The sequence below is a fragment of the Stenella coeruleoalba genome (genome assembly GCF_951394435.1).
Source record: "Stenella coeruleoalba genome assembly, chromosome: 14".
Lineage (NCBI taxonomy): Eukaryota > Metazoa > Chordata > Mammalia > Artiodactyla > Delphinidae > Stenella > Stenella coeruleoalba.
Genome location: NC_137160.1, coordinates 67,626,607 through 67,731,081, shown reverse-complemented (window position 1 = coordinate 67,731,081; position 104,475 = coordinate 67,626,607). Strand labels below are relative to the sequence as shown.

General features: G+C 50.4%; 3 protein-coding genes across 17 annotated transcripts; 2 read left to right on the top strand and 1 right to left on the bottom strand.

Annotated features, from left to right (window-relative positions):
- Positions 1-22,959: 22,959 nt before the first annotated feature.
- Positions 22,960-64,305, top strand: EMID1 (EMI domain containing 1). Of its 7 annotated transcripts, XR_013831345.1 has the most exons (17): positions 22,960-23,428; positions 31,021-31,134; positions 31,601-31,704; positions 39,697-39,780; positions 40,805-40,866; positions 42,289-42,409; positions 42,649-42,699; positions 42,783-42,872; positions 43,488-43,625; positions 44,896-44,985; positions 45,119-45,171; positions 45,683-45,745; positions 45,848-45,892; positions 53,839-53,883; positions 59,148-59,232; positions 60,140-60,230; positions 63,471-63,525. XR_013831345.1 is itself a non-coding variant. In XM_079942898.1 (16 exons), exons 1-16 carry the CDS (start codon positions 23,328-23,330, stop codon positions 63,593-63,595), a joined length of 1,377 nt encoding a protein of 458 aa, XP_079799024.1. In that variant the 5' UTR covers positions 22,960-23,327; the 3' UTR covers positions 63,596-64,305. The 7 variants fall into 7 exon arrangements, 6 of the variants coding, with proteins under 6 accessions (XP_079799024.1, XP_079799025.1, XP_079799023.1 ...); XM_079942898.1 differs by lacking the exon at positions 59,148-59,232 and having other exon boundaries at positions 63,471-64,305; XM_079942899.1 differs by lacking the exon at positions 60,140-60,230 and having other exon boundaries at positions 63,471-64,305.
- A 1,102-nt stretch (positions 64,306-65,407) lies between these two features.
- Positions 65,408-70,731, bottom strand: RHBDD3 (rhomboid domain containing 3). Of its 8 annotated transcripts, none has more exons than XM_079942870.1 (7): positions 70,605-70,708; positions 70,212-70,379; positions 68,327-68,516; positions 67,251-67,634; positions 66,158-66,320; positions 65,784-66,071; positions 65,408-65,696 (listed from the first exon to the last, which is right to left on the bottom strand). In XM_079942870.1, the coding sequence occupies exons 3-7, from the start codon at positions 68,472-68,474 to the stop codon at positions 65,519-65,521; spliced, it is 1,161 nt and encodes a 386-aa protein (XP_079798996.1). In that variant the 5' UTR covers positions 68,475-68,516; positions 70,212-70,379; positions 70,605-70,708; the 3' UTR covers positions 65,408-65,518. The 8 variants fall into 8 exon arrangements, with proteins under 8 accessions (XP_079798996.1, XP_079798997.1, XP_079798995.1 ...); XM_079942871.1 differs by lacking the exon at positions 70,605-70,708 and adding an exon at positions 70,545-70,560; XM_079942869.1 differs by lacking the exons at positions 70,212-70,379; positions 70,605-70,708 and adding exons at positions 69,140-69,227; positions 69,759-70,053.
- Positions 70,732-70,976: 245 nt separating this feature from the next.
- On the top strand, positions 70,977-98,806 carry EWSR1 (EWS RNA binding protein 1). Of its 2 annotated transcripts, XM_079943568.1 has the most exons (17): positions 70,977-71,148; positions 75,452-75,488; positions 75,627-75,678; positions 76,924-77,047; positions 81,977-82,163; positions 84,411-84,578; positions 86,663-86,874; positions 87,789-87,969; positions 90,726-90,760; positions 91,292-91,324; positions 91,597-91,715; positions 95,342-95,471; positions 96,248-96,370; positions 96,734-96,896; positions 97,268-97,365; positions 97,989-98,241; positions 98,405-98,806. In XM_079943568.1, the coding sequence occupies exons 1-17, from the start codon at positions 71,136-71,138 to the stop codon at positions 98,442-98,444; spliced, it is 1,968 nt and encodes a 655-aa protein (XP_079799694.1). In that variant the 5' UTR covers positions 70,977-71,135; the 3' UTR covers positions 98,445-98,806. The 2 variants fall into 2 exon arrangements, with proteins under 2 accessions (XP_079799694.1, XP_079799695.1); XM_079943569.1 differs by lacking the exons at positions 70,977-71,148; positions 75,452-75,488; positions 75,627-75,678; ... (3 more) ...; positions 86,663-86,874; positions 90,726-90,760 and having other exon boundaries at positions 87,900-87,969.
- The last annotated feature ends 5,669 nt before the right edge of the window (positions 98,807-104,475 follow it).

Below are 104,475 nucleotides of genomic sequence, written 5' to 3'. Positions count from 1 at the left end.
TGTACTAGTTAGCATAAAATTCAAGTTAACTCATGTATAAGCCAGAATGACTTCCCCAGACCTCAATACATGAACATTTCTTTTATCAGAGGAATACAAGGAAATGTCTCAAACACAAGCAACTTTTCCATTTCCTCTTCCCGCAGAGCCCAGAACCACTGCAGCTGCTTCCAGAAGGATAGGATCTGGGAGGCCAGGGGGAGGAGGGGAGCAGGTCAAGGAGGCAGCACACTTGTCCCACAAACTTGAAGCTTGGGGTGGACACTCTGAGGGGGACTGTCCAGATCCCCCTTCCAGGCTGGGGCACCCAGAGCTCATCCCAGCAGCCCAGAGCTCATCCCAGCAGCCCGCCCCAGGAAGCGGGAACACATGGCTGGATGTCCTCATTGTCCTCCCTTGGGGGACCTGGTCTGCCTTCAGTGGCTCACTTTGCACAAGTCCAAAGGTCCATACCAGCAGCAGAGTCCCAGTGGCCAGCCAGCTCCCCCTGCCTAAGCCTGCCTTCCTGAGAACAAGCTCTTATAACCTGCTCTCAGGTCTGGGGTCTCTGAGCTGCCCTCGGGGAGCCTGCCAAGGGACCTGGGTCCTGCTGGGTGGTCCAGGTGAGCCCCTCACCCTTCCCAGTCTCAAGACCTCCCGCAAGGGACTGGAGGAGCCTCTAGTTAGGAAGGGAATGTGCAGCCAGTGGCACATATGTCACACCTCCTTAACAGACCCCTCCGCACCCCACCTGAGTCAGAGGCTGAGTCAAAGGAGAGGAGGGAAGTCTCCTTGAAACCTCCCAAGCATGCGGGGGAGAGGGGAGGGATGGAGACAGAGATGGGGATGGGGCCTCCTGCCCTTTCTGCAGACTTTGGGGACAATCGGCAGAGTGCTTGTTTCTTCTATCCAGCCTTTGCATCTTAAGGGGAACAGAACCCTAACCTTCCCTGGTGGTAGAATGCCACCCTCAGCTGCAGATTTTCGGGAGGGGGTCTCTGAGGTATGGTGGTTTTGCCCGAAGGGGCAGTTCTGCCCCTGGCACAGGGAGGTGGACAGGGGAGCCAGGGCAGCCCCATGGATCTCTACTGAACTAAAAAGGGGAGTTCAGAAGGGAGATGGGTCAGACTACCCTTGGTTTCCAAGGGTTGGCCATAAAAGGCGTTGCAGTGCCTGCCTTCCTCTCTCTTGGATCACTTGCTCTGGGGAAAGCCAGCCGCCATATTGTGAGGACACTGAAGCAGCCCCACGGGAGGCCTGAGTGATGAGGAACTGAGACCTCCAGCCAAGAGCCATGTGAGCAAGCCATCTTGGAAGTGGGTCTTTCAGCTCCAGTCAAGTCTTCAGGTGATGGTAGCCTTAGCCAATATCTTGACCTCAGTCTTATGAGTGACCTGAGCCAGAACAGCTCAGCTAAGCTGCTCCGGAACTCTTGACCCACAAGAGCAACAGATAACTAATAAAGAGTTCCTCAGAATTTGGAGATCTAGGTGTGGAGGAAACAGGTTCTGCTCCAACCTTTGTTGGTGGTTGGATTCTTCAGCCCTCAGATCCTCGGGCTGTGGCCTCTTGGCTCTGCCAGGAACCAAAAAGATCTGCATCCAGCTCTGCAGACTGGCTGAGGGTATGACTGGGCCACCTCCCTCGATGGGTAGAAAAGCTTGTTGTGTGTGTGATGAGGGGATGAGGGGTGATGATTAATTTGCTAGGGCTACCATAACAAAATACCACAAACTAGGTGGTTTAAATAACGAAATGTATTTTCTCACAGTCCTGAAGGCTGAAAGTCCAAGATCAGAGTGCTGGCAGGTTTGGTTTCTCCTGAGACCCTATTCTTGGCTTTCAGATGGCCACCCTCTTTCTGCCTCTCCACATAGTTGTCCCTGTGTGCATGTGCATCCCTGGTATCTCTTTGTGTATCCAAATTTCCTCTTCTCAAAAGGACTCCAGATTCGGGTCTACCCTAATGACCTTCTTTTAACTTAATTACCTCTTTAAAGACCTTAGGTCCAAATGTGGTTACTTTTTGAGATACTGGGAGTTAGGACATCAACATATGAGTTTGGGGGTGGGCATGGTTCACCTGATACAGGTGCTGAGAGCTTAGTTTTGTCTGAGCCAAGGGGCTGCTGGCAGTGGGGAGGAGCATAAAAGAACTGGGTGTGGGAACAGGACCCATGATCTGAGGAGGAAGAGTGAGGCTCAGGGTAGGCTGCCTGCCACAGATAACTTTCTGGGAAATAGAGGAGCCAGGACCCAAACATATAGTGCCTGTACCCCACCTGAGTGGACACAGAATCCAGTGGGGGGTCTCTCTGTGGCCAGAGTTTCATTGGTAGGCCCAGTGGCCACGTCAAGGCCTGGGGCCTTGATGAAGGTGGAAATTGGAACTTGGGTATCAGCCCAACCCAGCAGGGGGGACCTGTGAAGGAGATAGCCAGGGAGGCGGCCATGAGGGCCACAATGCAGACAGGCCCAGGGCCAAGATGACATTGAACCTGCACCTCCCTCCTGGACCTCTCCTTGCCAGAACCAGGTGTTTACCCACAGACCCTGGACAGACCACCTCTGTACAGCCTCAGCCTTCCCTATGACTGAGAAATATTCCTGCAGTTTCTGCAACAACCCTTGACCTCTTCACTGCCTGGACTCATTCAGGGTTTTTCCACACTCTTTTCAACTTAACTGACATTTATACAACTTCCTACCCCAAAATAGCAGAATGCACATGGAACGTTTACCAAGATAGACCATATTCTGGGCTATAAAACAGACCTCAATGAATTTTAAAGGATTGGAGTGAGCTTTCGCCTTAAGAAACTAAAAGGCAAGAAGAAAAAGGAGAAGAGCAGAAGGAGGAGATGAAGAAGGGGGGTGGGGGAGGAGGAGGAGGAGATTAGTGAGACCCCAAGTAAGTAGAAGAAGGGCATAAAAATCAACATGGAAATCAAACAAATGGAAAACAGAAAAATAATAGAGAAAATCACTGGAAAAAAAAAACTGGTTCTCTGAGAGCAATAAAATTGATTAACCTCCAGCCAGATTGGCCAATAAAAAAGAAAGAAGACACACTACAGAAGTGACATCACTATAGATTTTATAGATATTTAAAAAACAAAAAGGGAATATTTTGAACAACTTTGTGCCAAAAATTTTGGCAATTTAGATGAAATAGACAAATTCCTTGAAAAGACATGATTTACCAAAGATCATTCAAGAACCAAGAAATACCCTGAATACTTCTTTATCTATTAAAGACTTTGAATTTATAGTTAAAATCCTTCCTACAAACAAAACTTGAGGCCTAAATGGATTCACTGGGCCCGCAAATCCCCCCCAATATTTAAGGAAGAAATAATACCAATTCCATACAAACTTTCAGAAAATTGAACAGGAAGAAATATTTCCCAATTCATTCTATGAGGCCATTAATTCAACTGATACCAAAACCAGACAGTAGTATTTTAAGAACAGAAAAATTACAATATCACTCATGAACATAGAAACAAAAAATTCTTACCAAAATGTTGGAAAATTGAATCCAATAGTATACAGCAAATTCTCTTGTTTTATTGTCTATCTGGGGATGTCTTTATTTCACCTTCAGCTTTGAAAGATAGTTTTTGCTGGATATAAGATTCTTGGCTGACATATTTTTCCTTTCAGCACTTTGCCTCCATTGTTTCTTTCTCTTTTTTTTTTAAATAAATTTATTTATTTATCTATCTATTTATTTTTGGCCGTGTTGGGTCTTTGTTGCTGCGTGCAGGCTTTCTCCAGTTGTGGCAAATGGGGGCTACTCTTCGTTGTGGTGCTCACGCTTCTCATTGTGGTGGCTTCTCTTGTTGTGGAGCACAGGCTCTAGGCATGCAGTCTTCAGTAGTTGTGACACATGGGTTCAGTAGTTGTGGCTCACGGGCTCTAGAGTGCAGGCTCAGTAGTCGTGGCACACGGGCTTAGTTGCTCTGCAGCATGTGGGATCTTCCCGGACCAGGGCTCAAATCAGTGTCCCCTCCACTGGCAGGCAGATTCTTTTATTTTTTTAATAAATTTATTTACTTTATTTATTTATTTTTGGCTGTGTTGGGTCTTCTTTGCTGCGTGCAGACTATCTCTAGCTGTGGTGAGCGAGAGCTACTCTTTGGTGTGGTGCACGGGCTTCTCATTGCAGGGGCTTCTCTTGTTGCAGAGCACAGGTTCTAGGCACATGGGCTTCAGTAGTTGTGGTGCACAGGCTAGGTAGTTGTGGCACGTGGGCTTCAGTAGGTGTGGCTCTTGGGCTCTAGAGCGCAGGCTCAGTAGTTGTGGCACACGGGCCTAGTAGCTCCACAGCATGTGGGATCTTCCCAGACCAGGGCTTGAACCCATGTCCCCTGCATTGGCAGGTGGATTCTTAACCACTGTGCCACCAGGGAAGCCCTGCCTCCATTGTTTCTGATGAGAAGTCAGCTACTAGTCTTATTGAAGTCCTCTTGTATGTGATGATATACTTTTCTTTTGATGCTTTCAAGAATTTCTTTTTGTCCTTGAACTTTTTTTTTATTATGATGTGTTTGGATGTGGATCTGTTTTCATTTTTCCTACTTGGAGTTCATTAAGCTTCTTGTATATGTAAATTAACGTTTTCATCAAATTTGAGGAGTTTTCAACCATTATTTCTTCAAAAAGTTTTTCTTCCCCCTTTTCTCTCTCCTCTCCTCTGGTGCTCCCATTATACATGTGTTGGTGCACGTAATGCTGTATCACATTTCTCTAACTCTCTGTTCATTTTTCTGCATTCTTTTCTCTCTCCATTCTTCAGATTGTATAATCTCTGTCAGTCTATCCTCGTTTGCTGATTCTTTCTGATCTGAAATGGGTGGGGGAGGGAGGGAATGTGCCATGTCTCAAATGCTACAGACTCTTGCTGTTCTGAGATTTACTAAATTTTCTTGAATAAATGTTTCTTTGTTTGCTGTATGCCCTTAAGGCAATTTCCAGAGACTTTAAGTGTGTTTTTTGTTTGTTTGTTTTACAAATAATTGTTATCAATTATAGTTGTTTATCTGGGGTGAGGGAGCCACAGAGTTCCTCACACCACTATTCCATAAGCCATCTCTGAATATATGACATGTAAAAAGAGTAATACATCACAACCAAGTGAGATTTCTCTAAAGAATGCAAAGTTGCTTTAACATTGGAAAATCAATCAGTATGATTCACTGTATTAATAGACTGAAAAATAAAAACTGTAAGAGCATCTCAATAAATGCAGAAAAACATGCATTCCTGTTAAAAAAAAACTTCAAGCAAACCAAGAATAGAAGGGAAATTCCTTACCTAATAAAGGACATCTACACAAAAAACACCAAGCAACAACAACAAAAATCCTACAGCTAACATCATCTTTAATGACGGAAAACTGAATACTTGCCCCCAAGATCATGAACAAGACAGGCCTGTCTACTCTCACCACTTCTATCCAGCATTGTACGAGAGGTTCTAGCCAATATAATCTGGCAAGAAAAAGAAATAAAAGGCATCTGTATTTGAGAGAAAGGGGGGAAACTGCCTTTATTTGCAAATAACATGTATGTCTACTTTGAAAATCTGATGGAATTTACAAAAAAGCTATGAGAACAAGTAAGTGAGGATGAAAGATACAAGATCAACATACAAAAATCAATAGTATTACTAGCAACAAACAATTGAAAATTTAAAAAAATTTATTTACAATAGTACAAAAATATGAAATACTTAGGGATAAATACAACAGAAAGTATGAAGCATTGTACAGAACATTGTTCCGAGAAATTTAAAAAGTCTAAATAAGTGGAAAAGTATGCCATGTTTGTGGATCGAAAGACTTAATATTGTCAAACATGTCAGTTCTCCCTAAATCAATCTACAGATTCAACATAATCCTAATCGAAATCCCAACAGGGCTTTTGGTAGACATTGACAAGCTGATTCTAAAATTTATATGGAAATGCAAAGGATTTAGAATAGTCCTTTCAACAACTTTTTAAAAGAACAAAGTTGGAGGACTTAAATGCCTTCAAGATATTATAAAGCTACAGCAATGAAGACAATGTGACATTGGTATAAAAATAGACAAGTGATTTAATGGAACAGAATAAAGAATCCAGAAATAGACTCATGTATGTATATGGTCAATTGACTTTCAACAAAGGTGCAAAGGCAATTTCATAGAGAAAGGGTAGTATTGATATTTTCAACAAATGGTGCTAAAACAATGATAGTGTGCTGAACCTCCACCCCCAAGATACGTCCACATCCTAATTCCCAGAACCTCTGAATGTTACCTTATTTGGGAAAATGGTCTTTGCAGATGTAATTACATTAAGGATCATGAAATTAGAAGATCATCCTGGATTATCTGAGTGGGCCCTAAATCCAATGACAAGTATGTTTATAAGAGACACACAGAGGAGAGACATACAAGGAGAAGGTGGTATGAAGTCAGAGGCAGAGATGGGAGTGATGTGACCAAGGAATGCCAGGCAGCCACCAGAAGCTATAAGATATGAGGAAGAGATTTTCTCACAGAGGCCCCGAGGGAGCACGGCCCTGCCAATGTCTTGCTTTCAGACTTCTGAACTCCAGAACTGTTAGAGAGTTGTTTTAAGCCACCAAGTATGTGGCAATTTGTCATGGTATCCTCAAGAAACTAATGTAGACATCCATATGCAATTTTCTTTTAAAAAGAATTTTGATCCACACCTTGCACTGTATATAAAAATTAACTCAAAAATAGATCATAAACCTAAATGTAAAACCTAAAACTATAAAACTTCTAGAAGGAAAGATAGGAAAAGAAAATCTTTGCAACCTTAGGTTAGGCAAAGATTTTTTATTTATATGCTCCTGCATATCCAACACCGAACCTGAACTCGGGCTCCGAGTGGCCACTCAGCAAACGTGTGTGTGGGAGGAATGAGCCATTCCCTGTACAGGCCCGGGATGCTCAGGCCACAGAGCCAGCATTGAATCTCCTGGGGATTCAAGTCAGCCACGTTACACCCAGCAGGAAAAATTCAGAGCTGACATTAATTCAGACCCCACATACATGATTCTTACTGAGTGAGGCATTGAGACAATCTCGCCCTTTGTCAGAACTGTGGGAGTCTTACTTACACGTAGAGAGAAGCCAGTCTAAAATCAGTCGCTTTTTGAAACCATCAACTCAAGAAATTAAGGATTCTGTCAGCGTGCCCTGAATTTCTGAGCCCAGCAATTAATTCCTTCTAGATTAAAGGATTGTTGTGTTTCTAATACATTATTATGCGGAGTGGGCTTGCTGTGAATTTTAAAACTTTAGCTAGAATCCTCATTAACTGGGACCTTTTATCCGTGTGCAACTTCTAGAAGAGGCCAGTGGCTAGAAAGTGAGCTGACACATCCAAAAAGAAAAAAAAAAGCATCCAAGGGGGCGTCCCAATGCACATTCAGCCCGGGCAGCTGTCGTCTCTCCTAACGGTAACAGGGCCATTTCCTCATAAGGCACGAGGCCCAGGCTGGACATTGTACACCACCCCACGAATCCTCGCCCGCCCTGTCAGGTGAACACGGTTGTTATTATCTCCAGTTTACAAATGAGGAGACTGTGGCTGGTGAAGGGAGGTGAGGACCCTTGCTCAGGCCCGTGGTGGCCCAAGTCTGCCTAACCTCCAGGCTCCATGCTTGGTCCCATTTTCCACTGCATCCCCTACTACCTGGACTGTGAAGATCGCTGTGCAGAAGGATGACCCCAAGGCCTTTTGAGTCCACCATCCACCTAAGAACCATTCCATTGTGGAGTGGTACCCAGGGCCATTTACATGCTGGGAGGGAGCCATGGAAATGCAGCCGTGCATGAGGCGGAGGGTGACCCAGAGGCCAGGGTCTCCATCCCATGTCTGGGAACCTCGGGATTCTTTCAGGCAGGGTCCAGCCTGGCTGCACTTATGGCAGAACCTGAACTCAGATGCAGCCCTTGAGGGGAGATTTCTAGGACCTGGGTCAGACGCTGGCTGAGCCACCCCACATTAACCTGGGTCCCCTCAGTATTTTAGTCAATCCTCGTTTTTAGTTCACACGGGTTCATATACATAATGTGTGTGCACCCAGCCATCTCCTCACCCCACCCCAGCCCCCGGCAGGCTGGGAACCAGTGCCCACCTCCCCTCAGTCCAGTGCAGGTCCCTGGAACCCTGGGGTCTCCTCCTAGAAACTTTAGAAACTCACAAGGGAGCGGGTCAGGAGCTCCAGCCCCCCCTAATAAAATGCCCCCTTCCAGCTCCCCAGACGAGAGGTCGGGAGACAGGCAGCCCCGAGAGCAGACCCATCCGAGGGCCTCCTTCCTCTGGGCCCACGGCACCTACCTAAAGCAGAGGGGCTGCTCAGCACCTCCTGCCATGGTGGCTGGAGCTCACCACCGCACAAAGCCGCTCACAATATTCTTGCTGTGAAAAATAAAATCTAAAGGAAATTCCGATACATGCTGCAACATGGATGAACCTTGAGGACATTATGCTGAGTGAAATTAGCCAGTCACAAAAAGACAAATACTGTATGATTCCACTTATATGAGGTCCCTAGAGCAGCCAAATTCATAGAGACAGAAAGTAGAGTGGTGGTTACCAGGGGCAGAAGGGGAGGAGGGATGGGGAGTTAGTGTTTAATGAGGATGGGGTTTCAGTTTTGCAAGATGCAAAGAGCTCTGGAGATGGATGGTGCTGACAGTTGCACAACAAATATGAATGTACTTAATGCCACTGAACCATATACTTAAAAATGGTTAAAAAGGTAAATTTAAATGATGTATATTTTACCACAATTTTTTTAGTAAATTTATGTATTTTATTATTTTATTTTATTTATTTATTGTTTCTGGCTGCGTTGGGTCTTCGTTGCTGCACATGGGCTTTTCTCTGGTTGAGGCGAGTGAGGGCAACTCTTTGTTGCATTTCCCGGGCTTCTCATTGCGGTAGCTTCTCTTGTTGCGGAGCACAGGCTCTAGGCGCACAGGCTTCAGTAGTTGTGGCACATGGGATCAGTAGTTGTGGCACGTGGGCTCAGTAGTTGTGGCTCGTGGGCTCTAGAGCACAGGCTCAGTAGTTGTAGCGCACAGGCTTAGTTGCTCCACGGCATGTGGGATCTTCCCGGACCAGGGATTGAACCCATGTCCCCTGCACTGGCAGGCGGATTCTCAACCACTGCGCCACCAGGGAAGCCCTACAATATTTTTAAGTTAAAAAAAAAATCTAAAATTTCCCTTCATCAAGCATCCTGCTATTCCCATTCTCCCACTGAATGCTGGCAGCAACATTTGGAAGTAACTTCTACTATTATTCTCATTTAATAGGTAAGAAAACAAAGACAAGGGAGGTGACATGAGTGGCCTGAGTTCACCCAGCAAGTAAGTGTAGAGCTAGGGCTTGACCCAGGGCCAGACTGCAGGACCTGCTGTCTCCCACCAGGAGCCCTGGCCACAAAGGGAGCCACCCCTCCCTGATTACTTGCTACAGCTCTGCTCTGATTCCCCTGCCAGGGGCTGCAGACAGGATCCAGATGGTGGTTCCCCTGCTGACCAGGATGGGGCCGAATTGGAAAACCCCTCCTCCAGTGTTTCCAAATGCATCCCGGACTTCTGTCCTGGAAGCGCCTGGTGCCCTCTTGCTGGGACAGTGGGGGGCAGAGGGGCAGCCGAGCCTGGCCACTGGCCTGGACGGTGACTGTTGTGGACGACAGGGGTTGGCACCAACCCAAGTACCCCTACAGGCCCTGGAATGCCCAGTTTCCTTGGACCGTGAGACTCACCTTATCCTCACCTGAGTTCGTGCCCTGGGGCCGCAGTAACAAAGTATCACAACTGGAGGGTATAAACAACACACTTATTGTGTCACAGCTCGGGAGGCTGGGAGGCTGGGAGTCTGCAGTTGAGGGCTCAGCAGGTGCCTTTGTGGATTGGGAGGGAGAATCTGTTCCATTGCTCTCTCCACCTTCTGGTGGCCTCAGGCGTTCCTTGACTCGTAGGTGGCCTTCTCCCTGTGTCTTCACATCATCTTCCCTCCATCTGTCTCTGTGTCCTAATTTCCCCTTTCATAAGGACACGGCCGTAGTGGATGAGGACCCACCCCAATTACCTCATCTTAACTTGATCATCTACAAAGACTCTATTTCTAAATAACGTCACATTTCAAGGGGTGGGACTTCAACATCTTTTAGGGGGACACCATCCAACCCATAACTCTGTTCCACTACGCTCTTACTCCTCTCAGCCTCCCTGGAGGCCAGTGGGGAAGGTTCTGAGGGTTGGGGACGTTTGCAAAGTGAAAGGGTATTTCACATACTCTCTAAGGTTTTGTGAATTTATAACCATCATCGCGTGTACTGAATACTCACCGTGTGCCAGGCACTGGGCATACACATTCCCCCATCCTTAGCTGCAGGGCAGCTGTTACCATCCCATTTCACAAGTGGGTGACACAGCCCTCAGTTGAAGGAATGAAGCTTAGATCACTGCAGTTGGAGTAAAAGGCAATGCCTGGGAATTCGGGCAGGAGAGGCGGTGTGAGGGGAGGTTATTTCTACCTCCTAAAAATCTTCGGATCTGGTGACTTCTCTCCATCCCCACGTGCCTGCCTGTATCTGTGTCCTGGGGCTGCTGTAGCAAATGACCATAGACTTGGTGGCTTAAAACAACAGAAGTTTATTCTTTCACACTTCTGGAATCCGGAAATCAAGATGTCAGCAGGGCTCCCTCTGAAGCCTCTAGAGGGGATCCTTCCCTGCAATGTGCAGCTTCTGGTGGCTCCAGGCATTCCTTGGCTTGTGGCTGCATCCCTCTCCGATCTCTGCCTCTGTCTCCACATGGCCTCCTCTTCTCTGTCTCTCCTCCAGTGTCCTTTATAAGGACAATTTGTCCTTGGATTCAGGGCTCACCCAGGTAATCCAGGACGATGTCACCTCAAAATCGTTAATTACATCTGCAGAGAGTCTTTTCCAAATAAGGACACATTCACAGCTTACAGGACGTGGACATATGTTTTGGAGGTCACCATTCAACCCCTTCTTATAGTCCCAGCTGTCATCATCCAAGCTGGGCCACTGCAACTACCCCGTCTCCCAGCCTCCAGGGCGCACAGCCAGAGGAATCTTTCAGAAGCAGAGACCAGACCCCAGTCCCTTCCAACTTAAAGCCTCACAGGCTCCCAGAGCCTCAGGAAGCTCCCTTGGCCGGGCCCTGCTGACTTCTTAGGCCTCGGGTCTCCCTGCTCCCCTCCCCACACCCTGTTCCCACCACACTGACCTGCCCTTGGTTCCTGCAAGGGTCCACACGCGCTCTTGCCTTCAGGCGTCCCCCGTGCGGTTACCACCGCTCCCTCTGCCTGGGACTCTTCCTGTGAGCTTCACCTGGATGACTTTTGCTAGTCTACCAAGTCTGTTTAGAGAGATTCTCCTGCACTCCCCTTGACAAGTGAATCAGGGGACTGAGTTCCCACAGCCTGTCCCCGTCAAGTCGTCCCAGGGGGTTATAAGGTGGGTTCACCTGTCTTTGCTCTCCGGACCGCGAGCTCGGCTGGAGCAGGGCCCACCTCACCCACATCCATCCTGCTCACTGCAGAATGGCCGCCACCCGCCGCAGGGCACAGCTGGCATCCTGCAGTGTGTCTGGGGGAGCATGGGGATCAGACAGGGCTGGAACTTTCCTCCCACCTCCCACCCCTGCCCATCTTCCTTCCTCAGAGTCTTTTTTCCCACCTTTAAAATCAAGTTTTGTTTGAATGTATGTATGTGTGTTTTCTATATAATAGCTTTATTGAGATATAATTTACATACTGTACAATTCACCCAAACTGTACAAGTCAATAGTTTTCAGGGTATTCAGAATTGTGCAAGCATCACTACAATCAACTTTAGAACATTTTCATTATCCCAAAAAGAAATCCTATGCATATGAGCAGTCACGACCCATTTCCCTCTGACTGCACCCCTTCCCCAGCCCCAGCCTCAGGCAGCCACTAATCTCTCTGTCTCCATGGAGCTCCCTATTCTGGACATTTCATACCAATAGAATCTTACAGTACGTGGCCTTTTGTGTCTGGCTTCTTTCACTTAGCATAATGTTTTCTAGATTCAGCCACGTTGTAGCATGTGTCAGCACTGCATTCCTTTTTATTGCCTGAATAATATTCCATTATATGGATAGACCACTATTTATCCATTCGTCAGCTGATGGACATTTGGGTTGTTTCCACTTTGGGGCTATGATGAATAGTGATGCTGTGAACCTTTGTGTGCAAGTTTCTGTGTGGATATATGTTTTCATTTCTCTTGGGTCTATACCTAAGTGTGGTGAATGTGTTTTTCTTAATTAAAAATAATTTATATTTTAAATTACAAACACAAAACACGAGAGATCACGGAAGCCACAAATTAGAAACAAGAAAATACAGACACACCCATAATCCCTACAAACAAAGATATCTGGTGTCCTGCCCTGGAAACATCCCTTTGCTCTTGTTTACTTATATGGATCGTGAACGGGAGGCCGTGTATGTAGAAACTGTGACAACTCCTGGCCCTTGCATTCAGTTTCCTCTGATCTCTCGTGTGACTATCAATAAAGAACCATGCAGCGCAGATTAGAAATGAAACCAGCTTTAACTTCAAAGGACAAACAGCTAAGAGTTTAGCTAACAGCTAAGAAAGAAGGAGGATTTTCAGCTGTCTGGAGGTGGGAGAAAGATTTTCAATGGGGCTGGAACTTCTCATTCTTTGGCCAAAAAAAAAAGCACTAAAAAGAAGGGAAACCCAAACCCCAAACAAAAATCTAGGGAATCATTACATCAAGATAGATGGATTACAAGTCATTTATTTTCTTTTTGAAAAAATTTAATGATATTATATTATTATAATGTTTTACCACGAAAAAGATTCTAAGAAGGCTTTGAGGGATTACTGATGAAAAAGAGTGATTTTATAAAACCCAGCAATTCTTAAGGAGAGTGCGGCCAAAAAGGCCTTTTTTGTTCTTTTATAGTTTCTTCCAAGAACGGGCTCACTGAGACAGAGGCCGAGTGAGCAGACAGCCGCAGACTTGAGGGAAGCTGTGAACATCTCAACTCCAAGAATGAGAGTTGCCTGTGCGCACATAGGAAAAAGCAGGTAAGAAAAGGCATTAAAGGTGTCTCTCTTTAAAACGATTGTGGGGGAAAAATGGAAATTCTTAACCATTCATGACCGGTAAGAAAGGCTGAAACTTCATGTTTGCTTTCTTAAATATCTTGCTGCAAACCTTTTCCCAAACTATATGTTCATTATTACAAAAATAATTCTTATAAGCATCCCTTCTTAAACAGAGATTAGTAATTCTAATATTCATGATCACGTGTTTTAAAGATTTCCACTTATTCTGAAAAGTATCATTAAACAGAAACACATTCTTGTCTACTCAGAAGCACAGTCTAGAGGCGGCTGGATGCCTGGCACAGAAGCTGCTGTTTTCCACTCCTTCACCCAGGGTAGACATTGCTAAGTGATCACAGCACTCTTTTCCACCAAACTATAGACTGTCTCTGTATCCCTATCTATTCTTCTCAAAAGGTAACTTTTAGGAGTGAATCAGAGGGGGCAAAAAACCAAAAAACAAAAAACACTCATTAATGTGCAAGTACAAACCCAAGGCTCCACCTAGTGGCAGAGCTTCCTAATTGCAGGCAGAGTACAACAAACTATCCCCAGTTTTAGAAAGAACCGGATCCCTGGGCCAGCAAAGCCAGTCACGATGATAGTAAATAAACTATTCAGTCTAGTCTTGAGTAAATACAGTAGCCCTCCTAGAGAAAAGTTTTGTATTTCAACATGGGTTTTCCTTGCTTTAGCCCAAGAGATTGGCCAATAGAAGAATGTCAGGCAACAACTAGTAGCAACAAAGGGCCTTTAGAAAACACCAAATTCTTCCCCAATATTCTCTTTGCCAAAGACTGACTCTTCTGTCTGTCAGGTTCCCAAGCTGCCCAGATTTCTCATTCTGCAAACTACATACACCATGCCTCAGAGTCACGTGGGTACTTTTTCCTGAGCAGAATATGCCAGGCCCTGCATAAGGAGCTCATCTGAATTCTCCTCTTAGCAACCTACCCTGAGACAAATGCTGCTATCCCCATTTTCCAGGCAAATACACTGAGGCTCAGAGAGGGGAAGCAACTTGGCCAATGTCACACAGTGAGGAAGATACAGGCAGGATTGAAACGTCCTCCTGGCCAAGCTGGGGTTACAGACCCCACAATGTCAGCCCCTTCCTGACAGCAGGCTGCCCTTCTTGCTGGAGGAGTCTAAGCAGGTCAGCTGTGCTCCTGGGAACGTACCACTGGGGCAGGGCACAGGCAGCCCAGATGGGCCAACGGGCCCCGTCAGGAGGGGGCTGGGCACAGTGCAGGCTCCCAGGGCCAATTTCGGACCTGGACTGTCCCGACCACCTGCTCCAAGGTTCTGCAGCAAGACATTGAGTCGCCCTCTGTGGTCACTCGCTGTGCAGTTTATCAGCCTCCCTGGCCTCCCTTTCCTGGGCAGAACACCTCTGCATGGGCAGCTGTGATAATGCATGCCGTCTGCAGGCACATAGATACAGGCTCAGGGCTGACTCAGTAGAAGACAGGTCATTTCTGCCCACCCCACTCCCCCTGCTCCTGTCCACCATCCTGTCCTCCTGCTGTCTCTCTGCTCTCTCCACATTGCTGTCTGCCTGTGTGGCTACTCTGAGCCCCACCTCTTTCCATGTCAGGCCCGGCTCCTCCCTGCTGACCGCAGGGCTCAGTCTCTCTGTCTCTGTGTGTTTATCTCTGTCTCTAACATTCTCTTTCTCTCTCTCTCACCCTCCTTTTCTCTATCTCTGTCTTCCCTCCCCTTCTCTTCCTCTTCTTCCCTCCCTGGGATCAGGGGAGGACACAGTCAACTTCAGCTTCTCGTGGCTCCAGCAGGCAGACATGGGGGGCAGCCCCGGCTCTCTGTCAGGTCCTTCCCTCTGGCCAGGGCCCCCACCTCCCCATCACCTCCCTGAACAGCCTCCACTCAGGTGTGTCATGAGTAACCAGAATCCTTGGGCCAGGCCTGCTGAGGACAGGGGCACAGGGTCCTTCCCGGGAGGGGAGGGAGGGGCCGCCTCCCAGGGTACAGCTGGTTCAGAGGCGCAGCTCCTGATCCAGCCCTGGCCCTTGTGGATCCTCTGCCTGCCCAGAGGTGGAGATCCAAAACTTCACCCCAGCACCCAGGGGCCCTCCCAGGATGAAGGCAATAGCAGCTTCCAGAGCTGGAATTGTAAGAGTTGCCATTTCATACATGTGCATGAGCGGGCGCACACACACATGAATTTAATTCTTAGGGCAGAGGGTGAATATAATATGTATACTTTTTGGTATTAATTTTTTTCAAACCATGCAAAAGGATTCACAGTGAAAACTAACACCCTCAGTCCCTCAGTTCACCTTCCCAAAGGCAGCCAGTTAGCAGTTTCTTGTGAATTCTTCTAGAGAAAGTAAGTGCATGATCTGAGTACTTACGGGTAGATATTCCTGCAATTTCCCCCCAGTGGCAGCATCCTTTACACACAGCTGCACTTACTTTTTTCACTTAACAACTGATCTTAGAAGTTCCATAATCTAGGGACTTCCCTGGTGGCACAGTGGTTAAGAATCCACCTGCCAATGCAGGGGACATGCATTCGAGCCCTGGTCCAGGAAGATCCCACATGCCACGGAGCAACTAAGCCCGTGCGCCACAACTACTGAGCCTGAGCTCTAGAGCCCGTGAGCCACAACTACTGGGCCTGCGTGCCACAGCTACTGAAGCCCACGTGCCTATAGTCTGTGCTCTGCAACAAGAGAAACCACCACAAAGAAAAGTAGCCCCCGCTCGCTGCAACTAGAGAAAAGCCCGTGCACAGCAACGAAGACCCAACGCAGCCAAAAAAAAAAGTTCCATAATCTCCCTCATCTTTACATATGTAAATATATATATAAGCCTCATCTTTATATGTATATGTATATATAATTCACATGCCACAAAACTCATTCTTTAGTATGAACAATTCAGTGTTTTTTAGTATATTCAGAGTTGTGTAACCATCGCCACTAATTTTAGAACATTTTCATCACCCTAAAAAGAAACCCCATACCCACTAGCAGTCACTCCCCATCCCCTGCCCCCAGCCCCTGGCAACCACTAATCTATTTTTTGTCTCTAGGGATTTGCCTATTCTAGACATTTCATGTAAATACAATATGTAGCCTTTTGTGTCTGGCTTCTTTCACTCAGCATGATGTTTTCAAGGTTCATCCGTGCTGGAGCATGTATCAGTACTGTGTTCCTTTCAATGGCTGACTAATATTCCACTGTATATGTATGCCACATTTCACTTATCTCTGTTCTTTTTACTGGCAATACAGCATTCCACTGATGGGTGTACCTCAATATACTAGTCTCCTGCAAGGGGCATTTAGGTTGTTTCCAGTCTTTTGATACTACGTATAGTACTGCAGTTAATTTCCTTCTGTTCTTTGCAAATATACATGTAAGAGACTTCCTCACTGTGGAATTACTAGGTCAAAGGAAGACACATTTTACCTTCTATTACATATTACCAACTGTGCTCCAAAGAGGGCATATGTGAAGTGACAATTTCTCCACATCCTTGCCAACTCATTTTATCAAAGATTTTAAGTCCTTACCATCAGTTTTGGAAGGTGCTATCTCATTGTGGTTTTCATCTGTAATTTTTTCTTTTGAGTGAAATTGAATGCCCTTTCATTCTGAGTTGTCTGTTCATAACTTTTGTCTATTTCTCTATTGGGTCATTGATTGATGTTATTGATTTGTAAGAGCTCGTTATATGTGGAGGAAAATAGTCTTTTTTTCTGATTGATATGTTGAACATTTTTTCCACAGTTAATCATATTATTCTTTTTAATGCAGAAATTTTTATGTACCCAGTGTATCCTTTATGGCTTCTGGGGTATGTAGTTTTCTTAGTACTCTTAGAAAGATTACGGAAAGGCCCAGCATCTATTTATGATCCATTAGGGGAATCAGACAAATCAACAGATGGCTCCTGCATAGAACGCTGTGAGTGGAGAAGCCCAGTGGACATGTGATCCAGTCTTGGATCCAGTCTTGGTATGGGACACCTTCCCAGAGGCAGGGAGGGGGTGATGTCTGAGCTGTGACAGAAGGGGGAGTGGGCATTGGTAGGCAGAGGGGATGGGATGGGATGGGAAAGCCCTGCAGTCCAGCTGGAGAGCACAGGGTTGGCTGGGAGGATGGAGACTTGCTTTGGTGTCCCAGGGTCTGGGACACAGGGAGGATGGGCAGGCCAGGCCACATTCAGTTCCCACCCTGAGGGCAGCAGGGACACTGAAGGTTTCCCTCACAGGGAAATACCTCCAGTCACCTTTGGGAAGATCCCAAAAGACTGGAAGGGTCAGAGAGGAGGTAAGAAGCCACCAAGGAAACTGAGGCCACATCCCATAGAGGGTGGGGAGGCTGGAAGGGACAGAGCCGAGGAGTGGGCAGATGGAGAGGATCCAGGCTTGGCACCGCAGGGCTGGACAGGAGGGCAGGGCAGGGAGAGCCTGGAGTCCAGGTGCTCCAGGGGTGCACATCCCCCATATGCTGTCCATCCACTTATGACTCCCTGGGCCAAGCCACAGGCTAGAAATCCATCTCTTCTGGGTCCAGCAGCTCCATCTGCCTAACAGTGCTTCCCAGGCACAATTTATACCAATGCAGGCAGCCCAGAGCCCATTGGTCAGCCAGTGCCAGGCAAGGGCAGCAGATGGCAGAAGGACCAGCTCCTGACTCTTAGGGGTTTGGGAGTGTGGGTCTGAGGGAGGCAGAGCCTGTCGTGCAGAAGATGGTGCTGGGCTGGCACCCTGGTCCTGCCCCCTCTGCCTGGTCCCCACAGGAGCTGAGACCGACAACCTGGGGTCCTCTTCCCCAAGTGCTCTTCTCTCTGTGTCTGTCTGTTTCTTTTTCTGTCTCTCTGTCTTTCCATCTGCCTCTCTCTACATCTCTCTGGCTGACATCTCTCCCTCTGTCTCCAGCTTGCTGGCTCTCTTTCTCTCTTTCTGAGTATCTCTCTATATCTCTATATCTCTCTCTGACTCTTTCTCCCTCTCCTCTTCCTCCTCAGAATCACTTCCTCAGAGTGGAACCCATTCATCCTGGGGGTGTCAGGTGGGGCAGGCCCACATGCTCCTGGCCCAGCAGGCACCTCCTGGGACTGGCAGGGCTGGCAGGCAGCTCCAGGGTCTCCGCTCTAAGTGGCTCCTCTTGCCTGTCCTTCGTGCCTGCCAGGTCCATCTAAACCACATGGACTTGTGGCCACCACTCCAGATGCGTCCAGCAGGGGGTGGGTTTCACCTCACTGTGGCCAGGAAAAGGACATTTTCCCACACAGAAGGCCCTTTCACTTGGCAGACCTTGTTCCTAGATCCTTGGTCACCAAGCATCCCCCTTACTAGCCTAGAAGTGATTACTAGCCCACTACTAGTGATTTAGGGTTTAAATGAGGAAGAATCCCTGTTAACTGGGCCCCAACATTTAACAACACTCAATATATCAGTCATTAACACTCTAGTGTAAATGAGCCAAACTCTACCCCCCCCCAGCTAGGTGGATGTTGCCTAAGGAGACCTCATTAGTCTGTTTTTGCAGGAGGAGAGATGTGGAAAAAGAAGCAGAGCCAGGGATACCCAAAGAAGGGAAATAGGGCAAAGGTGGGGGGCAGAAAGGAGGGGATTTGTGGGCAAGGAACCAGAGGAAGGGAAGTGGGACAAGCATTGTTAAGGAGAAGGCCTCTTATCTGTCCATTTCTTCACAGTCAACAAAGCACAGTCACAGGAAAGTCCCCAAGTCTTGTATCCCTCCCTCCCCCGGTTTCCAGATGGGGGCACTGAGGCCCAGAGAGAAGGGACTCACTGTAGATCACGCAGACATCCAGGTGTCCTAACTCCAAATACAGGTGCCCTGGTTGCCACCCTGTCGTCCTCCCCTGACCCAAGGTGCCGGTCTCTCCCCCTGAGGATTCCTGAGGAGGGCAGGAAAGCCCTCTCTCGGAGCCCTAATTTATGATTTTCCGACAGCTTCCTTCCTCCCATCACTCCTTCTAGCTCCCGTCCCAGCTTCATGAAGAAGGAATGAACTGGGTGAGAAGGGCAGCTCCATGGAGCATAATTAACTTGGCTGGGCAGCTGCAGGCTCTCCGGGTCCCCCAGCATCCCCGCCCTGGCCCAGCGAGGGGCCGCAGGGCCAGGCCTCCAGATCAAAGGCACAGAAAGCGGGCATTGTTCCCTAACCTGGAAGGCCGGCCCACTGGCCCTGCCCTTTGTCTGGGCAGAGGCTTCGATGGCGCTGGCGCTGACTGGGCCCCTGGGGGCTGCCGCCACAGGCTCCGGTACCCCCAGGCCTCTTGGGCTGCTCCCTCCCCTGTAGAATGTGCACGACATGGGTACAGATCAACTGGGGCACCTGGACTCACACAAGCTGGTGTGCAAGCAGGGCTAATTTTATGGGTCCCCCCCCACCCCGAGCTGGGGAGACTGTCCTTGGGACATAGGCAGAGCGAAGAAGTCCTTAGCACAGGCTCCAGGGGCAGTTCACAGGGAAGGGAGGCTGCGACCCAGGTTTGTTTGCTATTAGAAGAACAGCATTTCCTGTTTGGATTAGGCCGGCTGGATGTGTCAGTGAATACACACCAGAAGGGCTGTGTTTCCCAGACCCCATGGCCTGCTCCCGGGTGTGTGTGTGTGTGTGTGTGTGTGTGTGTGTGTGTGTGTGTGTGTGTGTGTGTGTGTGTGTGTGTGTGTGTATATGCATGTGCTCCCTCTCACGGGAGTCTAAATCTGAGCTGAGTTCTCTTTTTGCCCAAAGAAACACCCTTGCAGGGTCAGAGGGCAGCAGTGTGGCCTAATGGGTAAGTGCAGAGGCCGGCACCCATCACTCACCAGCCGTGGGCCCCGCACCTGGGGATAATATGGAGGCCTCCCGGGTTTGGGAGAAGAGGGCAGGCGACAATGCAAGCAAAATGCTTAGCACAGCGCCTGGCACACGGTCAGCGCTCAGACCGGACCGGAAGCTGCTGTTGTTACTGGCGGTTGTGGTTCCGTCTTGGCAGCTGAGAAGATCAGCCCCCCAGGGAAGAGGCCCCACCCACAGGGGCCTTGAGCCAGCGGGCCCCTCTCCTCCCCATCTCAGCAAACACTGAAACCTCAAATGACCAAACCCAGGTCCCTGCAGCATTTCCTGCCCTTCCTGCTCAGTGGGGAAAGAGGACCAGAAAATAAGCTGATATCCACCAGGACAGTGCGCCCTCAAAAGGGGGCTTCATACTGTGCCCCAGGACCACCGCGCGGAGACCCAAAGCTTTAAAAACTGCCTTGTTTTTTGTTTGTTTAATTGAAATATAGTTGATTTACAATGTTGTGTTAGTTTCTGGTGTACAGGCAAGTGATTCAGTTATATATATATATTCAGATTATTTTCCATTATAGCTTATTACAAGATATTGAATATAGTTCTCTATGCTATACAGTAGGACCTTGTTGTTTATCTATCTTATATAAAGTAGTGTGTATCTGTTAATCCCAAACTCCTAATTTATCCCTCCCCCGCTTTCCCCTTTGGTAACCATAGGTTTGTTTTCTATGTCTGTGAGTCTGTTTCTGTTTTGTAAATAAGTTCATTTGTACCATTTTTTTAGAATCTACAGGTAAGTGATATCATATAGTATTTGCCTCTCTCTCTCTGACTTACTTCTCTTAGTATGATAATCTCTAGGTCCATCCATGTTTCTGTAAATGGCAATATTTCATTCTTTTTTATGGTTGAGTAATATTCCATGGTATATATGTGCCGCATCTTCTTTATCCATTCATCTGTCGATGGACACTTAGGTTGCTTCCATGTCTTAAAACTGCCTTGTTTTTTCAGGCAAGGAAATGAGGCTCCGAGAGGGGAGGTGACTTGTCCCGGGTCACACAGTGTCCAGTGGTTGCTCTGGAATTGACACCTAGGCCTATGGGGTGCTGAGCCTATGTGGTAACCACCAGGCTGCACTAGCATGGGGGTCTAGCTGTAGTTTTAAATAAATACCCTGGACCAAGGGACCCCAGCCTCAGTAAGGATAGGACCCTTTCTGATGTCCAAATGTTGATAACAGCTTTTCCTGGGAGCATCCATTGCTGGAGAAATTTGCAGTGGCCTGGAGCGCCCACGAGTTTGGTGATAAAGGAACATGTATGCCATTCATCACAGGAGCATCTCAGACACGTTGCAAAAGATGTGGTAGTGCCTCCTCATTCTGTGGCCCTCCTGAGCCTTCCCAGGACAGAAGCCACTGCCCAGCACTGCCCCTTCCTAAAGAGCTGCATACCCTCCAAAGTGCCCTTTGGGGTGTTGGGTTTTGATCATGGCCGCCTGACCAGGCCTCAGATGGGCCTGGGACCATCTCATGAGATGGCCCCTTGAGAGTGACAAGTTATCTAGAGGATTAAGTAACTGATCTAGTTGTGTCAAAAATAAGAGCTAACCAGAGAGGTGCAAAGCTGCTTTTCTTGGGGGTCAGACAGATGGCACATAGAGGTGCCCAAAAATCACAGGTGGAAGGGAGGGAGCTCCCCTAGGGGGGCAAAGTTGGCACCATGATGATGTGATGATGTTGTTGGAGGATGTGAGGAGCCCTTGGGGGAACCACGTGAAGCAGGGGACTGTGGGGGTCAAGGCATATCTCATTCCTGCACACACCCCATAAGGAACGTGCAACTGTTCTCCTTACAAAGAGAAACTGAGGCTCAGAGAGGGGCAGGCCTTGCCCAAGCTAACACGGGCAGAGGGGGCAGAGGGAGGGTTTGAACCCAGCTCTCACTGCCTGCCCCCTTGGGGGACAGGAGTCGGCTCTCTCCACTGGCACACCCTCCCCCCTCTGACTCAGCCCAGGGCCCTGTGCTGCTCTGGTGAGTCTAGGAGAGGTAGTCCCAGGAATCAGAGGTCAGGGCCAGCATGCCCTTCTTGCTGGAGTGTTTCTAGCAGAGATCCTAGATCTGGACAAGCCACAGCAGGATCCCGTAGGACAGGTCACCGGTGCACTGCCGGGGTGGTAGGGGCTTCACCAGCCTGGGACTGCCTGCTGCCCATCAGTTCTGGCAGAAGGGGGTGGGGGGGAGGTCAGAGACTGTCCTGGAGTTTGGGGAGGGTCTGGATGCCCTCTGATGAGAACATAAACATACTCTCCTGTCACAGACACATACACCACACACATGCATACAGGCATCACACATTTCACATGCCCCCATCACACCTGCACACATATGTATCACACACACATACCATACTTTCATACTCTTTGGTGGAATTCACATGTACCCCAGATGAAGTAACTCCATGTACCCCAGATGAAGTAACTCCACTGTAAGCCAGTCCTTTCCTTGTCACTGATGGGCCCAGAGCAACTGATGTCTGCACTCTTCCTTAATTGTGCTAAAGAGCTGACACCCCCTCTGAAGTCAGGAGACCTGGATTTGAATCCAAGCTCTTCCAACCACTGATGGGGTGCTTTAGGCAGATGACATCTCCTCTCTGCCTCAGTTTCTCCATCTGTAAAATGGTGATACAAGTGGACACTGACTTTATGGGGTCAGCCCAGGTCTTCTCCCAGGGGGATTACGAGTGCCTGGGCCTCCTTTTTTCTCTCTGCAAAATGGGGATAATTGTGCCCACCTCACCCAGAGTGGTTTGAAGATTAAACCGAGAGAGGATGTGAAGCGGAGGTGAGGTGCCCTGCACACAGTGGCGTTCACTGCTCAGGAAGCCTTTGTTGCATGGATGAACCGTCCCTCGTGGCTCGGGAACTGGAACCCTCAAAAATGTCGAGAGGGGATGAGGCCCCCGCATCATTAGCCCAGGCTTGTTGGGTTTGGGTCCTGGCTGCGTCTGAGACCATGGCCCGGCTTCAGCTCCCCACTTGGCAACACGTGGGAGGGCACCTCGAAACTGGCACTGCGCCCCCAAAAGGGCCACGCGGCGCAGGGCGCCAGGCTCAGGTGGGCACCTGGTGGCCTTCCTGGCGGGGGCGCCCGACCCCCGGGGCTTCTTCCGGGTTGGCAGCGGCGGCGCAAAGGGCGGGGGGCCGCGCGGAGGGGCCGGGCGAGGCCGGGAACGCGCGCCCCCGCCCCGCGCCCGCCTCCCGCCCGCCCTCCCGCCGCTGCGCTGGGAACCGGGATCCGCACGTCCTGGGCGGCTGGCTGCGCGGGCGGGGACGCCAGGCTGGAGGCGACGGCGAGGGTCCGCGCGCGGAGGGCGCCGGGCGCAACATGGGCGGCCCGCGAGCCTGGGCGCTGCTTTGCTTCGGGCTCCTGCTCCCGGGAGGCAGCGCCGCGTGGAGCGTTGGGGGAGCTCCGTTCTCTGCACGCAGGTAAGGGCTGCCCCTACCCCCCGCACCACCTCTGTGCCCTGCCAGCCCGGGGTTGGGGACAGGGACTCCAGGAACCGCCCCCCCACAAACTCCGTGCAAGCCCGGGATTGGGAAAGGGACCCGGTTCCCCACCTCATTGCCAGCCCGGGTTGGGGCAGGAACCCTGGGCCTCCTCGCTATCTGGCAGAAGCTCCAGGCCCTGGGGGGGTCACCTACTTCACGTATACAGAGCCGGCAGTCCCCCAACAGCGTTCTCCACCCCCCACCACTTCACCTCCAGAGCCCCAGGGGGTGGTTTCCCCCGAGGGAGGAAACCACCAAGACTTCCCCCACCCTTTCCCTAGGGCCCCCTTCCTGCACATAGGAGAAGCCCAGGACATCCTCTAGCTGCCACTTGGGGGACCTTCCCCGCTTTACTCTGCTCCTGGCTTTTTTTTAGTATCCCAGCTATTTATTTCTCTCAAAGGAAGAAGACTGGGGTGGAGTTTCACAGACCGAGGGTCAGTGTCGGCTCCCAGGGAGCTGGCATTTTGGACTGCGCTGGGAGCAAGTGCTCTGTCTTCCTGCTGCTCTCTCAGGAGCAGGGAGCATTCTATCTGGTGGTGTTTATGGAGCATCTCCCAATACCAGTGAGGGGGCCCTTTATGTGCAGTGTTCAAGGATTGAATGAGGTAGGGAACACTTGTCCCCATTTAGCAGATGAGCAAACTGAGGCCCCAGAGAATTAACATAATCTTCTAGGCTCATTGACCATTAATAGAAGAACTGGGATTCAAATCTGTGTCTTTCTGGCCTTGGTGACTCTGTTTGGACCTACCCAGGCCCCTGTCCTGGCTGTAGCCCCTGCCCCTGCCCCTGCCGGGGTCCTGTTTCGAGGGCCAGCCTCCGCTGTTGTCTGAGGCAGACAATACGGAGTAGCCAGGCCTCTCCAGGCCTTTTCATCCCATTCAAAGGCCTGCCCGGCCCCCACCCCCTACGGGCTCAATTCTTTAATTCTTTTCAGAAATTCCCTTTTCCCAGTGGTCAGGGGCCAGCGTGCCCCCGCTGGGCTAGCAAGAGCAGGTGACATGGGCAGGGCTGGAGGGCAGAGGTGGCCGTGGCATCAGAGGCCAGAGGAGCAGTTGTTTTGAGACAGGGGCTGACGGCTGGCAGATGTCACAGCCACCACCATGCATGCTGACCTGGGCTGGCATTTCACCTGTACCTATACCCTCCAGAATCTTCCTAACTGCCATGGGAGGCACACATTTTTATGGTCCTCATTTCATAGAGGAGGAAGGTGAGGCTCAGAGAGGGGACATGACCTGCCTAGGGCAAGGATGTGAACCCCCAGGGTCCCCAGTGTCAAGCTCAGGATGATGGTTGAGAAGGCATAAGGCTTGGACTGCCCTTTAGCCAGTCTACTGCCTCCCAGCCTGGGCTCCTTGGCCCCCCAGGACTTGCTATGTGGGAGCAGGATGGTGTCTGTGGGCAGGTATCTGGTGGTTACTGGGGACTGTCACCCCATCTGGTCATAGAAGGCTCACAGTGACCTGAGCATCACAAAAGCTCTGTAGGCAATGCTGTTGCTCCCATTTTACAGATAAGAAAACCAAGGCCAAAAAAAAAAAAAAAGAAAACCAAGGCTTAGAGAGGAAAAGACACCTCAATCTAAGTCAGTCAGTTTCCAGATCCAGTGTACTTTTCACTCCAGCAGCTCTCCTGGAGGAGGGCGAGCTTTTGTCAGCTTGGGGAGCTGAGAAAGGTTTGCAGGTCATGGTTAGGAATTAGGGGCTCTGGCCTCAGGTAGAGCAGCGTTTTATTCCTGGCTCTGTCACCCACTCAATGTGTGACCTCAGGCAGGTCTCTTCAGGGCCCCAGGTCTCAGTTCCCCTCTTTCCTCCCCTCATCCCCTGCACACAGGCCTGTTCTAAGGACAGTCCCCCACAGGAGGAACCAGTGCAGGGCCTGATGTACAGTGGTTCCTGCTATGACCAACATTAAGTGAGGGGAGGGACCCGTAGCCAGAGGAGTCTGGTTCTTGGCTGCGAGGACCTCCCCTTGTGGCCCCGTCCCAGCATCATTGGAGACGGCATGGGGATGTTGCTCCCCATCAGCCCTCCCCCCACCCCTATCCCGGTGCCCCAGGCACCCCTTGGCAGGCAAGAGACCAGAGGGAGAAAAGAGGCTTTGTGCCTGGGGAGGGGGAGGCCCGGGAAGGCATCCAAGGGGCCGCCCCCAGGCCCAAGAATGTGGCAAGACTTTGAGACCCCTGGAACCAGGGTGTCCAGGGCTGTGCAGAGCTGCCTTGTCTCGCCCTTGCCCCTGTCTGCCCCCCCAGTCCCTGCTGGGGGTGCTTCCTGCCCCTCTGAGGGCCCTTCCAGCCTTTAATGACCCATCTCAGTGTCTCAACGCTGTGGCTCTAGAGTTGAAGCCGTCACCGGTGTCCTGGTCCAGGCTTCTTTCCCTGCAGTACTGGCTTCCTTTGGGCAAATCTAAGAATCAAGGAGAGTGGAGAATTTTCTTCCCCACCCCCTCCGTTGGGAGCTCAGATCCCAGCGCTATACCCACAGGGGTGACCTGGGTAGGTGACTTCTCTTGGGGCCTCAGTTTCCACTTGGTAGAATGCAGAGCCTGACAATCCCTATCCCAAAGTCAAGGGGAGGACCTTGTGCGGAAGGTACAGTGCTGGTGTCCCTCAGGGAAGCCCCTGGACCACAGCCGCCTGGTGTGGGCCCTATGTCACGGTCCAGGAACAAGAACTACCAAAAGCCGTCAGCGCTGCGCTAAGGGCTTTACGTGAAACCTCCCTTGCAGGAGGAGTGTCTGCTGTCCCCATTTGCAGATGGACAAAGTGAGGCCCCGAGCGGGTCAGGGCCTTTTCCAAGGTCACCAACTTAGGAAGCAGCAGAGCCAGTGTGTGGGGTTCGCCTCTGGTGTGGGGTTCTGGCTCTGTTCACCCCACCCCCACCCTGTGGGTCTTCTTTCTTTCCTCTCCTTTTCATAGCGGCCCTTGGCCCCCAGCCCGCTTGGCTGCCTCCTGCAATTAGCCCCTATCACTGTTCCGGATCACAGCCCTGGGCCCCGTGGAGACAAAGTCCCCTGAGCTCCTCGTGGCAGGGGGTGGAGGGCAGATGGGGGGGGCCCCCTCGTGGGGGCGGCCAGTGCCAGGCCGAGCTGGTCTGGCCTGTTTTCTCTCCTCCCGGCAGCCTCTGGAGGCCCAGGAGGTGCTGAGTGGGCAGAAGTGGCAGGCCCAGGAGAGAAGTGCTGCCTCCTCCCAGCCCCTGCCATTGTCCCATCCCACAGGAGGTAACCCAGCGTCATCGGGTTCCTGGGCGGCTTATCACCAACCACGTCCCAGAAAAGAAGCTCCCAAGGGCAGCAGGATGGGGGCGGGGCCTCCAAGGACTGCGCCCATCTCTGGGAACCTGGGTCCCGGCTCCTCTGCCCAGGGCCACTGTCTGTTCTCAGTCATTCAGCAAACCTCCCCGAGCGCCCCCGGGCTGAGCCCCATACTGGCTTGGTCCCCGCCAGCGCCCTCCCCCAGCGCCATCGGGGGAAGAAAAAGCTCAGGGCTGCTGTGAGTGGCTGAGGGGGGCCCGTGCAGGTGCCCAACTGTGCCCAGAGCCTCAGGACTGAGACCCAGAGGATGAATAGGGGTTTGCTGGAGCAGGGAGAGGGCTTTCCAGGCAGAGGAAATCTCCTATGCAAAGATCTGAGGTGGGGAGAAGATGCGCATGGGAGGGAGGGCAGGAAGGAGGGAGAGCAGCAGCGCAAGTGTGCAGGACCCAGCGGTCAGGGCGACGGGCAGCGTGGTGGGCTGTGGACTTCAGGCCAGCAGCGCCCCTGGAAAGTGGGTGGGTGGTGGAGCCAGGCTATGATCCTGCGGAGGAGCTCGGGCTTATCCTGGCAGCAGTGGGGCTGGGTCTTCAAGGCCAGGGAGGGGCAGCGCGTAATTATTGGTGACCCCCCAGGTGGAGGGCACGAGGGGCTGACCTTGAACCCCACCTGGCCAGAGTGTCCCCTCCTGTCTAAAATGTCTGCTAGCCGGCCATCAGCTCCGTGTCTCCTAAGCAGGGGATTCAAGCAAACTCCAGCTGGTGGGAAATAAGCAGGGAACCAGGCAGCAACTCACATGGGGGAGATTTTAAGTAAGAAAGAAGAAAAAAACTGTTTTCTCTGGCTCCTCCGTGGTCAAAAGAATTGCTAGGGCAATTGTGGGCAGTCACAGGCCCGCCTCCCCCAGTCCAGTCCAGGGGCTGAGCATGGGGTGTGTGTGCACACTTGTGTGTGAGGGTGCACGGCTCTGTATCTGCAGGTTTTGGCCCGAGTGCAAGTTGGACAGTCATTTCTGTGGTTATGTGTCCTGCTAGATTGACCTTGGTCTGATTGCGTGCTGTAGTGTGTGTGTGCATGCACACACTTATGTAGATCTGTGTGTGCACATGGACACGTGTGTCTGGAAGTTGTATATGTGAGCGTGTCTGTGTACTTTCATGTCTGCATGTGTGTGTGCATATTGATGTGTATGCATGTGTGTGAGTCTGTACACTGGCATGGAGTCTTCAGTCTGTGCCAGGGCCCTCCTCCTGTGTCCCATGCACTGGCCATCCTCTGCCCAGGTTGCTCCCTCCCTCCCTCCTTCCTCCACTCACAGAGCCCCTGGGCTAGCCTGGGGGACATCACACAGGCTCAGGGAGCCCCTGAGTCCCCCTGAACTTGTACCCCACGTTTTATGCATTTTTGGGGGGAGGAGCGACAACTCACATCAGTCTCCAAAGGGGCTTATGTCCCCCCAAACAAGATCCCAGTGGGTTTTAAACCACAGCTCTGGGGACCCAGAGGCTCTCACGGGTGGGGGACCTTTTTTTTTTTAACATCTTTATTGGAGTATAATTGCTTTACAGTGGTGTGTTAGTTTCTGCTTTATAACAAAGTGAATCAGCTACATATATACATATATCCCCATATCTCCTCCATCTTGCGTGTCTCCCTCCCACCCTCCCTATCCCACCCCTCTAGGTGGTCACAAAGCACGGAGCTGATCTCCCTGTGCTATGCGGCTGCTTCCCACTAGCCATCTATTTTACATTTGGTAGTGTATATATGGCCATGCCACTCTCTCACTTCGTCCCAGCTTACCTTTCCCACTCCCCGTGTCCTCAAGTCCATTCTCTACGTCTGCGTCTTTATTCCTGTCCTGCCCCTAGGTTCTTCAGAACCATTTTTTTGTTTTTTAAATATGGAATGCTTCACGAATTTGCGTGTCATCCTTGCGCAGGGGCCATGTTAATCTTCTCTGTATCGTTCCAATTTTAGTATATGTGCTGCCGAAGCGAGCACTGGGGGGCCTTTTTGAAATGAATCTTTTTAAACTTATAAAATCCCCACTTGCTCATTAGGAGAAACATTTCCAGCCTGTGGTTAAGAGCACAAGCCCTGGGGTTAGAAGAAGCTGAGTTCCAACCGTGACTGTGTCACTCATCGTGGGTGCCCGGGGTACATCCCAGACCCCAGAGCCTCAGTCTTCCCATCTGTAAAGTGGCACTTATAATTAGGTGTGTGGAAGGCCCTGGGCACAGCTCCTGGCATGGTAAACGGAGGCTGCTGTGAGCACAGGGGACTGAGTGGATGGAACTCATCTAGGCATGTGATTTTTCCTCACTTAATACACACATAGGGAATTCCCTGGCGTCCAGCGGTTAGGACTCCGTGCTTTCACTGCCAAGGGCCGGAGTTCAATCCCTGGTTGGGGAACTAAGGTCCCAAAAGCCGTATAGCGTGGCCAAATAAAATTTTTAAAAAAATACACACATAGCTTTATATGTACATACATTTACAGTCTTTTGGCTTTCTCCGCTTTTCATGTATTAATAGAAATGTCATTCTCTTGGTCCACACATACTTTTTCCCCCTTAAGCAGGCACATGGAGACCTCGGACTCTGTCACAGCACCTGGTTCTCTGTGTCTAGGGGTCCCACTTAGGCTGTTCCAGTTTTGCGCCATTCCTGACAGTGCTGTAACAAGCGCCTGGCACCTCTGCTGTGGGTTCCCTGGCCGAGGGCTCTTTTGAGCTCCTGCCCCATCACTGGGCTGATCAGAGCCACCCTTCTCTGGCTTTCCTACCTCCGTGCAGTCGGCCAGGGTGTTTCCTCCTCCTGGACTGATTTCAGCGTGACACAGAATGGTGAAGGGACTTCTGCAGAGTCCCATAGTGAGTTTGTCAACTGGTCCCCGCCAAAGACTTTCTCCTTCAGGTGGGCTGGGTGGGGGTGGGGCCGCAGCTGCAGGGCTGGGTTTCCGAGGTGGCAGGCACCTCCGTGATGGCTGGAACATTCCAGGTGCTCACCGGCCCTCAGCTCTGCATGGGGTCACGGGCCTGCGTTCTTTTGCTGGTGCTGGGAAAGGAGTGACCGTTTCAGGTGACCCTTCTCAGCTTGAGCCCCCACCCCACCAGACTTTCCTTTGTGGCCTGGAGCCCAGGGTCAGCAGGTTCCCAGGCTGAGGCCTTCACAGAGCCACAGACCGTGGCTCAGGAGGTGGGGAGGAGACGGGAGCTGACGGGGCCTCTGGGATGGAGGTGGGGGCCAGGCTGAGCCGTCCACATTCCTGGGTTCAAATCCAGATCCGCCATGCACCAGCTCTTTAACATGAACAATTGTCTTCCCCTCCCTGAGCCTCAGTTTACCCCTCTGTTAAATGGGGGGGGGGCGTTTCCTGGTTCTCTGTGGGAAGATGATGTAAATACCTTTAGCGTACAGTAGGTGCTCAGTATGTGCAGTGCAAGGTGATTATTTGTTGGCATTTGAAGAAGTCAGTCCTCCATGCTTGGGATATTGATTGTGCATCCCAGCTGTCACACAGAGGGGACCTGAGGATAAGTGAGACAGAGCTTCTTTCTCACATGCCTCAGGGAGGGAGAGGGCAGATGTGAATCACCAGCTTAATTCAGCATGACAGGGATACAGAGAGCTTAGGATCCCAGGCAGGGAACCATCGCTTCTACTCAGATGGGGGTGGAGGTGGAAGAGGACAAGGGAAGAGGTGACAGCACAGCGGGGCTTTGAAGGTAGGAGGTGTCAGGAAGAGAAATGGGGGAAGGGTGCTGCAGGCATCAGGTCCAGCATGAGCAAAGGCCTGGAGGTGAGGGATCCACAGCAGGAGTGGGAGCAGGAGACTTGGAGGGCTGAGGGTAGGGCTAGGCAAGGGACACCACCGCCAGGTTTCCATTGTCTGACCCTCCCTCTGGGGAGAGAGTGAGGGGAAAGACACTCACTCACTGCCCTTGTCCAGGTGGGAGGTGGGAGGCAGTGGTGGCCTGGAGGGGTCAGGGTTGGAAAGGAGATGCTGAGGAAGAAGAGCCCCAGTCAAGATGCCCTGCTCCCGTCTGGGCCCCTGCAGCTCATTCCCCAAGACCTCTGAGAGCACCCAGCACAGCTGTCCCCTCCAGGGTTCTGGAATTCACTGCTCAGCCACTTCAGCTCAGAGACTCCCACCAGGGCCCAAAGAACTTGGAGAGCTTAGGGGTCTCCCTGCCTGGAGACTCGGGGCTCCCAGAGAGAACATGGGCTGCGCGTGGCACCTGAGCTTCCTCTCTGCTGGTCTGTTTCAGGAACTGGTGCTCATACGTGGTGACCCGCACCATCTCGTGCCACGTGCAGAATGGCACCTACCTGCAGCGCGTGCTGCAGAATTGCCCCTGGCCCATGAGCTGCCCTGGGAACAGGTGAGTGAGACCGTGTGGAGTAGGAGCTGCTGGCGTTCCCATGGTGGGCACGGCCTGGTGGAAGAGCTGGGGCTGGGGCTGGGACCCTGTGCAGGAGATGCCTGGGACCCCAAGGGTGGGCGGACAAAGGGACCATTGTCCATTCCCAGCGCCTCCCCTTGGCTCTTGGGCCTTCCTGGGGGAGGGATTCCAGCATTCACCTGCACGCCTTCGCTCAGTGAGCGTTCACCGCTGGGGACAGTCTAGCCCAGCTCGCAGGGGCTTCCTGTCCAGTTGGTTTCTAGATCCCCCCGGCTGGGGGCTGGGGAGGGAATGGAAGGGCTGAGGCCCAGAATGCATGAAGAAAGAGGCTCCAGAGGGACCTGGAGGTGGCAGAGGACCCTGGAGGCTCTGGGCTTGTCCCCATGGATGGTGGGAGGGGTGGCGGAAGGCCCATCTGAACCGGGCCACCTGGGCGCTCTTTCAGCTACAGAACCGTGGTGAGACCCGCATACAAGGTGATGTACAAGACAGTGACAGCCCGCGAGTGGAGGTGCTGCCCTGGGCGCTCGGGGTCGAGCTGCGAGGAAGGTAGGACTGCCCCAGGCGCAGCCCAGGTGCCTCCCCTCAGGTGTGTGGGAGGGAGCTGTAAACCGTAGCTGAGTCGGTAGGTGCTCAAGGGCGCAGCACCACACTTACCAGGGCTGCTGCACAGAGCTGCTGGCCAGACGCAGCTGGGCCACAGTGGGTGTCTGCTCTCCCACGGGTGTTGACCACCTGCCTCTTGGGACACTGTCAGGACCCCTGGAGGAATTTCATACATGCTGGGTAGCTCACGTCTTAGGTCACACATCCCAAGCCTTTCCTCCAAACTTGGGGACATTTCCATGGGAGGTGGTAATGGTGCAGGGAAGCAAAGCACCACTTAGTGCAGTGGGTCCGCAAGGTCGGGATGGCTACACCCAGTCTGCAGGTGAGGAGAACAAGGCTGTGTGATGGGCACACAAGGGCGTGTGATGGGCACACAGCTCCTAAGTGACAGGATTCAAACCCAGGTCTGCCTGGCTTCCCCCAGGCCCTCAGGGATGGGAGGACTCAGCTGGGCACCCTGTGTGCGGAGTGTGTCCCAGGCAGAGGCCCCCCTCTCTCCCCCCACCTCCTCTGCGTGCAGCTTGGTGGTTTGGGGCCAAGCACCCAGCAGGGGCACAGAGGAGGCAGCCCGCCCCTCCCCTGGCCACACAGCTACTGGCAGTGCCGTCTCCTCGAGGGCGCCTACCTCTGCTGAGGGGTCCAGGCTGCATCCACCCTCACTGCCTGGCTGAACCCAGTGTGCTCCGAAGAATGACCAGAAAGAGGATGGACTGGCCTAGAGCCAGCCTGAGAACCAGGCCCGTAGGCCCCTCAATAGAAAGAGGCATTCGGGGCCCCCAAGTAGCACATTAATGTGACTATCGGTCAAAAGATGCATTCTGATTCCAGAAACACCGATGTGTGAAACACAGCCTCCGAATCAAGGGAAGGTGAGGCTTATAGCGCCATTCATAGGTGTTTCTTGAGAGATTTACACACTTCACCTCCCTGGGACCCCACAGCAGCCCCAGTTCACAGATGGGGCAACGCAGGCCCAGAAAGGTGAAGTCACACGGGGTGGGGGCAGACTCCCCATGGAGTGGGGCAGGGAGGGAGCCTGGTGGTTTCCATATGGGGTGGGAGAGCCCCCAGCACAGCGGGGGAGGAGCAGGGCGGCCAGAGGGAGCGGGGAGCTGCTCGAGGTCCAGCAGGGGTCCGGTACAGAGAGGCAGCCCTTTTTACGGATGGAGAAACTGAGGCTCAGAGAGGTGAGGGGGTTGACCTGCGGTCACGCAGTATGTGAGAGCTGGGACTGGGACCACCCTGACCAAGCATCCATGTGTCAGTGCCTCCAGGCCTTGGGGCTGGATGGCAGGGAAGGAGACTGGCTGAGACTCTCACCAAGGCAGATGTGGGAGGCTGGGAGGGGCAGACAGGGAGGGAAGGGAGGGGGCCAGGAACAGCGCCCTCCCCTGCATGCTGGGAGGAAGAGGGGCAGGCAGAAGGGCCCCAGGGGCAGGAGGGGAGACAGCCAGGAGGGACTGTTGCCAAGGAGGCCACAGAGGAGCTGGTGGTAAGGAGGGGGCGAGTCCCCAGGGTACGGGGGCCCCCTGGGTGCAGAGCACCTGCCCATACATAGGCCACTCTGTCCCTGGCTCCCCTCCCAAGGGCAAACCTTCCCAGGTCTATGGGGCCGTCGTGGAGCAGGTGGCGGCAGCGCCCATGCCCTTGAGTGCAGCCGCTGTAGGCTGTGCATCCACGACCAAGCCAAGGGCTGTGGCTGTGCCGCGGGGGTGAGGTGGAGGTGCGAGACGAGGACTGGGGCCGGGCCAGCCCTGACGTCTCCCTCGGCAGGGCCTTGGGGTTCCAGCCTGGGGACAGCTCTGCCGCACACCAGCTGTGTGGCCTTGGGCCGGGTACTCCCCGTGCACCGTGCGAGTAGCTGTGCAGGGGTATCGGGCCGGGGGGCGGGGAGGCTGCAGTTCAGGCGGCACTTGTCTCGTGCCCTCTCAGAGGGAGGGGCACCTTCTCTAAAGGGCACCAGGCTGCCTTGTGCTCTTGCAACACCTGGGGCTCTCCTGCCCTGGGCCTCAGCGTGCTCACCTGTGAAATGGGCAGGATCATACAGTCGGCCTCCCAGGGATGTTGCAAGGGTGAAATGAAGCAGGTGGCGCCGCAGCCCATGGAGGGCAGCACGTGGCATGATGCCCAGTGGGACAGGAAAGGAAGGGCCTCTCCACACCCATGAGGTTGGAGCCGAGTAAAGGGATGCCAAGGCCTGGATATTCTAGAAAACTGCTTTGCTGGGGCCCTGGGAATGGGGACGGGGAAGCATGAGGACATTGCTGACCCACGCCGGGCCCTGCCCTTCCTATGACAGCCAGCTTCAGGCTGGGCTCCCCCAGCTGTTTTCCCTGCTGGTGCCTGCCCTCGCAGTCTGTCTGGTGTTGTGACATGACCTGAGGTCAAAGAGCTCCGTCACTAGGGGCAACAGGGCCCAGAGTGAGCTGAAGAGGGAAAGGAAACACCTATCATTCCAGAATCCAGCCTTGGATCAGCTGTGCTCTGCTGTGTGACCTGGGGCAAGTCACTTCACCTCTCTGAACCCCGTCTCTATCTGAAAGTCACCTCAGATGGAGAAGTGCCTGCCTCACACCTTATTATGAGGACCAGAGACCTGCCTCCAACATAGCTACTGAATAAATGTCTTCCTTTCCCCTTTGGCCCCCTGTGCTGGGGAGTCTGCCCTGCCTCCCAGCTCTGAGACCCCATTTCTCAGTCAGCTGCTCAGCAAACAGGCCTCTACTCTCTGGACTGGATGTTTGTGAGGCGAGCAGACTTCATGACTTTTAGTTCTGGTTTTCCCATCTGTACAGTGGGAGTGTTCACTCCGTGATAATGAGTGAGGATGGTTTCTCTGATGTTCTTGACAACCGTGAGGAAGGGACTAGAATGGGTCCCTTTTTACAAATGGAGAAACTGAGGCTCAGAGAGGTGAGGGGGTTGGCCTGGGGTCACTCAGTATGTGAGAGCCGGGACTGGGACCAGCCTGACCAAGCGTCCATCTGCCAGTGCCTCCAGGCCTTGGGGCTGGATGGCAGGGAGGAGACTGGCCCAGGCTCTCACCTGGCTGCCTGCTACCACCAGAAACAATGGGCAAGGAATGGCCAAGGCCAGAATGCATCATGTGGGCTGGTCCTGATCCCCTGAGTGGCCTGGGCTGTTGGGCTCTGCTGAGGGTAGGGCTGTAGTGATCACCCTGCCTCTAGGGGCTCCCCGCAGACCGATCTCTCACCCAACAACCCCATTGTCCAGATGATGAACGTGAGGCTCAGAGAGGGTATAGGTCTCACACAAGGTCACACAGCAAGTAAACATCATGGCTGGGATTCTCTCAAGGGCTCTGACCTGAGGTCTACGATGTCGCCCTGCCTCAGACCCTCCTGCAGTCATAATGATGTAGACTTTATGACTGCCACTGACATAAAGGGGGAGGAAAGCTGCCACTGTCCTCTGTGCTGGGCACCATGATTTGTACTCACCTGCATCGTGCCACCATGTCATGGTACAGAAGGTCCAACTGTGGAAACTGAGGCTGGGAGAGAGGAGTGCCTTGCTCTGGGTTACAGCTGGATTCAAAGCCCTTCAGTCTGACCAGAGCCGAGGTCTTTCCTCTGCAGCAGCGCTGGCCAAGGACTTCGTGGGGCACGTGTTCAGACAGCTGGGACTGACGGAAGCCAGCCTCAGCCCCAGCTCCTCCCAGATAGAAAGATAGAGGAGAGGGGACTCCCTCACCTTCCCCTCCCCATGGGCTCCCCCAGAGCCGGGCTGCCTCCACTTACCCCCTCACTGTCCCCATCTGTCCCTCACACCTGTCCCTTCCCCATCCGTGGACCCCCACAGCCCTTGTCTTCTGTGGTGGGGAACAGCAAGGGAAGAAGTTTGCCCAGGGTCACATAGTAAAAAAGCTTAAAAGCAGACGGAGATTCCAGCCCAGCACTTCCTGGGCCCCTCGGCCTCTCCACCGTCCAGGGCTTGGCCCTTCCCAAACATGGCTCTTGTGCTCTAACCAAATGCCAGGTGCAGTGCCAAGCCTGTGCCTTACTCTGCGGATTCAGAATCCTGCAGGTTAAATGCTGTTGGAATTTGCCCATATCTGCCACCCGTCTACTCCACTCCTGTCTGGGAGGCTTAGTGGCCCCCACCTCCGACTCCCACCAGTGTATTCTCCACCCCCAGCTGGGAGGCTCCCCCTCTGCCCTCCCAGCTGCCCCAGCGAGGTGCCCCAGCTTTGCCCTCCCTCCGTTTTGCCCGGGGCCCACTATGGCCTTCTCTCCCACCCCAGAGCCTGGGCAGTGGCTGTCCTCTCTGCCTGTAACCTTCTTGGCGCTCCCGCCTGGCTCCGAGGATCCCCACCCTTTCATCATTAATCCTGTCTCTCTGGTTCCTGGAACGGGTCTGGCGTTAAGTGGGTGCATGGGAAATGAGTGGGAACCTCATTTTACCCGCAGAGGGACCAGGACAGACACAGACCAGGGCTTCCCAGAGGGCTGCTGGAAAGTTCTTGGAGCTCCCAGCCCCAGCCCTGACCCCAAACCCTGACTCAGGCCAACAGTAGCAAATATTTACATTTGCAAAGTAAATTCCAGGGAAGGGAGCTGGGCAGGGGCAGGGGAGGCTGCGCTCATGTGGTCTGTGGTCACTGGACCCAGCAGACCTGGGGGGAGGGCTATGAAGGAATAAGCCCCTCAGAGAGAAAGTCAGGACTGGAGCCCAGGGACACCGCCAACGTCTCACACCCCTGTTCCCAGCTGAGGGTGGGATTTAAACACCATGCTCTGCTCCCCTCTTCTCCTGCCCTGGTCCTGCTGTGTGGACGGGCAGCCTCTTCTCTCTGGGCCTCAGTGTTCTCATGAGGATCTGTTGAGAAGGAACATGAGACACTGGGCAGAGGGAAGGGCGGCTGCTTAGGGGGCACAGGACTAGAAACTGCAGATGGCACTGGCCTTGTGGAGGCCAAGATGGAGTGATGAGAGCTTGTTGGTGGGGGGCTTTGGTGGGTTCCCTGGTCTGTGCAGGAAGGCTTTCTGGAGGAGGTGACATGGGGGCAGTGGCTGTGGGGATGAGGAGGCAGTGCGCTCGTGTGTGTGTGTGTGTGTGTGTGTGTGTGTGTGTGTGTGTGTGTGTGTGTGTGTGTGTGTGTGTGTGTGTGTGTCGGGCTGGCTGGGACCTCCCAGATGGTGGGAAGTGGCCCACAGTCAGGGTCCCAGGGTGGAGCCAGGGTTTGTGGTCCTGGGACTAGCGGGGAGCTCCTTGGAGGGTGAGGTTGGGGCTGGGGAGGGGCCCTTCAGGGTGGACCACCAGGCTGGGGTGAGGGGGGCTCTCAGCCCACTGGGGCCCGCTCCAGGGGCCCTGGCTCAACACCAGTGGGAGGGATGTGACATTTTTATCCTACAGGAGACCTCCCCCAGCCCTAGACTTTTTACGTACTGGAATTTTGTGTGGTATAGGGCCATTTACAACCTGGTTCATCCCTTAAAGTATTTCTGTCTGTTTCTTAGAATTTAGGGAGAGCTTGGGGGGCCATTTTTTGTGAATCTTGAATCCAGAACCAATATTTTCTGGTCTTTTTGACAGTTTTTGTTATTTAAACTTTCTTTTTTTTTTTTTTAATTTTAACTCACAATTTCTTTGAGTCAGTTATGTCTGCACTGCTGGTCAGACCGTGCTTTCATTAGTTTTTCTAGTTCTCTCTGGCTCCCAGTGAAATGTCCCAAAGCAAGTGGGTTGAAAAAGAATTTCCAACCATATGTTCACAGATTAAAAACTTGGGGACCCCCTGGCGTGACATTAGAACCCTTATGTTCATTTTCAAGACAGTCATGTCTGCCGTCCACATTATTTTGCCTTTTATTTTGTTTGCTTGCTTTAAATTCATTTTCAGCCAGTGATTCATGCATTCCTCAACAAGAGGTTTAGTGAAGCCCTGAGGCCCTACTGCGCGCCGGGCACTTTCCCCAGCCACTCGCAAGACGGACAAGGTCCCTGCCTGGTGGAGTTCACGTTCCAGCCAAGGAGGGCGGAAGATCAGACCGGGGAACTGGCAAGCAGATAACATGTTAGAGGGTGGAAAGTGCCATGGAAAAAATGGAAGACGATAGCAGGGTGGTGCGGAGGATGGGCAGGGTGGACGCTCTGCCCAACTTCATCCCAGAGAAAACCCAAACTTCCATGGGGTTGGAGGGACGGCCTCTTCTTTTGGTTGACTTCCTGGAAGCAGTCATCCAGTGGCCTTTTACATCTTCACCTGGGAGCAAAGGAGATGCGGAGGGCTTACCGAGGTCGTTCTTCTAAGGAACCAGCATTCTTGACGGGCGCCGGGCCTCCCTGCCTCTGCCAAGGGGAACCTGGGGGACTTGCAGTGCCAGGTGGCCCAGGAGAGAGGAGGACGGGCCCTGGAGTTAGACTAACTGGGTTCCAGTCCAGGCTCCAGCCTTCAGCTGGGTGACCAGTCTCTTTACCTCTCTGCCTTGTTTCCCCCCAAAGGGAAATACTCATATTCACTCATCCATTTATCTGAGCACGGGGTGGGGGGGCAGAGGAGTGATAATACCAAGCTACTCTGTGCCCGTTTCCCCATCTGTAAAGCAGAGGGGTTACTAGCACCCACTCACAGGGCTTCGTGAGGACAGTGAGTTAAGACTGTTTATGAGAAGTGCTTAGAATGTGCCGGGCCCAGCATAAGTGCCGCACAAGCATTGGCTGTTATTATTATTACCTACCTTGTAGGATCGAGCTGGGCTTAGCACCGGGCGTGGCTCATGGTGGCATTATCACCCCCCCACTGCTGTTGTTCTGCCCACAGAGCCCCTAACCCCTGCCCCAGTCTTGGGCTGCCAACCCCCTTCCTCTATCCCAGGTGAGATTTACCCCCTGTGAGAGGGCAAATCGCAGGCCCCCAGGGAGGGCATGCTGGGGATGCGGGCCCAGCCTGAGCGAAGGCCCCGTGGTGGGACCTGGAGAGGGTCTGGCAGCCACCCTGCTGGGGGTTGGCCAGAGGGACCCGTCTGGTTTGAATTCCCGGCGCCTCTCACTCCCTGCACCAACCCACAGCCTGGCTCTGAGCTGCCAGGCCCGTGCCTTATTTGGGTCTTGTCTCCCCCCAGGCAACACTTTGCGGCCTTAAAAGGCAGGCCCGGGCGGGGGGTGGGTGGGGCAGTTGCCACTGGTGGCTTCAGAGCCCCTCCAGCTGCACCCCCCGCCCCCCGCCCCTGGCTTGGCCAGCCCAACCCTCCAGCTATGGAGAGAACCTGGTCCCCAAAGCCAGACCAGCCAGGATGGCCTGCTCCTCATAGGGGTGGCTGCAGGGGTGGCCTCCTGGAACAGGCCCCCCGTGCCCTCCCAGGCAGCCAGCCTCCCTCTGGTTTTCATTTAAAACCAGAGCTGGATCCACTTCAGTGTCTTCTTACCAAGTGGGGCAGGGAGAGGGTGGATGGTGACGTTGCTGTGTTTATTGAGCACCTACTGCATACCAGGCCCTGTGTGTGCTCATTAAGCCCTTTGCATGCATGTCCATCCTCAGGCCTCACGCCAGCCCGGGAGGTGTAGAGACCTTATGATCCCATTTTACAGATGGGAAAATCAGCAGGTCCAGGGAGGACAAGTCACATAGGTCAGCAATTAGCAGGGCTGGGACCTGACCTTGCATCTGTTGACTCTAAGCTGTTAACCCATGCAGCTTGCTGGGGTTGTTGAAGAAGCCCCCAGCCTCACCCATGGCCCCCACCCATTGCCAGCCCCCCTCCCCAGCCCCATCAGGTTGATAGCCTTGTCCCAGCTCAGCCCAGTTCATGCTGTGTGACCCAGGCAAACTGCCCCACCTCTCTGGGCCTCTCTCCCTTTGCACTAAGGGGAGTAGGGATCCCTCTGTGACTGCAGTGGCAGGTGGGGGGCGGGAGGGGGACAGAACAAAATGTCACAGCCAGCAGGGCTCTCACCCTCACTGTCCCTCAGTTGTAGGCTCCTCTGGCTTCGTGGAGCCCAGGTGGTCGGGCAACACCATGTGGCGGATGGCACTTCGGCCCACAGCCCTGTCAGGTGGGTCCTGGGGCAGCTGCTTGGGGTCCCCCTGGGCTAGGGGAGGCTGGAGGGGCTGGTGGTGACTGTCCTAAAAACCAGCTGGGCCCAGCAGTGGAGGGTCAGGGATAGCACCCTGCGCTTGTCCACTGCAGGCTGGAAAGAAAACTGGAAGGTGGAGGAAAGGCCCCCAAGGGGAGTCTGACCTGGGCCCAGGCACCTGAGACCCAGGACCCCCAGAGTCTTGCAGACATGGGTCCAAGCCCCCACTTTCCTTTTTTTATTGAAACGACACTTTTCTGAGTGTCTGTAGGATGCGGAGCATTGTGCCAGGAGCTTTCCATAATCAACTTGTGTAAACCTCACCCCAGGAAGGCATCATTGTTGACACTTTAAAGAGGAGGCTGAGGGTCAGAGAGGGGACGTGCCCTGCCGGGGGCCCCGCAGCCAGGAAGGGGCAGCGCTGGGCCTCGACCCAGGGTTTTTGCCTGTTACACACTCACTCCACCCTTGCTCTGAGCTCAGCCTTCCCAGGTGTGAACGGGGTGACACTTGTCCTAACACGCAGGATCATGGTGAGGACCGGAGAGGCGAGCTTGTATCGTGCTCGGTGGCTGCCCGGCACTGTTATGAATAACGTTGGGGTATCAGTGAGGAGGCCAGGGAGCTGGACAGTGGTTCTGGAAGAAGGGTCAGAGCGTGGCACCTAAGGCCATCCCAGTCTGGACTGTAATGTGTCGGTCCCCAAAGCTTCAAGCCGAGGCCAGCCCCGCCCATGTGGGATGCAGTCGTTTTGGATGAGGAGTCAGATCCCTGGTCCTGCTCTGAGAGAAACAGTCCCCTTGGAGGCTCTGGAGCCAAAGGACACCCACAGGGCATGGCTCACCTTGGACAGGCTGTGACTCTTTAGCTCCTTCCCTGTGATGGGCTATCTCATGGGTTAGGGTCATCAGGTATCTGTCCCCTCCCTCCATCCTGCCCCCAGGGGCTGAGGGGCTCCAAGGGGAACCTGGGAGCCCTGGCCCAGCCTGCTTCCTCCCTGCAGGTTGTCTCAACTGCAGCAAAGTGTCGGAGCTGACGGAGAGGCTGAAGGTTCTAGAAGCCAAGGTGGGTGAACAGCTTCCGGGCCAGGCAAGCACCACCCTCCCATTCAGCTTTCTCAGCTTCCCTTCCAGCGCCCACCCCGGGAAGCCTGCGCACAGTCAGGCAGCCTGGCCTGCTCTCCTTCCAGGAGATCCATGAGGTTCTCCTATCCCCATCCCACCCAGAGACTCCTAGACACCCCCCCAGAGTTCGTGGCTGGGTCCCCTCATTGCCCCGTCACCTTCATCCTTTATCCCACCCACCCATAATACCATCTTCCCAGTTCCAGAAAGCAAAAACATCTATTGCGTGTCTCAAATTATCTCAAGATAAAAAGTTTTTAACCATTAAAAAGTAAGACATTCTAAATTTAGAAACATGAAAAACTCAGCACCATGAAAAACCTACCAGAAAACCATTGGCCTCTGTCGCCTGTGCCCCCAGAGAGAGCGATTGCCAACATTTAAGCATCTTTTCTTCCAGATTTTCTAAACACACATAGATGCATTTACATTAATCTCCATATCCATTCCCTCCTCTGGGAATTTATCTTAGGAAGATTAGTTGCAAAGATGTTCCTCCAAGTGTTAATTAAGAGGGAAATTTGAAAACCAAACAACAGAAGGGGTGGTTGTATAATGAGCAAGTGTGGCTCAGTGGAATACTGGACAGCCATTAACAACACCTGCATTTTCCAACACGAAAAGATGCCCCTGATCTATCAAGTGGAAAAACCAAGCTTCTAAACAGCATGGGTTAAAACCCCCGTTATGAGGTGTGAGCACCCCAGGAACCCCACCCTGCTCCCCAAGCTCCCTCCCAGGGGAAGCCGGCAGGAGGGGCAGCTCAGCTCAGATCTGGGGGCTGGGTCTCAGTTCCGGGTCAGCTTCTCTCTGGGCACGTCTACACGGCCCCCCACTTCCTGGTCTGCGGACGTTCTGGCCTCTCTTAATCCTCAGTAAGTGGCTCAGGGGACACCGCTGACCCTTCAGGCTCTCCCCTCCACTGGGTCCAAAAGTGGTTTTGTACACACCTCGGCACCTCTGTTTCATGCCAGACCCTCCCAAATTTCCCTTCAAATTTAGTAAAAATCCGTGCAGCCTGTGGTGCTTTAACAGACCAAGAGAAGTTTAATATTATGTATGCATCTAAATGTATATAAATATACTTATTAACATGCAGGTAAGCATAGGAGAAAACCGCACGGCCCAGCAAACACAAGGACAGTCTCAGAACTCAAAGTGGATGAATGTGATGAATTGTGCATTTTGAAAACCATGGTCACTTCTGATGAAGTTCGGGGCCCCTGTGAGTCCGGGTCTCCACTCCAGGCTGGGTTCTGCCAGCCACGTGGCCTGCTGCCCCCCAACACCAGGGCCCCGAGCTGGCCTGACCCTGGCGAGACCCTGGTACCCACCCCATCCCTATTGTCCTCTTCCTCCATAGGTGGCGGTGCTGACTGTCACTGAGCAGGCAGTGCCCCCGACCCCAGCTGCCCCTGAGGACCCTGCCCCGCTCTGGGGTTCCCCAGCTGCCCAGGGCAGCCCCGGGGATGGAGGCCTCCAAGGTGAGTGGGTCAGTGGGGAACACGCTCCCGTGTGGCAGTGAGTTGGATCCAGCCCCCTCCCTGCTGCTGACTCCCAACTTGACCCCCTTGTGGGCCTCAGTCTTCCTAGTTTTCCCTTGGGCCTGAGGGGATGGTCTCCAGGGGCCCCTGAGCACTGGAGTCCTGGGAGGCCCAGCAGCTGATGGAGCAGGGGTAGGAACTCTAGACACCACTGACCCCTGCCTACCTCTCCACCCCAGGGCTACCAGGAACCAGAGAAAACGTGAGGGCCCCTCTGCTCCCCCGAGATGGTAGGTGCTAGCGGGGCGGGCAGGGCCGGGGGCAGGCCAAGCGCAAGGCCGGAGCTGCGGAGCTGATGAACTTTCTCCCCCAGATCGAGTTGGTGCCCGGGGGCTTCCTGGGCCCTCTGGCCCCAAGGGAGACCCTGGCAGCCGGGGCCCAATGGGGATGAGAGGCCTGCCAGGTGAGTGCCCACAACACCGGCCCTTCCAGCTCCCCTGGCCAGCCCTGCTCAGGTGAGCCCAGGCTGGGGCCTTCCTTACCAGACCCTGCCCTCCTGGAGCTCCCAGACCATGAAGGCTAGTGGGGGTGGGCCTAGTAGGCAGGGGAGAAATAGCAGTGCCCACCCCATGTGACCAGGGTTCTTATGGGGGACGGTGCAGCTAAGGGAGCTCTAAGGAGGGAAGCCCAGACCCAGCCTGGATGGAGTGGGGGACGGGGAGGGCTTTCCAGTGGGAGCTACACCTTAGGTGAGGCCTCAGAATGACCAGAAGTGCACACCAGGCAGCGCCAAGGGAGGACTGATAGAGGGAGCAGCTCGTGCAAAAGCCTAGAAGAGAGAGGAGAGAACATTCTGGAAATCAGCGTCTGCTAGGCACCTGTTGTGTACCAAGTGTCCACTGTCCTGAAGCCTCAGGGGAGGGCTGTGTTCATCCCCCTCATAGACGGCCAGGGAGGGAGTCTGGCCTGTGGCCTCTGGAGCCATCTCGTACCTGCTGCCCCTGGCTGCCTCATCCCTGGGCCACCCTGGGCCTCCCTGCCTCTTGCACACCCACCAAACCCCCTGGTTCCATTGCAGGTCCGCAGGGCCCCCCAGGGATCCCTGGCCAGGCTGGAGCTGTGGGCACCCCTGGAGAGAGGGGACCTCCAGGCCCCCCAGGGCCTCCTGGCCCCCCAGCCCCACTTGGACCACCCTATGCCCGGATCTCCCAGCATGGTGAGTCCCTTGGAGTCACAGCAGGTCCAGGTGGTGGTGGGGTGAGGCTGGCATGACCATCTGCCAGGCACCTTCTGTATACCAGGCTTGGCCTTGGGCCATAAGTCACCTGATCCTCCAGTGGGCGCTGTTGTCACTGATGAGGAAAACTGAGGGCCAGAGAGGGGAGATCACACAGCCAGGGCACAGGGGGGCCGGCTTCAGATCCACGAACCCTCCAGAGCCTGTGCTGGGAACCACCAGCATCAGGCCCTCCCACTAAGCCTTGGAGCTGGCCAGGATCCAGCCCTCAGAGCACTGGGAAGCTCAAGGCCTAGCAGCAGGATGTGACCCCTGAACTCCCAAGGCCAGAGCCCTGCCTCTGTGCTCAGAGAGGACCTGCCCCCTCCGCCCAGCTGGGCCCTGACGCGCATCCTTCACCTTCTCCAAAGCCTGGCGTGCACGCGCGCTGCCAGGGGTCAGCGCTTGGAATGCCAGGTTCAACCCCATCTGCATCATACCTTTGGTGCGTGACCAGGCACCATTCATTCATTCTCCCTCTCCAAGGGACTTCCCTGGCGGTTCAGTGGTTAAGACTCTGCCCTTCCAATGCAGGGGGCACGGGTTCGATCCCTGCTCAGGGAACCAAGATCCCACGTGTTGCCAAAAAACAACAACAACAACAAAACATTCTCCATCTCAGAGTCTCAGTTTCCTTATCTGTATGACACCCATGCACAGAAGCTTGGCACAAAGTAAGTGTCAAAAATGGTAACTTTTATTATTATTCCCATTAGGCACGTGACAGTACAGGCTCAGCAGGGTAGACACTTGCTGGATGTCACTGGCTAGACTCTGGCAGTGTCTCCCTGCTTCCTGGTCCTGCATGGCCAACAGTCTCCTGACTCCCCACCCTTGGAGTGGGTGCCTGGTGGCCCCAGCCATGCTGCAGGCTGTCCCACAGGGCAGTCAAAGCTGGCTTGGCAGAAGTGACAGGTTAAAACTGACTGCCCGGGCTTCCCTGGTGGTGCAGTGGTTGAGAGTCCGCCTGCCGATGCAGGGGACACAGGTTTGTGCCCTGGCCCGGGAAGATCCCACATGCCGCGGAGTGGCTAGGCCCATGAGACATGGCCGCTGAGCCTGTGCGTCCGGAGCCTGTGCTCCACGGGAGAGGCCGCAGCAGTGAGAGACCCGTGTACTGGAAACAAACAAACAAACAAACAAAAAAAAACTGACTGCCCCACTCTGCCCCGCCCAGCCCAGCCCTGCTCACTCATCTTTCCTCCCCCAGGGGACCCATTTCTGTCCAACACCTTCACTGAGACCAGCAGCTACTGGCCCCAGGGACCGACTGGGCCCCCAGGCCCACCAGGACCCATGGGTAAGTTGAGTCCAGGTCTAGGGTAAGGGGCAGGGTTGAGGGATGGCAGAGAGACTAGGGGCTGGCTATCAGGAGGGAGCTGATGGTGGACTTCCTGGCATTGTACTGTTGAGGGCATCATGTCTTATTCCAGGTCCTCCTGGACCTCCTGGTCCCATGGGCATCCCTGGGAATCCTGGACATATAGTGAGTATTTCTCCAAGTACTCCCACTCTTCTGTCCGTCCATCCACCCACCCCCCCTGCACCCAACCCATCCATCCACTCACCTATCCACCCACCCACTCAACCACCCATCCATCCATCATCCATTCATCCATCCTTTCATTCATTCATTCAAGCATTTATGGAGCACTTAATGTGCAAGATACTTTCCGTAAATCTTCTTATTCAGTCCATGTAACAAGAAGCAAGTATTGTTATCACCTAAGGCCAAGAAAGGTGGAGATTCTTGCCCTAGGGCTGTGGCCAGCACATGGCAGCTTCCAGATCAATGCAGGGACTGTCTGACTCCAGGGCCATCGCTCTGAACACTGAGCTGTATGCACTTCCTGTTGTGTGCTAGGCATTGGGTGTGTGGTGAAGGGCCCAGAAGCCCAGGGCAAGCTGGGGTGCCCTTCCCTACCCCTCTGCCCCCTAAGTCCCTGCCCCCTCTACCCTGCCCCAGCACAAGGCTGAGGCCCTGTCTTGTTGCTCAGGGACCCCCAGGCCCCACTGGACCCAAAGGAATCTCCGGCCACCCAGGAGAGAAGGGCGAGAGAGTGAGTATTGAGGTGGCCCTGGGTGAAGGATTCTGGGGAGTCCTGGGCACCCTGGGTCAGACCCTCTGACAGCGCACTCCATTCTTCTCCTCCCTCCTACAGGGACTGCGTGGGGAGCCTGGCCCCCAGGGCTCCATGGGGCAGCAGGTAAGTGATGCTGCCCACCCTGCAGCACCCCCTCCAGGATCCCACAGGCCCAGACCCCTGCTATGGCTCCATCTCCTATGGCCAGAGCCCCTGTCCCTCCCTGTCTGGTCCAGAGCAAGCTCCGTCTCCTTTCTTACCCCCCGTCTCAGGGTTCCATTAGCCTCTTAGGATCAGGCTGCCTCCATCTCCCTCGCTCTCGCTCTGTATCTCTGTACCTGTTTGTCTTTCTCTATCTTCCCTCTGCGTCTCCATCTCTCTGACTCTTTGTATTTCTCTCTTTCTCCATCTCTCCAACTATGACTGTAGATTTGTCTATTTCTCGCTCTAGTTTGGTCAGTTTTTGCTCCATGTATTTTGAAGCTTTGTTATTAGGTGCATACACTTTCAAGATTTTAATGACTTCTTGGTCCTTTTATCTGTATGAAATGAATATCTTTCTCTCTGGTAATACTTCTTGTCTTGAATTCTATTTTGTTTGATATTAAAATAGCCACACCAGCTTTCTTATGCTTGGTGTTTGCGTGATATATCTTTTCCAATCCTTTTACTTTCAACTTGTTTGTCTTTCTATTAAAAGCGTGTCTTGGGCTTCCTTGGTGGTGCAGTGGTTAAGAATCCGCCTGCCAATGCAGGGGACATGGGTTCGAGCCCTGGTCAGGGAACTGGGATCCTGCATTCTGCGTGGTGCGGCCAAAAAAAGAAAAAAGACATACTTGAGTCTTGCTTTTTTTTTTTAAACAGCCTAACTATTGAGTTCATTTACTTTTTTTTTTTTTTTTTTTGGCCACACTGCCCAGCTTGCAGGATCTTAGCTCCCCAAAAAGGGATTGAACCCGCACCCTCGGCAGTGAAAGCATGGAGTCCTAACCACTGGACCACCAGGGACTTCTCCATTTACATTTATTTATTTATTTGGTTGCAATGGGTCTTAGTTGCAGCAGGCAGCCTCCTTAGTTGCAGCTTGCAGGCTCCTTAGTTGCAGTTCGTGGTCTCCTTAGTTGTAGCATGTGAACTCTTAGTTGCAGCATGCATGTGGGATCTAGTTCCCTGAGCAAGGATCGAACCCGGGCCCCCTGCATTGGGAGCATGGAGTCTTTTTTTTTGTTTTTTGTTTTTTGCGATACGCGGGCCTCTCACTGCTGTGGCCTCTCCCGTTGCGGAGCACAGGCTCCAGACGCACAGCCTCCGGACGCGCAGGCTCAGCGGCCATGGCTCACGGGCCCAGCCGCTCCGCGGCATGTGGGATCTTCCCGGACCGGGGCACGAACCCATGTCCCCTGCATCGGCAGGCGGACTCTCAACCACTGCGCCACCAGGGAAGCCCAAGGGAACATGGAGTCTTAACCACTGTGCCACCAGGGAAGTCCCTCCATTTACATTTAGTGATGTATATTATTATTGATATGGTTCTGCTTAAGTCAACTATCTGGCTATTTGTGTTCTACTTACCCCAATGTCTCCTTTATTTCTTTTTCTCCCCTTCTTTTCCTGCCTTCTTTTTTTTTTATTTTAGATTTTAAAAAAAATTTTATTGGAGTATAATTGATTTACAATGTTGTGTTTCAGGTGTACAGCAAAGTGAATCGGTTATACATATACAAATACCTGCTCTTTTTAAGATTCTTTTCCCATATAGGTCATTACAGAGTATTGAGTAGAGTTCCCTGTGCTATACAGTAGGTCCTTATTCGTTATCTATTTTATATACAGTAGTGTGTATATGTCAATCCCAATCTCCCAATTTATCCCTCCTCCCCCCTTTCCTCCCTGTTAACCATAAGTTTGTTTTCTACATCTGTGACTCTATTTCTGCTTTGTAAATAAGTTCATTTGTACCTTTTTTTTTAGATCCCCTACCTTCTTTTGGATTGAGAATTGTTCTGTGTTGTCTCTACTAATGACTTTTTCACTATACCTCTTTGTGTTACTTTTTTCACGGTTGCTCTAAGGATAACAATATGCATCCTTTTACTTGAATTAGTATTATACCTCTTCATGTATACATAAGAACGTTACAACAGTATAATCCACTCCCTTCTGTCCTTGTGCTATTGCCATCATATATTTTACTTCTGTATTTGTTATAAATCCTCAATACATTGTTGTTATTGCTTTAAACAGTTGACTTTTAAAGAAGTTTGAAAAACAAAGAAAAATAGTCTTTTACATCTCATGATGTATTTATCATTTCTATACTCTTTATACCTTCCTGTAGATCCAGATTTTCATATAGTATCATCTCTCTTGAGCCTAAAGAACATCCTTTAGCCTTTTTTGTGGTGTGGGTCTGCTGGCAACAAATCCTCACTGCTTTTGTTATCTCAAACTGTATTTAACCTTAATTTTTGAAAGATGTTTTCACTGGATATAAAATGATAGGTTGGCAGTTTTATCCCCCTTTATTACTTTAAAGATGTTGTTCCGTGGTCCTCTGGCTTATGTAGACAATTACAATTTCTCATGAGAAACTGACTGTCATTCTTATTGTTTTTCCCCTGTACATAATATGTCTCTTTTTCCTTTGGCATTTAAGACTTTCTCTTTACCCTTGGTTTTCATCAGATTGATCATGATGTGGATGGCTGTGATTTTCTTTGTGTTTATCCTGCTTTGGGTTGGCTGAGATTCCCGGATCTGTAAGCTTGCTGGGTTGTGTTTTTCGTTGGTTGTTTTGTTTAATGAATAAAATTCTTTTTTACAGCATTTTTTGAGTTCACAGCAAAATTGAGTAGAAAGTACAGAGAATTCTCATATACTCCGTGTCCCCACACGTGGATAGCCTACCCCACCATCGACATCTCACATCACAGTGGTGCATTTGATACGATTGATGAACCCACATTGTCATGTCATTATCCTCCAAAGTCCATAGTTTACATTAGGATTCATTCTTGGTGTTGTACATTCTATGCGTATTAATAGATGTATAATGACATGTATACACCATTGTAGTATCATATAGAATATTTCACTGCCCTAAAAATCCTCTGTGCTCTGCTTATTCATCCCTCTCTCCCTTCTAACCCCTGATCTTTTAACTGTCTTCACATTTTTGCTTTTTCCAGAATGTCATATAGCTGGAATAATACAGTATGTAGCCTTTTCAGATTGGCCTTTTTCACTTAATGATACACATTTAAGGTTCCAGCGTGTCTCTTCATGGCTTGATAGCCCTTTTTTTTTTGAATAATATTCCATTGTATGTACCACAGTTCACTTATCCATTCACCTACTGAAGGACATCTTGGTTGCTTCCACGTTTTGGCAATAGTGAATAAAGCTGCTATAAACATCCAAGTGTAGGTCTTTGTGTGGACATAACTTTTCAATTAATTTGGTTAAATGCCAATGAGTGCAATTGCTGGATCATATGGTAAGAGTATGGTTAGTTTTATAAACTTTTTTGTAAGTTTTTGTAAGAAACTATGGTCACCATACTATATCTTAGATCCTTAGATTAGAACTTAGTCATCTGGGAGTTCACTGGCAGTCTAGTGGTGAGGACTTGGCACTTTCACTGCCATGGGTTCAGTCCCTGGTCGGGGAACTAAGATCCCTCAAGCTGCACGATGCAGCCAAAAGAAAAAGAAAAAGAACTTAGTCATCTTATAACTGAAAGTTTGTACCCTTTTACCAACCTTTCTCCATTCCTTCCCTCCCCACAACCCAGTCCCTGGCAACCACCGTTCTACCGTTCTACTGTTTCTCTGAGTTCAACTTTTCTTTTCTTTTCTTTTCTTTTTTTCCGCATTCCACGTATAAGTGATACCACACGGTAGTTGTCTTTCTCTGTCTGGCTTATTTCACTTAGCATAATGCCCTCCAGATTCATCCATGTGGTCACAAATGGCAGGATTTCCTTCTTTTTTAAGGCTGAATAATATTCCTGTGTGTGTGTGTATAACCCACATAGTATTTATCTGTTCATCAATCAATGGACACAGGTTCTTTCCATATCTTGGCTATCATGAATAATGCTGCAATGAACATACCTCTTCAAGACAGTGATTTCCTTTCCTTTGGATAGATAACCAGAAGTGGGATTGCTGGATCATACAGTAGTTCTATGTTTAATTTCTTGAGGAATCTCCATACTGTTTTCCATAATGGCTGTACCAGTTTACACTTCCACCAGCAGTATACAAGTGTTCCCCTTTTTCCACATTCTCACCACCATTTGTTATCTCTCATCTTTTTGATAACAGACATCCTAACAGGTATGAAGTGATAGCTCAGGTTGTGGTTTTGATTTGCATATTCCTGATGACTAGTGATGTTGAGCATCTTTTCACATACCTATTGGCCATTTGTATATCTTCTTTGCAAAAATGTCTATTCAGGTCCTTAGCCCATTTTTTAATTGGCTTATTTGGGGGTTTTGCTATTGAGTTGTATAAGTTCCTTATATATTTTGGATATTAACTCCTTATTGGACATGTGGCTTGCAAATATCTTTTACGATTTCATAGGTCGCCTTTTCATTTTGTTGATGACATTTCCTTTCCTGTGCAAAAGCTTTTTAAATTGGGTTGTTTGTTTTCTTCTTGTTGAAGTTTAAGAGTTCTTTGTATATTTTGCATGTACAGAGATACACCTTTGTACACCTTTATCAGATGTATCTTTTGCAAATATTTTCTCCGAGTCTATAACTTGTCTTCTAATTCTCTTGACATTCACTTTTGCAGAGCAGAAGTTTGTAATTTTAATGAAGTCCAGCTTATCAATGATTTCTTTCATGGATTGTGCTTCTGGCATTGTATCTAAAAAGTCATCATTAAACCCAAGGTCATCAAGGTTTTCTTCTATGTTATCTTCTACGAATTTTATAGTTTTGCATTTTACATTTAGGTCTGTGATATATTTTGAGTTAATTTTTGTGAAGAGTATGAGGTTTGTGTCTAGATTCATGTTTTTGCATTTAGATGTCCAGTTGTTCCAGCATCATTTGTGGAAAAGACTACCTTTGCTCCATTGTATTGCCTTTGCTCCTTTGTCAAAGAAAAGTCAACTACATTTATGTGGGTCTGTTTCTGGGCTCTCTATTCTGTTCCATTAATCTATTTGACTATTCTTTAGCCAATACCACACTGTCTTGACTAGTGTAGATTTATACTAAGTTCCCTCTAAGCACTGCTTTCACCATCTCCCACAAATTTTGCTAAGTTGCATTTTTATTTTCTTTTTCTTTTTTTTTTATTTTTTTCTTTTTTATTTTTTTGCGGTACGCGGGCCTCTCACTGTTGTGGCCTCTCCCGTTGCGGAGCACAGGCTCCGGACGCGCAGGCTCAGCGGCCATGGCTCACGGGCCCAGCTGCTCCGCGGCATGTGGGATCCTCCCGGACCGGGGCACGAACCCGTGTCCCCTGCATCGGCAGGCGGACTCTCAACCACTGCGCCACCAGGGAAGCCCTGCATTTTTATTTTCATGTAGTTCAGAGTATTTTAAAATTTCTCTTGAGATTTGTTCTTTGGTCCACCTGTTATTTAGAAGTCTTTTGTTTAATCTCCAAGTATTGGGGGAGTTTCCAGTTATCCTTTTTTGTGAGGGGGGCTGTGCCTCGTGGCTTGTGGGATCTTAATTCCCTGACCCGGGATCGAACCCATGCCCCCGGCAATGGAAGCTTGGAGTCCTGACCACTGGACCGCCAGGGAATTCCCTCCAGTTATCTTTTTGTTAGGGATTTCTAGTTTAATTCCATTGTGGTCTAAGAGCATACATTGTATGATTTTTATTCTTTTTAATTTGTTGAGTTATATTTTATGGGCCAGAATGTGGTCTATCTTGGTGAATGTTCCATGTGAGCTTGAGAAGAATGTGTAATCTGCTGTTGTTGGATAAAGTGGTCTATAGATGTCAATTTTATCTGGTTGATTAATGGCATTGGCGGATTCATATATTTCTCTTTGCAGTTCTATCAGATTTGGCCTCACATATTTTGATGCTCCGTTGTAAAGTGCATACACATTAAGGATTGTTATGCCTTCATGGAATGCTGACCCCTCTATGTCCGTGATAACTTTCCTTGCTCTGAAGTGTGCTCTGTCTGAAATTAATATAGCTACGCCCACTTTTGTTAAAAAATTAATTTATTTTATTTATTTTATTTTATTTTTGGTTGCATTTGGGTCTTTGTTGCTCCGTGCAGGCTTTTCTCTAGATGCAGCGAGCGGGAGCTACTATTTGTTGCAGTGCGCAGGCTTCTCATTGCCGTGGCTTCTCTTGTTGCGGAGGATGGGCTCTAGGTGCGTGGGCTTCAGTAGTTGTGGCACACAGGCTCAGTAGTTGTGGCTCGTAGGCTCTAGAGTGCGGGCTCAGTAGTTGTGGTGCACGGGCTTAGTTGCTCCGCGGCATGTGGGATCTTCCTGGACCAGGGCTTGAACCCATGTCCCCTGCATTGGCAGGCGGATTCTTAACCACTGTGCCACCAGGGAAGTCTGAGGCTCTGTTAATTTTTTTTTTTTTGCGGTAAGCAGGCCTCTCTCACTGTTGTGGCCTCTCCCGTTGCGGAGCACAGGCTCCGGACGCGCAGGCTCAGCGGCCATGGCTCACGGGCCCAGCCGCTCCGCGGCATGTGGGATCTTCCCGGACCGGGGCACGAACCCATGTCCCCTGCATCGGCAGGCGGACTCTCAACCACTGCGCCACCAGGGAAGCCCTCTGTTAATTTTTTTAAAAATCTTTCTTCTCTCTGTGCTTCACTTAGAATTATTGCATTGACCTGTCAAGTTAGTTGATTCTTTCTTCTGTTATGGCACATCTTCAATTAATCCCAGCTAATTAATTTTTTATTTCTAGTATTATCATTTTTATTTCCAGGATTTCCATTTGATTCTCTTTTCATAATTTTCACATCCCTCCTGAAATTCCCCATCTCATCACCCATTGTATCAATTCCACTAGATTCAATTTTTTATTTTTGGCTGCGTTGGGTCTTAGTTGTGGCAGGCGGGCTCTTCACTGAGGCACGTGGGAGCTTTTGTTGTGGCACGTGGGCTTTTCACTGCAGTGCGCGCGATTCTAGTTGTGGTGTGCGGGTTTTCTCTTCTCTAGTTGTGGCATGCGGGTTTTCTCTTCTCTAGTTGTGGCATGCTGCCTCTGGGGTGCATGGGCTCTGTAGTTTGCAGCGTGCAGGCTCTCTAGTTGAGGCACGCGAGCTCAGTAGTTGTGGCATGCAGGCTTAGTTGCCCCACATCCCCTGCATTGGAAGGTGGCTTCTTTACAACTGGACCACCAGGGAAGTCCCTCCACTATATCCGTTAACATAGTTGTCACAGGTATTTTAATCTCCATGTCTGGTAATCCCAGTACCTGGGTTGGTTATGGGTCTGTTTCTACTAACTGATTTTTCTCTTGCATATGGGTCACATTTTTCCATTTCTTCACATGTCTAATAATTTTGTATTGCATCCTGGACAATATAGACAATATAGTGAAGACAGTCTTCCTCTGAAGAGTGTTGAGTTTTGCTCTATGGTGTGGCTCCAACTCAGCTCTGTGACTTTAGCATGGGCATTTCACGGACCATCCAAGGATTAGAGTGGAGTATTTATACAGATTTTGCTCCCCTACTGTGGCTCCCTGCTTTCCAGCATTTCCCCTCCGTTTCCTCCTTCTTTGTCAGTCTTGACCCCGACCTCTGATTCCTCAGGCCAATAAGACTAAAGCTTGCTGCTTGAGCTGTTTGCCAGGCAGAGGGGGTTGGGATGAGCCCTCAGAGGAAAAGCCATAAATATACTGATGTTACCCAGTGCAGTTCCCTTCTTTCTAAGGTCAGATATCCTTCAGTTACTGGCTGCTCTTTATCACTTTCCATTGCCTTCAAACAGTTGTTTTTTTGCATTTTTATCTCGCCCAAACGAGCTACTCTCTGTCTCACCCTTGCTCAGCCTCTCTTCCTCTCTCTATCCTCGCCTCTCTCACTGTTCCTACCTCTCTCTCCTTGCAGGGAGAACCTGGCCCCAAAGGAGACCCTGGTGAGAAGAGCCACTGGGTAAGCCACTAGCCCAGCACTGCCCTCCCGCTGCCTCCCCGCCCTGGACACTCAGGAGATTATTTGGGGATGGGGGCACCCCATCCAGATCCCCTTTGCAACCTGGTCTCCAAGTGGGGAGCCTTGCCAGTTCTCAGCCCCAGCGTCCTCCCCTATCCTGTCCCTCCCCAGTGGGCAGGGCCAGCCGTATCAGCAGACCCTACATTCTTTGCCTCTGTCTTTATCCCTATCTCTGCCTTCCTTCTGCGGCCTTTCCAGGCCAGGGTGACCCTGCCAGTTCCTCCTGGGCAGTTTGGGCTGACCCAGTCCAGACTGCATCCCCTGCCTCCATAGCCCCCTCCCAGCAAGGGCTTTGGCTTCTGCTCCCCTGTCTGCAAAAGAAAGGGAAGCATGAAAACAATATCCACACAGAAGAACGGGACAGGAGGCCTTAGGAGAGCCATGCAGCAGAGGAAGGGAGTTGTAGAAACGCTGAGGTACACAGGAGCGCTTCGGTAAAAGGGACAGGGCACTAGACACCACCATACACATAGGAATCCGTGAATCACAGGAAGGGAGACCTGGAAACCACCATGGACACGTTGTACATGGTAAATGAGGTCAGGGGACCTAGATCCATTGTACCCAAAAGACCTATAATTAACATGAGGTCCCAGACACCATCACATACACAGGAGACCCATGAGGAGTCGGAGGAGAGGCCTAGAAACTGCCATACGCACCAGAAAACCATGGAAAATGAGATGGGGGATCTGGAAACCACTGTACACAAAGGAAGCCCATGAAGGCTGGGAAGGGAGGTCTAGAAACTGTCACATACACAGCAGACATAGAATAAATGGGAAAGGGGACCTAGAAACCACATGTGGGATCCTAGAACCTTCACATCACGAGAGAGACTTGCAGTGAATGAATTTCAGGGCCTAGAAATCACCCACCCAGGAGACATGGGGGGAGGACTAAAAGCCCCACGGTGCAGGGACCTGGAAACCATCACTGATATAGGACACATTTGGAAAACTGGATGGGATGGGGGCAGACAGGAGAGGCAACTGGGGAGTTCTTTTGGAGGCTGGTATTGTGCCTCCCTCCCTCGTCCACCCCTCTCCCTGGTGCAGTCTGGCTGGGACGCCCTACTTCCTGGCAGGCATTAGTTAATGAAGACATGGGAAGCACCCAGCGCCTGCCCTGCCCTCTCTGCTCCTGATTGTGGGGTCAGTGATGGATACAGCCGTGGGAGCCCCCCACCCTGCACAAGCCCTCCCCCATGTCTTTCCGTGACTTCTGGGGTCCTGCTACCTCTCGGGCAAGCCTCTCCCAGCCCCTCACTGCCACCCCACTCCCTTACCCACCCTCTACCCACTAGTGGCTCCAGAGCCTCTTAAGCATACTGCCTGCTTAGGCATGAGCTGGGCTGGGGGTCAGCTAGACCCATGTGATCCCAGCCCTCTGCCGCCTCTAGGCCCCTTCACTGGCCTCTCCCAGAGACCTTTCATTTGGAAACACATTTTTCACCCCGCCTAGAGGAGGTGGGAGAGGTGGGATGAAGGCTGAATTAGGCTGGGGAGCCCCATCCCTATATGGGGGTCCCAACAGGAGAACAGATGCCTGAACTCTCCCAGAACAGACTTCAAACTCAGGACCACCTGTGGGAGGGGCCCCCACAAGAGGTAGCAGGGCCCCTGCCCATCCACCTGCTTTCCACTTACCCACCTGCACTTCTGCCCCAGCTTGCCGCCTGCCTGGGAGGGGACCCGCTGGGCTGGGGCTGCATGAGGCTTTGGGGGCTGGGAGAACAGCTCTGTTGGGGGCAGGTGGGGATGAGGTCTGTGTGGGGAAGAGGCCTGAGGGCTCCTATACACACTCCACCTACCAACCCCCACTTAGTGAAGCTTTTGGAGCCACTGACCTGGCTGTGGCTCAGCATTGACACCCAGTGGTCATGAGGATGCACTGCAGGCACTGCCTGGGAGTGACGGGGCTCAGCTGGCCCATCTAGACCAAAGCTCATACCCCTTATTCAGACAGGAAAAACTGAGGCCCAACTCCACAGAGTGAATTGTTGGCAGAGCTTGAACTGAAGCCCAGGCTTTTCAGCTCCCAGGACTGGGGGAGCCAGCTAACTTTCCCCAAGCGCCTCCTTGGTGGGTGCCAGGCCCCAGGCTGGGCACTGTGGACATAGATGTGATTTGGACACAGTCCCCATCCTCAGGGTGGTCACAGTGGGGTGGGGGGAAACAGGCCAGTAACCAGCAGTGACAGGACAGGGGGAGCTCAGCTATGATTGTGGAGGGGTAGATTTAGCATCTTCTTGGATAAGGAGACCCAGGCCGAAGCCTGGCAAAGGGTGTTCACGCAGAGGAGAGGAAAAATCACATGCAAAGGCCCTGGGGCAAGAGTGGGCCCAGGGTGTTTGAGGAGCTGCAAATACTTGGAGTGACAGAGTGTGACAGGTAAGGAGTGAGACAGAGGTCATAGAGGCTTTTAGGACTTGAGAGGCCATGCTGAGGAATTAGGACTTTGTTCTATGGGCAGTGGGGAGTCATTGAAATATTTATAAGTAGGGAAGTGACATGGTCAGATTTTTGTTTGCAAAAGATCCCTCTGATTGCCATGTGGAGAAAGGATGGGAGAAGGGAGCAGAAAGAGAGACTAGACAGGAGGCTGTCCTGGTCACCCTGGCAAGAGGCTGTGGGGGCCGGAACTAGAAGGGGGACAGTGAAGAGGGACAGATGTCAATGGAGCTGAGAGACACTTGGGTGCTTGTCTGGCTATGGAGGGGGGAGCGAGAAGTTAAGGGAGATGTTTACAATAGTAAAAGAGAGAAGAGAGCCAGGAGAAGCTGGCCTGCTGAGTTTTCTCCATGGAGAACGGGGAATGTCTACATGACAGCCGAGTGGGGGTGTCCAACAGGCCCTGGACACTAAGGCCAGGATTGGAGGGCACTGGGACGTCATTGGTGCAAGCAGCAGGCCACCCACCCAGAATATTTTTTTGGCATTTTCCCCCATATTTTTACTTTGAAAATTTTCAAATATATAGAAAATTTGCTACAATGACTATCCTTGTACCCTTCTTCTAGACTGACCAATTATTAGTATTTTGCTGCCTTTGTTCTTTCGCTCTTTATATATCTATAGATCTTTTTTTTCTAATCCATTTGAAAGTAAGTTGCAGACCTCATCCACATCTCCCCTAACACATCAGCATGTGTCTTGAAAGAATATGGACATTCTCCCAAAGAGCCACAGTAACACTGTCACACCTGAGAAAGCTGACATTAATTCAGTGAAATGATGCCACTTAATATACAGCTTATATATAAATTTTACCCATTGTCCCCAAAATGCCTTTTGTAGCTAGTTTTAAAAAAAAACAAGATCAATCAAGATTCATGTGTTGCATTTGGTTGTCACATCTCTAGGTTCTTTTTTTTTGCGGCACGCGGGCCTCTCACTGTTGTGACCTCTCCCGTTGCGGAGCACAGGCTCCGGACGCACAGGCTCAGCGGCCATGGCTCACGGGCCCAGCCTCTCTGCGGCATGTGGGATCTTCCCGGACTGGGGTACAAACCCATGTCCCCTGCATTGGCAGGCGGACTCTCAACCACTGCACCACCAGGGAAGCCCTCTAGGTTCTTTTCATGTAAAATAGGCCCCCTGCCCTTTTCTTCTTTCTCTTGACTTTGTCATTTTGTGACTATCCCACTGTCTAGATTTGTCTGACTGTTCCCTTGTGATGAGATGCAGGTTAAATACCCTTGGCAGGTGCACTAACTGGGGATGTGGTGCCCTCTTATTGCATCTCATCAGGAGGCTTATGACATTAGCTTGTCCCATTGTCGATGCTGGCAGTGGCTTAATGTAATTTTTGAAGGTCATCCATGTTTAGATGGGTGTAATACTTGAAGAGAGATTACTTTAGTGTGACCCGGTGACCCCCAGGCCCAATGGCCAGTCAGTGGCCCCATCCATGTGATGTGGACAGGACAGCCAGATCATAAGGGACAGTCTCAGCATGGCCACAGTGGGCTCACTCAGAACAGACATGTTGGGAGGACTCTTGATTGTTAGACGTTTTTGTGGGAACAGCTTCCTTGAAGGTAGTAATTGTACCAAGATGCATATTATACCTCATCCCTTCATTTAATCTGTACTAAGTGAAGCACTCTGAGAGGCTCCCAGATGTGTCAGGGCGGGAATAGTTCTATTGCTATCCTGGTGCTCTGTCAGAATTAAGATATCTACATTCCAGAAATAGCTTTAGTCTGGACTCGGAAAGAGGAAGGAGTGAGGGAGTGTGGAGTTTTGGCAAGACCGCGGACCCTATGCTGGGGGAGGAAAGGACAGACAGACAGACACTGGGAAGAAGTGAAGGTGAGGGCCAGCTGGCGGTCCCTGGCCAGCACCGGCACCACTTGAGACAGGAGACCCCAGAGCAGGGAGGCCTAGGGGAGGGGTCTGAGGGCCGCTGCCGCATCCCCGGGCCTGGGTGCTGGAGACTCAGCTGAGAAGAGAGGGTGGGGCTGAGGGCTGGGCTCTGGGATGTGCAGCACATGGACCTGGAGTAGTCAGAGCCCAGGGAGGGATGGGCTCAAAAGGGCTGGGGCAGGGGCACCTGGGCCTGAACTTCAGCTTTGCCGGCATTTTAAGCCTGGCTTCCCAACAGCGATGCCACACAAACATTTTCTGATTTTACTCTTACATGTTCATTTGGACATGAGTGGGAAGGATATCGGTAAGTAGCCTGATCCCACCAATGGAGTTAATTAGGGTGAGACAAATACAGTATTTAAGGCAAAATTGAGTCAGTTTAAAGACTGTTAAGTAAAGAAGAGTACAAGTGGCCCAGGGATGTGGCAGGAATCGTGCAGATGATGTGAGACCAACTGGTTTCAGGCAACAGAGATGGAGGAGGGGCCGGGGCTCTGCGGCAGCGTCTGGGCAGGTTCTGTGGCAGGCTCTGGGACAGCAGTGCTGCCCCTGCAGACTGGCCTCCGCCCGCCCTCAGTGCAGCAGGATTTGCAGGGGTGTGAGGAAAGAGCAGCCAGCTGGGTGGGATCCTACTGAGGAGGTTGCTTCTGCCTGCCTTGGCCCCCTCCCATCCTCTCCTGGTCTTGTCCCTGCTGTCCGTGGGCCCTGGGCTGTGGCAGGTGGTGTGGAGCTGCAGGTGCATGTCCAGGGTGGGGCATGGGCCTCCAACAAGCTTTGCAGGGCCCCCTCCCCTGCCCCCTTCACGGCTGCATCTGTCTCTTTCCTCCACAGGGGGAGGGGTTGCACCAACTACGCGAGGCTTTGAAGATTTTAGCTGAGAGGGTTTTAATCTTGGAAACAATGATTGGGCTCTATGGTGAGTAGAGACAGACAGACGGACAGACAGCCCAGCCCCCGCCTGCCAGGCTTCCCCAGGCCCTCCAGGGTGGAGCTGCCCGGGTCCAGTCAAGAGGCTGGATAAGGTACCTGCCCTTCTCCAGGTGGAGACCTGAAAGGTCAAGACCACCCATCTCTCAATGACTGGTCCCTTGTCCATGGGTGAAGGGGGGGGCCCTAGAAACCCAGGCCCCCACCCCTGTGGTAAGACCTGGGGCTCCAGACATTGTGGGTAATGTGGTTTTCAGGCCTGCAGGGGAACCAGAGGTGACAGATTTCAAGTCTGAAAGGAATTATGGGCAATGGAGCCAAACTCCAGAACTGCAGGGGACTGTGGGTAACAGAGCCAGACTGTAACAGTGCAGGGGGTTGTGGGTAATAACGTCAGAGCCCAGGCCCCCAGTAGGATTATGGGTAATGAATCCAGACCCCAGTCAGGCCTCAGCTCAAGAGAAATTGTGGGGAACAGAGCCAGTCTGCAGGCCCACAGGACAACAGGTCATGGGGCTAGACTCCAGAAGTGCAGGGGACTGTGGGTGACAGAGCCAGGCTCAGGTCCCAGGGGACTCTGGGTAATGTACCACCCACCAGTTCTGACCCCAGAGGCTCTCACTGGGCAGGCCATCCTGGCCCCAGGGTCCCCCTTTAGTGGCCTGAGAGACCCTCCCCCAGGCATTCACCCACCAGTTCTCCACCCATCTGGTCACTTGAGGAGACAAGTGAGCCCCATCCCCACTTAGAAGGAGCAGCCAAGGTCCCAACAGAGACTCACGCCCAGGCTCCTGCCCGGAAGCCAGAAGGAACTGGCCCCGCCCCCCACCCTCGGTGCCCAGCCCAGCCCCTGGAGGCCGGACACGCACCGTCTGCTCTTCTCGATCTCCCATCAGGCTCCTAGCTTACAGAGCTTCCTGCAGCAGCAGGCTCAGCTGGAGCTCCTGGCCAGACGGGTCACCCTGCTGGAAGCCATCATCTGGCCAGGTAACGGCAGGGTGGGCAGGCAGGGGCAGCCCCTGCCAGGAAGGGCCTGGGAAGGGCCTGGGGACACAGAAGGCACCTCCCAATACTGGATCCAGACTAGCAGACAGCCACTCTTCAGCCCTTCCATCCAGCCAGCAGACGGTGTCTGGCACAGAGGAGGTTCTGGTAACTAGTTCTTGAGTGAATGAGCACCTGCTCTGTGCCAGGTACCTTGCTGACACAGGCTCCAACAGATAAGACAGACAGGGTCCTGCTCTCATGGAGCTTAGGGTGCTGGGGGGAAGCCCTGGAACTGGGCGTTAAACCTAGGGTGAGGAATATCACAGTGGAGTGAATACAGGTGGCCACCAAAGCCTACAAGTGCTCCTGATGCAGGCTGGGGGGGTGGTAGAGGGCATCTCAGGAGGGCTTCCTGGAGGAGGAGGCATCTAAGTGGAGACCTGAAAGGCAAGGATCGGGGGCAAGTGAACAGGCAGAGGAACAGCATGGACAAAAGCCAGGAGACCAGAGAGAACCTAGAGGGACAGCTCTGTGAGGTTGCTGAGGGTGAGAACAGAGGCTAGAAGATCTGGTAGGGCCCCATTTGAGAAGGTCCTCGAAGGTAGGTCAGGGAGGCATGGAAGGAGGTTAGACACCACCTGGCTGTCACAGTGGGCCTAAGGAGGTCTCTCCACGTTAAACTGGAGCCTGTGGCTGGCCCTGGAGAGAGTCAGGGATCGGCCACCCCGTTCCTCACCTACCCGTGAAGAGGCCCCAGCCCTTCTCCCAGCTGCCCCATCTCTCAGCCCAGTCCTAGCGCATCAGTGCACACAGCCTCAGACATAATGTCCAACCTCCCATCTATTTTACAGATGGGGAAATTGAGGCCCCCAGCAGGAAGGAGAGCCAAGGTTAGAGCCAAGCCTCCTTCATTTGGCAAAACTGTAGGGCACACCTACTGCAGGCTGGGTCTGAGGCAGATCTCAGGGTACCCACCTTGGGGAGCTGCCCATTGGGTGGTGGGCAATCCTCAGCATCTATAGAGATGAGGGCCATGGGGTACAGGAGCACCAAAGGATGTGTGTGAGGAGAAGCCTTCCTGGAAGATGGGACCCTTGCGTTAGTCATAGAAGGTCCCTACGAGTGTGCCAGTAGGAAGTGGTGGGAGGGCAGCCCCCATGGGGACAAAGGCCTAGAAGTGGGAAGGTGTGTGGGTTCTGCTTCCAAAGCTGCTCTCGCCATGCCACAGGGCTTCCCCAACTTGTGAAAACTCAGACCATCTCCCAGACCTCCTCCCCTCTCCCAGAGGAAGGACCAAGGACCAAATCCCAGGTGCTCAGCTCCTTGTCAGGTGTCCCCCGACTCCCCTCTCAGGAGGATTGGGAGGGGAGCCAGAAGGGACACACTGTGGCCTTGGATCTGTGCTCCGCCCCCCTCAGCTGGCTCTGTCTCCAGCAGCCCAGGGAGGAAGTGCCAGGCACCTGGCAGTGTGGCCAGGAGGAGGGGAGTAGAGGAGATGGAGCCTTCCCCATTGGCCCATCATACACAGCAGGTGCTAACAAAAGACCCAGATGGGGCTCATGTTTAGATTATAATCAATAATGATGATAATAGTAACAGCTGTCACACATCCAGTCCACCTGGGCCGGGAAATTTACATCCATCATCTCCAGTCCTTGCAACAAGCTTTCTAGGTGGGCGACACTGTGCCCACTTCACAGATGAAGAAACACAGGTTCAGAGGGCTCGTGTGACTCCCCCGGGACATAGGGATAGTAGTGGTGAGGCCAGGGGTCCGCCCTAGGTCAGGTCTCTGAAGCGCCAGCTCTTTGGGCTCCATCGGCAAAGGTTCCCTGACCCCTCTGCTTTGCTAGGCACTGAGTGGGGCCCGGGGGAAACCAAAGCCCTGAATTTGATCATGTCAGAACAGCATCTCATGACTGATTCACAGTGACCAGACCTGCAGGAGCCCTGGGTCGAAAACACACCAACCTAGTGACCATAATAATCCAACATTTACTGTGAAAACCACTTTCCACTCTTGGTCACATTGAACACTCTGCAAGGGTGTGACAACAGGAGTGTCATCCCACATTCCAGATGAGGCTTAAAGGTTCTGGGACTTGCCCAAGGCCACATAACTGGGACATGATAGGGCCAGGACTTGGCCTGAGCTGATGTTGGAACCTGAGCTTTGAGCTACCCTCCTCCTATGCTCCCTGTTTTAGGGCATGAAATGTTCCTTGGCTGTGATTGCAGATACCTGTCTGCCCCAAGGGCGCCAAATCTCAGCCCAGAGGTGCATGAGACACAGGGTCAGAGTGCTAGACAGTTATGAGTATGAGGGTATAGCTCCTTCCCTGGCATTGCCTTCAGTGGGAAGCTGGTGCTCACCAGAGTCAAAGTGTCTCTCCTGTGAACAGTGTTTCGAAGGCTCAGCCAAGTCCTCCATCCTGGGGCCCTCCCCCTGGAAAAACAGCCCATCCTTCCGAGCTGCCTAACCCCTCATTTAACGTTGAGAGGGACTGAGGTGATAGTTACATAAGGCTTCCTGGAAGAGGTAGGTCCTGATCTGCATTTTAAAGGTTGAGTAGTTTTCCAGGTGGGAAGAATGCCAATTATCCGGTTTTATTCTTGGGGGCCAGCTTATTTGCAGGTTGGGGCATATCTCACCATAGCTAAATCGAAACTAACTTCAGTAATTACTGGAGTTGGCCAGGGCCTCTGTATCTGGAACTGTCCCCCTGGTTTTAGAGATGAGACAGCTGAGGCCCTGACAGAGGTCCAAAGCCACACGGTAGGTCAGTGGCAGAGCCTGGCCTTCCTAAACTCTTCCCCACTACAGGTGGCCTAACCTGAAAAGAGAGGAAGAGTGAGGCTGATGCCTGGCCTTAGTTTACCCAGCTCTGAAATGGGAATGATTCAGGGCACACCTCTGCTCCAAGGTATGTTAACGAAGAAAAGAGCTATACTGTTTATGGAGCATCTGCTACATGCTAAGCATTTCAGAACCATGGTGGGTTCATTGATCCCCACTTGACAGAGAAAATCAAATAGAGGCCCTGAGTGTTCTAGTTGGGTTAGGGGCTAATAACTCCTGCGGGGAGGGGCACTAACCAGCTTTGCAGACCCCCTTCTTTCCCACACCTCTGCCTCTTAGACTTGGGCAGAGCCCCACCCCCCACCCCCTCAGAGGGCCAAGGGAAGGTGGGCACCTCACACAGACGTCACTAACCCGGCCTCTTTCCTTCCCTCCCGCAGAACCAGAGGGGTCAGGGGCAGACCCTGCCGGCACGGGCACCCCCAGCCTCTTGCGGGGCAAGAGGGGAGGACACGCCACCAGCTACCGGATCGTGGCCCCCAGGAGCCGAAACGAGAGAGACTGAGTGTGGTGGTGGCCCCTTGGTGAGGGCCAGGCCAGGCTTCCCTTCCCAGCCTGGACTTGGCCAGCTGCCTCCAAGGTCCGCCATCCGTATTTATTAATATCCTCAGGGTCCCTTCTGCCACCTAGGCCTTTGGGGTGGGCATGTCTTGGTCCTGGCAGCCCGTGCGCATCTGCCTCCTATGAGGCTGAGCTGGGACTGGAGCCTGAGAGGGAGGTGTGGTCCAGGCAAGAGGTGAGGCTTTGCTCAGGGCCGTGGGCCTCAGTTTCCCTCTGTGAAATGGGGTGATGCAGGCCTGTGGGGAGGGGCGGCAGGTTTGGAGCTTCTGTCTTCTCATCAACCGCCTGGCCATCCAGGCCCCAAGCAACTGAGGGATTTGGAAGCTGGGGCTCTGCCCGGCCCTCAGCACACCCAGGGATGATGAGAGCGGGCAGTCTCACCTCCCCACTCCCCAGCCAAACCTGGGGGGCCCACCTGTACCCCTCGTCTCCTTGTTTTCTGGTGCTGGGTTCCTGACCCTGAGGTCAAGCTACCTGATCTGACTGGACATTCAGGGCTCCTTGTCTCAGTTCTGACCCCTGAACCCTCAGTCCTTCTCATGTCCCAGGCGGAGGGGGCATGGAGAGGGAGGGGCCACCTGCTCCCACAACGGCTTGTGACAGACACCAGGAGGTAGATGTGTATTGGCCAATAAAAGCCCCCAGCCTCACTGCCCACCAGCCTGGTCTCAGTGTGTGCTTAGATGAGGGGCAGGGCCAGCAGCCTTTCTTCTCAGTGGCCTTCACTATCCACCTGCAAAGCACAACTGTGAGGCCAGGGCTCCCCTGGCCATCACCTGGGCAGCTGGGGAATGGGGGTAGGTGAGCAGAACAGAGGCTCAGGCCATCCCCACCCCCTAGCCAGGTGTCCAGCAGGAGCTACCAGACCTCAGGGCAGCTTCCCTTCTCTGAGCCTGTTTCCTCACCTGTAAAATGAGGCTGATGGTGTAGTCCTCAGGTTTCCCAGTCTGTTTCTGGCCCCTGGCTGGTGACCAATGGCAGGGTCGGTCTCTGTGGCCCCTCCACTCTGGCCCTGGCCTGGGGTACAGCCTCACGGGTGACCAGAGCACAGGCCAATACGGGGCCTACAGCCCCCTGTACTGCCCCTCAAAGTCCAGCTTCCCGGCCCCTCTGCCTTGCAGAGTTCCCATCGGTGACTCACACCCATGCCCCACCCTCTGTCCTCTAGGCTTTGGCTACACCTCCCCTCCCTGGGAGGGGGCAAGGACTGAGAGGGGCCAGGAGGGAGGAGCTGCTTCTACAAAGCTGAGGAAGCTTCTCCCCCACAGCACGCCCACATTGCTTCCTGCCCCCGCCCCCCCCCCCCACCACCGCAGGGCCCAGCCACCAGCCTCAGAGCCTGCCCTGGGGCTCTGGCCCTTGTCGCACTGAACTGGCCCTTGTCCAGCAGGGACACAGGGGGCTGTGGGCGGTGAAGGGATGCTGTTCCTGGCGAATCAGGGAAGGCTTCCTGGAGGAAGGTCTCCGTGTAGGCCAAGACCTGAGGATGGGTAGAAATTAGCTGGGAAACAGATGATAAATGCTCCTTGGCAGAGGGTCCAGCCCAACAAAGACCCTGAGGCGGAAGCTCAGTAACACTGTGTCTCTGGACATCAGGGAGCTGCTCTCCTGCAGTCGGCTGTTCATTCACTGCTCGTTCATTCTTTCATTCATTCATTCATCCCCCTGATGCTAATGTAGAAGAGTCAGACACAACTGCTGCCTCCAAGGAGGTCCAGGTTGAAAAGTGAACTGGTTTTTATTCTAAACAGTACCAGGGCAGGATGCTGGGGGGCCTCCTCTGAACCCACCCTGACTCTCAGCAGACAGGGCTGGGCTCTGACTTCCCACCCACAGGCCAGGCTTCTCACCTGAGAGCCTGCCTGTGCTAGGGGGGCCCAGGACCCTCAGGGTGGGTGGGCCCACCCCTCCCCTGAGTCACCAGCGCCTCGGTGCCCACATCCCCGCCGACCAGCAGTGACACGGCACCCTCCACACGGCTTGTGGCTGCCAGGGCCACCACCGCCTGCTCCGTGGGGAAGCCCATGCGCTCCAGTTGCTGCAGCCTGTGGGAAGGGGGGACAGGGAGGGAGTGTCAGGGCCGCTTCCAGCCCCCACACCAGGGGACCCCACCCCTACTTACCCCACCTTACCGCAGGGAGGAGACGGAGGACTTAGACAGCCGGAGTGGGCTTTCGGGACCCTGGACTGGCCCCTCAAGGAGTGAGGCCTGGATCCCCTTCTGCAGCATCTGCTCGTCTAGGGCTGCCCACAGCGGGGTCCCTGGGGGGAAGCTGGGCCCAGACCAGGCCAGTCCCACCTCTGAGGAGCCCTCCCAGAGCGGCTGCATAGGCCCCAGGCCTGGCGGGAGCGGGGCTGAGCCTTCTCTGAGGGGCCAGAGGCTAGGGGAGGCCATGTAAGGCGGTCCAGGGGTGGGCGGCCTGGAGGGGCAGAAGCAGAAGGCCTGACTGCCAGCCACCGGCATGGCTTCCACCACCGGGGCCAGTGTCCTCGGCATCACCCTCACCTCACTCCGGCAGGATGGGTGACAGGCAGCTCAGCCAGGCCACCTGGGGTGGGAAGGAGCTGGAGCGGCCAGCACCCTGCCAGGGCCCTGCACAGGACACCCTCCTGCAGTGCCTGCAGCCGCTGCTCAGAGATCTCCAGCCACCGGAAGGCCCCAGCCGCGTCTGTCTGCCCAGGGCAGGGCGGCGGGTCAAGGAAAACCACATTCAGCCAGGGGTGAGCCTGCGCCACATGCCAGGCCCCGTGCCAAGTGTGTGATGGGAATTCCCTCCTGTCTCCTCACTGTGGCCCTGCCAGGGAGGTGTCATCACCCTCGTCAGCAGTGGAGGCTCAGAGAGGGAAAAGGGCCCCTGCCTGAAGCTACCCAGCCAATGAGAGGCAGAGCCAGATGTGCCTCATCCCAAAACCTGTCTCATCCCCATTCAGCTGCCCCCTGCCCGCTGTCCCCTGAGGCCTGTTGCTGGCCTGCTCAGGCCTGTGACCCCAGGCCCACCCCTGGGCCCTGCCCCAGCCAGGGCGACATGCTCCCCTCTCCAGGATTCAGCCGGGTGTCCCCAATCCTAAACGACTCCAGGGTCAGCCTGTACCCACTGTTCCCTCTGACTGCACTGTTGTCCCCGACAGGCATTAAGCATCTTTGGAGCAAAAGCCTGTTTAACACACCTGCACCACCGGCCACAGGTCGTTCCCCCTTTTGGTGCCAGGAGGGCCGCAGGCTCACGCTCACCCTGGTCCTTAACACCCTCTGTACTGTCTGCCAGGCCCGTGCTCTCCTTTTCCACTTCTCGTCACCTGAACCCCTCCTTCTGCATGGTCTCGGCGTAGACCCACCTCCACTGGGACGTCCAGATTAAGTGCCTCCTTGGGCCCCTCAGCTCCCAGGCTCTCCTTTAAATTGTAATTGGTACCTCTACATGGCCACAAGCCCCCAGTTCCCAGCCCAGAGCCAGGCGAGAGGAGGACTTGGAGACGCTCCTGGGATGTGTGTGAATGTGGGGGCCCGACCTCTTGTGCCAATTCCTTCCCAGGCACCCTGGGGGCCCAGCCACAGAACCCACACGTCCACATGAGCCCTGGGCCCAGGCAAAGGATACAGGCCAGGCCAGCCAGGAGGCCACAGAAGAGCTGCAGGAAGGGCGGCTCGGAGCTGAGCAGTGGTGTCAGGGCGAGCAGCAGCCACGGCAGGAGCCATGGTGGCAGTGCCCCACGGGGCCGTCTAGGGTTGTAACCCTGCCCCGCCAGCATGGCCAGGTGGACAGGCATGTATCCACAGCCCCCGGCTGCACTGGACACCCCGAGGCCTGCCAGCAGCACAGCCATCAGCCCGGAGGCCAGGGCAAGGAGGGTGGAGGCATGCAGGAACCGCAGTGTGCCCAGGTGGCACTCCTGCCGCCAGCCCAGCGTGGGCAGGAGCAGCAGGCTCAGCAGCAGCCCTGGGAGGGCCTTGTGGCCCAGGGCATGTGTCAGCAGCCGGTGCGCTGGGAGAGAGAATGGGCTTATGTGCCAGGTTAGTGGCCCTAACCCCCAAGGCTGGCCCCGGTGTGCCAGATGGGGAAACACCCTCCGCCAGGGCCGCCCACTAAGCCAGCACCCCCTCCCCGGGAGCCAAAGTCTGCCCACTGCCAGTAGTTTAATCACTGGTGGTGGGGACCAAGGGCTTCCAAACACTGTGACCGGCCCCCTGCTGCTTTAAGTAGAACAAGCCAGACCCAACACTCGGTCTTCTTAAGAACAACCAACCATGGATAAGTCACTTCACTTCTGTGAGCATCATTTGGGTTCCTCAAATGTAAATGGAAGCTGTCATTCTTGGGAAACAGGTGTTCAGCTGGGGTTACTCTTCAAACCCCTAGTGCCTCCTTCCTGTTCTTGGGCTTAGCTGAAAGTCTTAGTTTATTTTAAGGGAAAGCCACCCGAAAGGGGAGCCGTCTGAAAAGAATTCCTACTCACAGGCTCCCACCCCTGTGCTGGCCCCTCTGCCCAGGTCCTCGGCCCTCCCTTCTTGGCTGTAGTTGAGCTGGGCATGCTCCCGTCCAAGGCTGACCTTCCCCGGGGCCCTGGGTCCTGTCCTTGCCTGACAACTGCAGGATGCATGCTGCTCCTGCCAACTGGTCTCAGGCCCTACAGCAAGTCTCCTGCCTCCTCCAAGGGCCATGTGGCCGGCCCTCACCCTGCCAAGGGTCCAGCAGCAGCTCTGGGGCCAGGACAAGGCTGGGGCCAGCTCCCAGCAGCCACAGGCCGCTCATGAGCAGCATCAGGACAGAGGAGGCGAGAGGCAGCGCCGGGGTCAGTAGGCCAGGGGGACCTCTGGCATGCATAGCTTGTCTGAAGGTGATCAAAGGTGGTCTTGGGGCTGTGTGCTAGGGGTAAAGGAAAAACAATAACAAGTTATTATTGCAGCTTTTATCTGACTTCCTTTCGGCTACCATACCAACAGTACCATTTTACAGAAATAAAAACTGAGGCTGGAGAGGCGGGTGCAGCAACTTGGCCATAGAGGACCTCAGAGCCTAACCATGTGTTTAGCCATCTTGCCATCCCACTGATGTGTGAAGATGGGAAGAGGCCAGGCCAAAAGGTCCCTGAGCCCTGATGGGCCCTGGAAAGGGGCCTGGAGTGGGAAGCACAGGGAATGGGAAGTTGAACGGGAGCCCTGGACTCCCAAAATTTTTTGGATTTGTGCAGCCCCCCAGGGCAAATTCAGAGCCATCTCCAGCTTTCCTCTGCCTCCCTCTTCCCTCAGGCTACAGACCAGCTACCTTCCTCCCTCCCTCCTCCCCTCCACTGACTTAGAGCTCCAGGTGGCCTGAGCTGCCGTTGACAGAGGGGGTAAGGCCAGCCAAAGGGCAGACAGATTAGGGAGGGGGTGGAGCAGAAGGGTTGGAGGAGAGGCAACAGGAGTCTCACACCCTGAGTGCACACAGTGACACTGGACAGAGACGTCCTCTTCCTCAAGCCCCAACCACAGCCCCTCTGACCCTACCCTCCCTTTCACAGAAAGGTTTCAGCATCCACTCCACTTCTTCCTGCTGTTCTCTCCCTGGGCAAATCTGGAGCCTCTCCTTCCTCATCTGTAAATTGGGGATTAAGAAAATCCATTCCTCATAGAATGAGAAAAAGGAATGGACTCAGGCAGTCCCACAGCTCCTGCTGGATAAACTGTAGCCATCCTGGCTGTCCCCAACAAGGGGAAGCCTGAACATGGAAGCAGCTGCTCCAGCCCTCAAATGTGCCAATTTCCTGCCCATGAGGCAAGGCTTTCTCTCCCATTCTCCCTCCTCACATCCAGCCTGTCCTCTAGGCCCTGCTGGAATCTCCTCACTCCTGTACCCTAGCCTGTCTCAGGACTCCCACTGAGCTGATTTTATAGGGCAGGAAGCAAAATCCCAGAGACAAGAAGGCTGCTTCATCTGCTCGCTTGTCATGGGCATCCTTGGCATCAAAACCCACCCGGCAGTTTCCTGCAGGAAAAATATAGGAAACTCCTCTGCCTGCGACGTCCTTCCCTTCATCTCTCTAACAGCAAACTCCTATTCACCCACTGAAGCCCAGCTCAAAGGTTCCCTTCCCCTCCTCTGGTCCCTCCACATCTTGGAGCCTACCCTATCCAGTGAGCACCGCTTGGCCTGTTTTTCTCTAGGCAGGTGGTCTGAACTCTGGGAGGAGGGGTGCTCCTCCTACTCATGGTCAAGTTCCCCAGGGTGCTCCTAGCACACAGCTCGCGCTTTATGTGTCTTCACTGAAAGAAAGACACTAGCTTTGCTCCAGGTCCCGCTGAAGGATTTGGTGAGCCCTGCCCTTCGCTGGGCCTGGGCATCTGCCTAGGGAGACTGGGTTGAGTCCAAGAAGTCAGGCAGGTGCAAGCCTTGCGGGGAGCCAAGGCACCCACTGCCAGCCTTCTCCTGCACCTTCACAACCATCCCGCCCCCCCACCCCGTGTACTTTAGCAAGAGTGAGAGACTTGCCCATGGACCAGCAGAACTGGGATCTGAACGCCCCAGGTCGCAGTCTCTTTATCTATAAAACGGGGCTGTGCAGCATCAGGCCCTGCCTACCTTACTGGGAAGGCGGGAGGACAGAATGTGAAGACAGGACGGGGACAATTCTTCCGGGTGATGGAGAGTGTGTGGGGGGGTGGGGGTGGGGGTCCCAGGCTGTGGGTGGGGCTCAGCTTTGTGACTTTAGGAAAAGTACCCCAAGTCCTTGGGCCTCAGTTTCCCCTTCTGTAAAAACAAGGATGTTGGATGAGAGGTGATTAAAGGGTCTTCTCAACCTCGACCGTTACTGGGGGGGCTCTCGGGCCGGGCGCTACGTTCGGGGCCTCCCATCCAGCCCACCGGCCTTGGGCCCCTCCCCCGCGGACCGGGCCACGTGTCTGGGGTACTCACAGCACAGCGCGCCCCCCGCCCCCATAAGGCTGAGTGGAGCCCTTGGCTGGGAGTCCGTACTCTAGCTTCCCGCCGACACCCGAGCGCCCCGAGCCCATTCTGCTCGCCCTCGGGCGCGTGACCCGGGCCGACCGGTCGGCAGGCCACCCCCTCCTCCTCCGCCGCCGCCCGCCGATTAGTCAGCAGTTGTTCTAGGCCCCGGTCCCTTCCCCCAGCCCTCCCGCCGGCCTCCGTTTCCCTCCAAGGCCGACTCTTCAGAGACGGTCCCTAGAGCCAGCGGGAGTAACCATTCCAAACAACCTAGCATCAACCGGAGAATCACTCCGACTTGTTACCAAGATCCGCTCGCCAGCCGCTCCCGCCCCTGCGGTGCTATTTTGGCTCACACGTCACATCCGGTGCTCTTTAGAGAGGATTAGGACTCGGTTTGCGGGCGCGAAAGCTGTGGTTCGTCCCTCCCTCTCCCACCCCCGTGGCCTGGCCCGATGGTAGCGCCCGAGGTTGCGGGTTTCGCGCCTGCGCAGTGCGGCGCCTAGAGGGAAAGCGAGAGGGAGACGGACGTTGAGAGAACGAGAAGCAAGGAGAGAGAAAATGGCGTCCACGGGTGAGTGTGGTGGAACTGCGGTCGCTCCGGCGACGGCCGGGATGCCCAAATTGGGGGCCGCTTGTTTCTCGGGGTGGCCGGGATGACTGAGTGGACCTGCCAAGAAGGGCGTGAGGTACCCGTCGCGGCTCGAGAAGCTCGACGGCCGGCGTCTCCCTCCGTTCCCTCCCCTCCCCCAACTGGGCAGGCCGGTTCTGGAACCTTCCGGCGCCCCCCGCGCGCGGGGGGCTCGAGGCGGCGGGTACGCGCGGGGCCTGCTTTGGTCTCCATTGTGTGATGGCCGTCGGGCCCCGCGCCCTGGGCAGCCCGCCACGTGGGCGGGGCCTGTGGCCTCTGGGCCCCCGCGTGGGGGTGGGGGGAGGGTTCGGCTAGGCTTCGGGCCCGGCACCCCGAAACCGGAGGTGGGGGGGGGCCGGCGGCGGCTCGAGAAGCCGCAGGCCCGCTGACCCTCTGACTCTCCCCACCCCAACCCCATTTCCAGGGCGGCAGCCCAAGCCCGAGCGCTTCCTCTGCCTCACCGAGAAGATGAGGGAAAAAAGCAAATAAACAAAAAAGGTTTCGCGGATTTGTGAGCCGAGGGGCGCCGACCTATGAGCGGGAGCCCCGTCATTCTTAAAGCCGGGTCGGCTGGGGCATCCGGGGCCGCAGAGCTGCGTCTAAGGCGGGATCCAACCCCCAAGCCGAACTTCTGCCCGAACTGGGGTTTAGACGGAGTGCCCCCCCGCTCCTTTACAGCCCCCCAATCGGCTGCCTTTTCGGGATTCGGTTTTTACCGTTATTAATTCTCCTTACCGCCCCAAAAGGCAATTCCCAGAGCCATTTTTCAGCAAACGCCGAGGGAGATTTTTTGTATAAGGCCAACCCGGATCGTGTGGCCAGAAATCCCCACCGAAAGAAATTTCTGGCCTCTTTGACTTAGGGGAAACAAAAGGCCCCAGTCGGCGTTTGAATTATACTTAAGTAATCGTTTCGCACGTTTATTCGCTTAGGTTAAGCCGAGAGGCTTGTTTATTTCGTGGACTGATAGAAGAGAGCGGAAGGAGGCGCGGACTGGACTTTGAAAGCCCGGGGTGGGAGCTGGAATATGATGTCTGGGGTGGTCCTTGACGCCCGGAGTGTGTAAGAGAGTAGCCTAAACGTGACCTGCGGTTTGCAGCCTGTTCCTGCACTAACTTGTGGTTATTGGTTGAGTGGGGCATTTTTGCCTCCGGGGGTGTTCTTAGGCAGCCTGACTCCAGGCCTTAAGAAGCAGTTGGAGAAGATGGAAGATGGGAAAAGCTCTGGGTCCTTCAGAGTTTTAATTTGAAAAGGGTCCAGAATCCAGCAACGGAATGACAGTTTAAGAACTCTCCGCAACTATGTAGTCAGTAAACAAGCAGGTAGATGCTGGCTGTTAGTGCCAGGGTACAGAGTGCCCCTAGAAGAAAGAACTCTGAAATAACCACAGTCTTACACACATCTTGGTGGGAAATGGTTTCCTCAAAGCCCTTTCCACCTTCTTCTTCCCTGCAGTGTTAGGATTTTGTAAGGAGGAGTGCTACTCTCCCTTCCCTGTTAACGTTTGGGGAGTAAATATGAGTGTTCAAATTTGTGTGTGGCTGGACTTGCCCCTTTTTCGTTCTACTTTGCTCAAGCTCTTTTTACTGGTAACCACCACATACTATATTAGAATCACAATTATGGATTATGAAGATACACAGTAGTAGGCCTGGCTGGGGGCCCTTTGCTGGGGGGGGGTCACTAACTTATCTGGACTTTGGTTTCCTTTCAGTCCAAATGAAGGGGTTAGGCTAGACCTTTTAAGAGCTTTTTCAGCCTTTAGCTTCTGACCTTACAGCAAAGTATTTTGGCTCCCACAAAGTTGTCCCATAGTGACTTGAACTCATGATGTTAGTCTGAAGCTCTAAATCTCTGCAGTTTCTTGATCGTGACTGCCTTAAAGTATCTAAAAGCCACCACCTTCGGTAATGTTAGTTGTTTTTCCTCCTCATGTGTAGCATACATAGAAAAGTACCTAGAGTATATGTCCACTTTATCGAAGAATTACAACGCGAACTCCCAAGTGACCACCATTCAGAGCAAGAAATAGAACATTGTCAGCACTCTGGAGGTCCCCCACCCCCACCCCAGTCACAGCCCCTTCTCTCCTCAACCTGTCCTGTATTTTTAGTGTAGTCTTCAGCTGCAGATTTGGTAGTTAAAAAAACAAAACAAAATAACTGCTAAAAAATCTGACAAATGTGTAACTGTAGATTTTTGAGGCCATATAATGTTTGTATGCTGTAGGTAGATAACGTAAGTTCTCATGAAGCACATTTGCCACTTCCTGTAGCCCACCAATATGGGGCTAAATCAGCTGGTTTCCCATGGATCTGAGATCATTCCTTGTTCATGTCAGCTTCGCCACTTTGATGTTTTACATAACTGTTCTTGTGTAGCAGTCCTCTTGCAGACACTGAGCTTACATGTCAGCTATTTAGAATCATTTCTCATACAGAAGCCTCTGCAGAAGGTAGTTTGAAGTATTTGATTTTTGATGCTTCATTGGTATGTTTATTCTGTAACTACAACATGGAAGAAGTGATTTGCATTTAGTTTTTTATATGTCACATACAGAGCTAAGATTGTCTTGAACAAATCAATTTGTTCATTATACATAGCCTTTGGCCGTTGATTTGATAATGTTGATGATTCAGGGTTCTGAGTTAAGGGTGTACAGAGGAAGGAAAGTGGTCAAGTGAAGTGTAGAGAGAGGAAAAATGAGCTAAGTTAAAGAGATGGATTCAGCAAAATGCTCTGGGGGCAAGCCAGGTGAACTGTGAAGCAGGCTTTGAATGGAGTGGGGTTAGAAACCTCTCCACAAAGAGCTGTCAACTGTTGCTTTCAGGTGAGGGACTATTTTCTGATTGGAGAAGAAAGGACCCTTTGGTCTGCCTTAATGACAGTGTTGCCTTATAGAATAAGATACATAGTTCTTGTGGAGAGCAAAGAATTGGACAGAAAAAAAAAAGAATTGGGCAGGATTTTTTAAAAATAATTACTTTAACTTCTTTAAAAATATATGTTTGATTCAGTAGTGCCATGAAAACCTCTTAACCATTTTGTTCTCTGTTTTCACTACTTGCAGACGCCTCAGTGGACCAGAGGGGTTTTTTTGTTTTCATTTTTAGTCCTTTTTTGTGCGTGTTGTAAATTTCTTATGAAAAGGAAAGTTGTAGGAAGCTTTACTTAGAGAGGAGAGGGGAAGATAAGTTGTTTTGTTTTTTTTAAGTTGAAATCACTTGAGTTTAAAAAGATGATGTTACCTAAAACCAAGTTATTCCCCCAAAGATTAAATGCTTTCTCCTCTGCCAGTTATCATGATTCTGCCTTGACTGCTTCACTTGTACTTACAATGTGTCTAGTTTTTTAATTATTCTACAGATGTAGCCCTCATATAGACAGCAAACCCTTTAAAACACTGGATTGAGATGATTGTCCTCTTGTTTTCTGCCATTTCATTTCACAGTCCTCCTAGGGAATTATGGTTGGTCTAACTTGCTAAAGTGAGGGAGTGATTTTTTTTTTTAACTAGTTTTTGAGGAGATGTAGCTACTGGTATAACCATTCTGGTGTTAAACATTGTTATATTGTTGCATGCCTCCTTTTTATATGAAGGTAAAACTTCCGATCCTCTTGAGTTTATCTTGTTCTCCTGTTAGTTTTAGGATGATGATCATATATTTGAAATGACAGCCTACGGTTAAGGGAAGTTTGTAGTCATGGGAACATGCAAAGTATCTTTGCCAAATCAGATGATCTTGACCTCATTAGCTGGCACTTTGTTAAAATTTTCTGTTTAACTGGCTCAGATTTTTTTAGTTTGGTGTTGAAAGATAAGAGGTACTCATTTGGACCTGTGTTGTCCTGTAGGTCCTCTCAATACCGTGTTTTTTTTTTAATATATTTATTTTATTTATTTATTTTTGGCTGTGTTGGGTCTTCATTGCTGTGTGTGGGCTTTCTCTAGTTATGGTGAGCGGGGGCTTCTCTTGTTGTGGAGCACAGGCTCTAGGCACACGGGCCTCAGTAATTGTGGCGCACGGGCTTAGTTGCTCCACGGCATGTGGGATCTTCCCAGACCAGGGCTCGAACCCGTGTCCCCTGCATTGGCAGGCGGATTCTTAACCACTGTGCCACCAGGGAAGTCCCTCAATACAGTTTTTAAAATTCATCTTCCTGCCACCTGAATTCCTTCCCCCCTTTTTTCCTTTCTCCTTGTAAACGTTGGCTTCACACTATTTTCTCTCCTTGTTTTCTCTAGATTACAGTACCTACAGCCAAGCTGCAGCCCAGCAGGGGTAAGTCGAACTTTTACAGCAGTACCTTGGGTGTGATTCGTTGTTTTTTAAGAGTACAGAGCCTCCTTTAATTGTAGAGGATTTAGTAATGGAATCTGGATTTCTATATTCAGTTCTTGCATTTAATTTCTCTTACAGCTACAGTGCTTACACCGCCCAGCCCACTCAAGGATATGCACAGACCACCCAGGTAATCTTTAAGATAATTATTTGTGGCTGCATCTCCAAGTTAAATATTTCCATCAGCCATTGAAACAATAGCTAGCACAAATCTTTTTCAGAAATTAGGTAGTAGAAGAGTATAATGTGCTTGTAATCATAAAATACACAGGCGTTTAAACTTTCACAGTGGGAGTGCCATTGTAATGAAACCATCCTCAAACTGGGAGTTGCTAGCTCTCCTTTCCTCCCTAGTATGGTTTCTCAAGTTAGGTGTTTTGCTCCATGCTTGTTCCTTCTACATATTTTGTGTTTAAATTTATTTAACTTAATCATACAGCAGTTCTGCAGAGGAAGGTGATATTATGACATTTTGCAGATGAAAAATTGCAGTGCATAGATATTACACCATTCGCCACTGGTCACACATTAAGTGATGGGTTAACTCTTATGGGTGCCTAACTATAGGGCTTTTGAGCTCTTTCTAGTACGTGAGTCTATTCTAAAGTCTAGGCTAACAGATACTAGAAATTAGCCACCTAGTGTTCTCAATATCATCTCAAGTTCTGAAATGGTCTGTGGCATAAAATGGATACAGTAGCTCTGCCATGGAAACCTTATAGGACAGGCAGAATGTGATGTCTCTGGCTGATCTTACATAACTGGTCATTCACATCTAGAATGTGATCTTGCTAATACCTGAAAAAACAGTTCATTCCTTGCCAGGTTTTAAGTATTACTGATGTTCAGTTCAGAAGACAGCAGTCTTGCTGTCTTAAGAAGACATGCAGCGTTCTTGTTCATTTTCTTTGAAGTGGTATGATAATTTTAAAAATTTTGTCTCAAGCTGAAAATATAGTTTTCAAGATTGTCTGACAGATTTTAGTCCCATTTTCATTTTCGTTGTTCATTTTATCTTCCTAGCATTTGTTTCCGTTTGCTAAAACTGCTACACTAAGTGCTGGCAATTATACACCTGTTCCCTCATTGTTAATCATTTGAGGGCATCTTGTTAATCTCCTGTATCGTTAAACTGTGGTTTTGCCTGATTATCTCAGGAACTTTTTTGTAGTTTATGAAAATATGAGTGGATTAGATAAGGAGAAACAAGCATTCATGATACTGCGATCACTTGTCTGGTTTTTTTTTAACCTTTTTATTAGAAAGCATATTTTTGACTTTGGTTTTCCAATTTAGGAACTTAGAAGTCAGTCCATTTTATTGCTAAAATGCAAGATTCATATATGAAGTTCTTAAATCCATTTTCTTTGAGCAGGCATATGGGCAACAAAGTTACGGAACCTATGGACAGCCCACTGATGTCAGCTATACCCAGGCTCAGACCACTGCAACCTATGGGCAGACCGCCTATGCAACTTCTTATGGACAGCCTCCCACTGGTAAGACTCTAGAGAGACTTTGGGGTTACATTAGCTAGGGTGTTTGCTAAGAAGCTTGTTACTTGTGCTCTTGGGTGTATATTCTGGTTGATACCTTGGCGTTTGGGAATCCTTTATTCTTAGGAGGAGCTGGGGGTTTTTGTTTTGTTTTTTTCCTTTTCATTATATTCTCCTTGAGGGATCTCTAATAGAATGTGGGTGGGATAAATTCCAAGGGAAAAAAGAACTTTTCATGCTAGCTATTTTATACAGTGTATTGAGTAATCTCACGACAAAATAGAGAATATATAAGAGATTGTGCTAATGCTAATACTGGGAAAGAATGAGCCTTCTTAAACTGAGCTGCTTAAAAATCAAACTGATTTTCACATCTGTTTGCTTCATCTGATAGTGTGCCCTCTACTTTTTGTTTTGTGCTTTCCACAGTAGAAGGGACCAGTACAGGTTTGACTATCCTGCTCATTCTTGCATGGGAATTGCTTTCCATCTTGTCTAACCCTGTAATGTTAACCCTTTAGGTGTTTTCATTTGTTTAACCCTCAAACTTTCTAACATCACACACAATAAGGTGCTAATGGAAAACTGCTTCAGGTGCCATTCGCAGATTCATGTCCCTTTTCTTTATGTGATTTTGGGAAAGGTTCCGCTTTTTTATTTTACATTATTTTGTGTCAAGCCTTAATAATAGTTGTTCACCTTCTCAAAGGTATTTCAGGTGACTACTCCCCAGCTGATTTCCCCCTATTCCCTGAAGGATAGATTGCATGATTAGATTTATTCAGAGGAACAGATTGCCACCTTGCATGTATTATGTTTGTCTGTTGGTTGGCTTCCGGTCCAGACACATTTTATTTTCTGTTTAAATGTTAATGAATTATTTTAATCCATAGTATGTCTTAAATATATATGTAACAGCATTCCAGGGAGCAAAAAAAAAATTTATTTTAAGAATTAGAATAAATGGTATCCTAATACTGGGGTTGAAATGGAGCCTGTGAAAATTTTACAATAACTTTTTTATGTTTGGTGCTGTGTGACATTTCAGGATCCCTACCTTTAAGATGTAAAAACTTTGATTTTTCAAACTATCTTTAATCCCAAGTTATATATGGTCTATCAGAGTCATTAGTAGGGAGAAACCCACCTGTAATTTATCTCACTTCGTGACAATGTCCTGGATTTGATGGGAAGTATTTCCTAATCTATCTCATTAATGCATATCATTGAATAGGATGGGAAATGTTTAAACTTTCTGTGGGTGTTGGCAACTGTAGGAAGAGCTGGAACTGAGACTCTGCAGTTTGTATTTTTAGCACAGAATTTTGAAATTGTGAGATGAACTTTACATTTTCAAGCTATTATGTTTTTAATGAGATGTAATTGACATATAACATTAGTTTCAGGTGTACAACATGATTCAATATTTGTGTATGTTGTGAAATCACCACAGTAAGTCTAGTTAACATGAATTACCACACATCCTTTTGATGAGAACTTTTAGGATCATCTGTCTTAGCAACTTTCAAATATACAATACAGTATTGCTAACTGTAGTCATCATGCTGCACATTACATCCCCATGACTAATTTATTATAGCTAGATGTTTTGTATCTTTTTGACCTTAACTAATTTTAAAAATAAGTATCATCTGAAGTAATACAGCTTAGATCTAGCCTTTGGAGCCTTTGGATCATTTTATAAGAACATGATAAAGTCATTTATAGGAAATACAGTAGTCTTCTAGATTCTGTGGAGCCATGTTTTCACTTTGTAGTTTATGGAAGACCCTTCATATCTCCCCAAATTCTTCCATCAGCTCTTGGAGTGTAGGAACTAAAATTAAACCTAGTGAGCAGATTGAGGCTGAACCAAACCAAGCAGGACCCTGACAGTAGTAAGTAGGTTCAGGAACACTTAATGCTTTTTTCCTTACCTCTTACTGTCTTTACACATAAAAGTCATTGGATAGGGCTTCCCTGGTGGCGCAGTGGTTAAGAATCTGCCTGCCAATGCAGAGGACATGGGTTCGAGCCCTGGTCCGGGAAGATCCCTCATGCCGTGGAGCAATGAAGCCCATGCGCTGCAACTACTGAGCCTGCGCTCTAGAGCCCATGAGCCACAACTACTGAGCCCACGCGCTGCATCTAAAGCCCGCGCGCTCTAGAGCCCATGCTCCACAACAAGAGAAGCCACCACAATGAGAAGTCCGCACACCACAACAAAGAGCAGCCCCTGCTCGCTGCAACTAGAGAAAGCCCGCACACAGCAACGAAGACCCAACACGGCCAAAACTAATAAATAAATTTATTTTTAAAAGAGTCATTGGATAATTATTGAAAGAAATATATAAAAAGACACTTATAGAATATTTTAAAATTAAGCTTCATGAGAGGGAGCTATATAAATCTCAACTCTTAATTGGAATAGAAATCTTAGACTTTAGTTTTTACCGTTGAAGTTGAGCAAAAATTCTGGTTGGTTTGTGTGATGTTTCTTACTACCCTTTTCCTTAAATTTATCAACACATAGTAGATATGTTGTCTTTTTGCTATTGGTCTTTTTTATTGTCATTAAATCATTTTGCTCTGTTAATTTTTGCTCATTTTGATTGGCTGCTTGTGCGGGTACTACAATTAAAAGATTATTAATTTTTGAAAAAGATGATTAATTAACCAGTGTCTGTGTAATCTTTAGCACTGCAAGGCTCTGTTGCTGGATACTTCTATGACACGAGTTACTGCCCTTGTCACTTTTTTTTGTTGTTTTTTAATTGTTCTTCTTATAAATCTTTTTTTTTTAACTGTATTTATTTATTTTTGGCTGCATTGGGTCTTTGTTGCTGCCTGCGGGCTTTCTCTAGTTGCCGCAGGCGGGGGCTACTCTTCGTTCCGGTGCGTGGGCTTCTCATTGCGGTGGCTTCTTTTGTTGCGGAGCACGGGCTTCAGTAGTTGTGGCTCGCGGGCTCTAGAGCACAGGCTCAATAGTTGTGGTGCACGGCTTCGTTGCTCTGCAGCATGTAGGATCTTCCTGGACCAGGGCTCGAACCCGTGTCCGCTGCATTGGCAGGCGGATTCTTAACCACTGCGCCACCAGGGAAGTCCTCTTCTTGTAAATCTTATAGATGGCCTGTCATGTAGGGGAAAAAAAATCTGTGTAGGAGTAATAGGGTAGGTGGAATTAGATTCCAGTTAAATAAATGAGTGCTTTATGTGGTTGACATTAGGATTCTGCAAAGAACTTTTAAGTTAAATAAACAGTTCAGATGAATAATATGCCAACTTGAAAAACTTCCAGTGCTTGGGGCTCCCTGTTTGAGAAGGAAATATGTGTATAATTAATTTCAGAATTTCCCTAAAATGTTTGGGATGGAGAAGAAAGTAGTATACTCTGTGCTACAAAAGATGACACTTTAGATTTTACAAAGAGAAGTTGGTATTTGTTTTTGGCTATTTGTTGGTATTTGGCTAAGTTGGTATTTGTATTTATTTTTGTGTGTATAGTGAGGACACTTTATTCTAACTGAAGTTTAAGTACTAAAACATTTTTACTTTAGTGAGATTTGGGTTTTTCTTTGATGGACATAAATGCTGACAGCTAGACCCAGCTTTTTATTGCATGGCTTACTTGTGCTCGTTGACCGTGAGGGAGGAGTAGGAGGGAGGGAAGCCAAGCACCAGGAAAGGTTATAATACTTCTTGTAGAAAAGGGACGCAAGTTAGGAGCTGCAGGTCCAGGGGTGGGAGTTGTCACATTCCAAGCCCAAGTTCCAGATGAAAGGGCATGGATCCCAGGAATTCCCTGGCAGTCCAGTGGTTAGGACTCCAGGGTCTGGGTTCAGTCCCTGGTCAGGGAACTAAGATCTTGCAAGCCGAGCAGTATGGCAAAAAAAAGAAAAAGGCATGGATCCTGCCTGGTTTGGCAGAGGCAGGAACTAGGGAAAGAGCCTAGCTTGGTCTCTGCACACCTGTGACGGCAGGTCTGTAACATTTGGTTAGGGAAATAGCAAGGGGGCTGCAGAGTCCATCTCCAGTATTGCTGAGCAGGAAAAAGACTCATTTGCTTGCGGTGGGTAAATAAGAAATGGGGTGGGTAATTTGATGACCGGCTTAGAATCTCAAATGGTTTTATTATGTGAAAAACATTTACCTTTTCATTGTTTATTTTGGGAATGTTAACTTTAATTTAAAATAATTTATCAGAAAAGTTAAATAGGGAAAGCCTTTGTTGGTCATGTACATAAGCAAATATAATTTGTAGTATGTCTTTATTACTAATGTGCCATTTCAAATCTTAGTGCCGGTAACAAGCATTTTCTTAGTTGTTTGTTACCCGAAACAAAATTAGCAGTTCTTAGAGTGTTTAATCAATTGTTAACATCTCACTGAAAATTAAACACATGTTCTCTACAATTTCCAGTTTCCTTAAACATGAACTGCCCATGATGCTTGGGGTTGAAAGCAGATAGTTCCAGATGATAGGTTTTAATGCTAAAACTTGTACCTGGATCATTATTCTATAGCTACTTAAAGATGTTGTGTCATTTGCCTTTTACCTCCCTTTCTGTGACATTTTATTCCTGTTGGATTATAGAATTAGTGAAAGCAGACTTGTCCCCTATTGAATGCTTTCGAGGTGGGGGCAAAGGGAGCCCTTTTTTCTATACCAGCACTTTCTGTGGCCTACTCTCTCTCCTTTCTTTTAGGTGTGGTTTAGAGCAAAAGAGACAGTGCTTTGCTGAAAACTGAGTATTTTCAGAGAACTTAGGCTTTAAATATTGGTTTGTTGCTATTTTTACTGAAGGGGAAATATTTAAAGGAGCTAAATATCATGATGGTTGAAAGTAGGTGGTTTACAGATTGTCCTGTTAATGAGTGTCTAGGCAGGTCTCTGAGGAGCCAGAAATCTAACGTAGCTCTCCTTTATTCCAGGATATTCTACTCCAACTGCCCCCCAGGCATACAGTCAGCCTGTCCAGGGGTACGGCACTGGTGCTTATGATACCACCACTGCTACAGTCACTACCACCCAGGCCTCCTATGCAGCTCAGTCTGCATACGGCACTCAGCCTGCTTATCCAGCCTATGGGCAGCAGCCAGCAGCCACCGCGCCTGCAAGGTAAGGCCCCCTCACCTACTCCTAACACAGCATCCTCAGGCTTTCAGAAAAGAGAGCAAGCCTCACTTAGAGAATGTATGACTTGGTTCCTTTGTAATGCTTACTCACATGCTTAGGTGTTAATTAATTGTTCTTCACCCGCTACAGTCACACTACAAACAGTACTCTTCATTTAGTAGAGAAATGGTGCCATCCAGGGGCCAAAATGAGGAATGTCACTGAGTGGGTTGTCTAGTTTCAGAAGAGTGGACTTTTCGGTAGGAGGAAGCTGGTTATTTACTTTGCTAAACCCAGAAGAAAATTGAGTGTGGTTTCCTCACAACAGAACAACTGATAGAATTGTACTTTGATGCTTTTACCTTTGGTTTTATTGACCCTGTAAATGGGTAACACCTTTCTCTTTGGGAAGAACACTAGTTCACAGTTGGGATGGGGGTAGAATCATGTGGTTCAAGAAATAGTCACACGATCCAGTTGTCAGTAAAGGGTATATCCATATCCAGAAGTCAAACGTCGGTGACATGATTTTCTCTGTATTATGTATTGGGTTGGTAATCTAACTATCCCAGGCAAGTATAAATTCTTAACTGGATGTCCTGCTATAGGGTGAATATTTGAGCAGAGTTCATACTCCGTGACTGATTAGCAAGTAAACAGTATTAATTATTACTTAACAGAAGATTTCAGATCTTTGCTTTAGGCAATGCACTTAGGTGGCTTCTGCATACAGTCTTGAAGGAACATTGAATTCTGGTTTGAAAGAAGACTTTTTAGGGAGTAAACAAGAGATCAACTTGTAACCTAGACTTTTTGTCTGCTGTAGAGGTAAGAAATTAGCTCTGGCAAACACTCATGAGATTACTTCTAAAATGCACAGTGAGTAATCAGAGCTACTTGGTAATTTACCTCTTCTAGACAGCCTGTGCAGTGGTTAGTGTTAAGCTGATTCCTGTAGGGTCCCAATTCAGTTGACCTAGAGTGTTCTCAGATGTTTGAAGTCCCATTTGATGCTCCATTGCAACCATATATCCAAGCCATAGCTGGGGGGCAGGGGTATATACTAATTGGTCTTTGAATAAATCATCCTTTTTGATTCCTTTTAATTTTTCGATCGTTAACACTTTATAACAGCTGTCTTGTGATCAGTGATAGCTACTCCCTTTTCCCCTAGAAAGAGGGGGCTTGTGACCCGTTTCAGCTCTTTGGAGAAACCAGTGCTTCCACATCCTCCCTGGTCTGCCTGCTGATTCTTGGGCTTTGCTTAAAATAGCATGTGCTCACTTTGCTACAACCCTGTTATAAACTGTTAACGTAAAGGGATAATAGAAACCTTTTTTTTTTCCTTGGGATTAAGATTGGTTTTCGTCATTTAACAAGGATATTTTCCAGTTCACCTGAGCGTGAGAGGAGTGCGTGTGTTTGTCTGTCTCCATCCCTATGTGTGTCCCTGCCCTACTCTGGTATTTCCATTATGGAGACTGAGGCAGGGTTAGATTAATTTATGGCAGTTCAAGTTAGGAAATGTTTTTTTCAGGTCTGTTCTTAATAGATGAGAAACATAAAAAGAGACATAAACCCACAGATTGTCCAGACTTATAAATGCCATGGACTTTTGTAAATGTTACTCTGACCCAGAATTTGCATTATTGTTAAAGTTTCTTGTTTGTCTTTAATGGTCCTTTTTGAGAAAAGGCATTTTCTTGCCGAACAAACCACGTCCCCTCCCACATCTCTTAAATGGGCAGCACAAAGTATTGTAACTGCCCTTTTTTTTTTTTTTTTTTTTGCGCTACGCGGGCCTCTCACTGTTGTGGCCTCTCCCATTGTGGAGCACAGGCTCCGGACACGCAGGCTCAGTGGCCATGGCTCATGGGCCCAGCCGCTCCGCGGCATGTGGGATCTTCCTGGACCGGGGCACGAACCCGTGCACCCTGCATCGGCAGGCGGACTCTCAACCACTGCGCCACCAGGGAAGCCCGTAACTGCCTTTTGTAGCTGCTGATATGGAATGAATGGAGCATGTTGATGTCTCTTCTGTGGATGAGATTAAGTCTCCCCCATCTTTAGTGTTGTCTTCCAGCAGAAACAGTTGGACCGACATTGGGTTTTGATGTAGTTCGCTTTGCAATTGTATATATTTCCAAGCTCAATACTAACATTGCTTATTGCTCATAGATTGTAGAGTTCTTACCCAAGAATTTTGTGGTTGAGAAAAAAGAAGTCTCACTTTTTTATTTCTCCTTTTAGACCGCAGGATGGTAACAAACCCGCTGAGACTAGTCAACCTCAATCTAGCACAGGGGGTTACAACCAGCCCAGCCTAGGATATGGACAGAGTAACTACAGTTATCCCCAGGTACCTGGGAGCTACCCCATGCAGCCAGTCACAGCACCACCATCCTATCCTCCTACCAGGTCAGTCTTCTCATTCTTGTTCTTGCGTCCAGTGAGCTAGTAGAATAACAAAACAGATTTTTTTCAGGCTGACCAGCTTGCTTCTGTTTCCTCAGGTGGGCTATGTTATCTGACTCTCTCAGTGATAACCCTGACCACATATTGTACATTAAAACCTCAGTCCTAAGTTCTGATAGCAGTGCCTGACAGTCAAAAACTCTTCTCTCTAAATACGTTTTTATCACTCTAGGTTTTTTCTTTGAATTTTTTTCTTTTAGTTTATTCAGTTGAGAAACAATGAAAGCAGGTAAACAGAACCACAGAAGCCACATTCTCCGATGCATTTGAGCTGGGTAAAGTGCAGGGCATTATTTTTTCGAAAAAAAGAAAGTTCACCTTAATCATTTTATATTTGAAGGTCCATTTATGCAGCAGGCTTTTTTTTTAAATAAATTTATTTAGTTATTTATTTTTGGCCGCATTGGGTCGTCGCTTTGTGCGGGCTTTCTCTGGTTGCAGCAAATGAGGGCAACTCTTAGCTGCGGTGCGCAGACTTCTCATTGAGGTGGCTTCTATTGCTGCGGAGCACAGGCTCAAGGCATGCAGGCTTCAGTAGTTGTGGCTCGTGGGCTCTAGAGTGCAGGCTCAGTAGTTGTGGAGCACGGACTTAGTTGCTCCACGGCATGTGGGATCTTCCCAGACCAGGGATCAAACCTGTGCCCCCTGCATTGGCAGGCGGACTCCTAACCACTGGGCTACCAGGGAAGTCCATGCACCAGCCTTTTAATGGTTAGGCCAAGGCCCTTCCTTTTGACTAAGAGTTTACTGGTTCTGTATTTTGTCTTACATTAACCACACCAGAAGCTACAATGTCCAGTTTTGGTTTCTTTAAAGTAGAGGAAGAACTGCAAGTTCTCACATTTAATTTGATGCAAGTTTTCAAATGAATTGTCTGAATTGTGTCCTAAAGTGTTAACTTAGTTTTGGTAGAATTAACAGTTCCCCTTTTTGTACTCATTTCATTGGTTTATACATTAAAGTACAGCAGACATGAGCAGGTTTATGAGCCAATACAGCTGACTGGTAAGTGTCTCTGTTCAGCTTGGAGCAGCAGTGGGCAGGGCTCTAGCAGTTCTTCCACAGGGCCCACCCACAGCTGTCATGCTGAGAGCACTTAATCTGGCTAGTGGAATAGGTGCACTTGGTGTGAAGAGAGGCCTTTGAATCCTTACAGCTGTGGTGAGGGAGGTGGTGATACTTAAAATTGTTGTTCTTAGAATTAAAATTGTAAAATGTGTTGTCTTTTTGGTTTTGCATTATGGTTCATCCAGAGTTTAATACCAGTTCTTTCGAGCTTTATTTCTGTGTAAGAATGTATCTTTGTTTAGTTTCCCTGCCCTGTAGTTGACATGTGTGAAGATGAATATCAATGTAATAGTCATCTTTCATACAATGCCTTGATAGTGACGTTTCCTTGTCCATCTTTTCTTTATTAATGCCTGGATTTCGTAGATGATCAGGCATGTCTGAAAGTTTGAAACTGTATACATACCAAAGCAGTTTGAAACTTAGACTTATCCTCAAGAGAAAAGTGGCCAAACACACACCAAGTGGCCTTTTAGCTTCAGAAAAATTGTCATCACTCAAGGGAATTATTGGAGGCAGCCTTAGGACTGAATACCGCACTTAACTGCCTCATTTTTCTCAGTGCCTTTTTTGCTGGGGCAACCTTCCCTGGCAGCACATCTGCATATTCTCCCCTTAATACAGGAAGCACCTAAACTCCCCAATTTGCCTTGAATTTGGTTGAGAATAACTATTGTTTTCATGAGGCTGGGGGTAAAGGAGAGGCTCTAGGGTTATACATTTTATAAATGGGTTGTTTTTAATAATATCCCCTCCCTTCCATTCAGAGTTTCATTCTGAATACAAAAATATTTGCTTATTTTAAATTCATTGTATGTTAATATGTAGAAAGTAACTGCATTTTTAAGGATTTCTATGTCATGTACTATTTATGTCTCATGTTTAGGGGACTAGAAAAAATAACAAGTCTCTCCTTCCTAACAAGCTCTTTGTTGTTTTTTTTTTTTTTTTACTTTCAGCTATTCTTCTACACAGCCGACTAGTTATGATCAGAGCAGTTACTCCCAGCAGAACACCTATGGGCAGCCGAGCAGCTATGGACAACAGAGTAGCTATGGTCAACAAAGCAGCTATGGGCAGCAGCCGCCCACTAGTTACCCCCCCCAAACTGGATCCTACAGCCAGGCTCCAAGTCAATATAGCCAACAGAGCAGCAGCTACGGGCAGCAGAGTGAGTTGCTAAGAGAGAAAACCAAATAAGAATGGTTATGTTTGGAGTTTCTGAAATGGGGAAATGCTCTTTACTATTGTGTACTTTTGAACTCCAGGATGCATCTTGAAGGTATCATATCCTGGCTAATATCCTGGCTTTTCTCCAATTTAATTGTTATTAGTATGCCTTACAAGAAAAGAGAGTTTGTAACTGACCAGAGAAAATGTTGTAGACTGCCAGCCCTGCTCTCTTTGGGGAGGTTATATGCAGTGAGTGAAGCCAGCATTTCTTATGGCCTGCCCACCCCAGCTTATTAAGAGAGAGTGAGCAGGTAGCTATTGAAGACTACTGCAATTTTGATAGTTAACAAAATGCTATGTTTTGTTTTTATTTACATTCATAAACCAAAAAAAGTTTCACAGAATGCTTACAGTTTTATGTGGAAAAGCAACCAAAAACTCAAGAAACCGTCTTCACAGTTTAATCTCTTACCTGGATTGTTGTTGTCTTTTAACTAAATTCCATCCTGAGTATGTCTCATTATGACAATGAGATGAGTAGTGCTACTTGATGGAGACTACCCCTTAGCAACCCCCAAGAAACCTGGCTCCATTTTTGTTTCTTGAGTGTGGTTTAAAGAAGCAACTTTTTAAAGACATCTTAGGATACAGAACCCTGTAAACTGTTGACCAGAGTCCTTTTTTTGTTTGGGAGTGGTTTATTCTAGATGAACTATATGAGGTTACTTCAGCCTTAATGAGCCAGTTGTTCTTGTTGAACTTTAAAAAGATCAGGGGTGCTTAATCAGGTGTAAAGAAGATGGTACCTTGGTTTGTGCCTTGCAATTGAGAATTCTATGATTCCAGGAGAAAGTACAACAGGCAGTGGTGTAAATGCTGGTCCACGGCTTACAGATGTGACTCTTTCCTCAGGTTCATTCCGACAGGACCACCCCAGTAGCATGGGTGTTTATGGGCAGGAGTCTGGAGGATTTTCCGGACCAGGAGAGAACCGGAGCATGAGTGGCCCTGATAACCGGGGCAGGGGAAGAGGGGGATTTGATCGTGGAGGCATGAGCAGAGGTGGGCGGGGAGGAGGACGCGGTGGAATGGGGTAAGAGCAAACCTTTTCTCCTTTTACCTAATTTTGTTTCATCCATAGGATTTTCAATGGAAAGAAGGGACTGAAAGACATAAGAAATTTATTTCTGCATTTCCATGGATAATCTGATGAGCCCAAGCCATCTTCCAAAACATGGAAATGTCATCTCTGTGGCATATCTAGAGGCAGTTTGCTTTTTTCAGTGCCAATCTACTTGGTTGGGATGGGGAGAACAAAGAATGGTTTTGAAATTAGAGCTTTCAGTTCCCTTCATGGTTTCCAGAGGTCCAAAGCCTCTGTGGGTAATAGACTTGGGATGGAACACACACAACTCTTAAAACAACCCTAGGTATTTAACTAATTGCTTCTGAATGGTTGTCTTGAAATACCTGGTATATATACTGCAAAAAAGGAATGCAGCTGTCTTCCACAATGTTTGTCCCCAACTTCTGTTTGTACTCGGAACTGTTGAACATAACGGTGAAGATCTTGGTTCCATAACCCTTGAACTATGGCCTGAGGTGCACCTGGTACACAAGAAGTCCAATAGCTTTTTGAAGAGTAATGTATATAATTATGGGATCACTCTTCCCATTGGAGATTTTGAGAAGTCTAAATCGGTTTGACCATTTTAATTGGTGGCACAATCTGGTTTAGAAAACTTTGTTTAGATCAGTAACATAACCCTGCTACCTGTGCCTACCCTTCCCCTCCCTTCTCCCATACCCTCTCCCCTTTCTGGTGTCTATACTTTGATGAAGGTGAGGTATAATGTTGGTTAACATAATCCAGAAGGCTTAGTTCTGTGTGTGTTCTGTCCCTATATAAATAGTAAAAAAGTTATGCAGAATGTTAATGTAGGTATAAATTGGATTTGGTGCCACTGTAGGTTCAAGGAAAAACTGAACAGAATTTCTTTAGAAATGTACTTCAAGATTAAAAAGTTGGTCTTTATTTTTTACATTAGCAATCTGTTTACTATTGAACAATACTGGTTTAAAATACTGTTTTGCATATTCTGCATAACTTAAAACGTCTTCAGTGAAATCTTTATTGGAAGAAAGTCATTTTACAAGAGCAAAAACTTACGAATAATTTGGTATAAAGTAAAATTAATATTCTGATTTGAAGAATGTCATTCCATTATAAAGGTTTCACCTTCTTTATGGATGTTTTAAATAGATGTAGACACTTGAAATCACTATCATCACGTTTCCAATCACCTAGAATCCTAGTATTTTTTGATTGCAAAACCAATTTCAAGTTTATTCATTTTAATTCTCCAGAAGTAATAATTCTACTAATTTTGCTAGACTTTGCTAGTAGAGGGGTTCCCTCTTTCTGGGTGAGAAGTCTCTCCTGAAGCCATAGAAAACATCATGGCTTTCCTCATAGGTTTTTCAACAGACTGTGAAGCAGTCGGTTGGATCCTTTGGGGACAGGACAAGGGCTTTCCCCTCTCCCCTCTTTTTTATTGTGGTGTGGTGATGGTTTTCAGTGTCTTCTGCAGGTAAGGCACTCAATGTTGTTAACATGCCCTTTTCATTGCCTCAGTATTTTGATATTTTCATTGGCTGTTAAACGTGGAAACTTTTTAACATGCTTTGTCGCATTTATATGCTACAGGTTACAAAGTGAGAGCCTTGTATACACTTCAATACTTAAAAAGTACCCGTACTCAGTACTCAGCCGGCAGCATAATGAAAAGTGGGACTAGACACGGTGTCCATATGGAGAGGACAAATATACATAGAATATTTTTAACAAAATGTATTCATTGTATAAATGGAATCCTTCTGTAACTTTGGTAACTGCATACTTGTTGTTTGGTAATGAACCAGAGGAGGTATAATACTCTAGAATTGTGTAACATTAAAGTGTAAACTTTTGTGTTTAAAGAGAGAGAACATTTTATGGTGTGTACTTTTAAAAAGGAAACAAAGCTGCATGCAACAGCTTGAAATTGTATATTCAGGTATTAAAGGTGCAATACTGGTTAGAAAAAGCTCAGGGCCTCCCACTGAGGAGCTGCCTTTATTTAATTTTTTAAAAAAGAAACAGGCCCAATTCATATTTCTTCTCCCTTTAAAATACGTAAGGCGGTGATTTTATACTGCCATTGTCATTGTTTTCAACTGATATGTCTATAAAGTTGCACCCCCATTCTGTGGAGCCTTGGTATTTGTTGTAAATTCTCCTTTCACAGCTATTGTTAAACCCATTAGTGCCCTGAAATGTATGGCTTTATGCTGAAGATCGGCTGGATGCGTCCTCTGGTGTGTGTTGTAGGCCTTTACTTTGGTGTCTCCTGCTTTATTATACTGTGACTTGTTAGGAAGCCCAGGGCCTCACTTGGCTCTCCCCTGGGAGAGGTTGAGGGTGCACCTTTATGAACATGAAAAGATTCAGTTACCCCAGCTTGCTACTTCTCTCCACACCAAGCTCTCCCTGTTTTTCAGCTGACGACGGGGTGGGTGTTTGGGATGTATTTTTCCCCCAATTTGCCAAGTATTGCACTATTAATACCAGCCCCCCGAAATGAAAGGAACCAACCACAGTGGTGTGTACAATCAGACGAGCAAGGTTGTATATAAAGGAAATTTGAGCGAGCTGCCCTGAAGAAAGGCATAGTGACAAGATGAGAGAGATGCATTGTTTGGAGATGTGTTTAGCCAGTGCCCTTCTTCCCCACGAGCCCCCACAAGGCTCAGAGCGGTACTGGCTTTTAAAGGGAAAGGCCTTCATTTCTTCGTTTATCCCCCCAGCAGCGCTGGAGAGCGAGGTGGCTTCAATAAGCCTGGTGGTAAGTTTTTGAGTATTACCATGGATAGTGTTTAAAAAAAAATACAGTCAGTATTTAGAAAACTATAATTTTATATTAGTTTCATAAGCGGTTTAAAAATGATCTATACAAAAGAGACTAATGGGTACTGCCGGCATTGTCTTAGGGGTAATAAGGTTAACCTATGGTTACAAAACAAAGGGTAACTTGAAGTATTGAGCAACTGCTTCTGTAATATGGGGGAGAATACAGTTTTAAAGTTTGGTTTATTTGGAGGAAAAAATTTGACTTAAATTTAACACTAATTTGGCACATAAGCATTGAGAGTGTATTTGGTTAATGGTTTAAAAGCAAACCAAAGAAAAAGCAAACCCTAGCAAACCTTTCACAGATGTTAAAGGGGCACTGCTCCATTTTAGCAGTGCGGGTCATTTTGAATTTAATGAAGCCCCATCAAATGGTGGTGTAGTAGATAGCTATGTGTGTTTGTAAGGTTTGTAGCTTGCAAGACGTGCACTAACAGTATTTTATATGATCTTTCCTGGTTGGCAGGACCCATGGACGAAGGACCAGATCTTGATTTAGGTAACTCCAAATTCCTGATTTTTATATTGTGCTTTATAAATGAATAGCACAGAAGCAAGTGCGTGTTGGGGTTCAACAGCCTGGTAAATCAATGGGATTACTCTTGCTGTCAAGAGCAGTTTGGGGCTTCCTTTATCAAAAATAAACCAAGAGTTCCATGTCATTCTTAAGGTTGGTAGTTCTCTTAGCACCAGTGGGCAGTAGTGACCATTGGTTAATAAGCCCTAATGGATACATGACAATAACTCCCTTTGTCTACTTTTCTCTGGAAGGCCCACCTGTAGATCCAGATGAAGACTGTGACAACAGTGCAATTTATGTGCAAGGATTAAGTGACAGTGTGACTCTAGATGATCTGGCAGACTTCTTTAAGCAGTGTGGAGTTGTCAAGGTAAGTAAAAGCGTGACCATGTGATCTGGCAGATCTTGCAACCACTTCCTTCTGGACTGTCCATATTGTGATTTGCTCCTTAAAATACAAAAAGCAAAAAACAAAAATTTTTTATAGAAAAGAAATGCTAAACATGATTTAAGCATACTTGATAACTCAGGGTCATTTTTATAATTATCATGTTAATTGTAAGAATACTTAACACGAACATTACTTATTGTGAAATATAGAATATGACATAGTTTTAAAAATAACACTTACGTATCCATATCCCCAGCATAGGAAGTACGGCTTTATATGAGTACCTTTGAAGTACCTGGTATATGTCTTCCCAGTTTTACCCCTTCTCTCAACTCCCATCCTGAAATTTATCATTCCCTTTCTTTACTTTATAGATGTGTCCTCAGTAATATTTTGTTTTACATAATTTTTGAAGAGTATTTATTAAACACTATTGTAAGGCAGTATACTGGGAACAAACAGATAAGAACCCTTGGAGTTTACGTATAGTGGGGAACATATTGTAAAAAGGAATATAGTTGTACTATGTTCAGTGATCGTGATTGTTAGGGAGGAAAATAAATACAGCAAGATAGAACAGGGATAAAATGAGGAACAGAGCCACTAGGAGCAGGGAAATAATTTCAGAATAGTGGAGGGAATAGTGAGGCAGGAGCTTGCCTGGTAAACTCAAAGAAGCTAGTGTGGCTAGAATGGTTTGGTCTGAGCTGGTGTAATGGTGGTGGGGTTATTAATTAGATGAGGAAAACTAAGAGAAACTGGGATTTTGAGAAGGTGGGGGGTCCCTAGGTCAAAATTCCACAAGTCTGGGCATCTGTATTTCATTCATAAATACATTACAAGTTATTCATAAATTCTCTTAACAGGCTGTTTCTAACTTTTTAGTTTATAAGCCATGCTCCAGTGAATGTCCTTGTACCTGTCTCCTGGTGTGCTAGTTTCTCTATTGTGTATATACTTGATTCTTGTTATTCATGGTAGTTAAAATCATTATGCTGAGCCACTGTCCCTGGGGGAAGTATGTACAAATACACACATCTCACATATATTATAATCATAAATTCTAAAAAAATTCATCCTGATAGATCTACTCACTTCATTTTACAAAGAAAAAAAGATTCAGAAATGTGACTTGCCCAAGTTGGTATTCATATTCATCCATCTAGTCCCAGAGCCAGAACTTCTTACAGAACACTGCCCCATCCTCCCAGTCTCTGTCCTCTGGTCTTCTAGAGAGAGTTAGAATGAGAGGGAGAGAGCATCATCTTGTTCCTTCTCAGCTGGGAACATGTGCATCTGGCAACATGTGTTTCACGCTCTGTGCACGTCTGCAAGTAACCACAAAAAGTGCCCCAAGTGTTGATTTTGGTAGGCAAAATACTGATGAGTAGGCAGATTTGCAAATTTGAATCCACGGATAATGAGACCCCATTATGTCCAGGTGTAGAACTGCTGGTTCTTAAGATGTGTACAGTGTTTAACCTCAAAATAACTGTCTGGCTGACCAGCTTAGACTCCCACTGGCACTCTGACTGCACACCTGCCACAGCCTCACTGGGAATTGCCTTTTTTTTAACTTGGGTTGTTTGTCCTTTGTTGCAAATACAGGTCTCCCAGTTTGTGGCTCACTTTTTTCTTTTTTTTGGCCGTGCCACACAGCTTGCGGGATACTAGTTCCCCGACCAGGGATTGAACCTGTGCCCTCAGCAGTGAAAGAGCAGAGTCCTAAGCACTGGACCGCCAGGGAATTCCCTGTGGCCCACTTATTCATTTTTTTTTTTTTTGATGAGTAGAAGTTCTTAATTTTACTGTGGTTGAACTTAGAGGTCATTACCTTACTGGTTTGTGTCTTTATTTTTTTCCATTTGCAAGAGCTTTTATTCCGCAACATCTTTTGAAAGAGCCATCTTCTCCCTGGTGGTGTATAATGCTTTCACATAGAAAGTACACCTCTACCTGAAGCTGTTTCTTGGCTGTTTTGTATACTTGGTTAATTTGCATGATCCTATGCTAGTAGCACTGCTAATTACTCTATGCTCGATATTGATACCTAGTAAGGCAAATTCTTCTGTTTTATTCTTTTTCTTCAGAAATGTTTACTCCTTGCTCTATACATTTTATATATATATACATTTTAGAACCAGTTTATGAAGTTCCTTAAAAAACCCCAATTGGAGGAATTCCCTGGCCGTCCAGTGGTTAGGACTCCACACTTCCACTGCCGGGGGCACTCGTTTGATCCCTAGTCAGGGAACTGAGCTCCCATATGCTGTGCGGAGCGGCAAAAAACCCACAAAAACCTATTGGATGTTTACTGAACCTGTAAGAATTTTATTTATTTTGGCTGCATCGGGTCTTCGTTGCTGCATGTGAGGGCTCAGTAGTTGTGGCACACAGGGTTAGTTGCTCCATGGCATGTGGGATCTTCCCAGAGCAGGGATCCCGAACCCGTGTCCCCTGCATTGGCAGGCGGATTCTTAACCACTGCGGGGAAGTCACTGAATCTATAAGAATTTGACCCATTAACATTGTATTTCTCCATTTATTAGGTCTTTGGTAAAGCCAATCTCCTTAAAAGTTTTGCAGATCTTTTTAGATTTAGATTTATTTTTTAGTTAATGGTATATTTTGAATGGCATTTTCTATCCAGCGATTTTGGTAAATCTTAAATCATATAAGGAGATTTCTCTCTACTTGTGAATATGTTTATTTGGGTATGTGGGGTTTATGCGTAGTTAAGAAAGCAGTGTTTACTATATCAAAGTTTTGTAAAATTACAGATTTTAAACTGACATACCCCATCATTCATACCACTATTTCGCCACATTTCCTTTCAGTGTTTATGTGTATGTCCTTTATAAAAACATACGTATCAGCATATATATATATATATATAAAATATATATAACATATATATCGTAATTTATCTATAAATGCAGATAAGAGTTTGATCATATGCAAGAAACACATAAAGCCATATTCTTGTGCAGTGTGGCTCTTGAAGTCAAGCCACTTGCATCTGGTGTTGAGCTGAAAAACTAGTCATCTGCTCTGTCTCGAAAAACTGGCTGTGTTGAACTTCAGATAACCAAGATCCTTTTAGAGCACTCACAGCCCTGTATGTTGTACTTAATGATAGTAAGTTTTACTTTATGTGAGATGTGTCTTATATGATGGCATCAAAGCCTGCCTGAGTCCTAAGAGGTGGCTGCTCACTGGGTGCCTGTTAGTGTGACCTACAGGGTGTTGGGGCAGGTGCAGGGACACAGGAAGGAAAAGGTGGCTGGGGAGGAATGGGACCTGAAAAGTTCATTTACACAATTTGGAACTTCGGTTTTATGATAAAACCTATTTTGGTTTTATGATAAAACACATCTAAGGGAAAGTCTTCTAAGTACAGATTTGTGGTAGCTATTTAGGAAATAAGTCACCCATAATTCCACCACTCAGATAAACTATAACATCCTTCTGAATGTGTGTCTGGAAAATTGACTGCTTTTTGACAGTAGAGAACTTGGATGGAAAAGAAAAAGAAGAATTTCACATGGATTTTCCCCTGAAAACTATATTCTGGTCACAGCTTCATTATGCTATTTTACGCCTAGATAAACAAGAGGACTGGACAACCCATGATCCATATCTATTTGGACAAGGAAACAGGAAAGCCCAAAGGCGATGCTACTGTGTCCTATGAAGACCCGCCAACTGCCAAAACTGCTGTCGAGTGGTTTGATGGTAGGAACCCTAGGTCAACAAGGGTGTACTCCTAGCCTTCTTAGCTCTGCCTCCTCTGGGGCACACAGAAGGTCTGGTAGCAAGTGTTGCCTGTGTCAACTTGTGGGTAAAGAAAGGGTCTTGCTCTGATGTATTAATTCTGGCTGTTAAATGTTGTTCTCTTAAAGTGGTTCTAGGGACCGGGGACAGATAGGTTCTCCCTCTGTGTGGCTATAGGACATGGCAGGAAGGAGGACCTCAAGAGCCAGAGGAGCAAGAAGACCCTCTGTCTGCTCCTGGAGGAGCACTGGATGGCTGCTGGGAAGTGCTTGTCACGTGCTCCCCTCAGCCACGTGAGGGCCCGGGCGCTGACCATGGGTTAAGAGATCCCTTACTTTCAGTCATTGTTGTTCAAAGACTCATGCTAAAGTTGTAATTCTTCTCTAAGGATGTCAGAGGTGCAGAAAGTCCCACAGACACCTCAGCCGTATACATTTGCGTTTACATATATATGTGGCTTTGACATTGATCCTGGAATTTCACTTCGCACAAAAGTGTCAGAAAGTTCTGCCTCTCCTATTTTTTTGTTTTTCTGTTTGTTTCTTTTAAAGGCTTTTCTGGCCTTGCCTAAAAATCTTAGGGAACATCATGGGTGGGCACACTTGATGAAGCAGGAATGGTTGGTTTGATATAGGGGGCGGGGTTGGTGAAAGGAGTCATCTAACCTTGCCTGGTCCCTCAAGGGGACTAAGAGTTGGAAGGTTGGGAGTAATTGGTGTTCTGTTACCTTGTTTCAGGGAAAGATTTTCAAGGGAGCAAACTTAAAGTTTCTCTTGCTCGGAAGAAGCCTCCAATGAACAGCATGCGGGGAGGAATGCCCCCCCGTGAGGGTAGAGGGATGCCACCGCCGCTCCGAGGAGGTATTTACTGGATGCTGTCTCTGGGCTCTTTCTGTGTTGCTTTGGAAGTTTTTTAGTACACTTGTCTTTGAGGAACTTGGTTTCTAGAGTGAAGGCAAGCCCGTTAGCAATACTGAAAAGGTATCTAGATCGATGACTATTGGGAACCACACTGCCTGGGGTTTAGCCCTGGGCTGTTCTCTTCATCTGCCCTCCTCAAGTTGTTGTGGAGCTAACTGCAGTGACTAGCCCTTGGGCCTGTGGGAAAGTATGGGCCAGGTGATGGGGCAGCGACAGCTGTGATCTCTATTTCTGTTTCCCTTCATGAGATGTATGCCTGTAGCAAATCTGGTGCTGCAAAGAGGTGGTTTATGCTTATTGCAGGTCCAGGAGGCCCAGGAGGTCCTGGAGGACCCATGGGTCGCATGGGAGGCCGTGGAGGAGACAGAGGAGGCTTCCCACCAAGAGGGCCCCGCGGTTCCCGAGGGAACCCATCTGGAGGAGGAAACGTCCAGCACCGAGCTGGAGACTGGCAGTGCCCCAATCCGTATGTACTTCTCGGGGCACACTGATAGCCTACTAGTGCAGTCTCCCTACATCTTGCCCCATTCCCATTCTGGGGAGGCCTGCTGGATTCTTTTCATCCGCAGGAGCGTAATGATGACCATGATGGCTCTGCTGGGGGCGGTGGTGGTACTCGGTCCTTTACTGGCTTGGAGCCTTAGGGAGACGGTCAGAGTCCACTGGACTCAGGCCCACATGGTTTGACTTTGCTGGATCAAACTCTGGTGCTATGTGTGTTGCTGCCTGAGGCTCAAAAGCCGTTTTCTGTGGACTCAGTGATTATGGTGGTTTCTGCTCAGGTGGTGCCTTTACTTGTTCACTTAAGTGATACTGTTGTGATGTAACTTTATGCAGGGGGTGTGGAAACCAGAACTTTGCGTGGAGAACAGAGTGCAACCAGTGTAAGGCCCCAAAGCCTGAAGGCTTCCTCCCACCACCTTTCCCACCCCCGGGTAGGTACCCTCAATTGGCACTAACCTCTTGTGTTGCCCAGACCAGGTTGGTGATTTCAGCAAGTTCAGCCCTGGACACTGGGGCTCTTTAAGTTACACGGTTGACCCTTGAACAATGCGGGGGTTGGGGCGCTGGGCCTCTGTGCAGTCAAAAAAAATCCACTTAGGGGCTCCCCTGGTGGTACAGTGGTTGAGAGTCCGCCTGCTGATGCCGGGGACACGGTTCGTGCCCCAGTCCGGGAAGATGCCACATGCCGCGGAGTAGCTGGGCCCGTGTAGCTGGGCCCGTGAGCCCTGGCCGCTGAGCCTGCGCGTCCGGAGCCTGTGCTCCGCAGTGGGAGAGGCGACAGCAGTGAGAGGCCTGTGTACAGCAAAAAAAAAAAAATCCACTTTCAGCCCTCCCTCCACATCCTCAGATTCTACCAACCTCAGATTAGTACTGTAGTTTATATTAGTGGGAAAAAATCGATGTATAAGTGGACCCATGCACCTCAAACCTGTTGCTGTTGTTCAAGGGTCACCTGTAGTTCCATTAGTTCTAAACTGTGACCCCAGCAGATCCTGAGGGGACCTCTGCGTTCACCCATTCTCTCTGTCCTCTCCTGTACTTTCCCTTACCTTAGGCGGTGACCGTGGCAGAGGTGGCCCTGGTGGCATGCGGGGAGGAAGAGGTGGCCTCATGGATCGAGGTGGTCCTGGTGGAATGTTCAGAGGTGGCCGTGGTGGAGACAGAGGTGGCTTCCGTGGCACCCGGGGCATGGACCGTGGTGGCTTTGGTGGAGGAAGACGAGGTGGCCCTGGGGGACCCCCTGGACCTTTGATGGAACAGATGGGAGGAAGAAGAGGCGGGCGTGGAGGACCTGGAAAAATGGATAAGTATGTGGTGGTAGAAACAGCTGTGGAGCACAGGGCCCATTGGGCGGCAGGTCTCACCTGTTCTGTGGGAATGAGGCAAGCAGCTCAGCTCAGGGCTGTGGAAGGGCTTCCTTTCCTCTCCCCATTTTTAACACATTGCCCCTTTTTCCTTTTTGCCCTGCAGAGGTGAGCACCGTCAGGAACGCAGAGACCGGCCCTACTAGACGCAGAGACCCCGCAGAGCTGCATTGACTACCAGATTTATTTTTTAAACCAGAAAATGTTTTAAATTTATAATTCCATATTTATAATGTTGGCCACAACATTATGATTATTCCTGTCTGTACTTTAGTATTTTTCACCATTTGTGAAGAAACATTAAAACAAGTTAAATGGTAGTGTGCCGAGTTTTTTTTTCCTTCTTTTAAAGATGGTTGTTTAACTAAGACTAAACAATGGGAATCCCTTGTGAGCATGCTCAGTATCATTGTGGAGAACCAAGAGGGCCTCTCTAACTGTAACAAACAATGTTCATGGTTGTGATGTTTTTTTTTTTTAAATAAAATTCCAAATGTTTATAAACCGTCATCCTTCTCGGCCTCTGTTCTGCAGCCACTGCACATCTACTTGGAGCATGTCCCCAACCCCCCAGATCACAGCTCATTCAAGCGTCATGTGTGAGGAAATCTGTACGGTCAAGATGTGACACTGCAGTGTTGGTCACGGTACTGCTGGCAAGGAAAGGGGGTTCGAGTGTCACTTTGACCCTGAGCCGTGTCTCAAGGGGACGTCATAGCCCAGGTCTGTCGATTTGCGGGGGGGGGGGGGGGGCACTGTGTTGGGTATCCATGGCTGGGAGCCCTCTGAGGGAGCTTTGGGTCACAGGGCCCTCTGAACGCCCCTCCCAGCAGTGGCGGAGTTGGTGGGCCTCTGAGCCTCCACACACTTCAGGACGCAGGTCTGCCTTAGTGACAGTAAAGGAGGGGAACCGTTTTTATATTTCCTACTTAAGTGGTAGTGGTTATTGTGCTTCCTTGATGTTATGGGGTTAGAGTTTTAAAGTTAGGTAAACAGCCTAAAACTAAAATGGAGGCCTTGGTTAAGACTGCCTTGGTTGCCTTGTGTGGGGTCAGAGCACATTTCTGTTATCAGGGAGGAGATGTGAAGAGCCGTAGACCCATCACCTGTTGGCCTTGTGGTCAGTCTGGTCTCTTCTTGGAGCCGCATGAAGATAAGTATCCAAAGCAGGCCAGTAGGTTTCAGTCATTCAAAGATCCAAGGCTCTTATCACGTCCATCTGGGAAAAGCCATTTTCCAGGTAAGCAACTGTAACTTAGTCCATAAATGTGTCCCCAGGCAGATGCTCAAGAAACAAACTTAACACACCCACCCAGTCAAAGACAGCTAGTGTCCTAAGGCTCAAGGAGAGATTGTCACCTTCAACCAGGGGAAGGGGCAAGGGTTTGGAGTGAATTTTCCCTACCATCCCCTGCCCAGAGAGAGCAGGGCCTGGGGAAGTGGGTACACTGCTCACAGCACCCTACTGGCCCCACGGTCTGACCATTCACCCCGGGTCTTCTCTCTCCCCAGCCCACCTGGACGTACTTTACATACAACTAACTCTGGTTTCCCGTTTCCTCTTTTTCTGCATTACCAGCCCATTTCCCAAATGAATACGCATTGCGCTTGCACCTTTGGAAAACCCTCCCTTACCCCTCGTTAATCCCCCTCCAGCCACCAAGCCATTTTACTCTTTCCTTGGCATCCACCTCTTCTCCCTTTCTAGAAACCACTTCCAATCGGTCTTGCCTCTGCGGAGACAGTAGCAACCTCCATGTCACCAGATCACTGGTGGTGCCTTCCCAGCCTCTGCTGCCCTCCTTCTCTGCCTGACCTCTAAATACAGGGGCTCCCAGGCTGTGATAGGGCTCCTCTGACCCCTCACTGCTTGGCTGACTGCCCACCCTTCTCCCAAGTGCCAGCTCTTCCCGGGATCTGATGGGCTGAAAGGGCTGGATCCTGCCCCGCACCTCCCTCCACCCCATTCTCAGCAAGTGGAAGAGTTTGTTCCCTCATCCTGAACCTTGGAGTTCCTCATTGACTCCTGTTCTCTCAGACCCCAAAGTAAACCATCAGGCTCTCCAAGACGCAGCACCAAAAACACCCATGCCTCCCACGGCCCTCTCGCAGGGCTCCCAGCTTCCCTCCACCCCTCTAGCCCTTACCCCATGGAGGCTGACCGACCTCACCATTCTCAAAACCCTCCGGAGGCTCCTGCCACGCTGGCTATGACCCATGAGATCTGGCCTCCCTCAGGCCCCCATGACCCGAGCTGCCCTCTCTGCCTTCCTCCCCGCAGCCCCGCCACACAGGCCAGTGCTGTTCTTGCAAGGAGCCAAGGACGCTCCCACCTCAGTCTTGGCAGGTGTCAGAGCCAGAGTTCACACTCCTGAGGCCCGAACGCACCCACGACATCACCGGGCTGCATCGTGCCAAGTGCACATCAGCCCCTGAGGCAGTGTGAGCACCCCGTGGCTCAGGTGAGGAGATGGGACTTGCCTTCAGGCCCGAGGGGGCTCCTCAGAGCCTGCGCTCTCCCCCTCCTGACCTGCCGCCCACAGGCATCCTATTTCTAAAGGGCTGGGTGCCCGGTCTACCCCCTCCCCAGCCTGCAGCCCAAGCTAGGGGATCATGAGCAGCCCTCCCAGCAGCTGCTGCAGGGACAGCCACGGAGTGTGACAGGCGTTGCCTAACTCCTGCCCAGAGCTTGAGGACCCCGCGGGGGCAGCCTCGCATCCCTGGCGCCTAGGCCCAGGGTGGAGGTGCTTATGTCAGGCAGGCCAGGTCCTCTCAGCCAAAAGAAACGTCTGGACTGCACTGACCTCAGATGCCCTCAGGAGGCGTGGGTTCCAAGCCCTGTCTCAAAGGGCCGCGCAGAGCTGGCTGAAGCCTGGGGATGGGGTGGGGAGTGGAAACCGGGTTCCTCACGCTGCTCCCAATTCTCAAGAGCTCCTGGTCAGTCACACTTAGGATAAAAATTTTCCGCACACCCTCGTGGTCCCACAAGGCCACACCCCGCAGACCCAGGCCAAGGTTCAGGGGTCAGTGGGAGACCGATCTCTGCCCCTACGCGTGGACAAAGGCTCACAGGGAGTGGCTCACCTCCAAGGGAGGAAATTGGAGCCAAGGACAGTGCAGTGACAGGGCCTCCCCTAGGCCCAACCACGGGCCCTGGAGCGCCCCATCCTGCCCCGCTCCTGACAGAGCTGCTGGGCGCAGAGTGAGCATGAGCACAGAGAGATGGAGGCTGGTGGGAAAGCGGGCCTTCCAGGCTTTCTGGTCCTGCTTCTCCGGGGCACAGGAGGCAGCTCAGGGGAGCTTGGGGTCACTCACCCCGCAGCCGGGGCAGGAGCAGTCGTCATGATTGGACCCACATCTGGACAAAGCATCCTGAAGCCCCCGGCGGGTCACCAACTCATCCTGGGCCATGCTCACAGGTCAGTCTAGCCCAGAGGGCATCGGATGGAACCAGCCAGGACCTGAGCTGCCCAGTGCCAGGGCTGGGGCCTGCCGGCAAGCCCATCGTCCAACCTCCGGCTGCAACCGAGGCCAGCAGGCTGCACCCTAGCACCCAGCAGCTGAGGCTGGAAATCCAGCCATGTGCCCATCGCCCAAGGGCCAGCCCGAGCCTGCACTGGAGCCACAGCATTCTGTACTCAAAGGTGGCCTGTGGGGTCTGTGGGGATGGGCTCAGGACAACCATAGCCCAAACCTCTCGTCCCACCAGTGGTGTCTGTACTTCCCTTGGTCCTGCCAGGAAGAGGAGAGGACGCCTTATGATACAGGGGATCAAAGCCAAGGCCCTCCATGGCCTGGGCCGTGGGTCTGGCCACACCAGTGGGAACCACACCTGCCATGTGTCCTAGAGTCAGAATATTGGAGTCTCTGGTCTGCAGTGGGCCTCTGTGATGGCAGGCCACAGCTCAGGGGACTGGAGATAGAGAGGAACAATCCCCCCTCGGCTCCTCCTCCTCAGAGGAGCCGTGGATGTATGCCCTGGCTGCACTCGGCTGAGTAATAACATTTTCACAACTCTGTGGTGTGACTGCTGTTGTCCCATTTTACAAACAGTGCAACTGACTCAGGGAGCTTAACCATCTCACCCAATGACCAACAGAAGGGCCTAGGTTCAGTCTGACCTCTCCTGTGTCCAGGGCCCTGCAGAGACACGAGGTAGATATGAGCAGGGGTCAAATTCCTGCACAGCTGCTGACCACACACATCCCTTGCCCTCTCTGGGCCTCAGTTTCCCAAAATTGTAAAAGGAGAACACAAAAAAGCATGGAGAATTTAATTACTTAGTTTCCACACCCTGATCTTCCCCTGCCCCATCTGCAGCAATCCTGTCCTCCCCAGGTATCAGCAGCCCCAAACCTGTAACTCTGTCCTCACCTTCACACCCGATTCACCAGCATATTCTATCCGCTTTCCCCTCAAAATACAGCCAGAATCCAACTCCTCTCAACACTGGCACCACCTGGTTTCCTCCAGGGCCCCTGCCCTGTCCACCACAGTACCACAGGGAACCTGTTATGACCTAAGTCAGGTCACACCCCTCCCCTGCTCTAATTCCCTCCCTGGCTCCCAGGTCCCTCAAAAGAGGTGTGGCCCCTCAGCCCCACCTCCATCTGCCTCCACCCAGCCTCACAGACCCCCTCCCTCTTTCTTGAACACACCAGGCACCCGCCTACCTTGACCTTTGCCCTGGCTATTCCCTGAAACTGAAACACTCTCTTTCCAGATATCCACACAGCTCCCTCCCTCACCTTTACTGTTCACTGATCAAAAATTACAGGCCTGGGACTTCCCTGGTGGTCCAGTGGCTAAGACTCCGTTCTCCCAATACAGGTGGCCCGGGTTCAATCCCTGGTCAGGGAACTAGATCCCACATGCCACAACTAAAGATTCCGCATGCTGCAACAAATATCCCTCCTGCCGCAACTAAGACCCAGCGCAGACAAATAAATATTTTTAAAAAAACAAACAGGGACTTCCCTGGTAGCACAGTGGTTAAGAATCCGCCTGCCAATGCAGGGGACAGGGGTTCAATCCCTAGTCTCGGAAGGTCCCACATGCCGTGAAGCAACTAAGCCCATGAACCACAACTACTGAGTCTGTGCTCTAGAGCCTGTAAGCCACGAAGCCCGCGCACCTAGAGCCCATGCTCTGCAATAAGAGAAGCCACCGCAATGAGAAACCCTCGCACCACAATGAAGAGTAGCCCCCGTGCGCGGCAACTAGAGAAAGCCCTCGCACAGCAACGAAGACCCAACGCAGCCAAAAATAAATACTAAATAAATAAATTAAAAAAAAAATTGCAGGCCCATCCCACCCCCACTCCTGCTCCCCACTCCCTTCTCCCCAGTGCCTTGTCCCTGTTGCAGCCCAGGAGCCACCTCTAGACTGTGAGCCTGGGAGCTGGCTCTGTTTTGTTCCCTGCTTTTTGCTCTTGGTTTTGCAGTGCCAAAAGACACAGCACCCAGTAGGCTCCATGTCAATGTCAGCCGTTAGTTACTACTTCTAGACACGGGCCTTCCTCACTCTACAGTGGATGGAGTGGGCTGTGGAGAGGGTAGAGTGGGACCTGCACGACCTGGGTATTGGGGTAAGAGCCCACCTTTTGAAAGGTCACAAGGACTCAGTGAGATGATGTGAGCAGCCTGCCACCAGGAGATCAGGCACATAGTAGGTAACAAATGCCCCGATCCTTGAATGAAGGTATTCCCATAATAGTCATTGTTCAAATCCCTGCGCCACCAGCTACTCTCCTGACTCAGCCCAAGTTTGGGCATGAGTGTCCCTCATAGAGGTGACTCATTGTTTCCTTCAGGTCAAGGGCACACAGCTGGCCTGGCACACAGTAGGAGCTTTATTAAAGCTCTGAGCATTGGGCGGTTGGTGGTGGTGCTTCCCCGCAGCAGCCCCGCCTGGCCAGTGAGGCTGCTGCCCAGCCAGGCCTGGTGTCCCCGCCCAACGGCAGCAGGGGCAGGATTTCCCGCTGGTCCCAGCCAGGTCTATCCTGTGCAGCTTGAAAAGAAACCAGTGGGTCTTAACTCTCCAGAGCCAGGCTGCCGCCTAGCCTCTGCCGTTTATTCCATGGCCCACCCCGATAGCCAGAGGTGGTCCAGGACTGGCCTGTCCCCACTGCAGTGTATGGGCCGCAGCGTCAGAAACGTGGGCCTCAGCCACGGATTC

What these genes read in the sequence shown, in the direction of transcription:
- EMID1 (XM_079942897.1), top strand. Translation starts at nt 23,328, where the DNA reads ATGGGCGGCCCGCGAGCCTGGGCGCTGCTTTGCTTCGGGCTCCTGCTC. An exon ending in CGGGGATGGAGGCCTCCAAG is followed by an intron (nt 42,410 to 42,648) that starts GTGAGTGGGTCA and finishes TCTCCACCCCAG; the next exon opens with GGCTACCAGGAACCAGAGAA. An exon ending in CCCTCTGCTCCCCCGAGATG is followed by an intron (nt 42,700 to 42,782) that starts GTAGGTGCTAGC and finishes TTTCTCCCCCAG; the next exon opens with ATCGAGTTGGTGCCCGGGGG.
- RHBDD3 (XM_079942873.1), bottom strand. Translation starts at nt 68,474, where the DNA reads ATGCATGCCAGAGGTCCCCCTGGCCTACTGACCCCGGCGCTGCCTCTC. An exon ending in GCTGCTGGACCCTTGGCAGG is followed by an intron (nt 67,635 to 68,326) that starts GTGAGGGCCGGC and finishes TCTCTCTCCCAG; the next exon opens with CGCACCGGCTGCTGACACAT. An exon ending in CCTCCTGGCTGGCCTGGCCT is followed by an intron (nt 66,321 to 67,250) that starts GTATCCTTTGCC and finishes CTGGGCAGACAG; the next exon opens with ACGCGGCTGGGGCCTTCCGG.
- EWSR1 (XM_079943568.1), top strand. An exon ending in GCAGCCACCGCGCCTGCAAG is followed by an intron (nt 82,164 to 84,410) that starts GTAAGGCCCCCT and finishes TTCTCCTTTTAG; the next exon opens with ACCGCAGGATGGTAACAAAC. An exon ending in CCATCCTATCCTCCTACCAG is followed by an intron (nt 84,579 to 86,662) that starts GTCAGTCTTCTC and finishes TTTTACTTTCAG; the next exon opens with CTATTCTTCTACACAGCCGA.